The sequence below is a fragment of the Hyla sarda genome, chromosome 1 (genome assembly GCF_029499605.1).
Source record: "Hyla sarda isolate aHylSar1 chromosome 1, aHylSar1.hap1, whole genome shotgun sequence".
In the NCBI taxonomy this organism is placed as follows: Eukaryota; Metazoa; Chordata; class Amphibia; order Anura; family Hylidae; genus Hyla; species Hyla sarda.
Window position 1 is genome coordinate 547,812,291 of NC_079189.1, and position 115,796 is coordinate 547,928,086.

At 44.9% G+C, this 115,796-nt stretch overlaps 1 protein-coding gene across 1 annotated transcript; it reads left to right on the forward strand.

Annotated features, from left to right (window-relative positions):
* The first annotated feature begins 43,340 nt into the window (after positions 1–43,340).
* On the forward strand, positions 43,341–87,133 carry LOC130311259 (uncharacterized). The gene is made up of 5 exons (XM_056552469.1): positions 43,341–43,374; positions 70,846–70,997; positions 78,586–78,754; positions 78,848–78,983; positions 86,058–87,133. Coding segments are annotated over exons 1-5 (741 nt in total). The 5' UTR covers positions 43,341–43,373; the 3' UTR covers positions 86,341–87,133.
* Positions 87,134–115,796: the final 28,663 nt, after the last annotated feature.

A 115,796-nucleotide genomic window follows, 5' to 3' on the forward strand; every position in this document is an offset into this window, starting at 1 on the left:
CCATTCCTGCCCCTGCTTCTAGATACCGTAAAGTAATGTCTTTCATAACCTACTGGACCAAACCATTTCATTTGATGAAACATTTTAGGTGACCACTTTATCCATATCTCTGTGGGTAAGTATATGAGGTTTATTTTATTATTTTGTCTTTTCAAAAACTTTTTCTTGGCCTTTCAAGCAAATAATCAGAAAGCATACAGAGCATCTCCAGAACAACACGGATACAATGTGTTACAGAATACACAAAACAGAAAAAATGCAACACTTAAACCTAACCCTAATATAGGGAAGAAGTGAGGAACATAAAGGACTAGTTAGTAAATAGGGGTACCAGTTAGACAGGGAACAAAATAATGTAAGAAGGATCAAGTAAATCAAAATTTTACCCAATTTACCAATAATGTCAGAGAGTTACGTTTACAAGTATTCCACGTCTTGAAAAAAAAAACTTGGCTTTGCTTTCTTTTTATCCATATACAGATAATGTTTCATCTGTGTATGAAATTGTATGTGCAGGAAAGTATGTAAATTCAAGATCATCAGAGAGATCCAGGGAGAATTCACTTTAAAGAGTACCTGCCATTAAACCATATTTTCTAAACTAACTCAGATTATATTCCCTAACAACTGCTTACACCCCTCCTGCCCTTAAAAAAAATTTCCGAGCTTTAAAAAGCTCTGTATCATACCTTTCCCCTTGCTCACATTGTGTGAGCTCCCAGCAGAAGAAAGTAGGCGTTCCCCAGCAGGTGTCACTGAAGCCTGTGAGAGCTGTGCCTCGCCATGCTCCGCACGCACTTCCTGAGTTTGGTCTCCTGCAAGGCCGGGATGAGACCAAACTAACTGTTTGACTTGCAGCAGGGAACAGAACAGAGCCACCTAATGGCCGTTTTTTTCAATCACATTAAAAACATATGAAGGTTGAGAATTTTAACAGCAAGTACAAAGTAAAGGGTCTTATAATTACATAAGGAACAATATATTAAAAGTTTAGTTTGGTGACAGGTACTCTTTAACCCTGTGCCAAAATCCTTACTCAATAAGATTTAGAGCTGGGCAGGAACATATCACATGCAAATGTGCGTGACTAGTCATACTTGCTGGGAAAGCACTAATTCAAGATGCTTTCTTTAGTATGCTCAGTAAAGTAAAATCATACATCACATGGTGTATCTCCCAACACTGGTCTCCAATTACTGCCTTTTGGATGTGACCCCTGCTTTTCCCCCCATTTTGTCATTCCTGATTTTCCAGAATTGCCGAATTGCAATCTCCCTATAATTCCACCAAACTTTAGTTAGATTCTACAACCTTATTCAAAAATGCTATCGCTTGCTGGTAGGATAAGTAATAGCCCAACATTGGAAAGTGTGAAATCTTGATTCATGAGTATATACTTGAGGCATATACTTGCTCTTTAGAAATGAAAAGCCATTACTTTCATTTACCTTCATTTATTTGCAAGAAACCTTATACTTGGTATGAAGTAATGCTCCTAGGGACCAAGAATGGAGATGGCCATTTCAAGGAATTCAAGGTGAAAATTAGAAAAGTATTTTGCTCCACACATCCAGTCTATGTCATATCCCAGGCATGCCAAATAATATTCAGACAAGGAAAGTTGAATACTCCCCTTTACCCTTAGTCAGCATTCATTGAAATTCATTGAAATTTAAAAGGCCATATAAAGGAGGTTAATGCTGAGCGTGGTTTATTAACATCCACAAGCTTTAACAAAAGGGTAATTGGAGGATGTTCATTCTGTTCATCGGGAAGTGTACAGTAGCTATAGAGCGTGCAAACCAGGCCGTATCTGCCATGAGGCAAGATGAGTATCTCGCCTCAGGTGATAGATTACACAGGACACCTATGCAAAGTGTGCAGCTTTTTATACTTCGTATGGCCGCAGACTACAGTGCATGAGCAGGGAGTCCAGCAATAGGCAGTGGTCTCTGCTCCTGTACAGACATTCCATGGTGCACTATGATATTAGCATAGCCTGCCATGAACTGTACATACAGGAACAGCGGCTCCTGTCTATAACTGGATTTCCTGCTCCCATACTGCACAGGGGCTCCTTCTCTTTCAACTGTGTCTGTAAGATGCAGACATCAGCTCCCAGTTTTTTTTTCTATTAGACTGCAGACTATATTAGGCCTTTGGCCTAAAGCAACTATTAATGTCTGCCCAGCACAGAATGGATGATGAGATCCGCATGCAGCCTGCACTAGGCAGCATCCAGCAGAAGACACAGCAGCAAGGGAGCCATGGGAGAGGAGTGTAGTTATTTGTTTTTCAACTTTGGTGCAAAAAAAGGTCATAATTGTGAGACATTAACAGAAAGGGGCATTATGCTAGAGCACAGGAGGAGGGCATTAGTATTATTATGTGGTGGCACATAAGAGGAATTATTATAGCATGGGGGGATAGCATAAGCAGTTTTTTATTAAGGGGGCACATAAGGGACATTGTTATAATGTGGAGTCGCAGAAGGGGGAATTAATGTAGCATGAGGTACAAATATGGCCATTATATGGCCACTATATGGGGGTGATATTGGTCTGTGTATAGTGTTTTTATTCAGTAATGGTATGATGGTATTATTCAACCATTAGGTAGTGGTAATATGTGCTAGCAGGATCAATTGTCCCTTGTATAGTGCTGGTTACAGTATGGTGATAATATTCAATCAATATGTGGTAGTAATGTGTGGTCATGGTGAGGAAGAATCAATTGGCCTTAATACATGCTACACCTAGCGCTCTGGCCAGACATTCACATTCTCTGTTGTCCACACCCCCCCCCCCCCCCCTCCCTCCACTTGCAGCACCGGCACGTGTGCCCCCGCCTCCTAGGGTGCACACACGCTGGAGCTCTAAGATTTAAAGGGCCAGTGTGTCTGTAATTATCATCTGCACCTATCCTATAAGTATCTGCACCTCCCACTAACCCCTGCCAGATCTTTGTTTGCCCTAGTGCCTGAGAGAAAGCTATTCTGTGTCTTGCCTTGCCGTGTTCCAGACCCCTCTATTCCGTGACCTGACTTTGCTCCTATGCTGCCTTGACCTCCACGCTGCCTGCCTTGACCTCCTGCCACGTTCCTGTCCACCAGCCCTGACCTTCTGCTATTCTGACCATGACTTGCTGTATCCCTCCTGTGCCTCGTACCTCCTCAGCCACCTGTGTGGTCGAGTCGTGCCAGGTGTAGCGACCTGGGTGCCGCCTGCCGCAGCAAGACCATCCCTCTTTGCGGTGGGCTCTGGTGAAAACCAGCAGCACATTAGATTCCGCTCCCTGGCACGGCCCACGTCATCTACCACACAGGTCCTGCGGATCCACTACTACCGTGTGTGTTACAGCCGCCTATTGTCGTGAATCTTACAATAAAATTTTGGTCTTGTTACAGTGGGTTTTGATAACTGTACAATGCTAATATGTATGGCGATAATATGGGTTTCTTGTATAGTGTTGTTATTTGGTACCTGTATGACTATTATATAAAGTTATTATTTAATTAAAATTTCCCCCTTAGGCAGCATAAAAGCTAGAATTGGCACCGCGTGCAGAGGTAACAGTTACTCCTGTGAGTTGGTGGCCTCCACCTTAAGAGAAGACACCAGTGTTACAATTTGTCATTTACAAATAACAAATGGTAGGTTGGGGGCCCTTGTTATATATTTTGCATTTGGGCCTAGATGCCTTTAGCTATACCTTTGTAACCCAGAATGATATATACATCTATAGTTCATAATCAGGAAGATTCTAGTAAATTAAGTATCAGGTTCATAGTGGGGAAATATACTGACCAGCAGAGGTTGGAGGAGTGAATTAATCCACAAGCTCTATGCTCGTCCAAGTGGCTGACAGACCCTATTGGCGTTTTTCTATTTCCTGATAGATATGGATGAACAAGCACTTGATGTAAGAACTGTGTACTAGAAAGAATTCTATTTGTATTCGACCCTTAGGCTACAGTAAGTTTCCACTTGTTTTTTTTCTGGCAGCCAGAAGTGGATCCATAAGGAAGGAGAAGTGTAAGTCCTTCCTTTATATGTCTGCAGTGGCAGTTTTCCAAAAGCCAGAAAAAAAAAACAAGTGAAAACTTAGCCTTAGGGTATGTTCACACGGGCAGATTACCTGCAGAATTTCCACAGCGTATTTGCTGCGGAAAATCTGCAGCAGATTTTGCTACTATTGACTTCAATGGGTCAGCAGAGAATCCGCAATAGAGGCCCTTTTGCAGATTTTCCTTCGAACCCATTGAAGTCAATGGTAGAAAAATCCCCTGCGGATTTTCCCCAGCAAATACGCTGCGGAAATTCTGCAGGTAATCTGCCTGTGTGAGCCTACCCTTAGGGTGTATTTGAGTAATTCCTCTCGAATTCTCCGCTCCAAATTAAGCAACATCTCCTCTTCCTATTGACTGCAATGTGTTTTACGCTTTCCTGTTCACACTGTGGAAATTCTGCTTGCGGAATTCCGACACAGAATTCCTTTCCGCTTCAAGAAAGAACATGTTCATTCTTCAAGCGGAATCCGTGAGCAGAATCCAATAGAAGTCAATGGTAAAAAAAGAAAAAATTCCGCCTGACATCGTTTTAGCACGAAAAATAAATAAAAGGGAAATTCGAATTGCTGATTGTAGGCAAGCAAAAAAAAATACCAGTTTCCTCCTATATTCTGCACGGAAAATTCTGTGCGAATTCCAGGGGAAAAAAAATTCTGCAGCAGAATTTTTAAGCAAGAATTCCGCTCAAATTCCTCAGTGTGAAGGTACCCTTATTGGCCACTTTTGCTGTCTTTGTCCTACAACCTCTATATCTTAACAAGCACATAGCAACTATCCCCTTCCCAGACCTTGGTTACCTGATTGGAGCTGTAAGCGTTTCCTTCTTCAGATGTATGAGCTAATAATAACATAAGAAGTGCCTCGATGATAGATAAACCCAGGGCTGGCTACTGTATCTTCAATCAAGGAGGAAAATAGAAAGAACTATCACAAGGTGCTCATCTGCTATAGATTGCTCACTTATACCTTCTACCAATCACACCTGTAGGGATAATCTACTATCTATTTGATATATTTTATTCCATTTAGAAAATAATATTATAATTTGTCAGTTTATGATTTTTCCAATCCATTAAAAGAAGATTAAAATTTAAAGGGGTACTCCGCCCCTAGACATCTTATCCTCTATCCAAAGGATAGGGGACAAGATGTCTGATCACTGGGTCCTGCCGCTGGGAACCCCTGCGATCTATCCAGCAGCACTCCCTGTCATCTGGTGCTCGGAGCGAGCTTCACTCCATGGCTGATGACTGGTGATGCAGGGGCCAGAGGATCGTGACGTCACGGCCCCACCCCCTAGTGATGTCACGCCTGCCCCCTCAATGCAAGTCTATGGGAGGGGGCGTGACGGCCACGGCCTGCATCGCCAGTCATCAGGCACGGAGCGAGCTCCGTGCACCAGATGACATGGGGTGCTACTGGAGAGATCACTGGGTTTACCAGCAGCGGGACCCCCATAATCATACATCTTATCCCCTATCCTTTGATAGGGGATAAGATGTCTAGGGGCGGAAAATACGAGTAAAGTCTGTATGACAATACGAATCCTGCACTCACCACTGGACTGACGACTCAAAGCTCCAAACGTGGAGACATCAGAGGCCGAGGCTGTCACATCTGCGTGGGGAGCTCTTCCTCCGGTGTCTCCATGTTTGGAGCTTTGAGTCGTCAGTCCAATGGTGAGTGCAGGATTCGTGTTGTCACACAGACTTTACTTGTATTTAGTTGCTTGTTTGAATTGTTCCTTAGCCCCTCCGGAGTACTGTACTATTGGATTTACCCCCTTTACCTGTTGAACCAGGCCGCTAAGACATATATATTGTGATCATGTGACGTTTCTGTGGTGCCGCCCAAGCTTCTCATAGTTAAAATTTAAGTAACTTTGCAATAAAACTATTAATAAATACCTATTTTGTTTTTTGTGCTTACAGTGTCTGTGCAGAACTATATGTCTCCATGAGAACAGACAACATGTTGGGGCAGATTGATTATTACTGTCTTAGATTTAGACAGCTTAAAACTAAAACAGACATGGAGAAGACCCAATACATTTGTCACAGTGGCTAATGCTGTGTGATAGATTTGGTCCATCTACATGTTAGACACTTTTTTATATCCCTTCTTGGTTGGCTCACTTTATTATCATTATTATTATTATTCATTTATTTATTTATATAGTGCCAACAGATTCTGCAGCACTTGACAATTCTAAGGACACAAATAAAGACAAAGTATAAGACATTACAATATTATACACTAAGTAGAGGGAGATTTATCAATACCTGCCCAGAGGAAAAGTAGCTGAGTTGCCCATAGCAACCAATCAGATTACTTCTTTTCAAAAGTGAAATCTGATTGGTTGCTTCTTTTCAAAAGTGAAAGAAGCGATCTGATTGGTTGCTATGGGCAACTCAGCTATTTTTCCTCTGGGCAGGTTTTAATAAATGTCCCCCTAAGGGTTTGTTCACACTGCAGAATCTCTGCCCGAGATATTCCAGGTCAGAGATTCCATCTTAGCGGCTGCCGAAACATTCTTCAGTGCTAGGACAGCACGGACCTGCTCTGCCACCATTACCGACAATGAACATTATTCTGCTGAAGGAATGAACATGTTACTTCTTTCGACGTGCAAAGTGCCGCTGAAATTCTGCAGTGTGAGTGAGTCATTTAGATTAGTGCTGCAGAATCTTCAGACAGGATTCCTGCTCAAAATTTTGAGGTTCTGTAGTGTGATCATACCCTTAGGGTTTACCCTAAGGAGAAGAAGAAGCAAATGATCCAGCGTCCAGTAAAATTAACCCAATTTTATAACATCACACCGATGCCATGGAACAGATAGGTGAAGATCCCAGGCACTGGTGCGATGTTATGTTTTAACCTATACTGAAGAAAAGGCCCGCGGCCTTGAAACGCGTCTAGAATTGATTACAATACTTGCATCTATCTATATCCACTATCATATTTCAAGAATCCAGCTCAATATAGCACTTTATTTGCAACTGCTGGACACCCCAGGTTTGGGACCACCGTTATTTCACTACTACTCTATACGTGAGTAAGCGCCTAATCACACGAGGCACGCTGCACGTACACCCACCGCTGCCCTAATTACACCGCTTTGTCTGCGCTATCCTATTCCACCAACCAAGGATTCTCGGCATACCTGTGAGGCCGATGCCATCCGTGCCAGCCGCGGACCTTGAAAGGAGGTCATCATCAACGCTACCCACAGCGCTACATACAGCATTGCCAGATACGGGAGACAGAGACCGATACTGCCGGAGGCCTGATACCTCTGTGCCACATTACTGAACCAGATCCTCCAGCGATACCAGCATTCACAAGGGTGGTGAGTGGTGCTGTGCACCGGACTCTGTTATTCTCCTTATTCTCCTCATCTGTGATACAGTTTGCAACACTGTACCACCAACGGCTGATACACTGTATATTGAAACTGTATCACCAACACTGGATACATAGTATTGAAAGGCTACTACTACGTACTGTGACTGTTACAATGCAGGACAATCCGCTGTCAGCATAGTGTATCTAGCTATTGGAATCTCTTTGTTCTTTTAAGAGACATTTGACCAACTGAGCAGTGAAAGCACATTGACATTTATTGGTTTTAATATTTTATTATGCAATACTGAAGTATAGATGCAAGTTTTCCCTATTTTATCCAATTATTTTTATTCAATTGTTTTTTTTATCATCCACGCTGTGTTTTGTGTCCCATGAAAGGGCCCTGCAGGGACATTGGACACCAGCGACCATTATATACTTTCTAATAAATATACTGATTTAATTAATATCTGGATCATTTTCTATTCTTTACTCTATCCTTACACTAGCTGAATACCTGGCGTTGCCCAGTTTTTCCTTACTCATCCTTGTTGGGGAGGAAAATCAACAAAGGAGGAAGCTTTTGACTTCAAATCCCATGCCCATATATTGTTGTCATATCCCAACCCCATATCCCGTCCTCATATCCCGTCCTCCTATCCCGACCTCCTATCCCGACCTCCTATCCCGTCCTCCTATCCCGAACTCCTATCCCGACCTCCTATCCCGTCCTCCTATCCCTTCTTCCTATCCCGACCTCTTATCCCGTCGTCATATCCCGCCCTCCTATCTCAACCTCCTATCCCGTCCTCCTATCCCATCCTCCTATATTGACCTCCTATCCTGACCTCCTATATTAACCTCCTATTGTGACCTCCTATCTTGACCTCTTATCCCGACCTCCTATCTCAACCTCCTATCCCATCCTCCTATCCCGTCCTCCTATCCCATCTTCGTATCCCGACCTCTTATCCTGACCTCCTATCCCGACCTCCTATCTCGAACTCCTATCCCGTCCTCCTATCTCCACCTCCTATCCCGTCCTCATATCCCGATCTCATATCCCAACCTCATATCCCGACCTCCTAACTCAACCTCCTATCCCGACCATCCAGTCTTTCTATCTTGACCTCCTATCTCGACCTCCTATCTCAACCTCCCATCCCGTCCGAATATCCCGTCCGAATATGTGTACCAGGTATTGAAATATCTCCAGCCGTACAGAAGTTATGTGGGAACATACAGTTCCCATTGATTTGCATGGGACTTTAAACAAAAACCCAGACCCTCACAAATGGGGGTAGTTAAGGGTTAAATTAACTATCCTATATTTTAAGTGGACATATAAGTAACATGTGACCAAGTATTATCGAAATATCTCCAGCCGTTTGGAAGTTATGCAGTAACATATATTTTCCATAGACTTGTATGGGACTTTAAACATAAACCCCGCCCCTGGCAAATGGGGGTTAGTAAGGGTTAACCTATCCTATGTTTGTTGTTGACATATAAGTAACATGTGTGCCAAGTTTCATGTTAATATCTTTAGCCGTTTGAAAGTTTTTGTGGAACATACATACACACACACAAATATAGATATACCTTGAGGACTGGTCTCTAGTTGTTTTATCAACTATATATCTTTTTTGTATTCTATAGACCTTTGGGTGAAGGTAACACCAGTTAACCTCAGGTATACTTTCCCACCTCTTAAGGACGCAGTGCGTACCTGGATGCGGTGCGCCCGGTCCCGGTCTATAATATGGGGTCACTCCGTGAATCCACATCATAGCAGGTCGGTCCTGGCGGCTAACAATAGTCGGGACCCTGGGCTAATAGTGCGCGTTACCGAGTCACTGCGCGCTATTAATCATGTAGACACAGCATTCAAAGTTGATCATCGTGTCTAAAATAACAAAAGTACACTCCCGGGAGCTCAATCGGGCTGATCGGAACCATTGCTGTGAAATCACAATGTCCTGATCAGCTAGAACGCGAGCGGAGGGTCTGTTACCTTGCTCCGGCGCGTCCGATTGGCGATTGATTACTCCAAGCCTAAAATCCAGGCAGTGATCTGTGTAAAAAATCAGTGTGTGCAGTTTTATAGCCCCTAGAGGGGGCTATAAAATTGCAAAAAAAAAGTGTGAAAAGTTAATAATGATGATTTAACCCCTTCCCTAATAAAAGTAAGAATCACCCCCCTTTTCCCATAAAAAAAAGTGTAAATAAAAATAAACATATGTGGTATCACCACGTGCAAAAATGTCTGAACTATAAAAATATATCATTAATTAAACCGCAATGGCGTACGCGCAAAAATATTCCAAAGTAGCATATTTTTGGTCACTTTTTATATCATGAAAAATTGAATAAAAAAAGATCAAAAAGTCTGATCAATACAAAAATGGTACAATACAAAAATTAGCCCTCATACCACCCCATATGTGGAAAAAAAAAAAGTTATGGTGTCAAAAGTTGAAAATTTTAAACGTATACATTTTTGTGCATGTAGTTTTGATTCCAGAAGTAAGACAAAATCAGACCTATATAAGTATCATTTTAATCGTATGGACCTACAGAATAAAGAAAAGGTGTAATTTTTACTGAAAAATGCACTGCGTAGAAACAAAAGCCGTGGATTGGCAAAATGACTAATGTCACTGCAAAGTAGAATTGGTGGTGCAAAAAGATAAGTCTGGCTGCGGAATTAAGAATGGACTGGAGAGAGGAGATTTTAGAGAAGGAAAACCCTATTAGTAAAGAGTTCCAATAGTCAAGGCGAGAATGAATCAAAGCAATAATAAGAGTTTTAGCTGTTTCAATAATAAGACAAGCGATTTTGGAGAAGTTTTTGTAATGTTTTGCCCTGAAATCGTGGTGCCTGCTCTTATTACATTTGGTGCATTGTAGAATTTCTTATAGTCTTGACCCCTTTTTAAGGCATATTTTAAACACTGTATTAAAATAGTAAAGACATTTTTTGAAAGTGCTGTCCTTGGCTGTCTCTGGGGTTCCTATAGAGAATGCATGAAGGGCATGTTGACCCTGCTCCGAGCACAGGGAGACCCAGGGTGCTCTTCTGGAGATCACAGGGGGTACCAGCGGTTGGACCCCTGCAAACAGACACTTATACGTTTTAAATAGCTGAATAACCCCTTTAACTCCTGTTTACTTTTATCATTCTTTTATAGGGTTAGCATTACTTTGAATTCTGTAGACATAGCAGCTAAAACCCTAGAAAATTGAAGCAACTGCACAGTAAGACAGTCAATAAATCTATAATACGGTATCATGCCTGAATAGATATATTCAGCCCTGGTATATTTTCTTCAATGTGATAGTGCTAGCTTTTAGCCAATAAAGCAATCTTGGCGGTAGTCATAGGAGACCAATGTTATGCCCTCTTAATTCTGAAGCAGTGTGCCAGAAGAGGAGCAGCTGGGAAATGGAAGATAGGTGAACATTACATTTCTTATATTCTAACACTATCAATGTTCAGTACTATTATCCTCTTGAGGAACTGGAGAGCTGATGCAATAATAAATTGGAGGTAGGAAAGAAAGTAACCGATTTGTTCAATCCACATTCTTTTTTTTTTTCCAAATTCCAGAAAAGTTTTATTGAGCAAGTCAAAAGGTTACAGAAATCAAAATGAATGTGCATCGCAGTAGAACAATGGCCTGGTAGGCCACAATATAGAACAAAACAAGAAATATAAAGAACAATAAGGTACATAGCAGTAAAAACAGAATGTTACAGTAATGACAAGTTTGGGAGGATGGTATAATGAGGGTACCCTCGTCGCCAGGCATAAATGGAGGAAATAGTGGAGGGGAGAGATCAGAGTGGATGAGGAGCAAGGGTAGCCCAGGCAAAAAGGTATAGGGGAGGACATGCTACATAGGCCATGTATAAGAGACAGAAGACAATCTTCAAGACAAAGCAAATCAAGACAGAAGAAATCAAGACAGAACACCAGAGGAACACAGGGGAGACAAAACTAAAAAAAAAAAAAAAAAGGGGGGGGGAGAAGGTGAACACAGGAAAGGGGGACCAAATAGACAAACACTGAACAAAGGGACCCACCAGGGTGGAGACCGTTCAGAAGGTAACCCCAGGCAGGAGCTTCGGAGAAGGCGGAGCAGAGTCATTCCTGAAGGCACTAGCATACTGACCGGTAGCCAGGGGAGGAGCAGAAACTAGACCATGGGAGCCAAGTGGCAGCGAGTCTAGTAACATCCTCAGGGTAGACAACCAGAAGTTCTTCCATGTGTTTGATGTACGTGACCTCAGTAACCCAGTCTTCCAGGGTGGGAGGGTCCGGGTTAGGGATGACTGTCTTGGCTGCCTGAAGAAGATGTCACGCTAGGGACTTCTTATACTTCGCTTGTGCCATTGGAAACATGTAAAGCAAGACGGCCTCCGGACTAGGAGGAACCCGGACCCCGGTAACTTCCCAGATAACCCGGAGGATCACCCACCAGAAAGGCAGTAGTTTGGGGCAGCTCCACCAGATATGCGGCATTGTCCCTCTTCACCACCGCAATGCCAACAAGAGCTCGGGACAGAAGGATACCAACGGTGAAGCATCATCGGTACCCAGTACCATCTAGACAAAATCTTATAGCTTGTCTCCTGGGCTTAATCCACTTTGAATTATTGCTATTTGTTCCCGTTGTCCACGACTGCCGTCAGCTGGCCCGCATTTTAGGTATGCTGTCACTAGCGATTAATCCACTACGGTTCTTACTTTGCTGTGACGCGCCTGTCGGACCGGATCTGATGTCAGACGCTGGACTCCGAGGTTTTTGGTTCTCCGGTATGTTTTCAATATGGTATTTCATATATAAACGGGCACTGTCCGCTTATGCATTGCCATGATTAAGGGCTCATCTGCAGCCCGAAACGCGTCGGCGCGATGTTTTTATTCATCATTTAGATATTTTTGTCCTCATGGATTTTAACCGTCCACAGTAAAGGTTACGTTTTAATTTTCTGGTCAGCGAGCTGAACTTCTCACCTTCTTTCTATATGCCATTAACGGGAAGCGGCCCGTGTGTTCGTGCTCCAGACTGCTCTCTCCCTATGAAGCCCAGGACTACATTACGGTGTGGTGAGTGAGCTGAGTTGCCCCTTGGCACTTCCTACATTATTTTTTGTGGCAATGACAGCTTTGTAAATGAGAAAGAAGCACCGAGACCATTGATCAGGAGGAAAGGTTATGCCCAATTTGGATTCCCAAGCACGACAAAATGCCGGAAGGGAGTCCGATCTGAGGGACAGCAACAAGCCATAGATGGCGGAGATGGAATGACGAGGGTACGAGGAGGCTAGGCATAGGCGCTCAAAGGATGTAAGGCTACGATGTAGTGCAAAGTGTCCGGGGAGGCTAGAATAAAAATTTCGTAGCTGGAGATAGGCAAAAGGAGCCCGTTTAGATAATGGGCGATCACCCAGTAGAACCTCCAGAGGCTTAAGCATACCTCCAGCTAAGACATGATGGAAATGGAGGGGGTTGGACAAGGTAGCTTCAAAGAAGTCTGCAGTAAGTACAGTAGGGATGACCCCGGTGGGAACAGTGGGTGGTCGGTAATCAGAAGGAGGGGTTCCCCCCAGTCGATGAGGCAAGCCCCTGGCCCAGAGAGGTGTAAGGTAGACATAGTATGACGTGTGGTAAAGGACTTGGGGAAGCTATTGTGGGAGGCCTGGGACCAGGTCCAGGGCAAAGTGGAGAGTGCCTTGGGGCAGATGTCCTGAGCCAAACAAACCCAAAGTTTAGCCATGTTGTTATGGAACAGATCGAGAACTCGCGTGTGGGCGCAGGCAAGATAATATAGACGACAATCAGGAAGGCCCCCCCCCCCCCATTGACTTGGGACGAGTCAGAGTAAGTCGGTTAAGGGTTAAGCCTAGGGTGAGCAGAGGCCCATACAAAGGAACCAAAGCACGACTGCAGCTGCCACCAGTACAGAGAGGGGATGTAGATGGGGATTGTCTGCAGTAGGTACTGTAGGCGGGGCAGCAGGGTCATTTTAAGTAAACGAACTCGGCCGAACCAGGAGAAGTCTTTGCGGTTCCAGGACTCCAATTCGATCCAGAATTGGGCCAGAAGGGGGGAAAAGTTGTGAGAGAATAAGCGGGAGAGATCCGTACCCAGGTATTTAACACCGCCACTAGGCCAGCTAAAACGGATGGAGGATTTAAGAGAGGACACTGTACGACTAGGCAAGGAAACATTAAGAGCCTCTGACTTGGATAAATTTATTTAAAAATTAGACCAGGCTCCAAATTCCACCAGGCGGGACATCAAACATGGGAGAGACACCATTGGATCAGTGATATACACCAGAAGATCATCCGCAAAGACTGACCATTTGTGCGTACAGTCCCCGACCGCCACACCTTGGACATCGGGGTCCGCTCTGATGCTAGCCAGAAGATGTTCCATCACCAGGACGTATAGGAGAGGGGGCAACCCTGTCTCGTACCATTGTGGATGGAAAAAGGAGTGGAAAGGGAGCCATTTGTTTTTAGGCGGCCTTGGGGGTGCTGTACAGTGCAAAAATTTTCGCCGAAAGGTTAGGACCTAATCCAACATGCTGTAAGGTTTGTGCCAGGGAGGACCAGGAGATTAGATCAAAGGCCTGTTCGGCATCAAGAGAAAGGATCATCATGGGCAGCTGACGAGATTATGCATAATGTATGATATCTAGAGATTTGATCGTGTTATCCCTGGTTTCCCTCCCCGACACAAACCCCACCTGTTTGGGATGTATAAGGGTGGGAAGGATGCTATTTAACCGATTGGCCAGGAGTTTAGAATACATTTTTAGATCTACGGTTAGCAAGGATTTGGGCCTATAGCTACCACAGGAGCGGGGGTCTTTGCCAGGTTTCGGCAACACTACCACATGGGCCAGCAGAGAGGCAGGCGGCAGGGGGTTGTCAGGACAGATAGAGTTAAAGGCCCTCAAGAGGACAGGGGGAAGAGAATCCAGTAGAGATTTATAAATCTTCATGGTGAAGCCATCCGGGCCAGGGCTTTTCCCGTTAGGCAATTTCCGGACGACCGCAGATAATTCCTCCGAGGAGAAGGGGGCATCCAGCGCCTCCCTGTGGTCGGCGACAAGGTCAGGGAAGGGTGAGGGGGGGCAGGAAGGAGGGGAGGATGGCGGTAGAAGATAGTAAAGATCAGAGAAGAAAGAATGGAAAGTAATCATAATATCTTCCGTGGTGTGTACCATAGTCCCAGACGGGGAACGAATGGAAGGAATGTGTGTCTGGGCCAATCTGCTTTGCAGAGCCTTAGCAAGCATGTGTCTGCTCTTATTGCCATTTTCATACAATTTACTACGCCCCAAGAGGCCTCAAGAAAGCGTTTCACCTCCAGAAGAGCCAATTGCAAGTCACGCAGGACAGGCTGCGAGAGCGAACGCTTGTGTGCTAGTTCAAGCGAGGAGACCTTGGACAAAGCCTGACTGAGGGTGTGGGCCTTTTCAGGTTTCAATCTAGAGCCATGTCTAATGAGGGTCCCTCGGAGGACACATTTGAGCGCTTCCCACTGAACAAAAGGATCAGTGGGGTCTGATTAGTTATCAGACACAAAGTCGGAAACCGTTCTGGTGAGATCAGCCAAGCAAACCGAGTCCAGGAGTAAGGACTTGTTCAACCTCCACGACCATTCGGACTTAGTCAGGAATGGTAGCTGGAGGGAGCAGAAGACCGGGGCTTTATCTGACCAGAGAATGTTTCCTATTGCAGTGTTGGACAACAAGGAGAGAGGACTGTGTTGGACCAGGACATAGTCCAGGCAACTGTAGGACTCATGCGGAGAGGAAAAAAACTATAGTTCCTGTCAGATGGGTGCTGGAGGCACCAAGGGTCGCACAATTGAAGCTGAGCAAGGGAGCGTTTGACTCGTTTAATGGCCGAGTAGGATAATCTGGAGTGCCCCGTGGAGTTATCCAGGGCAGGGCCAATGTGTCAAATTGAAATCTCCGCATAGTACCACAGTCCCCTGTACCATTGGGATCAATCAATCAACAAGATTAACAAGAAAGTCACACTGTCCCTGATTCGGGGCATATGCATTAACAAGGGTGAAGGCCCTACCACCTATTAGCAGGGAGAGAATCATATACCTAGCCTGTGCATCAAGGACAACATTAGTAACCTGGTGGGTGAGCGATTTATGGATGGCAATTTCAACTCCCTTGAACCTAGACTCGGGGTTGTTGGCACAAATCCAGACAGGGTAGTACCTATTCATAAAGGTCGGAGTATGCCCCTCCTTGAAATGGGTCTCCTGGAAACAAGCTACATGTACATTTCATTTATGAAGGTGGTGAAGGATCTGCCTCCGCTTCGCTGGAACGAGCAAGCCCTTCACATTGAAAGAGGCTATGGTGAGATCCGCCATGAGAAGAAGAGAGGGTGGAACGGTATACTCAGTCGGGTCCTCCCCAGCTGGAACACAGAGAAACACTCAGAAAACTCGAGACAGAGAGAGGGACCACAAACAAAAAAAGGGAGAGGACACCACAAGAAGGTAAGAAAAAAGGACAAAGAATATAGCAGCGGAAAAGTAACTGCTGTGGCACTTACTAAATACAGAAGCACAAGCTTGAGGAGTACCAGAAGCCGGGGAATACCACTGGCAAGAGCTCCAACCTAAAGGGGCGAAACGGAAGCCACAAAACCAAGGGGGAGTCCAGAGCTACACCCAAGATATGAGAAAGTGCAGGAAGATCAAGGGGACACTAGACCTGTTTACAAAGGGACCTGAAGAAGGGAAGAAAAAGAGGGTGGAGCCAGGAAGGACAAAGCGAGCGAGACAGGAAAGGGGGGGAACAGGGGAATAGGGAGGAAAGAAGGGAGGGAATCCTAAGAGGAAAAGAGGGGAAGGGAACAGAAAGACTAGATGAGAGAAGAAGGTTTTTGGGGGGAGAAAACAAGGAGAGAAAAGGAAGGGGAGGAGGAACATCACAGAGTGTCGCGTCGGGAGCACAACCAGACGGCAGGGAGCAATCTCGACGGCAAACAAGACCACCTGCAATGAAAGAAAACAAAAGGCAAAACATCATAAAAACATTTTAAACTGGTAAGGGTGGCATAGGGCCCGCCAGGTCAATTCCGGGAGCCAGAGGGGACGGATTCCCAGTGGGTTATTAGTCGTTGTCTGTGGGGTCCCCTAGGGGGCAGAGTTGGGTGGGACTGCTTGGTGGAGGGCTGGGGGGACCACATAAGTGGCCTCTTAGGGGCTCCTGAAGACAACTGGGGCCAGTCAGGCAGAGGGACAGAGGGCAAGTCCAAGTCCCGCAAAAATCCGGGCAGGTTTTCCGGGGCCCGCACAATGAAGGTCTTCCCTGTGGTAGGGAAGGTCATGCTCCCGCAGAATATCAAGGGTGGGTTTGAGGGCAGCTCGCTGGGCTAAGGTGTAACTGGATAAGTCTGGGAATAGTTGAATCTGCACATCTTTGTAAAAGATCCGCCGGTGGGCACGTGCAGAGTGGAGGATATCTTCCTTAATAGCGTAGAAGTGTACCTGGCAGATCACATCGCAGGGTCGTTGATCATCCGAGCTATCAGGCCAGAGAACCCTGTGTGCCCTGTCCAGCTCAATGTGGGCATCCGGGCCTGCTCCAAAAGGTCACTGAAGATGGACAATAAGGCCGAGTACAGTTCATCTGGGTCCACAGCCTGCGGCAGGCCACGGTTATTGTTCCGTCTGTTACGGTTCTCAACGTCGTCCAGATGTTGCTGTAGAGTGAAGAGCTGAGCACTGTGTTGCTTCACCACCTACTGGAGAGTATGAACAGATGAGGAGGAAGATTCTTGCGCCACTTCCACTGCCGCCACCAGGGTAGACAAAGCGGAAACGTCTTGACGAAGTTGGACAAATTCCTTCTTGCATTCCACCACCATTTGTTTAGCCAGAGAGGAAAGATCATGCCTAGTGGGAAGTGAGGCGACTAAGGAGCGTAAGTCCACCAGGGTGACAGGACGGTCAGCCTGAGAAGGCAGGTAGCGGTCCGGAGATAGGGGGTCATCCAGCATGGCCTGGGTGTGGGACACAGGGTCACGGGCAGAGGATGGAGTCCCAAAAATGGAGGGAGTACCCCGCAGGCTGGAGGGGGGGTCTGGAGATGGAGCAGGAGGAGCACCCCTAGCTAGGGTGCCTGCATCTGACAGCGCGGCCTGCAGAGGTAGCATAGGATCCACGGCAGCGGGACATGGGGAGCAGCGGGAATGGGAGTCCCAGGAGGATCCAGAGGACCAGGGGGAGGAAGCGGCAGTCCCTTGACAAGTATGTGGCAGGTGGCTTGGTACTGTGTAGAAGGCCATCACAGGGGAAGGGCGGGCAAGGCATGGCCGCAGGGGACCACTCTTCAGGGGCCAAATCTGGTCTGAGCCCCTCTGGCCAGCGCTTTCTGCCCTGCTGGGGTAGGGGATGTAGTGTGGTAGCAGGGGAGGTAGGCACCTGCACAGGGAGCATCCTGGAGGCAGGGGAAAGGGCGCCCATGACAGGAGGCTGGGAGCATGATGGCAGTCCATTAGGGGTCAGCCCTGAGCCTACCTCAGTCCCGGAGCCGGTCACAAGCTGGAGTGGGGGAGGCAGAAGCAGTCCGGTCAGAGAGGTGGAGAAGGAGGCGACGCCGCCATCTTGCAGGGCGCTGACCTCCGGTGCGGCCACGTGACTCGGCAGCAGTGAGATCGGAGCAGGAGCCGGGAACTGCAGGGAGGCTGTGACAGATCCCGCAGGAGGCTAGGAGGCAGGCATCAGGGAGCGGTGAGCAGCAGAAGCCTGAGGAGATGCCAGCAGGGACGTGGGGCCCGCAAGCACAGCTGAGCCGGTGGACATGTTGCCCAGGGGCAGAGAGGTACTCCGTCGCGTCTGGGATCTCGTGAAATAGGCAGCGAGGTCTGGCTGTGGGGACAGGGGTTGGGAGAGGGTCCCTTTCTTGGATTTTTTTTAAGATCTCCCCATGGAGAGCACTGTAGTCCCCTGTAATAACGGGTGCAGGACCGGAGCTCCAGCAGCATGCGTCCTTACTCGGTCATGGCTAGCCACGCCCCCCCAATCCCCATTCTTTTATTTCTCTAAAAAATGCTTTCATCTGTGGAGCTAGATGTGCAGCAAAATCCATCAGAATGGTAGGGAGAAGCCGCCATTGATTACATGAGCTGTCATCTATATAAAAGTAACAACTAAAGGGGTTTTCCCAAAATATATTGGCCCTTATTTACTAAGAGTGTTGTGTAGGTTTCTTTGTGGGTTTTAATTCCCTACAATTTATTTTCCACGGTATTTACTAAGGTTTCCCTACATTTTCCACTTTGCTTTTTTTTACACATGCTCTGACCTGTAGGGTTTTCCTCAGCTGAAATCCACCACATTTTATGTGGAAACTTTAGTAAATATGTTGGGTTTTTGTGAAAATGTCGGGAACACGCCCCTTTTCTGTGACCACACACCCTTTCCCCGTCAGCCATGCCCCTTTTTCGAGTTTTCTTAGCAAAATGGAGAGTTAGTTTTGTTTTTTTCAATTCAGGCGCACTTTCCGGCACAAATTCAGGCGCAGACAGAATTTCAGGCGCATATTCTGGCGCAGAAAAGTTTCAGGCGCGATGCGCCCAAAACTGGCGCACGACCCGACAAATCATGTCGGGTTTGCAATAGTAAATGAGGGCCATTATGTCAATAATGCTTACAAAGTTTGAATTCATTTGGGCATGTAGAACAGTATTAAATTAAAACTTAAGGTGCATGCTGCCTTTTTCTGCACATTGCAACATTTCTGTTTTTTATTTTCATAGATAGTTTATAGTACTTAAATATTTATAAAATTAAGCTTTGTATCAGTGTTTCAGCTCCATTTGCTGCTAAAAGCTGTTGGATAGCTGTTAGGATATAAAAGAAAAATGTTCCTTCCCTGGTGGTGATGGTGGTTGCCAAACTTATAAAATCAATCACCTTTTTATTTTTCAGCCAAGTGTCAAGGAGGGGGGGCCAAGCTGCTCAAGTGCCACAGCCTGGCACTCCTCCACATTCATCTTCACAGCACCACCACTCTTTGACTGACATACAGGGCTCTGAACATCAATCATTGATGGCCTAGGAGGTGAGGGCGAGCGAGTAGCCAATCCCTGGGTTCCCTCCTCCTGTCCTGTGACCATGCTCCAGTCCTGTATCATACTCCATATTTCTGTCCTGGGACCACAATCCTGTTTAATGCTTCACGCTCTCATCCCTGTCTTCTGTTCTGACCTATATTCCACATAATGTCTAATGCTGTCCTATCATCTTATACTACAGCAAAGTTCATACCTCCATGTGTCAAACCAGTTGCAGCCTTGAAGCCTTGTACACCATATTTTTTTATTTAGCATTTTACTATGTATATTTTAAAATAATCCTAAAATCGTGCAGTTTCTATTCTAGCAACTAGGCCTAAAACTAAGCTGACACTTCCTGTTCCTGTTCTTTTCCCAACAGTGCGCTTCTTATCACAGACAGGTATACAGTGACACTAAATCCACCACCCTTCACAGCACAGACCAGCCTCCTCCTCCCTGTAAAATGGCCTTTAAGTCCCCTTGACTTGAACAAAAAAGGGTCAGGTGCAAATACTACCTCTACAATCTTAACAGCTATGTACCGGATTATAGCTTTTACCCCACAGTAGCTACAGACACCTGCGTTCCCCCACAGTAGCTACAGGCATCAGAGTTCCCCCACAGTAGTACAGTTTCCCCACATTAGCATAGTTTCTCCCACATTAGGTAGCAGTTCCCCCACATTAGCATAGTTTTCCCTACATTAGCAGTTCCCCCACAATAGGTGGCAGTTCCCTCATATTAGGTAGCAGTACCCCACATTAGCATAGGTTCCCCCGCATTAGGTAGCAGTTCCCTCACATTAGCAGTTCCCCTACATTAGGTAGCAGTCCCCCAACCCCCTAACATACACAGACATACACAGAGACACACACACAGACATCCAGACACACACACAGACACATTCACCTGTCCTGCACAGTGCTTCTTCTCTCCGGCGCTGCTGAAGATCGGGACTTGGCAGAGGAAGTAATGGGGGTGCTATCGGATGGGGGAAGGGGCTTCTACTGGACAGAATCGGGCGCAGCTGAAGATGGTGGGGTGGATGATGCTACACTGGACAGGATCGGGCGCAGCTGAAGACGGGGGTGGGCTCCCGGAGGCAGCTGGGGAGGGGGGGTTATTTATGGGGGGTTCTGTAAGTGGTTTGCCGGCTCCCCTTCTTTGTTTACACTGGAGGATTACTCCACACTGCCTGTGTGTGCGAGCTCCCTGCGCTCGTTCACAGGCAGTGCGTGCCCGCGCATAAGCTGTATGGCATACAGCAGAAATCTCCTAAACTGGATACCGGCACGCTTTACGGCCAGTATCTGGTATGCTGCAAAATCAAGACTAGTCTGTTTGGCTAAAGACAGACGACCCCTAGTGGTGGCTATTTTTAGATTTAATTTCTGTGGAAAATTGACATTTTTTTTTAATACATTTATATTGCAAAAAGCCATCATATGATTAGTTCTGTAACATATAACAAGTTTTCAAAAATCACAGTGCCTCTTTAACTACAGTCACAAGTCAATCCAAGTCTATTCTCAAGAGATGTCTCAACTCGTATTCTAAAGTGTCAAGTCTCATCCTGTAAGTGCAGTATAGAACAGGCTCTGCATGTACCACTAGGGATAGATAATCAGTTCTCCTCAAGAAAACTACAAGTTTAAAAATAACCAAATTTCTCAAGGACTGTGACAGTAAGATATTACCAGCCATCTTTCCCTATTGTATTCCAAGTATTGTGTCTTAAGTCTGTATGATCTTAAGTGTCTTCTGCTGTATCAAACCTGCATTACCAAGTTGTTATTTATAAATCCTGACTTTTTAGGTATTTATTTCCCAGGGCCTTGATGCAGAGAGCAACTTCCTTAAAGTAGTGGTTGGTGGGAACATTCATTTAATCATATGGTCACATCATATCTGCCACGTGACAACTACAACCCTCATCATCAACCATTCACTGTAGCATAACACTACTTTTGGCATCACAAATCCGACAGCTTTGTATCCATACTATCTCTCACCATCCCACCATACCACAATGCTAAATGACAAGTCCTTTATTTCCTGGAGCGTTCACTCCATTTACTGCTGTTTTTCTGCAACCTGAGCCAAGAACAGAAAGCATGACAGAAATAACAACAGAGATGATTCACTGAATGTATTAATGGTGGCAGAAAGGAAAGACTCGTATAAGCAATATTGATTCTGGCCGCATGGAATGCTGGGAAAGGTCAGAGACAACAGTAAAATAAAAATACTTGCACTACAGCACTTCCAGGTGTGGGTCCTGTGCATGAAAATGGGACAAAGTGGTGCACAGAGGTAATAGACACATATTACACCTTATTATACCCTGGCATCATAGACTCAAAGGCTCAAGAAGGAAAAATCCTTTAACCACAGCACTTGAATACAATACAAGAATGGCTACATGTGCTCTAAGTAACCAATATTTAGTAGGTATTACAATATAAGGCTGGGGCTACACTTTTAGTAGCAATACCAATTGATGTTACCTTTTGAGTAACAGCTGCAGGCCAAGCAACTCAACTATTTATCAATTTGTCTAAAACTGTCCGATTTGCCTATAGCAACCAATAACAGTTCAAGTATTGTATTGTTTCTCAGATCTGCTAAAGTGAGAGCTAAGCTGTGACTAGTTGCTATGGGCAAATCAAACAGCTTATGTCTCAGACAGACTGAGAACATTTTCAAGCATGAAAGAGGCTGAATGGGCAGCTGAAACGTTGAAAAAGGGATAAAGCTACCTGACCTTTACATCTACCTAAGTGCTGCAGCTTCATACTATTCTATGGATAGATAGATAGATAGATAGATACAAGCAGGCATAGGCGTGCGCACGGGGTGTGCCGGGTGTGCCTGGGCACACCCTAATCAAGCCCAGGCTCCCGTCACATTCGGGACATCCAGGGAGCGTAGGAACCGGGGGGACACATCCCACCCAGAAAATTATGCAGGGGGACAGATCATGGGGGAAATCCCCCCCAGTTCTGCCCACAGACTTTGCTGTATTATATGCTCCCTGGGTCTATTTACCCCAGGGAGGCATTCATAGCTGGTCACTCACGGCCGGAGCTTCTGGACTGCGTGCGCACACAGTTCAGAGAAGGCCGTGACCTCTTCCCAGACGCAGGTGCCGATGATGTCAGTCATCAGCGCCTGCACTATGGAGAAGAGAGAACGCAGCCCGGCTCTTCTGGAGATCGCTGCGTGGGACTAGGTGAGATTTTTTTGTTATTTTCTTCGGTACTCTCTGGGAGGGATGGGGAATCGTGTGGGGTGGTGACCGAGGGGGAGGGAGTGAGGGAGGGAGGGGGGGGGGGTTAGGGCAAATGTGGCTTTTAGTCACAATACACAGTGTTACTTCACACTTACTCTACTGGACCCTTTTCACATAGACACGCTATAATGCAGTTACTTCTCTGAATGTTTATTACTGCTCTTTATTTTGCAGTCCAATTATATGTTATTTAATGTCCTTTGTATGTTTAGTTTACAAATAGAGCAACTGATGGAGTGCACTTCATACAATCATAGATGCAGAGCCTCTAGTGCAGTGGTCTCCAACCTGCGGACCTTCAGATGTTGCAAAACTTCATCTCCCATCATGCCCGGACAGCCAACGGCTGTCAGGGCATGCTGGGAGTTGTAGTTTTGCAACATCTGGAGGTCCGTAGGTTGAAGACCACTGCTCTAGTGTATATAATTAGGTGTTACTGTTTTTTTTTGTGTAAACTGCGCATTCATAAACATAAGATGCATAACTTTGCCTTGATGTCAGGACCCTTGTATAATTGCACAAAGTCCTGTGTATTACATCGGGTCCCTATATTAGCACCAGGTAATGTATTCACTGTTCACGTCCCAACACTGCGCTATTGCATTAGTGCCTGTCACTCCATTTCCTAATCCACACATGTACACAGCTTCCTTTGTTATGCATTGGCTGCAGATTGTATAACACTATGGCATTGCACTTCGCTGTTTCCTAGGTAGTGGTAGCTGATTTCAAGTATTTGGGCTCCGTTCACATTGACATAGGTGATCCTATGTGTTTCATCCGCTTCAATTAATCAGGGATCACGTTGTAGCATTTATTTTTCTAATATAGCTTCACGGGCCACCAGTGACGGGCACTAATGCAATAGCGCAGTGTTGGGACATTTGCAATAAAGCGAACAGTGAATACATTACATGGTGCTAATATAGGGACCCGATGTAATACACAGGACTTTGTGCAATTATACATCAAGGCAAAGTTATGCATCTTATGTTTATGAATGCGCAGTTTACACAAAATGTGAAACAGTAACACCTAATTATATATGCACTTTGAATAACACTAGAGGCTCTGCATCTATGATTGCTATTTGTGAGCTAAACATACAAAGGACATTAACTCACATATAATTGGACAGCAAAATAAAAAGCAGTAATAAACATTTACAGAAGTAACTGCATAATAGCGTGTCTATGTGAAAAGGGTCCAGTAGAGTAAGTGTGAAGTGACACTGTGTATTGTGATCTGACTTTGCCTATCAACTACCAATCCACCTAGCTATCAACTGAGCTAGCTAGCTAAAAACCAACCTACATACCTTATAGGCACTGATTTGAATAGGGACCTTCCATATGATAAGATATACCTTTTATTAAGTTCCATTTAAATATTGACTTACACTACAAAATAAACAGGCTCTAACCTATGGTTTGGCACGCATTTATCATATTGCACTTGAGTATAAGTGTTACGCCGAGCGCTCCGGGTCCCTGCTCCTCCCCGGAGCGCTCGCGGCGTTCTCCTCTCTGCAGCGCCCCGGTCAGACCCGCTGACCGGGAGCGCTGCACTAACACTGCCGGCGGGGATGCGATTCGCATAGCGGGACGTGCCCGCTCGCGAATCGCATCCCAAGCTACTTACCTGTCCCGGTCCCCAGCTGTCACGTCCTGGCACGCACAGCTCCGCTCTCTAGGGCGTGCGCGCGCCAGCTCTCTAAGATTTAAAGGGCCAGTGCACCACTGATTGGTGCCTGGCCCAATCAGTGTAATTAACTCCCACCTGCTCCACGCCTTTATAACCTTACTTCCCCTTCCCTGCATTGCCGGATCTTGTTGCCTTGTGCCAGTGAAAGCATTTTGTGTATGTCCCAAGCCTGTGTTCCAGACCATCTGCTGTTGCCCCTGACTACGACCCTTGCTGCCTGCCCTGACCTTCTGCTACGTCCGATCTTGCTCTTGCCTTGTCCTTCTGTACCGCGCCTGTTGAGCCGTTACCGGTGTAAACGACCTGGTTGCTACCGCCGCAGCAATACCATCCCGCTTTGCAGCGGGCTCTGGTGAATACCAGTAGCAACTTAGAACCAGTCCACCGGTACGGTCCACGCCAATCCCTCTCTGACACAGAGGATCCACCTCCAGCCTGCCGAATCCTGAGAGTAGATCCGGCCATGGATCCCGCTGAGGTGTCGCTGTCAAGTCTCGCTGACCTATCCATGGTGGTCGCCCAGCGATCTGGAAAACGCACGCACCCTGTTCACATGGGAGTGGCGTCCCTTGGTGTGAATTCTGCTTCTCCACGTCTCACTGTGCCTGTGCGGATTTCTTCTTCTGCCAACTCCTCCTTCTCAGCTGTGGCATTCTTGGACTCTGGTTCTGCAGGAAATTTTATTTTGGCCTCTTTTGTTAATAGGTTCAGCATCCCAGTAACCCGTCTCGTCAAGCCGCTCTACATTTCTTCTGTCAACGGAGAAAAATTGGACTGCACTGTGCGTTACCGCACAGAACCCCTGCTTATGAGCATTGGACTGCATCACGAAAAAATTGAATTTTTTGTTCTGCCCAACTGCACCTCTGAAGTCCTCCTCGGTCTGCCATGGCTCCAACGTCATTCTCCCACCCTTGACTGGACCACCGGGGAGATCAAAAATTGGGGTCCCTCTTGTCACAAACGATGCCTCACGTCTGCTCCCACTTGTCTAACTCCTGAGGTTCCACCCATACTGGCCCCTCCCAAGGCTTACCAGGATATTTTTGGCAAAAAGCAAGCTGAGATTTTGCCTCCTCATAGCCCCCTTCCTGGTAACACTCTGCTCCGTGGCAAGCTTCATCCTCTGCCCCCCCCTCCCCATTCCCACTTCTTCTGGATTGCCTGCCATTGATGAAGTTACCCAGGACTTCTCTTTCTTCCGGAAGGAAACTCAAGAGTCGCTCCCAATGTTCTCGTCTCGTTTGAAGGGACAAGCAGACAAAAAGAGGGGGAGACCTAAGGGGGGGTACTGTTACGCCGAGAGCTCCGGGTCCCTGCTCCTCCCCGGGGCGCTCACGGCATTCTCCTCTCTGCAGCGCCCCGGTCAGACCCGCTGACCGGGAGCGCTGCACTGACACTGCCGGCGGGGATGCGATTCGCATAGCGGGACGCGCCCGCGAATCGCATCCCAAGCTACTTACCTGTCCCGGTCCCCGGCTGTCACGTCCTGGCGTGCGCGGCTCCGCTCTCTAGGACGCGCGCGCCAGCTCTCTAAGATTTAGAGGGCCAGTGCACCACTGATTGGTGCCTGGCCCAATCAGTGTAATTAATTCCCACCTGCTCCACGCCTTTATAACCTCACTTCCCCTTCCCTGCATTGCCGGATCTTGTTGCCTTGTGCCAGTGAAAGCGTTTTGTGTATGTCCCAAGCCTGTGTTCCAGACCATCTGCTGTTGCCCCTGACTACAAACCTTGCTGCCTGCCCTGACCTTCTGCTACGTCCGACCTTGCTCTTGCCTTGTCCTTCTGTACCGCGCCGGTCTCAGCAGTCAGAGAGGTTGAGCCATTACCGGTGGATACGACCTGGTTGCTACCACCGCAGCAAGACCATCCCGCTTTGCGGCGGGCTCTGGTGAATACCAGTAGCAACTTAGAACCGGTCCACCGGTACGGTCCATGCCAATCCCTCTCTGACACAGAGGATCCACCTCCAGCCTGCCGAATAAGTAGTCTCTCAGGATAAACTCCATATAAAGTGAAAAAACTGTGTATAAAAACACACAAGATATATACACAAAGAATTCCAGCGGGAGCTATGGTCCAGGTTTATCTTCTATTCTGTTCTCACTATCGGTCAGAGCTGAGTTTTTTTTTGTTACATGACATCAATTCCTTTTATGTATCAATGTTCTCATTTATGCCACTGTTCACATGTAACTCTGTTTATTTACTGTATCTGACTACATTTATTCTGGGGATAAAGGAATTTATGTCTTGTACAGAACAGAAGATAAACCTGGACCATACCTCCTGTTGGAATTTTTTCTGTGTATATTTTGTGTGTTTTTATACACTGTTTTTTCACTTTATATGGAGTTTATCCTGAGAGACTACTTATACTCAAGTGCAATAAGATAAATGTGTGCTAATCCATAGGTGGCAGCCTGTATATTTTGTAGTGTAAGTCGATATTTTATTGGAACGTAATAAAAGGTATATTTTATTGTATGGAAGGTCCCTATTCAAATCAGTGTCTATATTATTAATGTACAGGGAGACCCATCATTTTAACCTTAAAAGTGTTAATTCCTACCTGCCAATCTAGCTAACAACCTACCTACCTGGTTTGCTACTTCCCTGGCTATCTAACTACCTGGCTACCTACATAGCAAGCTGGCTACCTGCCTACCTACCTGGCTATCTAGCAACCTGAATATCTACCTACCTAACTATCCATCTACCTAACTACCTGGCTACCTACCTAGCTATTTATCTACCTAGCAACCTAACTACATGGCTACCTAGCTAGCTAACAACCTACCTAGCTAAATGCTTACCTGGCTACCTAGCTAGCTACCCACCTATGTTGCTAATAACCAACCTTTCTACCTATCTAGCTATCTACCTAGCAACCTAACTACCTACCTGTATGGCTATCTACTTAGCTAGCTAACAATCTACCTAGACACTTAACAAGCTATCTAGCTAACAACCAACCTAGCTATGAACATACCTAGCTACTGACATAGTTGCAACCTACCCATGTAGCTAGCTACCTACTTACCTGCCTACCTACCTATCTAGCTAGCTAACAGCCTACCTACTTTCAGACGTATTTATCTAATGAGGGGTCTATGGTGGGGGATAGGCCTACTTAATGATGGGGTACCTACTATTCCTTATTATGAGAGGGCATTGCACTGGAAAAATGCAGAGTCAAGCATGTTTTTCCTGAAGATGTTAAAGAGACGGTTTTTACCTGGAAGAAGTTGACATGTCAGTCTGATCCAGATGCACAAGAAAAGGAAAGAGGACTTCGCTGATCAGAAATGATGTTACCTGTGAGTGCCTAGATGTAACTATAATCCCTTATATGGTATACAGATCCTTTGTACAGCTGGTATCTACCTTTTATATGATCCTGGATACAATAACTTATATGGTATACAGGTCCTGCAACAAAGAGCTGTAGTTTATTGGTTCCCCCCAATTTTTTTTTGAGGAACCAATAAATAATAGCTCTTTTTTTCCAATTTTGGTGCTGTGGTCATGGACTTCTGTCACGATGCCGGCTGGCAGGAGGTGGATCCTCTGTGCCAGAGAGGGATTGGCGTGGACCGTGCTAATGGACCGGTTCTAAGTCACTACTGGTATTCACCAGAGCCCGCCGCAAAGCGGGATGGTCTTGCTGCGGCGGTAGTAACCAGGTCGTATCCACTAGCAACGGCTCAACCTCTCTGACTGCTGAAGATAGGCGCGGTACAAGGGAGTAGACAAAAGCAAGGTCGGACGTAGCAGAAGGTCGGGGCAGGCAGCAAGGATCGTAGTCAGGGGCAACGGCAGGAGGTCTGGAACACAGGCTAGGAACACACAAGGGAACGCTTTCACTAGGCACGATGGCAACAAGATCCGGCGAGGGAGTGCAGGGGAAGTGAGGTATACATAGGGAGTGCACAGGTGAACACACTAATTAGAACCACTGCGCCAATCAGCGGCGCAGTGGCCCTTTAAATCGCAGAGACCCGGCGCGCGCGCGCCCTAGGGAGCGGGGCCGCACGCGCCGGGACAGGACCGACGGAGAGCGAGTCAGGTACGGGAGCCGGGGTGCGCATCGCGAGCGGGCGCCACCCGCATCGCGAATCGCATCCCGGCTGGAGGCGGTATCGCAGCGCACCCGGTCAGTGGATCTGACCGGGGCGCTGCAGTAGCGAGGGTGTAGCGAGCGCTCCGGGGAGGAGCGGGGACCCGGAGCGCTCGGCGTAACAACTTCCTTGCATGTTTGGTATCCGGATTGGCTATCTGGATGACTACGGGGGAAATGGATTTATCTAGTGCTGTCTTATCTGTTTATGTATGTGTGCATGCAAGCAAGAGTGTATTTGTGTGTTTGTATATGTGTGTGTGTATGTATATGTATGTATATAAATATATATATATATATATATACATACATATATATACGCATGCGTGCGGCGTGAGTTTGTGCTTTAGGGTGCACACCCTAATGCAATAGGCTGCGCACGCCTATGCAAGCAGGAGAATACAGCAGCACACTGCTAGCACAAAGATACAGATAAAATATGAAATGCTTTATTGCTACAATGAAAAATTGAGGTGCTTCACTCACCATTTGGCCAAATAATATGGACCATCCCACCGCGATAAGCTGACCTCATTGGGACAGACCCTACACTATGAATGTGCCTCTGTGAGGTCAGTTACCAGACTTGTAAGGTCTGAGGCATCCAACAACATGTTGGTTCCTGCACCCCACCAATCCTATAAGGTTCTGGATGTCTCAGACCTTACAAGTCTGGTAACTGACTGCCAGAGGCACATTCATAGTGTAGGGTCCGTCCCAATGAGATCACCTTATCGTGGTGGGATGGTCCAAATTATTTGGCCAAATAGTGAGCGAAGCACCTCAATTTTTCATTGTAGCAATATAGCATTTCATGTTTTATCTGGATCTTTGTGCTAGCAGTGTGCTGCTGTATTCTCCTGCTTGTGTATATTTAGACTAGCAGCGTGCACCTGTATGCCGGGTCCATGCAATAGTTTGGTATCAGTAGGTGCTGAACCAAATTATCCTTTTTAGATAGATAGATATAAGATACATTGATAGATAAATAGATAGATATTAGATAGATAGATTGATAGATACAGACAGACAGATAGATAATTGATAGATACATAGATATGAGATAATAGATAGATATGAGATAGATAGATTGATAATTAATTAAATATATGAGATAGATAGAAAGATAAAATTCCAGAAGAGCAGCACAACTATGAAACAAAAAAAAAACATAAATGGTACACGCTGGTTGGGAGCCTTGGTGAGTGGCCCACAACAAAATATCAATGCCAGACACCAGCAGCACACAGAACTTGGTGCAAAAAATAAATAAATTGAACATTTATTGCATCATTCCAGTGTTACAGAAGCAACGTTCCGCGACCTCTTGTTGCCATTTTTGAGCTTGAAAATGTTAATTTTTTTTTTTTTTGCACCAAGTTCTGTGTGCTACTGGTGTCTAGCATAGATAGATAGATAGATAGATAGATAGATAGACAGATAGATATGAGATAGATAGATATGAGATAGATATATAGATAGATAGATAGATAGATAGATATGAGAAAAATAGATAGATAGATAGATATGAGAGAGATAGATAGATAGATATGAGATGTGATAGACAGACACATATGAGATAGATATTAGATAAATAGAGAGATATTAGACATATAGATAGATATGAGATAAATAGATAGATAGTCAGCTATATATATGAGATAGAGAGATAGATATGACATAAATAGATAGTGTGAGATAGAAAAATAGATAGATATTAGATAGATAGATAGAAAGATACGAGATAGATAGAAAGATATGAGAGAAAGATATATTAGATATATAGATATGAGATAGATAGATAGATAGATATGAGATAAATAGATAGATAGATAGATAGATGTGAGATAGATAGATATTAGACAGACAGATAGTTAGATAGATATTAGACAGACAGATGGATAAATATTAAAGAGATAGATAGATATATATGAGATAGATAGATAGATAGATATGAGATAAATAGATAGATAGATATGAGATAGATAGATAGATAGAAAGATATGAGATAGATAGATATGAGATAGTAGATAGATAGATAAATAGATATGAGATAAATAGCTAGATAGATAACAAAAAGTAATCTCACCGCAGCACACAAGGTTTAAAAGTGAAAAAAAAACTTGCGTTTTATTTCATAGCAAAAAAAGTGTTTTCACAGCAAGCGACGTTTGGACTAGGCTCCCCTAGTCATTATCAAGCAGTGCACATTGTGTCCATACAACCATTCTTTTTTTTATTTTTATTTTTTTAACTGTTTATTTAAAGAGTTTTTCATTTTAATACAGAAGAAAATACGACATACGTACAGTGAACATGAGTACTTTGCAATATATAAAGCATAATTCGCAAATATGTGGAGAGAGAACCTTATATATATAAATGAGAAACACTGTAGAGATGAAGTAGAAGGAGAGAAAGGGAAAGGAAGTAAAATTAAAAGAAAAATAATCATGAAATAAAAAATAAAAATAAAAAAAGAATAAAAAATAAATAAAGAATCTCGCATGGCCATGACACATCAGTGATTATTCAGAGAATTATCATAATCCTCCCAAAACCTCCAAATCTTCTGAAAGACACGGAGCTTGTTATCCAGTATATACAACCATTCTTAAATGAGAGTATCAATCAACTGATACCTAAAGTGCATCAATTAAGCAATTAATATCAATATATAAAATATAAAAATAGTGTACATATATAAACATTATACATTCATATCATCCTCTGTGTATAGTGATAATAAAGTCTACATAGTGACAAGGAGTGCATTAAAAACATTCACTGCCGATATAAAAATACATATAGAGTAACTATACACATATGGAAAAGTATTGCACATGATTAAGGGGCGGAGACTGCGCACCACTCACCCGGTGTTTCATTATTCATATTCGTATCGGCGTGTATGTGTATACACGGTCTTACTTTCCGTGACATCATCAGCCACTGTCTCCAGGTTACCCTACGCATGATGCGACGACGAGACTCCATATCGCATCATTGCGCTGCGCCTTCGCGCATGCGCATCGATGTCAATGGGCTCACCAGCGCCATCTTTACCAAGGGAACTGTAGCAACAATGCCCATACTCCACGTATCACATACAGGTCTGTTCATTCACCCTGACCAGCATATTACATAGGACCCCACTATTCTGTGTAGGTCCAGCAGCCCATTTCTGGCAGCATGCACAGGGAAATCTAGTGTAACTCAATCATCCATATATATTTGGATGTGAATCCATACCATGATCCACAGCAATGGATCACATCCCAATCTCCTTGGCAAAGGTTGTCAGAGTCTCCCACATTTAGTGGGAGACTCTAGCTTGCAGCCAAGGGTAAGTATTCAGACAAACTCACACCTTGCTGTTTTTCCTTGCCGCTTTTCTCAAGGGCCAAGAAGGGCCACATAATTCAAGGGCCACATGACTATAACCTAACTGTAACATCTGGTCCCAATTTCACATAGAAGGTACAATTCTACTGGTCCTGGCTGGGTGCCCTTAGATCATCCCATAGAGATTTTGGCTGGCTAATGAACACACCAAAAGTAAAAAATAAATCATTTGTGGTCATGGCTCGAAGAGCCTAGAGTGGGACCTGTACAAACTGTATAATACTGACCGTACTTACCGACCTGGAAACAGGAGACCATCTAGAGGACCTAAGAGGGAAAACTAGCGGATGAGATGTGCCCAATTACCGCGACCGTGGGTATGCCTGATAGAGTGCATACCCTAGTGAGAATTATGAGAATGAGGGAGGGCTGGGTGGGTGACGCCAACGTAACGCACGCCCCTAGATGTGGGAGAGGGGTGATTATATACCCCACGCCACTCCCACAAATAAAGCCAATTAGGCTTAACACTTGTGGTCATGGCTCGAAGAGCCTAGAGTGGGACCTGTACAAACTGTATAATACTGACCGTACTTACCGACCTGGAAACAGGAGACCATCTAGAGGACCTAAGAGGGAAAACTAGCGTATGAGGTGTGCCCAATTACCACGACCGTGGGTATGCCTGATAGAGGGCAAAGAGTCGGAGGTAGGGTACAACTGAGTTTTATTTGAATTTACAGAGCCAACACTTTAAACACCCCCGTCATCTCGGTGGACGGGTCAGGGACGTAGCGCTCGAAGCAGCCAGAATTCCAGCGCCCCAACTTCTTGATGACGTGTGCAGGGGCATTGTGTTTAGACGCTGCAGAGGCTGCTCCGATCCTAAATGAGTGACCTGAAATACAACTAGGCTCGTGTCCCAGGATTCTGACAAGGGACCGCACGTGTTTGGTGAACTGTGAAGAGGAGAGTGCTGACCCATTGACCGGCAGAAGAGGGCTGTCCGCTGGCCGTCCAGGGAACGTGGAAAGGAGTTGTGTGAGGGCCAGGACCGGACACCATTGGTGAAAAGTAGGAAAATAGCGTATGGTGGCTCCCCATCTACAGGTTTTGGTGGAAGACAGAGTGAGTGCAAACCCTGCCCCGTGCGGTGATAGTTGGCTCAGGAGAGGACCCCGTGACCTTCGACCGCAGCGTGTGAACTCCCCCGGCCTCAAGAATCCGTAGAAGGCCAAGTAGATCGCTGCTTTGATGACAGTGCTGAGTCTGGGACCAAACGGGTGAGTGTCCAGGAGTGAGGACATGGATCGGAAAAGGTCGCCAGTGACTGGTGCACGGGAGGGTGGTTTGGGACGTGACAGGACAAGGATACCTTTGAGTGCTGCCTTAATGGGGTTAGTGGACAGTAGAGAAAGTGTGTCGGGATGTGAGAGGGATCTATGGTGTTGTAACCCTGCTAAGTGAAGCTTGATGGTGTTGTAGGAGAGGTGAAGAGAAGAATGGCAGAAACCAACATAAGCAAGAGAGGAACGCACCGAAATTGTGGCAGGGAGACCTTGTTTGTGCATGAACGCGGAAAAAGAGGCTAGGGCTGCGTCATGCGCCCGTGTGGTGCTGGGTGCAAGGGACTGTCTGATTAAAGAATTTGCCACCGTGATAAAGTCTGTTAGTCCATCTGGAGATACTGTGTTGAGGGAACTGGGACCCCGACGATGTCTGCTTCTGGGTGTACCTGAAAAAACAGCTTCATGTTACCTCGTGACAGAGCGTCAGCTGCTGTGTTTTTGGTACCCTCAATGTGCTCAACACAAAAGTGAAAATTATGCTGAAGAGCGATCAAGACAAACTTCCTGACAAAATGCATGATATGCGGGGACTTAGAACGCCCTTTCCTTAAGATGTCTACTGTGGCCATGTTATCGCATCTGAAGCGGACAGTGGAGTTGACCCGCGAACCACCCCATACGGCAGCGGCTGCTACTATTGGATAGATCTCGAATAAGGCCGAAGTTTCGTGAAAATTCGGGATAAGCAGTATGTCCTGTGGCCAAGGACTGGCCAGCCAATGTGCGCCATGGAGAGCGGCGAAACTGACGGCTGAGGCGTCAGAAACCACGGAGGGGGATCTTTCCGTGGCTGAGGGGACAAAGAACGAGATTCCGTTCCAGTTACTCAGTAAGTGACCCCACATGGCCAGGTCTGACATTGCCTCGCTGTCAATTCGAATGACATGCCTCTGCCCGGAAACTGAAGGAAGTAAGTCCAGGAGTCTGGATATGAATGACCTACCTTGCGGAATGATCCTCATCGCAAAGGCCATCCTGCCTAGGAGGCTTTGGAGCTCCACCCTGGATACTGTGTGGCACTTTGTAATTTTCTGGATAACCTCACGGATCCTAGCCAGTTTCTCCTGGGGAAGCCTGGCTTGCATTTCCTCTGTGTCTAAGATGATGCCTAGAAAGGTGAGCTGAGTGGACGGGCCTTCGGTCTTATGGGGTGCGATTGGGACCCCAACTTCCTTGAACAGCCTCAACAGTGACCTGAGATTGGAGGGACTGTGACCAGGGTGTTCCAGCAACAGGAAGTCGTCCAGATAGTGGATAGTGTAGTGACAGTTGGAGACATGTTGTAAGGCCCAGTGTAAGGCCGTGGCTAGTTGATCAAAAAGCCAGGGGCTACTTTTGGCTCCAAAGGTGAGTTTAGTGGCAAAGTAATACTTGCCTGCCCATTTTACCCCATGCCACTGCCACAGGTCTTGCTTGATGGGGAGAAGTTTGAAGGCGTCGGTAATGTCAGCTTTGGAGAGCCACGTGCCCCTGCCCAGCTGTAGTATGGCCTGTATGGCTTGATCGATAGTGGAATATTTCATACTGAACTGATCGGAAGGGATCAGTGCATTGATGCTAGGGATGTTAGAAGAGTAAGGCGCGGAGAGGTCATAGATTAACCTTCTTTTATTAGAAAACTTCCCAGTGGCTAGCCCCAACGGACTAACCCTCCAGAAAGAAAAACGGGGTACATCAAAGGGGCCGATCATGAAGCCTTTCAGAAGTTCGGTTTGTATTAGTTCTGACACCACCGTGGGTTCAGCGAGTGCTGACTGTAGGTTAAGGCATTCATGCGTGCTTTGAGGCAACGCGACCAACCCTGTGTGAAAGCCTTCGCGAAACCCCCCAACTAACCATCTGACCCAGCAGGGATCAGAGTGGCTGGCTAGAATGCGGGCCAGGGCGTCAACCCGCACCACGCCTAGTCACGCCTGGTTGCCTTTTTGAGAACAGATGGAGCTGGAGTGGGCCCAGAAACAGAGAAAACACACATGGAGAAGCTTGCAGTTGCTGTAGGTGCATGCAGAGAGGTTGAAATTGTTACATATCTGAGTCTTGCCCACAAACCTGACCGGCCTACCTAGCCTGTCTAGCACAGGAGAGTTCCTCTGACTGGGGCCTATGGAGATATTTTGGCTCCTGTTGGTGCTTGTTTCTGCCTGATCTTTGCTCAGGGGGTACCAATTAGTGGTGTGTGCGGTGACTCCGCACCAGCTGCAGGAGGGGGCTTTTAGACCTGCGAAATGCTCGCAGTAAAGTTCAGTGTCAACAGCTCCCCAGTTGGTCGTGTAATTGAATTGCTTGAAAGAAGCAGCTGCCTTAGCCGCAAAAGATTTATGGTACTCGTAGAAAGTGGACCCTCCGTGTTTGTATGCCATTTGTGCGATCTTGTGGAGGTACAAATCGAGTTCCTCCCTGCGACTGGGACTAACTGAGCAAATGACGTCTCTATATAGCCCAAGGGCTATGACAAACTCGTTAATTGTTAGTTTCCTGTTAAGCCTGGCATCTTTGCTTTTGAAGGTGACAGCGAGATCGCCACAGGCAACGGTTTTGGTGTCATTGATGTCCGTGGTGACACCAAGTTGACATTCTTACCCTCCAGAATGTCTTTTTTAATTGCTGCCGGGATAAAGTGTGCGGGTGTAACATTCGGGGGAGGCTGAAGCATACCTGAAGGCGGAGCCTGAGAGGTAGAAGCAACAGGAACAGCGGGGCCTGGGGCTGTGTCCGTGACCCTGGCGCGTTCCATGTCCTCTAGTCTATCCTGGAGCCCGGACACTGACGTGAGCACCTGGCTCATCATGGTGTGGAGCTGTGAAAGTGAAGCACTGGACGCTTGGTCTGATGCTGCTGCCTGCCTCGCCGGGGGGGCCCGGTCTGTGCCCAGCAGGTTGAACAGCTCCCCTTTCTTGGCTGAGGCCGGAAAGGGGGTGCCCCTCCTCCTGAGTTCCTGCATCAGTTTGGGGATTGTCCAGGTATGGTAGGAGGACATGCTGCCCCGGTCCGAAGCTCTTGCTGGGGTCTCAGGGATGGAGAGGGTGTCCTCAATGTCAGAGGGTTGCGACATGCTGCGTCGGAACCTGTCCGGGCCAGTAACGGGTGGCGGTAGACAAAGTTGGATGCTAGTGAGAACCGGGATGGTACGTGAACAACCCTAGCTGCTATCTTATAACACTGACCTGCTGTATCCTGAGTTGTGGGAATAGAGGGAGCCTGAATAGGCACGACCCGGCTCACGGCTGAGGGGATACACAGAGACAGACAACAAATAAGTGAAAAATGGGTGGCAGCTGAGTGCCTGACGTGATGAGTGCGTGACGTGGTGGGCTAAAAAATGAGTTTCCCCCTTTTTTTAAAAAATTTTTTGGGGTGTGTCAGTTAACGGATGACCCAGTGTTCGTGTGTGTCGAGTTGCGTTGCGCTGAAGCAAGTCAGGAACAACGGGCTACACCAAGGCCCCCACTGACGCGAACGGCCCAGGCTGAACAGGGGGGTCGGCCGCCCGAGGCCCTGGGCCGCGTCAGCGGCGGGTCCGGCGCGTGAAATGTGTTGGCCAAAATGATTGAATGTCGTACGGAAGTGAGAACTGATGGCTATGTGAGAAGAAGTGAAATCAGTATATGCGATTTTTTTTTTTTTTATATACCTGGAGCTGAAAGCTGAAAGGCGAAGCCACTTGTGGGGCTTAGGAACGACAATGGAACCTGAAGGGTAAGACAAATACTAGAGTCATTAATGTTGAGAGACAGCATGTGCCTGGCCGTAGGGCATGGGATAGATGACCAACCCTCCCCCTGGTTCCCCCCTTCTTCTTCTTGGAGCCCCCTCCTTTTTTTTTTTTTTTTTTTTTTTTTTTTGAGAAGGGAGAGGGGGGGGGGGGGGTGAAAAAAAAGGGGGGGGGGGCAGGTGTGACATGGTGGCCGAACCTGGGTGATGCCGATGCTCACGCCCCGACAGCCCGGACCCCGGACACCTCCCCCCCCCGCAGCACCCGACCATGCATAAGCACGCCGGGAGCCAGCAAAAAAGGGGGGAGAGCGCCCGGACCCGGCTGTGGGATGGCACCCTGCGAACATCCCAGCCGGCCCCCATGACAGGGATGGTGTGACTCCGGGGAGTGGCGCCGCCCTCCGCAACGGCGGGGCCCGCCCCCGCAGCCCCGTGTCACCGCAGAGCTGGGCGCAGGAACGGAGCCCCCCCCCCCGGCCCGGAGAGCAGGCGCCCCCCCCTCTCCTGTGGCGACGCGGCGCCGGGTGATGATGCGGGACGCCGGGACGCGAAGCCCTGCCCCCCCGGCCGCCTCGCGGCGCCGGCTGGAGCGGGGAGCGGGCCCCGGGCCCGGCGAGCACGCGTACTCTCGCCCTCTGGATTGTGGGAAGGAGTAACCCCGGAGCGACGCCGACCGCCGGGGCGAATGGAGACCCCACCCCCCGCAGCCCCGCACCGCGATCTGGAGCATGGGACGGGATCCCCGAGCCCGGCAGCAGGCGCAACTCCACTCCCTCGGGACCGGGAACCGGGCGGGCCAGGTGAGCGGCGGGGGAACACAGGAAGGGGAAACAGGCAAGAAAAACAGGGTACCAAAAACCTAGGGGAGCGCGAGGAGGCAAGCGACCCAGCTGGGGGTGAGCCTGCTCCGGCACTACGAACCCGGGCTGAACGACATAGAGCCACACTGGCACTTACCTAACCAACCTCTGCGAGGACGGGGGATAGAAACCGCTACACCTAATCAACGACGGGGGGGGGACGTAAGCACTAACACTGTAGACTACTAGAGAACTACCGCCAACGTAACACACGCCCCCAGATGTGGGAGAGGGGTGATTATATACCCCACGCCACTCCCACAAATAAAGCCAATTAGGCTTAACACTTATTAACATAAAATATCACATAATAGAATGTTCATACATTATACACCGGATGTAGATGTTGCTAGGTCATATGTCCAGATGTATCTGCTGGACCTACACGGAATAGTGGGGTCCTATGTAATATGCTGGTCAGGGTGAATGAACAGACCTGTATGTGATACGTGGAGTATGGGCATTGTTGCTACAGTTCCCTAGGTAAAGATGGCGCTGGTGAGCCCATTGACATCGATGGAGGGTAGGGTAACCTGGAGACGCTGGCTGATGATGTCACGGAAAGTAAGGCCGTGTATACACATACACGCCGATGCGAATATGAATAATGAAACTGTCTGGCAACAGTGCTCTCTGCTGACATCTCTGCTTGTCTCGGGAACTGCTCAGAGTAGAAGAGGTTTGCTATGGGGATTTGCTTCTAAACTGGACGGTTCCCGAGACACGTGTCATCAGAGAGCACTTAGGCAGAAAAGAACAACTCAACTTCATCAGCTCATAGGTACTGAAAGGATTAAGATTTTTTTAATAGAAGTAATTTACAAATCTGTTTAACTTTCTGGAGCCAGTTGATATATAAAAAAAAAAGTTTTTTCCTGGATAACCCCTTTAACTCTAATGTATTTCCTCTTGCTCTATTCTGCACATCTGCAGCCTCTCCCCCATCTCTGGATTTATCTATACAGTTCTCCTTTGCATTATGTTTATTCCTCCCTGAATTGGATTATTCATCGTGTGAATGTTGCCTGATATAGCAATGCTCACTCATTATCATCCCATTCTGCTGACCTCTTATGTGTTTACAGGGCTTCCCCCCACCCCTGAGCCTTGATTCATGCAGGAATCAATACAGGGCATGAACTGTAGAGTGAGGCTTTAAAAAAAAAAAAGACACACAATGTTCCTCACTCAAAGGGCGAAGCGTCATTGTAGTAAAGAGTTAAAAGAGTCAGAGAAGTTCACTAGATCCTCCTTGGGAATGAGACCATGTGCCCCACCTCCCATCGCAACCAATGGAGGCCGCACAGGAAATCAGACAGACACAAAGCATGCATATAGGTTGGACTTCTCTCTTCTGATAATGTTTATCATAGAGCAAATAGGAACACCGTGTATATGAGATACTAACAGGTCCTAGCCATGCCAATGAGGGGATGGACACTGTGCAGAAGCACCAACTGGAGAGTGATAGTTTTCTATGTCTGGTTAGGGCAGGGTGTTTCCAGCTGTTGCAAAACCACAACTCCCAGCATGCCCGGACAGCCGCTGGCATGTCCTGTTATCTATGACTTTAAAGGCCTGGGTGCTTCCAGCTGTTGCAAAACCACAACTCCCAGCATGCCCGGACAGCCGCTGGCATGTCCTGTTATCTATGACTGTACAGGGCCGGGTGCTTCCAGCTGTTGCAAAACCACAACTCCCAGCATGCCCGGACAGCCGCTGGCATGTCCTGTTATCTATGACTGTACAGGGTCGGGTGCTTCCAGCTGTTGCAAAACCACAACTCCCAGCATGCCCGGAGAGCCGCTGGCATGTCCTGTTATCTATGACTGTAAAGGCCTGGGTGCTTCCAGCTGTTGCAAAACCACAACTCCCAGCATGCCCGGACAGCCGCTGGCATGTCCTGTTATCTATGACTGTAAAGGCCTGGGTGTTTCCAGCTGTTGCAAAACCACAACTCCCAGCATGCCCGGACAGCCGTTGGCATGTCCTGTTATCTATGACTGTAAAGGCCTGGGTGCTTCCAGCTGTTGCAAAACTACAACTCCCAGCATGCAGGGACAGCCGCTGGCATGTCCTGTTATCTATGACTGTAAAGGCCTGGGTGTTTCCAGCTGTTGCAAAACTACAACTCCCAGCATGCCCGGACAGCCGTTGGCTGTCCGGGCATGCTGGGAGTTGCAGTTTTGCAACAGCTGGAGGAACACCGGTTGGGAAACATTGGGTTAGAGCATGGGGTGCTAATTCATGCCCCTCTCAAAGGTTAAGCTGGAGGAAGGATTTAGGCTAGGTTTCCACTTGGTTTTTTTTCTGGCGGTTTTTGGAGATCTGCCACTGCAGTTTTTGAGCCAAAGTCAGAAGTGGATCCATAAGGGAGGAGAAGTGTAAGTCCTTCCTTTATATGTCCAGTTCCTTTTGAATACACTTCTGGCTTTGGCTCAAAAACTGCAGTGGCAGTATTCCAAAAACTGCCAGAAAAAAACAAGTGGAAACTTAGCTTAAGGATAACTTTTGCCTGAGGATTGCAGGATTCGTATTGAATTCTATAAATGCAGCCGACACCATTAAAGATATAAAAATAAAAAAAAATTGTAACAAATTATATAGAATTTTTGTCAATTTTTGACAAACATATACCGTATTTTTTCGCCATATAAGACACTCCGGCACCAGTGGCGTAGCATGGGTTGTCAGCACCCGGGGCAAGGCAAGTAATTTGTGCCCCCTAACCTGTGGATTTTAGCCCTCGAGTCTCTTCCACTAGATTAGTTAAAGAAACCCTTATCCCCTAAGAACATGTATTGTTTGTTATGAAAATACTGATGTAATTAACGTAAAATGTATCTAAATACAAGTTTATTTTCAAACACTTTATTGAGTGCGAACATTACACATTCTCCACATGTTCAGCAGGTCTATGAATACAAATCTACAAATGTAGTAACCTAGCATGGGCCGTGCTATTATATGTCGTCTCACAACCATCGTAAACAACAAAAAATATCAAGAACAAAAACTAAACATCAAAATGGAACCATACCCTGGAGTTGATCCAAGGCACAGGACTTTGGGTATTATAAGTAAGCGGCAAATGTCAGGGGGGCATTATATGTGCATTATATGGGCACATGACAGGGGGCCCCTGTCATGTGCCCCCACATATATGGCCCCCTGACATGTGCCCCTCACATATAATGCCCCCGTCATGTGCCCCCACATATAATGCCCCCCTGACATGTGACCCTGACTTATAATGTCCCCTGTCCTGTGCCCCCACATATATTGCCCCCTGACATGTGCCCCTCACATATAATGCCCCCCTGTCATGTGCCCCCACATGTAATGCCCCCCTGACATGTGTCCCTGACTTATAATGTCCCCTGTTCTGTGCCCCTCACATATAATGCCCCATGTCCTGTGCCCCTCACATATAATGCCCCCCTGACATGTGCCCCTCACATATAATGCCCCCTGAGTGGGCAGGACAGGGGGCATTATATGTGAAAGGCACATGTCAGGGGGGCATTATATGTGAGGGGCAAAGGACATGGGGTATTATATATGAGGTGCACATGACGGGGGGGGGTCCTGTCATGTGCCCCCACATATAATGCCCCCCTAACATGTGCCCCTTACTCATCATTTGCCCCTCTCACTTATAATTTGCTCCCCCCTCCCCTTTCTCACGCCCGTCACTTTTCTCCCACGCTGCGGCTGCTTTATTCCTGCAGTCAGTGTGAGCCGCGGGGACGTGATCTCCGGGCGCCGGCTCTATGATGTGAAGTCATCGCGCCGGCCTGCCGTGATTGGCTCTCACTGACTGCAGGAATGGAGCAGCCGTGGCATGTGATAGCAAGGTGACGGGCGTGAGAAAGGGGTGGTGGAGCGAGACAGCCGACAGCTCCCTCTCCACCATGTGATAGTTCAGGAAGAGGGGCAACAATCTTGGGGGGGGGGGCAATTGCCCCGTTGCCCCCCCCCCCTGGACCCGCCACTGCCTCCACAGTGGGTGGCGACCCGGCGGCTCGGATCGGATTCGCACAGCCAGCTCTGCAGAGAGAGTGAGTGAGCCAGGCAGGCGCAGAGAGCTGCGAGTACGCCCCCCCAGATGTTGCGCCCGGTGCGTCCGGCCCCCCCTGCACCCCCCACGCTACGCCTCTGTCAGGCACAAAACACGCACCCAATTTTAAAGGGTGAAAATCTAGAAAAAAAAGATTCTGAACCAAATACAATGTAAAGTATAGGACAGTGATCTTCAACCTGCGGACCTCCAGGTGTTGCAAAACTACAACTCCCAGCATGCCAGGAGGCATGCCAGGAATTGTAGTTTTGCTACATTTGGAGGTCCGACGGTTGAAGACCACTGGAATAGGAGGTAATACTCACGTGTTCCGGCCGCTCCGGAGCCGTCACCACTCGTCCCCGCTGCCCTGGATGTCGCCCTCCATTGCTGTCGCCATGTCCCCGTCACTCCGGAACATCTCTGCTGCCCGGTATCCTCGCTCTCCGTCGCCACTACGTACGCCGCTCCTATTGGATGATGGGACGGCGTGCGCGACAACGTGATGACGACGAAGGAGAGTGCCGGCCATGTAGGGGATCCCTGCACGGAGCAGACACCGAGGAGGCAGGTAAGGTCCCCCCCTGTGTCCTGTAAGCTGTTCGGGATGCCACAATTTAACCGCGGCCGTCCCGAACAGCCTGGCTGAGCAGCCGGGTTAGTGTCACTTTTGCTTCAGACGCGGCGGCCAGCTTTGATCGCCGCTTCTGAAGGGTTAATACAGGGCATCACCACAATCGGTGATGTCCTGTATTAGCCGCGGGTCCCAGCCATTGATAGCCGCAGGGACCGCCGGGGTATTTGCCTTATAAGACGCACCAACTTTCCCCCCCCCCAGTTTTGGGGAAGAAAAAGTGCGTCTTATACGTTGAAAAATACGGTAATTACAGATTTATCAAAACCTGTGTGCAACCTGTGTGCCAAAGGAGCTCTGTAGTGAAAGGATAAGGGACAAGTTATAGATCACAGGGGGTCCGACCACTAGGACACCCCCCCCCCCCCCCCCGGGATATCCTGAACCGGGCCCCGGCAGTCTGCTGGGGCCCCACTCAGAGATACATGTAAGAGGGTGTTGGCCGTGGCTTCCTGTGGGGATTGGAACAGCCACTTCCGGCAAACTGCTGGTGCCCCATTCAGGAGATCATTGGGGGTCCCAGTGGTCGGACCCATGACCAATTCCCCCTCGCGATCTTGATTTATAACTTATTCTCTGGATAGGGGATACGTTATATTTCACTGCACTACTCCTTTAAACAGTTGCCCATAGCAACCAATCAGATCGCTTCTTTCATTTTGAAAAAGGCAGCTGAAAAATGAAAGAAGCGATCTGATTGGTTGCTATGGGCAACTGGTCAACTTTTCCTCTGCACAGGTTTCAATAAATCTCCCCAGATAAGTACGAAAAAATGTAGAAAGTGTGCAGATATAATAAGGAGACGTGGGGGATAGTGCGCATGATGTTAGAAGCGTTTGTTGAAAATGGGGTGAGCTTAAAAATTAAAGGAAGGAATATTCAATTCAGAACTGGCTTTTTTTGTGGCAGATTTGGGGAAAAATTATCGCACGACAGATTTTTTATTTTTTTTGCCCTATGTAAGACATTCTAAAGGTGCGTGGCATTGAGAAAAGGGGCATGACTTTATTGTGTGACCAAAAGTTTGTGACTAAAAAGAGCTGTCTTTCACTAAAACACCTCAGAAGTGGTGCACAATGAGAACACGGTGGAAACTGTGTCAGATTTTCAAGCAGCCTGAGAAACTTTTTTAAAAATCTCGCACAATTTTAGACTGTCTAGTCTTAGTAAAGCTAAGCAGTTTTTGGAATATGTCCCCCAAAATGTGTTTTCATAGTAAAATCTTCTAGGTTAGGACTAGAGAGATTGTAAAAAAAAAAAGATTGTGATGCAATGGCTGTTCTTATGGCGCCATCAAGTGTTGATAAGTGGTATATCATATACCGTAGTTAGCAGCAGATTGTAGAGCAGGGGGTTAGGGCTCCATGATGCATCTTTGTCATGAGACAAAAAATTTGTGGATTCAGCTTTGCCATAACCCCAACCTTATTGCTCATGAAGGCAAAAAGTGCGGGAAAACATGAAAAACTCTGACGTGATCAGAACTCTTGTGACGTTCGCAAGTCAATCATGATTGCATAATGTGGAGACCAGGCCTTAGGGTTGATTCACACATGCCGTACTTTAACACCACAGAGAAACTACTTCAAAAACTGCAAATTGTGAGGCGGATTTGACCATGGCTTAAAAGTGAATGTCACGTGTGCATCCAACTGTTCTCACAATGGTTGCAAATGGGATTTTTAACCATGTGGTTTTTTTCCAACTTAATTTTTACAAAGGTTCTGTGCTATGTCTGACCTGTATGTTAAACTTGCTGAGGATGGAAAAAGCATCAACTCTCCTGTAGGTGTAAGCAGAAATTACTATTTTCTTGAAACATCAAACAAGAACAGACATTTCTTAAAATCGGGAGAAGACAGGTGCTATATTTCCTCATGCAGTGAACACAGGTAACGCCGGTTCACACAACACTGTATGTTTGGCACATATGTCACCAAAAAGTGGACTTGTAGAGTAAAACATATGAAAAAAATGAATGATAAATACAGTAACAACAAAATAAACTTTATGTATCACAAAGATCACAATATGTAGTAAATTTGAGTAGCCGCATTAGTCCAGTGATGCAGATGCAAATCGCATAATGCAACATTTTTCGCATACTGAAATATTTTTGGATTTTTTAGTCCAATAAAAAAGGTATTACAAGATACTGCAACAAATATCACAACATAAATTCAAGATAAAAATTCTAAAAAGTGGCCCCAGCACACATTGTGGACAGTACACATGTGATAGACCCTTAAGCGATGGACCCTGGGGCTAGTCAATACATCATGCAGTAAATGCAGTGCGCTGCAGCAACATCTAAAGTAAACAATAGTAATTGCAGAAAAATGTACTGCGTATATGGTATGCCAAACCACATAGGCACTAGACAATTGCACATAAAAGAAAGTAAAGCCAAAAGCAGGGAAACAGACTAAAAACACATGCCATATATAAGATCAAACCCATGTATACCTTCCCCAACGCATGTTTCAATGTTGGGCGCTTCATCAGGAGGGCGTGAATATATGTATATACCAGAGAAAAGCAAAAAGTTGAATATTTACAGTTCAACAAATGTATTCATAGGCTTTAGCTCACTTACAGTACTCTGTATAGAAAAGCAATAAGAAATCCCAGCAGACTGCACTTCCCTTTACAGAGGGCCAGTGGAAAAAAGTACTGTGCAGGATACATTTCTATATAAGCTCAGACAACGAGCAGACAGACAGACCTTAGGCTTTACTACCTGCATAAGGGCTCATGATCATGGCAATACCATATGGCTATATATGTGTGGCGGCACAGCTTTTAGCTTCTATACCTAACTTAGCTTGGGTGGCTTTAGTGTTACAAGGTTTGCTAGACAGTCAAATGTGTGTATAACATGCTGAAGGCCTATATAAGGCTGGGTTCACATATGTCCGGCATCTCGACGCAACTGATGCCATAACTGATGACAACTTGTCATCAGTTGTATGGCATCCGGCGTCCATTGTTTCTGGGCAACAGACAGGGGAACGCAGCTTACTGCGTTGCCCTGTCCGTTGCCCAGAAACAATGGACGCCCTCAGGCTTGTCCAACCATCCGGCGTCAAAATTGAGATGCTAGATGATTATGAATTGTCCCATTTAAATAAATGAGATCAGTTCTAGCATCAGTTTTCCTTCGGTGCAAGTTGGAGGGAAACTGTACCGGACGCCGCACATATGTGAATCCAGCCTAAAATTAGGCATATTCCTGTGTTTTTCTGGTAAAACAGAGTTTCATATGGAGTGTAAAGGGTAAAAGTTTGCCAACCTATGCATGCATTGCCTTTACAAAATATATTTTCTGTACAGTGGAAAAGCAAAATTGGTTACATGTCCAGATATTCTTTAACCCCATAAGGACTCAGCGTTTTTCCATTTTTGCACTTTCGTTTTTCCACCTTACCTTTTAAAAATCATAACCCTTTCAATTTTGCACCTACTGACCCATATGATGGCTTATTTTTTGCACCACCAATTGTACTTTGTAACATAGGCGTGCGCAGCCTATTGCATTAGGGTGTGCACCCTAAAGCACAAACTCACTCCGCGTACGCGTATGTGTGTGTTTATGTATGTGTGTGTGTGTATATATATATATATATATATATATATATATATATATATATATATATATATACACACACACACTCCTGCTTGCATAGTGTAGGAGGATTGGATCCAGGGCCAGTTTTAGGCTTAGCATGGCCCTGGGCAAAATCAGAAGAAATGGGGTCCCAAAAGTTGTAATAGTGCACTAATCAGATTAGCACATTTGTGGTCACTTCAAATACCATAACAAATATCTAAAAAGCAAAAAAAAAAATGGTACCGATAAAAAGTACAAATCACAGCGCTAAAAATGACCCTCATACATCCCCATATACAGAAAAATAAAAGTGCTATAGGGATCAGAATAGTACAATTTTATATTTTTGTATTCACATTAGGTTGGCAGCATAGTTCCCCCACATTAGGTTGGCAGTATAAATCTCCCACATTAGGTGCAGTATAGTTCCCCCACATTAGGTTGGCAGTATAGTTCCCCCACATTAGGTGCAGTATAGTTCTCCCACATTAGGTTAGTAGTACAGTTCCCCCACATTAGGTTAGTAGTACAGTTCCCCCACATTAGGTGCAGTACAGTTCCCCCACATTAGGTTGGCAGTATAGTTCCCCCACATTAGGTTGGCAGTATAGTTCCCCCACATTAGGTTAGTAGTACAGTTCCCCCACATTAGGTTGGCAGTATAGTTCCCCCACATTAGGTGCAGTATAGTTCCCCCACATTAGGTTAGTAGTATAGTTCCCCCACATTAGGTTGGCAGTATAGTTCCCCCACATTAGGTTAGTAGTACAGTACCTCCACATTAGGTGCAGTATAGTCACCCACATTAGGTGCAGTATAGTTCCCCCACATTAGGTGCAGTATAGTTCCCCCACATTAGGTTAGTAGTATAGTTCCCCCACATTAGGTTGGCAGTATAGTTCCCCCACATTAGGTTAGTAGTACAGTTCCTCCACATTAGGTGCAGTATAGTTCCCCACATTAGGTGGAGTATAGTTCCCTCACATTAGGTGGAGTATAGTTCCCCCACATTAGGTGCAGTATAGTTATAATTGTAGGGAGGAGGACAAGTCTAGAATTTACCCCTGATCTTATATTTGCCAAGGTTTTGCCATGTATGATTGTGACTGTCTATTATATGTAGGCTCACAGCTCAGGACTACATTCCCATCATGTATGATTGTGACTGTCTATTATATGTAGCCTATATATAATAGACAATCACACATGATGGGGATGTAGTCCTTAGCTGTGAGCCTACATATAATAGACAGTCACAATCATACATGATCAGGGCTGGTGCAAGGACTTTTGGCACCCTAGGCGAAAGCTAATTTTGCCGCCCCCTTGACCCCACACATTGGCTCTGCCCTTTGACATGCCCAACCTTACTACTGGGGTGACACACTGTAACAAACCCCCTCGTCATGAAATCATCTTACTACTGGGGTGACACACTGTAACAAACCTCCTCCTCGTGTAATCACCTTAATACTGGGGTGACACACTGTAACAAACCTCCTCCTCATGTAATCTCCTTACTACTGGGGTGACACACTGTAACAAACCTCCTACTCATGTAATCTCCTTACTACTGGGGTGACACACTGTAACAAACCTCCTCTTCATGTACTCTCCTTACTACTGGGGTGATACACTGTAACAAACCTCCTCCTCATGTAATCACCTTACTACTGGGGTGACACACTGTAACAAACCTCCTCTTCATGTACTCTCCTTACTACTGGGGTGACACACTGTAACAAACCTCCTCCTCATTTAATCACCTTAATACTGGGGTGACACACTGTAACAAACCTCCTCCTCATGTAATCTCCTTACTACTGGGGTGACACACTGTAACAAACCTCCTACTCATGTAATCTCCTTACTACTGGGGTGACACACTGTAACAAACCTCCTACTCATGTAATCTCCTTACTACTGGGGTGACACACTGTAACAAACCTCCTACTCATGTAATCTCCTTACTACTGGGGTGACAAACTAACAAACCTCCTACTCATGTAATCTCCTTACTACTGGGGTGACACACTGTAACAAACCTCCTCCTCATGTAATCTCCTTACTACTGGGGTGACACACTGTAACAAACCTCCTCATGTAATTTCCTTACTACTGGGGTGACACACTGTAACAAACCTCCTACTCATGTAATCTCCTTACTACTGGGGTGACACACTGTAACAAACCTCCTCATGTAATCTCCTTACTACTGGGGTGACACACTGTAACAAACCTCCTCATGTAATCTCCTTACTACTGGGGTGACACACTGTTTAGCAGACAGTGTAACAGTATTAGATAGAGAAAGTATCACACATTATAGGATTAGATACAGGGGCTCAGTAACCAGTATCAGACATAGGGGGATTAGATACACAGCTCAGCAGACAATATCAAACATAAAGGGATTAAATACACAGCTCAAATCACACATGGGGATTAGATACAGGGGCTCAGCAAACAGTATCACACATGGGGGGATTAGATACAGGATCTCAGCAAACAGTATCACACATGGGAGGATTAAATACACTGCTCATCAGACAGATCACACCTGGGAGGATTAGATACACAGCTCATCAGACAGATCACACATGGGGGAATTAGATATAGGGGCTCAACAAACAGTATCACACATGGGAGGATTAGATACACAGCTCATCAGACAGATTCCACAAGGGGGATTAGATACACAGCTCAAACAGTATCACTTATGGGGGGTTTAGATACACAGTTTAGCAGACAGATCACACATGGGGGATTAGATACACAGCTCATTAGACAGATCACACACTGGGGGATTAGATACACATTTTAGCAGACAGATCACACATGGAGGGATTGGATACACAGCTCATTAGACAGATCACACATGGGGGATTTGATACACTGCTCAGCAAACAGTATCACACATGGGGAGTTTAGATACACAGCTCATTAGACAGATCACACACTGGGGGATTAGATACACATTTTAGCAGACAGATCACACACTGGGGGATTAGATACACATTTCAGCAGACAGATCACACACTGGGGGATTAGATACACATTTTAGCAGACAGATCACACACTGGGGGATTAGATACACATTTTAGCAGACAGATCACACATGAAAGGAGCCTCACCAGGTCAGTGTCTCTTCCTTGTCTCTGAGGACAGGAATGGCCGATATTTGTGACCTTTTCACCCTGATTTGGAGACACTGTCAGCTGAGGCAGAGAGAGGCACTTCGGGGGAGGAAGCAGCGCTCCTCGTCAGGATGAAGTAAGCAAAAAAGCAGCCGCAATGTGGTTGTGATTAGGGGTTGGGGGGGGTACTGGATCTCACAGTGCTTCTCCAGCAACATGAGGGGTGGGGCGGGGGGTGTTGTGGTCTTGCAGCTCCTCCAGCAAGACGAGGCTGAGGGGAGGGCGTGTATGCTGTCAAGCTAGGTTTGCTGTGACAGGGGGGGATGGGGATTTCGGGCTGGTGATGTCGGGGATGTCCGGTGGGGCTGGGGTTTAGTAGTGAGAAAAAAAAAAAAAGTCCTGCAGCAGCGGGCCGCGGTGATTAGGGTGTGCCTGTGCACACCCGGCACACCCCGTGCGCACGCATATGCTTTGTAATGACATCAGTCATTTTATCCAAAATGGAAAAAAAAAATATATTTGTTTCTGCGCAGTGCATTTTTTTTTTGTAAAAATTACACCTTATCTTTATTCTGTAGGTCCATACCATTAAAATGATACCCTACTTATATAGGTTTGATTTTGTTTTACTTTTGGAAAAAATCATACCTACATGCACCAAAATTTATACGTTTAAAAATGTTCTCTTCTGACCCCTATAAACTTTTTTTATTTTTTTGCATAGAGGGATATATGAGGCTCATTTTTTGACATTTTGTTAACTTTTTATGGTATAAAAAGTTACCAAAAATACGCTATTTTTTAGTTTGGATTTTTTTTTACATGTACGCCATTGACCGTACAGTTTAATTAAGGATATATTTTTATAGTTCAGATATTTACGCACGTGGCGATACCACATATGTTTATATTTATTTTTATTTATATAGTTTTTTATAAATGGGAAAAGGGGGGTGATTCAAACTTTTATTAGGGAAGGGGTTAAATCACATTTATCTATTTTACACCTTTTTTTTTGCAATGTTATAGCCCCCATAGGGGACTATAACATGCAGTACATTGATTGCAGACACTGATCAATGCTATGCCATAGCATAGCAATGATCAGTGTTATTGGAGCTCCACTGCTCCTGCTGGATCTCAGGTACGGAGCAGTAAATTGACGATCGGACAACGAGGAGGCAGATAGGGACCCTCCCCGTGTCCTAACAGCTGAGCGTTATACTGCGGTTTCACCATTGATCACCGTGTCTGAAGGGTTAATACCGGGCATCACCGCGATCAGTGATGTCCGGTATTAGCCGCGGGTCCCAACTATTGTTAGCCAATGGGACCAACCCGATATGACGCGGGGTCACCGCGTGACCCCGCTTTATATCGCAGGAGCTGGCGCAGAAAGTAAATATATGTACTGCGTTGTTAAGGGGTTAATAATTGTCCAGCTCCAACCCCTTGGAATAGAAGGTGGAACCAATTCTTTAGAACTCTCCAGATCAGAGTGTACGCATGCTCTGCGGCTCCTGTCTCCATGAGAAAACTGCAACAGTAAACCTAAGGTATTGTTAAAGTCTCACACCTCGTACAAGTAGGCCACAATTCCTAGTCTTGTCTACATTCAAGATCAAAGTACATCTGTCTAGCATATCCTTCTGGAAGGATAACTGTATTTCTACAGAAAAAAGTAAAGAAACGGGTAGCATTTGAATAAATTCATCCTCCTGGATGCGCCAAAGGAGGTGTGGCTCAGCTTTGTCCATAAAAGTAGGTGACAGTGAAAAAATGCCTTTCCTGAACCAAAGTTATATTCTAAAGAACTTGTAAGCAGTGAAGCCCCCGTAGTTGTTGGTGAGGTACAGCTGGGAAGAAATTTGACAATAAGCTGCACGGTTCTTTCCCTGACTGCAATATCCATGTGCTATGACGTCACTAGCTTTATCATCCCTGTGCTATGATGTCACTAGGTGCATCATCACTGTGCTATGATGTCACTGGGGGTATTATGCCTATAATAATGCCATACAAAAAAGAAGCGCTCGGCACAATCTTCCACCTTCTTGCTGATAACCTTTTCACACTCTGCGTCTCAATGCTTTGCTCAATTTGGAGCAAACAAATCCACAATCCAAGACAATAGAATAGAAATATGAATGGCACTCACCACTTGCAGAAGCAGAAAACAGTTTCTAAATTCCAGGCACAATGTGAGCAAACATTAAAAACAGGAGAGTACAAGACTCTATGGGGGAGATTTATCATTGCTTTTAGAGCATTTTATTTGTCTATGTTTTGGTGCAGTTCAGGCGCAAGCAGCATATTTAGCGACTTTTACGCTTCTTTTGATATAGACAGTTTCCCTCTTTTTTCCTACCCATAGAACTTTTTCTTTTTGACCATGCAGTGGTCATGTATTTATTTATTTATCATTTGCAACTTTTGTCAAAAGTCGCTATTTTGTGCGCAAAGGTACTTTTTTAGGCACAAAGCTACACCACCTACCAGTAGGCGTGAAAATCACTTCTACCTTCCGCAATTCAACCTTTAACCTCTTGTGGATGACAGCGTCCCACTCCCCTTCTATGACACATGCTCAGAAGCTGGGCCTCTCTCTATTATAAGATTTAAATGTACTGAATTTGCCGCTGAGGGTAGTCATAGTAGAGAATAACCATAGGTCACTCTATTCAGCAACATAGTTGTCCTGGGTTTCTATCCTTCATAGTACACTACTGTCATCTCCAGTATAAAACCTGCATGTTATGTCAATCAGCACAAACATTTTTAAAGTGTACCTGTCATAGAGCAAAAAAAAAAAAAAAAAAGAAATAGTGATATGTTTCTCAGTACATAATCCTGATCATGTACATATAATTTTCATGTGTTTAGGACCTATATATCCCTAACAAATAGCATTTATATGTAGCTCACTTGCTTTGTGTTCTTGCCTTATGGAGGGGGCGTGTCCATCTCCTTCACTGTGGATGACTCATCTGCTCTGAGTCTGGAAGCAGCCTGGCAGTCTGCAAATCACTGCACAGTAGCTTTTATGCATACATTTTCTATCTGTTCCTAGTAAAGCTGGATGCTAATCAACATAGCCTTCACTAATGTGTGTCATTCAGCTTTAACAGACTCCTGAATGTCTGATCAGCTTCTTTGTCATTCAGGAGTCAGAGAAAGTTTTGACTGTTTAAGCATGCTGGGAGTTGTAGTTTTGCAACACCTGGAGCTGCAGTGTTTATAAAGCACTGTGTTAGATCAATGTTGCCTTTAATTGTTGCAAAACTACAACTCCCAGCATGCCCACACATCCTTTTTCTGTAGTTTGGCAAGAGCTGGAGGCACAGAGCTGGAGGCACAGCTCTAAAACAGAGTTATACAAAGATTGTACCCCCAGATGTTGCAAAACTACACCTCCCATCATGGGGGTTGTAGTTTAGGAACAGCTGGAGGCTGTAGTGGTGCAATGGTGATCTCCTATACTGGGTGCCAACATACTTTACGGCCGGTATCTAGTATGCTTCAAAATACAGAGTAGTCTGTCTGCGGCTATTTTCATTTATTTATTTTTTTTGTCAAATTTTCATTTTTTTTATAAATGTATATTTAAATAAGTAATCTTATCAGTAGTACTACAAAATGTAAAAAGTTTTTCATAATGACAATACCTCTTTAACCCCTTAAGGACCAAGGACGTACCGGTACGTCCTTGGTCCTGCTCTCCTGATATAACGCGGGGTTACATAGTAACCCCGCGTCATATCACGGCGGGCCTGGCGTCATAGTGAAGCCGGGACCCACCTCTAATAGCGCGCAGCAACGATCGCGGTGCCGCGCGCTATTAACCCTTTAGCCGCGCGCTCAGAGCTGAGCCGCGCGGCTAAAAGTGAAAGTGAAAGTTGCCGGCTAGCTCAGTCGGGCTGTTCGGGATAGCCGCGGCTAATCGCGGCATCCCAAACAGCTGACAGGACAGCGCTGCCTCCTCCAGTCCAATCGCCGAATGACTGCTCAGTGCCTGAGATCCAGGCATGAGCAGTCATGCGGCAGAATCGTTGATCACTGGTTTCTTATGAGAAACCAGTGATCAATGATGAAGATTAGTGTGTGCAGTGTTATAGGTCCCTATGGGAGCTATAACACTGCAAAAAAAAAGTGGAAAAAAAAGTGAATAAAGATCATTTAACTCCTCCCCTATTAAAAGTTTGAATCACCCCCCTTTTCCAATAAAAAAACACATTGTAAATAAAAATAAACATATATGGTATCACTCCGAATTATAAATGTCCGAATTATAAAAATATATCATTAATTAAACCGCTCGGTCAATGGCGTGCGCGCACAAAAAATTCCAAAGTCCAAAATAGTGAATTTTTGGTCACTTTTTATATAATTTAAAAATGAATAAAAAGCTATCAATAAGTCCTATCAATGGTACCGTTAAAAACTTCAAAAAATGAGCCCTTATACCGCCCCATACACGGAAAAATAAAAAAGTTATAGGGGTCAGAAGATGACAATTTTAAACGTATTAATTTTCCTGCATGTAGTTATGATTTTTTCCAGAAGTCCGACAAAATCAAACCTATATAAGTAGGGTATCATTTTAATCGAATGGACCTACAGAATAAAGATAAGATGTCATTTTTACCGAAAAATGTACTACGTAGAAACGGAAGCCCCCAAAAGTTACAAAACTGCGGGTTTTTTTTCAATTTTGTCGCACAATTATTTTTTTTCCGTTTCACCGTAGATTTTTGGGCAAAATGACTGATGTCATTACAAAGTAGAATTGGTGGCACAAAAAATAAGCCATCATATGGATTTGTAGGTGCAAAATTGAAAGAGTTACGATGTTTTAAAGGCAAGGAGCAAAAAACGAAAATGCAAAAACGGAAAAAACCCCGGTTCTTAAGGGGTTAAATGCCACAATAACACCATTAACACTGCCATCTGCTGTCACCAATAACAGACAACCTGCCTCATAACGGGGCCAACAACGATTCTTTCATAATAGAGCTGCCATAGATCCTCATAACAGTACTGCCACAAAGACTCAGCCCTTCTTGTTACCCTTCTGCCCTCCCCTCCGCTATCTGTATATCACTTCTTCGAGGGAGTATTTATATTTTCCTTGGACATTTTCTCATATTTACACCATCCTTTCTCCAACTATCTCCATACTCCTACTCTCAGGGTATCCATGTTCAGGTATAGTGTACGGTACAACTAAGCATTTGGACTCTTGGAGCTTTGGTTTCGGTTTCACATAAGAACTTTTGCAGGACGGTAAATGTCCTAAAGAAGAATGCAATGCTACAGTGTGTTGTGTCTGAGGAGTGGGCACACACTGTACACAGTCCTGACTGAACACTGGACAATTGGCTGCTATGCTGAATGGGGCTACTGTTGGTCAGATAAAGCCTTATGTTACTTTGCTCACAATGCCTTTGTGCTCACATGGTCTTTATCATAATGAACACTGTAATCTGGAAAGACAGCAGAACAGCCTATAGATTGCTTACATTTGTACAGAATGTTATGAATGCAGAAGGTTTACAAGCTGACATTGTTATAAACTTTGTTGACATTTTAATGGTTTATATCTCTGAAATATATATTACTGTATCACACATGCACAGGAACATAACACCACCCATGATTATATAGTATCAAATGTGAATTACTGAGTTACAGATTAAAGAAGTTTTCCCACAATAGCCAAATATTACCTATATCCATAATAATTGATATTATTCAGAAAGTAGGAAAAGATAGCACTGACCCATTCATGTAGATCAGATATTCTTTATTATGCAAGTGCAGGTATACAACAGTGCGGCAGGGGAGACGGATGAATGAACGTTTCCTGCGCCATTACGCACTTCTTCAACCCCTTTACACATATCATTGTTACATTATGTGGGGACAGTTGCCACATATCTCAGTGTTTATTTTGACATATTCCATAAGAATAGCAGATCTTTAAATAGAGAAAAGCTATTCTGCAAAAGTGGGATCTCCATCTAGAGACATTTGCTCACCTTACAATTGTCCGCTGCTGAAATTCCGCAGTGTAAGCGGGTCCGCGGAAGACTCATTCACACTAATGTCAGGGTTTCACACTGCTGAATTACGGCGCGCAATTGTGCACCAATTCCTCAGTGTGAAAAAAAACCTTATTTCCTCAGACAAACATGTTAGGGTTTCATATAAAGCAGAGGTCCCCAACCCACTCCTCAAGGCCCACCAAGAGTCCAGAATTTGGTATTTCCCTGTTCTATTCCAATGGAGTAACTGAAAAATCCCAAAATGTAGGTGGGCCTTGAGGAATGAGTTGAGGAGCACTGATGTAAAGCTAATTTACTCATCTGAATGTCAGGAGGAAACCAATACAAAACATGAGATGATCATATAAACTCCATGCATGTTGTCCTTGATCAGATTCAAACCCAAAACTCCAGCACTGCAAAGTAGCAATTGTGGTGAGGGTATGATGAGGGCAGAAGTTATTACCCCAGGGGTGGAGATATCACCTGTTCAGCCGGTTCGGCTGCACAGGGGCCCAACGTGTTAGGGGGCCCACCTAGTGGCCCAGGTCACAGCCTGGGCCTCAAAATCTGGGCCCCTGCTGGGCCCCCTGCCAGTACTTCATACTATATGATGCAGCAACAGGTCCCGGACCTGCCGCTGACAGCAGTAATTCACCTTTTAACCGGCCGGGCGAGACGGACAGGCCAGGGGCTGATGGGAACAGACGTGCCCCGCGCGTAGTGTTGATAAGGAGGACCAGAAGGGGGGTCAGGGGTGTAGTGATTAGGGGGTTTAATGTTGATGAGAAGGACCGGGAGGGGGGGGGGTCAGCTGTGTAATAATGATGAGGTGCTTAAGGTATATGGGGTGATGAGGAGACTGAGGATGGAGTGCGTGGGGTGTATGGGGTGATGAGGAGACTGAGGATGGAGTGCATGGGGTGATGAGGAGACTGAGGATGGGGTGCATGGGGTGATGAGGAGACTGAGGATGGAGTGTATGGGGTGTATGGGGTGATGAGGAGACTGAGGATGGGGTGCATGGGGTGTATGGGGTGATGAGGAGACTGAAGATGGGGTGTATGGCGTGATGAGGAGACTGAGGATGGAATGCATGGGGTGATGAGGAGACTGAGGATGGGGTGCGTGGGGTGTATGGGGTGATGAGGAGACTGAAGATGGGGTGTATGGGGTGATGAGGAGACTGAGGATGGAGTGCATGGGGTGATGAGGAGACTGAGAATGGGTTGTGTGGGGTGTATGGGGTGATGAGGAGACTGAGAATGGGTTGTGTGGGGTGTATGGGGTGATGAGACTGAAGATGGGGTGCGTGGGGTGTATGGGGTGATGAGGAGACTGAGGAAGGAGTGCATGGGGTGATGAGGAGACCGAGGATGGAGTGTTTGGGGTGTATGGGGTGATGCGACTGAGGATGGGGTGCGTGGGGTGTATGGGGGTGAATGAGGAGACTGAGGATGGGTGGTGAGGGGTGTATGTGTTGATGAGACTAAGGATGGGGTGTGTGGGGTGTATGGGGTGATGAGGAGACTGAGGATGGAGTGCGTGGGGTGTATGGGGTGATTCAGTGGTTGGTACAGTATTTGGCAGTATTATATTCATGGAGTACAGTGGTTGGCAGTATTATATTCAGGGGTACAGTATTTGGCAGTATTATATTCAGGGGTAGATTGGTTGGCAGTATTATATTCATGGAGTACAGTGGTTGGCAGTATTATATTCATGGAGTACAGTGGTTGGCAGTATTATATTCAGAGGTACAGTGGTTGGCAGTATTATATTCATGGAGTACAGTGGTTGGCAGTATTATATTCAGGGGTACAGTATTTGGAAGTATTATATTCAGGGGTACATTGGTTGGCAGTATAATATTCATTGGTACAGTATTTGGCAGTATTATATTTAGAGATGAGCGAACTTACAGTAAATTCGGTTCGTCACGAATTTCTCGGCTAGGCAGTTGATGACTTATCCTGCGTAAATTAGTTCAGCCTTCAGGTGCACCGGTGGGCTGGAAAAGGTGGATACATTCCTAGGAAAGAGACTCCTAGGACTGTATCCACCTTTTCCAGCCCATCGGAGCACCTGAAAGCTGAACTAATTTATGCAGGAAAAGTCATCAACTGCCGAGCCGAGAAGTTCGTGAGGAATCGAATTTACTGTAAGTTCGCTCATCTCTAATTATATTCATGGAGTACAGTGGTTGGCAGTATTATATTCAGGGTACAGTGGTTGGCAGTATTATATTCATGGAGTACAGTGGTTGGCAGTATTATATTCAGGGGTACTGTATTTGGCAGTATTATATTCAGGGGTACAGTGGTTGGCAGTATTATATTCAGAGGTACAGTGGTTGGCAGTATTATATTCAGGGGGTACAGTATTTGGCAAGGTTATAATGATTATTGTCATCATACAGAGGATGAGGATCTACTGACAAATTAAGGAACCAATGATGTCCAGGTGTCAGACTCTGCAGAGAAGATGGAAGAAATCCTGGTGTCTGGACCAGATGAAGAAGAAAAGTAAAGACAACAGAGAAGACGTCACTCAGGTCAGTGATATCATTGTGTATTTTCCTAACTGTCCCATCAGAGCTGTAGTCACTGATATCATTGTGTAGTCTCCTGACTGTCCCATCAGCTGTAGTCACTTCAGACATGTTGGGAGTTGCAGCTTTCCAACATCTGGGAAGCTACTTGAACCAAGGTGATTGGTAGGGGTCCCATGAGTCAGACCCCCACCATAAAAATGGGCTGTTTATTTTAAAATGCCTGGGCCTATTTTTGGTCCTAGTCTGGCCCTGCCTGTAAGTCACTTCTATCACTAAGGAGCCAAGGAACCAGGGGGTGCCAAGGAGGGGTCGTGCTAAGTCCAGGGGTGCGAGTGTAAAGGGGAGCACTGCCCTGTGCCTCCCAGATAGATACGGGTCAGGCTGACCCGGGGGAGTACTCACCGGGCCTGGGCCGCACACTGAGAGGGACAGGGGCCACCCGGAGCCCACCTCAGGAGCCGTTCCATCCACCTGTGGTGGACAAGGCAAGTGGCGACACTACACGCGCGGGGTAAGTGGAGGCACTCCGGTGGGGTCTAGGTACATGAGGGGGCACAGTGCTGGGGGGGGGGGCCCAGGCACATTCTTTACACAGGGGCCCTCTGCTGTCTGTGTCCGCCCCTGTATTACCCTAGAGGCTGATGGCATTAACCCCTTGTGTTCGTGATGCCAGGGTGTGGTTTTACCTCTACACCACCCAAAGGTATGGCCGCTTGATCCTGGGCTAGGCACGGGGCAAATAATGACTCGGATGCCAAGTTACGGAACAACGGCAGCTTTACTGAGGCAGACGGATGGAATAGTCTTTACAGTGTTAGGCCCAAGGAGGTGACCAGTGACTTTATAGACTTCCGGGCTCGCTGGGACTTGTAGTGGACTTGGATTAATTGCTGCAGACCCACGCTGACTTTATACAGACTGATCTTGACTGACTTGACTAGGACTGACTAGACTTCACCCTTGTATAGCTTACCAGGTTTTGACATTCACCTGTGGGGCACTTGGTTAGTGGAATCGTGGCTGCATGGTTAGGCCTTAGGTCTCCTCAGGACACCAGAAACTCTCAGGTTTTGACTGTTCCTCAGCATGCTCTGAACTCCCTAGCTAGCTCCTCTAAGGGTTTATATGTGGGAGATTCTAGAGGGGTCCAATAGGTCACCCTATAAGTCACCTGATCACTGGTAACTTCCTTGGTTTCTAGACTTGGTAACAACATTTAAAGGTACATAACATCATATATACATTACATTAGATAATATAGGTACTTATTAACCTTTTATAACACACAGCTTAAGGGGGGACTCAGGGGACACTGCAATAGAGTCTGACACACAGGACAGCAAGGGTACAGGGGTGTAACACAATGTTAACCACCAAGTCACACTGCTGTCAATCTGAATGTATATGAACCTAACTTGGCATCACTATGTAGTTTTGAGCAAAAAAAAACAAAAAACATGTGGTACCCGTGTGGTGTAGTGCAGGTACTAGTAGGGGCAGGTAGTAATAGCCCAGGGACAGATGGTAATATAATCCCTTGTAGTGTTTGTGATGCCAGGATGTGGTTGCTTGGTGTAGGGCACCGCAGACAACCAACCCAGAAACGGCATATATTAAATGAGAGTCCAAAGCAGGTTTTGATGCAACTGGGACTTTACTGAAGAAGGCAGTATAACAATTCTTACAGTTACCAACTTCCACAGAGGTGACCGGGACACAGGGAACTTCCCAGGCTTGCTTGGACTAGTAGTGATTATAATGATGATGCAGGCCACTTGTACTACTGTTATGACTTTAGTAGGGACAGTAGAGACTTGACTTGTAGACATAGATGAGACGTACAGATTAGATGTGGCTGCAGACTTGTAGGCGTTGGCTTAGCTGTACTGGACTGAACTTGTACAGGACTGGTGCTTGCTTTACTGTCCAGGAACTAAGAGAGGGAAGAAGAGACTACAGCCCTTCATATATCAGGGGCTGGACTAAAGCCCATTGGTAGCTGGTTGTCTGTGGTTACCTGTGCCTCTGGGTATCAGATGATCACATATCACATGAATATATCACATGACCATAGGAAGGTCCTATACAGTATAAACATCCTAATAACTTTTGCATATAGCTTATATTCACTATGCAATACCTAGAATAAACATACATAATTAATGTACAATAGAAATCATAATAATGACCTAGGGGGATCCTGCAGGAGAGCCCTGTGGACTTGGAGGCCTCTGCCTGAGGGGACTTTAGGAAACCGTACAGAACCATGTTCTGTACCGGGACACGACAAACCCCCTTACTTAACCCCTTAAGGACCGGGGTTTTTTCCGTTTTTGCATTTTCGTTTTTTGCTCCTTGCCTTTAAAAAATCATAACTCTTTCAATTTTGCACCTAAAAATCCACATGATGGCTTATTTTTTGCGCCACCAATTCTAATTTGTAATGACGTCAGTCATTTTGCCCAAAAATCTACGGTGAAACGGAAAAAAAATCATTGTGCGACAAAATTGAAAAAAAACGCAGTTTTGTAACTTTTGGGAGCTTCCGTTTCTACGTAGTAAATTTTTCGGTAAAAATGACACCTTATCTTTATTTTGTAGGTCCATACGATTAAAATGATACCCTACTTATATAGATTTGATTTTTTCGGACTTCTGGAAAAAATCATAACTACATGCAGGAAAATTAATATGTTTAAAATTGTCATCTTCTGACCCCTATAACTTTTTTATTTTTCCGTGTATGGGGCGGTATGAGGGCTCATTTTTTGCGCCGTGATCTGAAGTTTTTAACGGTACAATTTTTGCATTGATAGGACTTATTGATCGCTTTTTATTCATTTTTAAATGATATAAAAAGTGACCAAAAATGCACTATTATGGACTTTGGAATTTTTTTGCGCGCATGCCATTGACCGAGCGGTTTAATTAATGATATATTTTTATAATTCGGACATTTCCGCACGCGGTGATACCATGTATGTTCATTTTTATTTTTATTTACACTGTGTTTTTTTTTTTATTGGAAAAGGGGGGTGATTCAAACTTTTAATAGGGGAGGAGTTAAATGATCTTTATTCACTTTTTTTTTTCACTTTTTTTTTGCAGTGTTATAGGTCCCATAGGGACCTATAACACTGCACACACTGATCTTCATCATTGATCACTGGTTTCTCATAAGAAACCAGTGATCAACGATTCTGCCGCATGACTGCTCATGCCTGGATCTCAGGCACTGAGCAGTCATTCGGCAATCGGACAGCGAGGAGGCAGGTAGGGGCCCTCCCGCTGTCCTGTCAGCTGTTCGGGATGCCGCGATTAGCCGCGGCTATCCCGAACAGCCCGACTGAGCTAGCCGGCCACTTTAGGTTTCACTTTTAGCCGCGCGGCTCAGCTCTGAGCGCGCGGCTAAAGGGTTAATAGCACGCGGTGCCGCGATCGGCACTGCGCGCTATTAGAGGCGGGTCCCGGCTTCACTATGACGCCGGGCCCGCCGTGATATGACGCGGGGTTACTGTGTAACCCCGCGTTATATCAGGAGAGCAGGTCCAAGGGCGTACCTGTACGCCCTTGGTCCTTAAGGGGTTAATATAAGTCGCCCTCGACATCTGTTCCCTTAGGGAGAGGAGTGAAAAAGCCTCTGGGCCGTTTGCAGTCCTGAAGCATTACATACAATGTCCAATTCCAGGCTGATGAACCGAATATGAAAACTGATGAACTGGTGATAAGGGTCTCTGTACATAATGTCCATATATGCTCTGCAAATCTGATGAACCTAATTACTCTAGGACTTGCTTATGATAAGCATTCATTGTCTTATGAATATACCTATGACTGTAACAACATGACTCATACTTATAATATAACTTTTTTTTTAGTAGGTATGACTATGGACTATGCACAATTAGTGACTATGTATACTATGAATATACCTATGACTGTAACAACATGACTAATACTTATGATATAACTTTTTTTTTTGTAGGTATGCCCTATGCACAATTAGTGACTATACATTTCTGACTCACAAGGACATTTTATGACACTGGACTATATCTGACATTCTATTATGACTATGATTTTAAACCTTATGAGTACTGCGACATTTGATTAGTACTATGATATATCTGACTATGACTGACATTTGACTGACTATTAGACTTGGTGTGCATGGTCATGACAATGCTTATACATACACTTTGACATTATACCACTGTTTATTTTTGGCTGTTAGACACTGGTTGCGGATTGGGTTACCGGAGGCTTTCTGCCCAATGCCATGGCTACTAGGGCCTATCGGCATTACATACTTACCCCTAGAACTTTACTCTAGATAACATTTGACATTCTGTTACATTACTTTTGTACGTGCATTTTGTTAGCTACAGGAATACCTTCTGGCCAGTAAAGTACCCTGGGCACTTGAAGACAAGAAGAAAGAACATTAGTTATTTGACATTTTAGTGACTAACAGTGGTCTCTCTGGACAGCTCTCCTGTTTACAAAAATGATGCCCCCATGCTGGCAGTCCATAAGTGGGCCAAACCCTTTGACTCCAAGGGTGGCTCACCTTTCTTGGGTTGTTCCCCCTTTTGGATATATAATAGTGCCTCCATTTTTTTTGTGTCCTGTTGCTGCTCCTGGCACACCTCGTATGGCTTCCGCAGACTGGGATAACTCCCCTTCCGGGGGGGGGCTGGCCAATCGTCCTCCTTCAGAAGCGGGGGCCGGTCGCAGGCCTCCTCGGCCTCAAGGGACAAGGTTCAGCCAAGTCCTGAAATAATTGCTTTCCTATGCGATAGCACCATCCTGGTGCACTCTCCATGTGCTCCGGTGCGTTCCTCCATCTCTGTACTCCTTTCTGCAATCTCCGGACTGAAGAGCGCTGGCCGCATGGTCTCTTTTATAAGAGGCTCCGACAAACTGGCGGCTGGAAGGATGTCATCGTTGCAGCGCTGATTTCCGGTCCCCCGGCAACAGGCAAATACAAGCAGTTCCACTTCGGCATGGAGACGACTACATGATGTCCATGCCCAGGGGCGGGATGCTGACCAGTGCGGGACATCTTTGCGCGCTCCTCATTAACCCTTGCAGGTACAATTCGCAATGGAGTGCGTAGCATAGCTTTGGCCCGAATCTTACACATGGTGGCCTTAGGGGGCACATGTCACGAACTGGCAGGACGGGTAGTGGATCCTCTGGACCAGAGAGGCGATGACGCGGGTCGTACTGGGGGATCGGTTCTAAGCAGTTACTGGTCTTCACCAGAGCCCGCCACCAGGTGGGATGGACTTGCTGCGGTGGTAACTACCAGGTCGTGTCCCCCACTAGCGACTTGACCTCTCTGGCAGCTGATATGGCATGGGACACAGGGAGCAGGCAAAGGCGTAGTCGGACGTAGCAGAGGTCAGGGCAGGCGGCAAGGGTTTGGCAAATGGGCAAGGTAGTACAAGGCTATAGGGAACAATTTCTCAGAGGCACAAGGCACAAAGATCCGGCAAGGGCAGGAAGGGGCAGGTAACATTTATAGGGAAGGAGCAGAGGTCATTAGCCAGCGCACCAATTAATGGCTCGCTGGCCCTTTAAATTTACTGAAGGCGGCACGCGCGCCCTAGAGAGAGGGACTGCGCGCGCCGGAAAGCAGAGGCTGTCGGCGCAGAGAACGAGGCGCCAGGTAAGGCAGACCGGGACACGGCACGTGAGCGGGGACACAAGGAATCCCGTGCTCCTGGTCAGCACGTCTGAGCGGGAGGCACCGTGATCCCGAGGAGAGGGGACGAGGAAGTGGGCGCTCCGGTCCGGAGGCGGGGACCGGAGCGCTCGCTGTGACAGCACAGACATAAGCAACATATACAGTATTCTTCACCTCCTCCCTTACTTTTTCAGCGCCCTGGCATAGCACAATCTCACAGACAATGTGCCATACACTTTTTGGGTGCAATCTCCGTTGCAGCTTGCGACAATTCCTTGAGCACAGTTCTGACTAGGGGGAGGACTAGTGGCTTTGTGGCAATGGCACACACCCGTATCCTGTTCATGGATGCCAAAATTTGTGGTACCCATGTGGTGTAGTGCAGGCAGTAGTAGGGCAGGTGGTAATAGCCCAGGGACAGATGGTAATATAATCCCTTGTAGTGTTTGTACGCCAGGATGTAGTTGTATGGTGTAGGGGGACACAGGGAACTTCCCAGGCTTGCTTGGACTAGTAGTGATGATGATGATGATGCAGGCCACTGTACTACTGTTATGACTTTGGTAGGGACAGTAGAGACTTGACTTGTAGACATAGATGAGACTTACAGATTAGATATGGCTACATACTTGTAGGCTTTGGCCTAGCTGTACTGGACTGAACTTGTACAGGACTGGTGCTTGCTTTACTGTCCAGGAAGTGAAGTGAGAAGAGCAGGAACTCAGCTACTGTGGAGACTACAGTCCTTCATATATCAGGGGCTGCACTAAAGCCCGTTTGTAGCTGGTTGTCTGTGGTTACCTGTGCCTCTGGAACTCTGGGTATCAGGTCATCACATATCACATCACCATAGGAAGGTCCTAAACAGTTTATACATCCTAATAACCTTTGCACATAGTTTATATTCACTATACAATACCTATAATAAACATACAGAATTAGTGTACAATAAAAATCATAATAATGACCTAGGGGGATCCTGCAGGAGAGACCTGTGGACTTGAAGGACTCTGCCTGAAGGGACTTTAGGAAACTGTACAGGACCAGGTTCTGTACAGGAACACGACAAAGACATAAAATATTTTGTTCATGCATTTACTACAATTTCCCACTAGGTGGTGACAGAATATTGAAAATGCATGTGTGGAGCTCACCTCCATCATAGATTTTATTTTTTATTTATTTTTTTAAACCGTTTGCTAAGGCATATTTTATTCACACATACTTTCATCGATTTATTTTGTCCATAAAAAACTGCCATCTTTTTTTCTCTAAATCTGAAATTGCACAGAGAACTAACTCTAGTGCTAGGAGTAAATGGAGGGGCGAATTAGGTAATTTAGACGATCACACATGTTTTGGCAATGTAAGAGAAAATAAATGGATTCTGGGATAAAATTTATAATGTAATGTACTTGAGAAGAATGTCTTTGAATTTTGATTTCCATACATTCATTTTGGGAATTTTCCCCTGGATGGCTATGAAAATAGGAGATTAGTAGTAAAACTACTATTCCTGGGAAGATTATTAATTATGAGAGGTTTGATTGGGGCAGGACCGCCATCACTCCTGGTTAATATAGGTTGATAGGATAAAGGGACATGAAATAATAGGAAAGGTCCCGAAAAGATCTTTGCGGGCTGCTTAGTGGCTTGATTAGGTTGTGCCCAGGCACATCCGACACACCCCGTGCGCACGCCTATGGCTTCTCCCCATCTTCAGCTGGCCTGTTACACTGCGAGCTGTGTCGGCCGCCTGGCGCCCCTGTTGCTATGGCGCCCTTTGCAGCTGCAAAGCTCGCACACCCCTAAGGCCGGCCCTGGGTCCGGCACTCCCCAGTAATGATGCGTGGTGGGGCACAGAGGTAGCAATTAGTGTTGAGCATGAAGCATGAACTTTGCAATTTCGCGAATATTTAGAATATAGTGCTATATATTCATAATGACGAATATTTTTTTTGTTTTTTTTCACATGGTCATTTTTATGCAAATTTGAATGCAAATTTCCCATGCGAATAGAGGTCTATCACGTGGATCTGTTTTTTTTTTTATTTGTATTACATGCAAATTTTATGCAAATTTTTCATGCGAATTTTCGCATGGGAAAAGAAGTGAATGAACATAGCGAATATGCGAATTTTGCGAACATAGGATGAATAATCATCAATATATTTGCAAAATATTGCTAATTCGAATATGGCCCCTGCCGCTCATCACTAATACTGTTAGGCTAAGTTTCCACTTTGTTTTTTTTTTCTGGCAGTTTTTGGGATATCTGCCACTGCAGTTTTTGAGCCAAAGTCAGAAGTGGATCCATAAGGGAGAAGTGTAAGTCCTTCCTTTAAATGTCCTATTCCTTTTGAATACACTTCTGGCTTCGGCTCAAAAATTGCAGTGGCAGTATTCCAAAAACTGGCAGAAAAAAAACAAAGTGGAAACTTAGCCTTAGGCTGATCAAGAGTGCTATTCATATGAAACACAGCATGTAGCAATAAACTGTACAGCACTCACCACGTCATTGCCGAGAAAATATTCTTTATTGAATTCACAGGAACATTACAGCAGCAAAAGGAAAGGGAAGGTGAACGCGAGCTCCGTCGAGCTCGTGGGTGACGGGTCCATCTTGCGGGAGTCCGCACGGGCGTGACCAAGCGGACTCCCGCGAAACGGACCAGTCACCCATGAGCTCGGATTCACCTTTACTTTCCTTTTGCTGCTGTAATGTTCCTATGAATTCAAATAAAGAACCTTTTTCTTGGCAACGATCTGGTGAGTGCTGTACAGCCTCTCTTCTACAGTTTATTGCTCCATCGTCCTAGGTTGTAGACATATAGCACTGAAAATGACATAGGATAGATGTGAACCTACCCTTATATCCACCCCTGTGGCCATCAGAAATCTCTAGTGTATGGTCAGCTGTACACACCCTTCAATGAAGACACACGTATGGAAGTAGAAATGTCAGCTCCTTGCAAATACTAAGAAGTAAGAGCAAACAAACACTACATGAAAGGGATTATATTGCTGCAGATAAAACTGCTAGGCAACTTTTCTAATGGGTTCTTTTAAAGTGGAGGAGTAACTCGCTCTCTCATGGCAACATGAAATACAAGAGCTCAAACAACAGCAATAAGGACATCCACAGTGCACACAATGGGGCGGCTGCTCTAGACACCTTCATGGCGGCACTATGCTATAGGTATGGGGAGCTGAGCAATTCACAGATATTCAAGTTATGAAAACTGCAGCTGATAGCGGTGCTACGCCGATATGAGAAAATGTACAGAATGAGAAGCAGCAGGAAGAAGGTTACATTCAATGAGGAGCCCATGTTCTGTAAGTATTATACCATACCTATATGTCTGCTACAAGGAGAAGAAATGTTACAATTCCTAATGTCTGAAAAAAAAATGTCATGGTGCTTTCACACCAAATGGAATTCCTGTGGATTTATTATAGCGGAAAGTCCAGTAATTCCGTACAGCAGCAAATCCATACCAAATGGCGTAGATTTGTTGCCGAACGGACAGAATTTAGTGCAAAAAATAAGAATGGTAAAAATGTTATAAAAAATGTTAAATCCACAATAGGGGATTTGCTGCAGATCTACAGGGGTATTTTTTTAGCAACACAATCCCCATCTTTTTAGTTTTATTTCAGTGTCTGTGTCTGGCTTTCTCATTGAATTCAGTCAGAAAATCTCAAAATAAAACTGCAGCAAATCCAAAACATGAACTGACAGGCTGGGGAATTACACTCCGCACAATGGATCCAGATGTGGAGCTGTTTTTGAAAGAAATTACCTCTGTTTTTCTATTACTGGATAACCCTTTTAAAGGGGTACTCCGGTGGAAAACTTTTTTTTTTTTTTTTTATGAACCGGTGCCAGAAAGTTAAACAGATTTGTAAATTACTTGTATTAAAAAAAATCTTTACCCTTCCTGTACTTTTTAGCAGCTGTATGCTACAGAGGAAATTCTGTTCTTTTTTAATTTCTTTTTTGTCTTGTATCACAGTGCTCTCTGCTGACACCTGGTGTCCGTATCAGGAACTGTCAAGAGCAGGAGAAAACACCCATAGTAAACATCTGCTGCTCTGGACAGTTCCTGATACGGACATCAGGTGTTAGCAGAGAGCACTGTGGACAAGACAAAAAAGAAATTAAAAAAGAACAGAATTTTCTTGGTAGCATACAGCTGCTAAAAAGTACAGGAAGGGTAAAGATTTTTTAATAGAAGTAATTTACAAATCTGTTTAACTTTCTGACACCAGTTGACTTATAAAGACCTTAAAAAAAAGTTTTCCACCGGAGTACCCCTTTAATGACCAAGGGCGTAAATGTACCTCCTGGTTTGGCGGGACTTACCGCACCAGGACGTACATTTACATCCTGTGTATGACCGCGAGCATCGGAACGGTAGGTTCCGGCTGCTAGTAGCAGCCGGGGACCCTCCAGTAATGGCCGACATCCGTGATCGTGCGGATGTCCGCCATTAACCCCTCAGATGCCGTGATCAATACAGATCACGGCATCTACGGCAGTGCAATACTTTAAATGGATGATCGGATCGCCTGCAGCTCTACCGTGACAATTCGATCATCCAGCATGTCGGCCGGAGGTCCCCTCACCTGACTCTGGCTGTCTCCCGGGGTCTTCTGCTCTGGTCTGTGATTGAGCTATGTCCTATACATAGCACTGAACAGTATTAGTAATCAAAGGATTGCTATAGATAGTCCCCTATGGAGACATAAAAAGTGTTAAAAAAAAGTTGAAAAATGTAAAAAAAAAAAAAAAGAAAAAAAAAGGGAAAAATCCCCTCCCCCAATAAAAATGAAAATTGTCCGTTTTTCCCATTTTACCCCCAAAAAGCGTAAAAATTTATATCGAAATATAATGTTAATTATCCTGTCCGGTGAATGGCGTAAACGTAAAAAATTTAAAAAGTCCAACATTTTCACTTTTTTTGTCACATTTAATAAAAAAAATGTAGAAGAAATTATCTAAAAGTTTTATATATGCAAATGTGGTATCGATAAAAAGTACAGATGACGGAGCAAAAATGAGTCCTCATACCGCCCTATATATGGAAAAATGAAAAAGTCATAGGTGATCAAAGTAGGGCGATTTTAGATTACTGATTTTGTACAAAAATATAAAAGTATCTAGCCATGGGTATCATTTTAGTCGTATTGACCCACAGAATAAAGAACACGTCATTTTTACCGTAAAGTGTAAAGTGTGAAAACAAAACCCTCCAAAATGTGTAAAATTGTGATTTTCATTTACATTTCCTAACTAAAAATTTTTTTTTTTGGGTTCGCCGTACATTTTATGGTAAAATGAGAGGGTTCATTACAAAGTACAATTGGTCATGCAAAAAACAATCCCTTATATGGGTCTGTAGATGGAAATATAAAGGATTATGGATTTTAGAAGTCGAGGAGGAAAGAACGAAAACGCAAAAATAAAATTGTCCGGGTCCTTAAGGTGAAAATGGGCTTGGTCCTTAAGGGGTTAGAAACACTGGCCTAGGTGTTGAAAACGCTGCGGGGTAGACAGCTCGGTAAGGTTAGGTTCAGACTACGGAATCTCTGGGCAGAAAATTTCCGCCCGGAGATTCCGAGTGAGGCCAGTGCTGACTGACTCAGTCGGCGCTAGGACCGCGCGGACACTGCAGTCTCCTATAGACTGCAATGTGTTCCTCGCGGATTTCTGCCAGAAGAAAGAGCAACGCATTCTTCAGGCGGAAATTTCCAAGCGGATTTTTCGTTCACAAATTCCGCTTCACAAATCCGGAAGTGTGAATTTGTGAACGGAAACCCATTCACTACACTATACATTTTAGCAAGCGGAATTTCCGCCTGCAATTTCAAAGAGGAATTGCAGGCGGAAATTCCGTAGTCTGAACCTAGCCTAACAGGTAAGCTGCGTTTTGTCTGAAGATTGGTGCATGTGTCTTAACAGACAGACGCAACAGCTCACTGTTATTCCAACTTGGGGCACACCAGGTTGTTATGTTATTGAACAATTGGCGATTAAGCAGGGCCAACTCTGTCTGAGGGTAAATAGGCAGAAAAGGATCTGCAACATACAAAAAGTTAAATAAAATTAGACAGGCAGAAACACTTCTTAACATTAAAGGGTACCTCTCATCAAAAAAACTTTTGATATATTATAGATTAATGTATGCAAAATAACTTTACAATTGCATGTCATAAAAAAAAAATATGCTTCTTTCTATTTAATTTTCCACTTTGAAAAAATGACCACTAGGGGTCTTCCTACCAGTCCTGGCAGCAAGCATTTCAGACTCATGCTGGAGTCCTAAACACTACGAGCTGCCAGTCTGCTTTGTTCACAAAGGAGAACACTCAGAGCTGCCAGCCTGCTTTGTTCACAGCCTGTTTGGCTGTGAACAAAGCAGGCTGGCAGCTCTGAGTGTTTAGGACTCCAGCATGAGTCAGAAATGCTTGCTGACAGGACTGATCGGGAAAAATAATAAATAATTCATAAATCTCTCCCTTTGTGTCTCATTGTGACAAATGAAGACTAAGGGTATGTTCACACTGTGGAATCTCCACTAGCTAAATTCAGCGAGCGGAGATTCCGTCTGGCGGCCGTCACCATTGACAGCCATGCTGTGCTCGCGTACTTCTGCACAAAGAATTAACATGGAATTGTCCCCCACTGAAATTCGGCAGTGTGAACGGGTCTCGCGGAAGACCCATTCACACTGATGGTAACATTCATCGCGCGTAATTCCGCTCACAGAATTTAGCGGGAATTCCGCAGTGTGAACACAACCTTAGGGTGGTACAAGGACTGACTGTCATTTAAGTAGATTGATGCTTGTTTAAGCAGTATATTATAGGGCTCTATTATTGTGCAGGCAGCGCTGCTAGATTGCTCATGCACCCCTTGGCTTCCATCATTGTTGGCCTATTACACTGAGAGATCTGCAGCCAACAAATAAGGCTGCTTGAAAAATGCGATGAGCTGACAAATGAGCATTTTCATATTCATTGGCTGATCACCTGACCTATTACACATGGCAATATAGGCTCATTTGTCCGATAATCCCCCCATGTTAATAGAGGACACCAACCATCAACAGTATGTGCCTGTGTGTCCTCATTTTGCTATTTGTTGATATTGCTCATATTTCTGAGTTTATTATTTATATCTGATATTTTAGTGAGCTCAGCAGGAAGAAAGGATATCGGCCATTCAGGCGTCTTGGAGCATTACCGACATCTTATTGTGAAACATCTTACTCTTACATCTCCTGTGTACAGAAGGCTCAAAGAAAATGGAATCCTGACAACTGAGCAGATTGGATTGCTGGAGGTAAGGATGAAAACTAGTTTGGTAGCTAATTGTTATCCAGTAGAATCCAAAGCAACACAGCAATACAGTGACCCCCCCGACCTACGATGGCCCCGACATAAGATAATTTCAACATGCGATGGCCTCTCAGAGGCCATCGCATGTTGAAGACAGCATCAACATACGATGCTTTTTTATGTCGGGGTCATCGCATAAATGGCTATCCGGCAGCGCAGACGGCTTCAGCTGCCACCGGATAGCCGTTTATGGTGCCCCGTGTGGTCCGCTGACGATCACTTACCTATACTCGGGGATCCTCTCCATCGTCGGCGCTCCCCATCGTTGTCATCACGTCGCTGCGCATGCGTCCCGTCATCCAATAGGAGCGGCGTGCGTAGCGACGTGATGGCGGCAACGGAGAGCGGCGATGGAGAGTGAGGATGCCGGGGAAGCAGAGGCCTTGCCGGAGCATCGGGGACACCCCGGGGACACAGCGACAGCGATGGAAGGCGACATCCAGGGCAGTGGTGACGAGCGGTGATGGTCCAGAGCGGCGGGGACAGGTGAGTACAACTTCTTATACCAGTGGTATAGCAGGGCATGCTGAGTGTTGTAGTTTTGCAACATCTGGAGGTCCGCAGGTTGTAGACCATTGTCCTATACTTTACATTGCACGGATCCCTCAACATACGATGGTTTCAACAAACGATGGTCCGTTTTGAACGGATTACCATCGTATGTTGAGGGACCACTGTAATTCTATATGCACCCATCAGTCATATCATTACCAGAACAACCATGTACCGTCAAGTCCTGGACTCCACAAGACCCATGAAAGTGTCCTCTAATATCTTGCACCAAGATATTAGCAGAAGTTTTAAGAGGCCTTGTGGCTGTGTGAGAAATTAAGTTTTTCAATCTGGCCACAGTTTCTACCTTTTCATAGGTAATAGTCAACGCATACCAGTCTCCCCACCAAACCTGCAAAACCGGTTTTGGAGATGGCCCAAGGGTATGTTCACAATGAGGAATTGGAGAGGATTTTACTATAGTAATTCTGCTCGCTTATTCCTCTCCAATTCAGTCAGCAGTGAAAAACCCAGAAGAGTTTAAAGGGGTATTCCAGGAAAAAACATTTTTTATATATCAACTGGCTCCAGAAAGTTAAACAGATTTGTAAATTACTTCTATTTAATTTAAATATAAAAAAAAGTTTTTTCCTGGATAACCCCTTTAACTTAATTTCCGCTCCTCAGTTCGCACTGAGGAATTTCTGCAAGGGGAATAACAACGCTTAATTCCGTTCCGCATGAAGAATGAACATGTTCTTTCTTCATGCGGAATCCGAGTCTTTGTCCCATAGAAATCAATTTCTGCAAAAAAATAAAAATAAAAGTTTCCTCCTGTACTCCATGCGGAATTCCACACAAATTCCATGCGAAAAAAAAACAGAAGTTCCGCAGCAGAATTTTTAAGCGACAATTCCTCGCCAATTCCAGCCCAGCCATCACAAGTCGACCTGTGTCAAAGCTGCTCAAATCTTTAGGCCAAGTTTCCTCCTTTTTTTTTTCTGACACCCCAGTTTTTGAGCCAATGTCAGAAGTAGATCCATAAGGGATCCACAGAAATGAATGGTTCAGGCGGGGGCTTGCTGTGGTATACACCAGCATCCCATTGTCCTAGGTTCTGTATAGAGACAACAGGGTCCGGCACTCCCCAGTAATGATGCCTGGTGGGACATAGAGGTAACCATTAGTGTTGAGCACGAATATTCGTAATGCAAATTTTTATTGCGAATATCGGCACTTCGCGATTTCGAGAATATTTAGAATATAGTGCTATATATTCGTAATGACGAATATTCGTTTTTTTTTTTCACATTTGGGAATTTTTATGAAAATTTTTATGTGAATTTTCCATGCGAATAAGGGTCTATCACATGGGTCTAACACGTGGATCTTTTTTTTTTCACATGCAAATTTTTATGCAAATTTTATGAGTGAATGAACATAGCGAATATGCGAATTTCATGAACATAGGATGAATAATCGTCAATATATTTGCGAAATATGGCAAATTCGAATATGGCCCCTGCTGCTCATCACTAATACTGTTAGGCTAAGTTTCCACTTGTTTTTTTTTTTTTTCTGGCAGTTTTTGGAAAATTGCCACTGCAATTTTTGAGCCAAAGTCAGAAGTGGATCCATAAAGGAGGAGAAGTGTAAGGCTAGGTTCAGACTACGGAATCTCCGGGCAGAACATTTCTGCCCAGAGATTCCGAGTGCGGCCAGTGCTGACTGAATCAGTAGGCGCTAGGACCGCGTGGACACGGCAGTCTCCAATAGACTGCAATGTGTTCTGCACGGATTTCCGCCTGAAGAAAGAACAACGCCATTCTTCAGGCAGAAATTTCCAAGCGGATTTTCCGTTCACAAATTCCGATGTGTGAATTTGTGAACGGAAACCCATTCACTACACTATACATTTTAGTAAGCGGAATTTCCGCCTGCAATTTCAGGCGGATATTCCGTAGTCTGAACCTAGCCTAAGTCCTTCCTTTATATGTCCTATTCCTTTTGAATACACTTCTGGCTTTGGCTCAAAAACTGCAGTGGCAGTATTCCAAAAACTGCTAGAAAAAAAAACAAGTGGAGACTTCCTGTGAAGCATACAGCAGCTGCTAAGTACTGGAAGGATTAAGATTTCTAAATAGAAGTAATTTACAAATCTGTATAACTTTCTGGCACCAGTTGATTAAAAAAAAAAAAAAAAAAGTTACCGCTAGATGCATTCTCGCCAACTGCAATATATACATTCACTGATATATCTGAGTGATTACAATATAAGTTAAAGGATTTGTTTGTTGGGGGAAACTGTACAACTAAAAGGAGGCTTTAGTGCCCTGTTGGGTGACTCTATCCTGGATACAAGATGAGATACGGTTGGGCATGGAGTTATACAGGCCCCATATGGCATCCTGCAGCATATTTGCCCACAGGTGTTACAGCTGGGCCTATAGATCCTAAACACTCACAGGTGGCCTCCCAGATCATTAAAGGGGAACTCTGGTGGAAACAAGTAGAAAACAAATGTTTTCAAATCAACTGTTGTCTGAAAGTTAAACAGATTTGTAAATGACTTCTATTAAAAAAATCTTAATCCTTCCAGTACTTATCAGCTGCTGTATAAAACAGAGAAATTTGTGAATGTATTTTCTGTCTGACAACAGTGCTCTCTGCTGACACCCCTGTCTGTGTCAGGAACTGTCCAGATTAGAATCATATACCCATAAAAAACCTCTCCTGCTCTGGACAGTTCCTGACACGGACAGAGGTGTCAGTAGAGAACACTGTTGTCAGACAGAAAAGAACTTCACAACTTTCTCTGTAGTATACAGCAGCTGATAAGTACAAGAAGGGTTACATTTTTAAATACAAGTGATTTACAAATCTTTGCTTGTAGTGAGAAACAGCGTTCGGCACAGCCAACCATGCAGCCTGATATTCGCTCTTGATGGAACAGGTGTGTATGTGTGTCGCTGCTTGTGGGGTGCTCAGCCAGGACAGAATCATGGATCAAACATTTGAGAGAGCATGGAAAATAAGCGGCACTCACCACAACCAGCTAGCGACAACTTCTTTATTTCTTAGGCGTGCAGTAAAACATACAGGTGCAGGGAGACAAGGACGCCGGGGAATCCGGCTGACTGGTCACAGCCGTATCGTGCTTCCGCACTTCGTCAGACCATCTCATCCACTGGGAGCTCACCAGGTAAATACCTGCCGGGCTCCACCCATGGGCGGTCATTTCTGTTACATACAAGTGCAAGTGCAAAAATACAAAAACGTAGAAAACGTATAAAAACATTTAAAAACAGAAACTTAACCGGAATTCATGTCACCGCATTAAGGACAGGATTAAAGAAATATACTTAGATCTAGTTTATCGTTCAAGCCGAGGTCTCCTTGTGCGTTCGTGCGCATTATCCATCGGGCCTCGGCTTGAACTAGCAATTTGCGCCTGTCTGAACCGTCTGTACTATCAATTCTTTCAATACCAAAGAATTTTAATGATTTTGGGTCCCCTGCATGCATATTAATTACATGATCGATCACCCTTGGTGATCCTTTCCTCGATTTAATCGAGTAAAGATGTTCCCGAAATCTGTGGTGCATTGGTCTGGTAGTGCTGCCGACGTAAAATCGGCCGCAATCGCACACCAGGCCATACACCACAAATTTCGTCTTGCAGCAAAAGAGATCCCTGCACTTAATATCCACACCTCCAATTATAATAACTTTTTCACAAATCAAAGAAGGACACCATTTGCATGCTCCACACTTATAATTTCCTTTTGGGCTGCTAGATTGTAACCAATTTGGGTTAGATCTACTAGAGGAAAATTTGCTTTTTGTAAGAACATCCCCCAAATTTTTGGCCCGTTTAAATGTAACTAGGGGCATTTCTTCACTAACGTTGGAGAGGACAGAGTCTTTTTGAATTAAATACCAGTGTTTTGATACAGCCTTTTTGATAGCTGCGCTCATTGGACTGAATCCAAATGAGAAGGAGAAGCGTTCCGGTCTCTCTCTTCTCGATCCAGGTCCATGCAACAGCATATTCCTATTTTGGCTTGATGCCCTTTTAAAAGCTGTATCCAAGACTGGTTTGGGGTACCCCCTGTCTTCCAACCTAGTGAGTAAATCTTTTGCTTGGACTTTAAAATTTTCTTCAGAACTATTAATTCTTCTTAATCTCAATAGCTGCCCATAAGCCATACGTTTTCTACGTTTTTGTATTTTTGCACTTGCACTTGTATGTAACAGAAATGACCGCCCATGGGTGGAGCCCGGCAGGTATTTACCTGGTGAGCTCCCAGTGGATGAGATGGTCTGACGAAGTGCGGAAGCACGATACGGCTGTGACCAGTCAGCCGGATTCCCCGGCGTCCTTGTCTCCCTGCACCTGTATGTTTTACTGCACGCCTAAGAAATAAAGAAGTTGTCGCTAGCTGGTTGTGGTGAGTGCCGCTTATTTTCCATGCTCTCTCAAATGTTTGATTTACAAATCTGTTTAACTTTCTTGCACCTGTTGATTTGAAGAAAGAAAAAATTCCACCGGAGTTCCCCTTTAATGCTCTATTGGCTATAAATTTGGAGACCAGGCAGGTTAAGTAAGTGTTGCAATCTGGCGGAGACATTCCTGGGAAACTGGGCAGGCATTATCCTGCTGAAAAATGCCAGCTGGAAGCCATGAGAGACAACATATATGGCCACAGGATGTCCCATCTTTATCGCTGAGCTGTTGGTGTCCCTCGTCATACTAGGGGTATTATGCGATGGCTCCCCAGATCATTACTCCAGCAGTTTGGGCAGCATGTTGCTCCACAGCAAAAGCAGGATCAACCGTGCAAAATATTTTTGAGAGCAGTAATTCAACAATATCTCACCACATTGACAAGAAAGGGGACTTGAGCCCCTGCCTTTTGACATTGGGCAGTGGGGCATCATTATGTGGGCATTAAAATAATTATGAGAAGTGCCCTTTTTCACTTCAGGCCCTGCCCCCCCCAAAAAATGTCTGTGCACATCCCTGCCCAAAAGTAGCCTCTGAGAGCCTATTGATAGGGCAGCCGGGGAAGCACTTTTACGCCCTCTTGAGCAAAGGCCTAGTGTGTAATCCATTGTTTTCCACACAGTAGCCCTCATTTACTCAGGTAATCCCGTCATTTTTTGTCGGGTTGTGCGACTAAAATTGTGTCGCACAGCTCGTGCAACACATTTTACCGACATGAACCAGCATCTCTCCGAGTGGTTTTAAAACCCGACAAAAGGGGCGTGGTCCTGAAAAAAACAAAAAAAATCACAGAGTGTGTGAGAAAATACACATAAAAACATGTGAGTTTGTTGAAACCAAAACCCTACACCTTTGAACAGTCGGTAAAGTAATTAAAATGGAGTGTTTATGTTGAAAACCTTTTTATAGACCTTTGTATATTATTTAAACCCATTTTTTGGAAATGTATATAATTATATCTGTTAATGACCTATTTTTATTACTTATTAACCTTTTAGTTTATAATTAAAATTTGTACATAATACATCACAATCAGGATTATATTTATTGCAATCTAATACACTCCATTCTTAGTAAATGAGGGCTGGTATGTCTCTAGCTGTTGCAAAACTTCCACTCCCAGCATGCCCGGACAACCTTTGGGGGTTGTAGTTTTGCAAAAACTGGAGACTCTACTGTTTGGAAAACATTGGTCTAATCAAACAATAAGGGGGGTATTTATGAAGCACTTTACCCCTGTTTTCTGGGGTTAATTTGGCGCAAAAGTTTGGCACACATTACAAAAATTTTTTGAAATTATCAACTAATTAATATAAGGAGACCACCTTGTTATTGAGATAGATGTATGTGTATATAAAATATAACTAAAAAATACTTTATACTACCAAATTCACTATACAGAACATTTTAGTAACCGGAATTTCTGCCTGCAATTTCACAGCGGAATTGCAGGCGGAAATTCCGTAGTGTGAACCTAGCCTAAGCGTTTACATATCCTCCAATAAGCGTTTACATATGCCTCCTCCATATTCTCCACTCTGGCCTGCCTGAGACTTTGGGGGGATTTATCAAGACATTTAGGGTGCGTTCCCACAGGGCGTATACGCAGTGTATTTGACGCTGCGCAAAATTTATGGCAGCAGCGGGAAATACGCTGCGTATCCCTTGCTCACTATACACACAGGGCTTTCCGGCGGCAGCCCTATGTGTGTAGTGAGTTTTGGAGGCGGAGCCGCGCGTCACAGACACGCCGGCATATGGCTCCGCCTCCAAAACTCACTACACACATAGGGCTGCCGCCGGAAAGCCCTGTGTGTATAGTGAGCAAGGGATACGCAGCGTATTTCCCGCTGCTGCCATAAATTTTGCGCAGCTTCAAATACGCTGCGTATACGCCCTGTGGGAATGCACCCTTAGAAATCTTTTTTAATGGCTTTCCATGATTTTAACCCATTTAGAGCACTTTGCGCAGTGGTCACTGATTTACTAAGTACAAATGTCGCAAAATTATCGCAGAAATCTCATAAATAGACGGTTTCTCAGGTCAATTCAGCCCTGCCCTACATTTTCTGTGTGACCTTTGAGTCATATTGAGTATATGTATATGCGACTTTTCACAGAAAAGTTGCATGTCCGCACAAAATCTGCAACTTTTTAAGAAGTTGCATCAGCAAAATTTATCAAAGTACGCGTGCCATTTGATAAATTTGGCACACATCAGCAACTTTTGTGCTCTAAAATAGTTAAGAATCCCCCCATAATCTTTGTAAATGTCCCCCATAATCTCTAAATTCAAAAAGAAAATAACTTCCTGTGGAGCATATAGCAGCTGATAAGTACTGGAGGGATTGAGATTTTTAAATAGAAGTAATTTACAAATCTGTTTAACTTTCTGGCACCAGTTAATTAAAAATAATAAAAAAAAAAAAATAAACGTTTTCCAGCGGAGTACCCCTTTAATTATACTGCATATTTTTACAGTGTAAAACTTTATTTCACCTTGTCTCTTTATATTTGTGTTTTATATCTTAAGCTGAAAGAATCTTCAGAGCAAAAAGTGTCCAAACTTATCGAAGTGCTGAAAAGCAAAGACCATCATGTGTTCACATCCTTCTGTGCTGTACTTCATGAGACTGGTCACCATCACCTTGCCCAAGTTTTACAGAAGGCATCGAGTAACAGAACGTCCTTGTTACCAGAAGGTAAGGTTATTTGGCACGAAGAATCTCCATTTAACCAAAATCCAAATTTCCTCTGAAGTTGACCGGTTAATAAACTTTTCTTCCATCCCTAAGTACCAACCATCACACAACATAAACAAGTCCTAAATGAAGCCATTCTGCTGCACAAGGAATATGACGGGAAACTCAAAGAAGAAAATCTGCAGCTGAGGAGGAAAATTCAGAGAATGAAAAGCAAATATGTGACAAAGTACGTGACCATGTTATCCATAATTAAAGGGGGATTCAAAAAGCTCCAAAGCCACCACACTGCCTGGATATGTTCCTTGTAAATGATCCTGTCTGGCTCCTGTGGCTCCTGTGGCCCCTGTGGTCTTCTCTGGCTGCTTGATATTCTATGCCATCCTTGCCTCATAGATACATTTCCCAGAATCATTGCAGCTCTTCTCTGCCGTGGAGCTCACTCTCTGAAAAAAGGCCCATCCGCCTGCTCTGAGCAACAGAGAGAGGTTCAGTGTCTGATTGGCTGAGGCTGCACACACCTCCCAGAAGAATCACTCATCAGTGCAGAGCATAAACCATGTGGTCTGGGTCCCTCAGAAAGGTGGGGACTGTTTTCAGTGAGGGTTTTAGACAGAGACAGAGGATGACATTATGAAGCATTATGAAGTACACTCCCTGCATGTACGTGACAACTGAAAGAGGGTAAACTGCTCTATATAGCTAATGAATTATATTTTGACAATTAAATAGGTTGATGAGAGGAAAAAGGATGGGCTATGGGTCTAGTTCGCCGGAGTATCTCTTTAATGTAAATGGAGGGCTCATTTTCGCACCAAATGCAAATACGTTGTAACTACATCTTGTATAGTGTAGGCTGCTTATATGCTGCTTTTGCAGTATATGTTTACTGTATGACCCAGGACCTTTCCTATGGTCAAACCTATATATACTGTAGGCCACCCAATCACCCATCAGGTGTCAAGAGTGTCCTTTTTGGCCTCTGTTGGGCTGGTATACATCACTATGCATTTTTTGCTAAAAGGAATAGTGCAGCAGGCTTTATTATTCCAGTAAAAAATGTATACCACACAGTCAAATAGAAATCCATGAGCAAGAGATGCTAATGTATGCCTATACAAGGAAATCAGGAAATCCTCCCAAAGTATACCACCAAAATGTACGGTGTTATTTATCATACATCTGTCATAACTAGCAGGGGGAAGAATACAACAGCAATTCTGTTTTTGCCAAGGGATGTTTAGAGCTTTAAAGGAAAACTGTCAGCTTTCTTCCCTCGCACTAACCAGCGGTACTGGCAGGTAGTGCGGGGGACGCTGATCAGTTTTATGTTTGCTGTGCCCGGATCCGCCACGCCGTTTGGCCTTAATCTTCTATTTTCTGTATAGTCTAATGAGGTGCTAACTGGCACCGGCCGGGCTAACTGGCACTCCGACGTCAGTGCTGGGCCGCATCGCTGCCCAGCTCATCAATATTCCTCCCCTCTCTCTTCATTACAGAGTGGGGAGAAGAGGAAGAGGCGGAGGGAGGGGAGGAATATTGATGAGCTGGGCGGCATTGCGGTCCAGCACTGACGTCAGAGTGGCAGTTAGCACCTCATTTGAATATACAGAAAATAGAAGATTAAGGCCTGAACGGCGTGGCGGATCCGGGCACGGTAAGGATCCAACTGATCAGCATCCCCCGCACTACCAGCCAGTACTGCTGGTTAGTGCGGGGGGAAGAAAGCTGACAGTTTTCCTTTAAACAGCGGGATCCCAATATGACTACCCCTAAATACATAGAAATCAACACAAAAATTGCCCATAGATAAGGGAAGGTGCTACAAAATATTACAACTGTCCACTAAAACATAACTTTTATTTGCTGAAATTACATAACGTGGATACAAAAAAGTTTAAAATCACAGCACCAATGTTTATATAGAACCAATGAATATCACCTAGTGGAGGGAGCACTAATGGCACCCCGAGAATATAGTCATAAGGCACCTAATGGATTTGAATATATACGCACCTTAAGAGATTGCCACACAAATATGCACTAGTGTCTAATCACTAAGTCCTCACCTCTAAATAGGTTGTTGAACATCCATGTGTACTTATCAATGTACACTAGTGTCAATCAATGTGTGTCAATCACTAAAGGTGTGCATATATTCTAATCCATTAGGTGCCTTATGACTATATTCTCAGGGTGCCATTAGTGCTTCCACCACTAGGTGATACTCATTGGCTCTATATAAACATTGGTGCTGTGATTTTGACCTTTTTTGTATCCACATTATGTAATTTTAGCGAACAATAAAAGTTATGTTCTAATCCTCAATATTTTATATATCAGATCTTTATGGGGAACTGTATCAAAGTTTTTGCTGAAGTCCAGATAGGCAATATCTACTGCACCACCATGTCAATCAGTAAGATGAGTTTGACGTGATCTGTCCTCAGTAAAGCCTGGCTGCTTTGGGTCCATCAAGTTGATGATCAGAGGTTGCCTCTAAATCTGTCCATTTTCATTTGACACAAATCTCTAACCTTCTATGTCAATGTCATCAGAATACAACAGAATACTTTTAAATAGATATTCTGGCATGTACTTTGGCACACCCAATAGCCCAAATATAGTCTATTATGCTTGAGTCCTGCAAACAATCGCATACATTGGTGAAACCGACCAATAATAGTCACTAGTTGGCTATATTTGGTCTATCAAAGTCTATGGGCTTGATCTGGTATATGTTGGAATTAGTTTTCAAAATGTAGTGTGACTAGGGCCTTAAAATACCTATATCAGACTAAGTCATAGATATCATTCAATTTACAGTAAGTATGAGAGTCAGGACCCCAAGGATAAAGTTCTCACAATTCTGATAGTGGTTCTTTCTGTAGAGCAGACACTGCTGGAACATATAAGCAACTCGGGGTCATATGGACAGGTGTGCATCTATTTTTAGGTTCCCATATCTACCCTTTAGAAGGTACAAGCAAGTCGAACCAGCTCTACCCCAGGCTTCAGCGCACGGACAGGACCAGGACTGGATCCAGAGAAATGCAAAAGAAGAAGAATGTCCAGCGCACACACGTATAAAACTGAGCTGCTTTATTGCATAGTTGCCATGGGAAACATCAGACACTCAGGTAACGTGACGCGTTTCGGCCAGCAAGGCCTTAGTCATACACTTTAGTGTATGACTAAGGCCTTGCTGGCCGAAACGCGTCACGTTACCTGAGTGTCTGATGTTTCCCATGGCAACTATACAATAAAGCAGCTCAGTTTTATACGTGTGTGCGCTGGACATTCTTCTTCTTTTGCATATCTACCCTTTATTTTAATATAGAGGGTGGACCATTTATATGGATACACCTTAATAAAATGGGACTGGTCGGTGATATTAACTTCCTGTTTGTGGCACATTAGTATATGTGAGGGGGGAAACTTTTCAAGATGGGTGGTGACCATGGCGGCCATTTTGAAGTCGGCCATTTTGAATCCAACTTTTGTTTTTTCAATAGGAAGAGTGTCATGTGACACATCAAACTTATTGGGAATTTCACAAGAAAAAAATGATGTGCTTGGTTTTAACGTAACATTACTCTTTCATGAGTTATTTACAAGTTTCTGACCACTTATAAAATGTGTTTAATGGCGTAAGTCTGGAGAGGAAAAAATGGCAGAGCTTCTCATGGGACAAGTATCGTTTGATACACAGTGTGTTATCAAGCAAGTGGTGTGCAGTGGGTGTTAGTGAACCACTCACCTTGCTTAGTTGTGTATAAAGACACAACTACAAATGCGCTTGGGTAATCATGCAGGTGGTGCAGCCTCCTGGTCCCGGATCTAGGAGTGCTCCTGGCCGGTAGGTACAGTGGTAAATATGAGAGTAAAATTTTTTTCCAGGTTTTCGGCGCAATCCACCAAGGATGGGTCAAAGTTTCTTCAAAGGAATTTTATTTGCCAAAGAAACAACGCGTTTCAGAGCTTTGGAGCTCCTTCGTCAGGTAAAGATGGCAGTATCATGATACTGCCATGTTTACCTGCCGAAGGAGCTCCAAAGCTCTGAAACGCGTTGTTTCTTTGGCAAATAAAATTCATTTTAAGAAAATCTGACCCATCCTTGGTGGATTGCGCCGAAAACCTGGAAAATTTTTTTACTCTCATATTTACCAAAATGTGTTTAATGTGATGCCAATTGTGTTGGATTGTCAATGCAACCCTCTTCTCCCACTCTTCACACACTGATAGCAACACCGCAGGAGAAATGCTAGCACAGGCTTCCAGTATGCGTAGGTGTCAGGTCCGAGCATTCCTAGATGAACAGTTTTCTGGAAAGTGGATTGGTCGTCGTGGGCCAGTTGAATGGCCCCCAAGGTCTCCCGATCTGACCCCCTTAGACTTTTATATTTGGGGTCATCTGAAGGCAATTGTCTATGCTGTGAAGATACGAGATGTGCAGCACCTGAATCTACGGATACTGGAAGCCTGTGCTAGCATTTCTCCTGCGGTGTTGCTATCAGTGTATGAAGAGTGGGAGAAGAGGGTTGCATTGACAATCCAACACAATGGGCAGCACATTGAACACATTTTATAAGTGGTCAGAAACTTGTAAATAACTCATGAAAGAATAAAGTTACGTTAAAACCAAGCACATAATTGTTTTTCTTGTGAAATTCCCAATAAGTTTGATGTGTCACATGACCCTCTTCAAATTGAAAAAACAAAAGTTGGATTCAAAATGGCGGACTTCAAAATGGCCACTATGGTCACCCCCCATCTTGAAAAGTTTCCCCCCTCATATATACTAATGTGCCACAAACAGGAAGTTAATATCACCAACCATTCCCATTTTATTAAGGTGTATCCATATAAATGGCCCTCCCTGTATAAATGGTAACATGATAATTCCTTGCAGATATTAAAGGGGTATTCCAGTAAAAAAAACATTTTTTCATATCAACTGGCTCCAGAAAGATAAACAGATTTGTAAGTGACTTCTATTAAAATATATTAATCCTTCCAGTACTTAACAGCTGCTGAAGTTGAGTTGTTCTTTCCTGTCTAACAACAGTGCTCTCTGCTAGTGCTGGGCGGTATACCGGTTCATGCCGAATGCCATTTTTTTTTTTGTATCCACGATCCGCAATTTCATATACCGCAATACTGGTCAGGAGGCTGCTGCGGGCGGGCGGTCAGGCACTATTGCCTGCGGGTCCCGCAAGTCCTACAGCAGCAGACTCAGTGGCAGCCTCACCCTCCGAGTACATTTACCAATCACTCACCAGGGTGGGGCTGCTGCTCCTCCTAACTATCTCCTCCCGCCGTCGCCGTAGTGCTGGGCAAATTTTCATCTCACACCGCCATTCATTTCCCTGCTCAGCCTGCCCTGGACTGCCATCGTCAGCCACCAGCACCGCCGCCCGCTCTTCACAAGGTAAAAATGAAAATCTTCTAGAGCACACACTCGCTGTGCGCTATGATGCGGCCCTGGCGGTTGGCGATCCTCCCATCTGTGTCTGCAGTCTGCTCTGCACTGCTATACACAGACAGAGCATTGCACCCTAGTGTCTTCTACAGACCTTAGGGTGCAATGCTCTGCAGTCTGCACATACCCTCCCATGTGTATAGCAGTGTGTGTGTAAATTGGGGGTATGTGCAGAGCATTGCAGTCTACTCTGTACTTCTGACAAGGGTGCAATGCTCTGCACATACCCCCACCTGTATAGGAATGTACCCCCCCCCCCCCCCCACACACACACACACACTGCTATACACATGGGGGTATGTGCAGGCTGCAGAGCATTGCACCTAGGGTGCAATGCTCTTCAGCCTGCACATACCCTATAGGAGCTATAGCAAAAAGTAAAAATGTGTAATATAAAAGTATAAAAATTTTTTTTACTCCTTCCCATTTACCCCTTCCCTAATAAAAGCTTGAATCCCCCGCTTCCCATTTTTTAACTAAAATAATGTTAAAAAATATATATAAGATTAAAAAGTATGTGGTATCGTCGCATGTGTTAATGTATGAACTATTAAAAAATAATGTTAATTAAATTGCTCAATGATTGTGTACACGTAAAAAAAAAAAATACTAAAGTCCAAAATTGCATTTTTTGGTCACTTCATATGCCATAAAAAAATTATAAAAAGCGATCTAAAAGTCCCATTAAAACAAAAATGGTACCAATAAAAAGTACAGACCACAGGGCAAAAAAATGAGCCCTCATACATCCCCGTAGGGCAGGTATGTGCAGAGCATTACATCGGTCAGTGACTTAGGGCCTCTGAGTCTGCACAGTCATTGCTATTCACATCTGTACATACACTAGAGTCCCCCCCCCCCCCCCCCATGTATAGGCGGGATTGGACAAACATTTTAGCGGGGGCGGGCAGGATTGGTCAAAAAAAAATCACCAGGAGCTGGATTGAAAAACCAGTCCCGTGCAGGGCTCTACATAGTAGCCCCCTGAGGAAGGAGTGATAGCACACTTGGGGTTCGGGACAATACCTACATATATAGCATGGGTGAGCTATGGGACCTTTATGTATGAGCTGGTACATACTGTACACGGCACTTTATATTATTGGGAATGAGTGTGGGGGGGGGGGGGGAAATACCGGTAAATACAGTGAAACCGCCATAATTTGGAAAAATACTGTGATATCCATTTTTGGTCATATCGCCCAGCACTACTCTCTGCTGACATCTCTGTCCATGTCAGGCACTGTCCAGAGCACGAGAGGTTTTCTATGGGGATTTTCTCCTACTCTGGACAGTTCCTGACACAGACAGAGGTATCAGCAGAGGGCACTGTGGTCAGACAGAAAAGAACAACTCAACTTCAACAGCTGATAAGTACTGGAAGGATTAAGATTTTTTTTCAATAGAAGTCATTTACAAATATGTTTAACTTTCTGGAGCCAGTTGATATGAAAAAATAGTTTTTCACTGGAAAACCCCTTTAAGGAGGATATGGATATAACCGTCTTACTGACATTTCCGTCACGCACCCTCCCATAAACTTGCATTGAGGGGGTGGGGCGTGACATCACACGGGGGCGGAGTTGATACTCCGGCCCCGTGGTTGTCACGCTTCACACTCGGAGCCCCCAGCACTGCGGAGAGTTCACAAAGGTGGGTGCGGAATGACAGATTGCGGGGGTCCCCAGCGGCAGATAGGAGATAAGATGTATTAGGGCTGTAGTACCCCTTTAACTCTTTAGAGAGAAACCTCTTGCTTACACTTTTAGTGATTGTATTTTTGCATTGATATTAGTATATTACCCCTTTCTGTGCTCACAGATTGCAGGGACTTGAGGAAAAGATAACTTTAGCTAAATGGGAACGTGACCTCGCCATCAAAGAGAAGAACATCCTGCACAATGAGAATGAAGCTCTGCAGAAGCTTAATACTGAACTTCGAGCACTAGTCACGAAATTGGAGGAGGCCACCTTCCATTCTGACCTACTGGACCTAAGGACTTACCATTCCAACATACAAGATCTTGGGTTCAGTGTGGATTACCTGAAAGAAAAGTCTAGAAGGCTTTATCCAGAAACACACCTAGGTCTTGTGTACAGGTGAAAAAGTCATATAGCGCAGCATTCCCAGGATCTCAGCGATTCTTTATGAGTAAGACTGTGTTTTGTGGGAAAATATCAAAGTGAATTATCTTCAATAACCTTTATATTATTTAACCCCTTAAGGACCAAGCATTTTTCTGTTTTTTGCACTCATTTTTTCCTCCTTACCTTTTAAAAATCCTAACCCTTTCAATTTTGCAACTATAAATCCATATGATGGCTTATTTTACGCACCACCAATTCTGCTTTGTAATGACGTCAGTCATTTTACCCAAAAATCTACGGTGAAACGGAAAAAAATAATAATTGTGCGACAAAATGTAAGAAAAAATGCAATTTTTCTTTTAGGTTTTGGGGGCTTCCATTTCTACGCAGTGCATTTTTCAGGAAAAAATGACGCCTTGTTCTGTAGGTCCATACGGTTAAAATGATACCCTATTTATATAGGTTTGATTTTGTCGTACTTCTTGAAAAGTCATAACTACATGCACGAAAATTATTACGTTTAAAATTGTCATCTTCTGACCCCTATAACTTTTTATTTTCCCGGGTACGGGGCTGTATGTGGGCTCATATTTTGCGCTGTGATCTGAAGTTTTTATCTGTACCATTTTTGTTTTTATCGGACTTTTTATTCATTTTTTTTTTACGTTATAATGCCCAAAAATATGCTATTTTGGACTTTAAATTTTTTTTGCGAGTCCGCCATTGACAGTGCGGTTTAATTAACAATATATTTTTGTAGTTCAGACATTTACGCATGTGGCGATACCACATGTTTATTTTAATTTTTTTTACACAGTTTTTTTTATGGGAAAAGGGGGATGATTCTAACTTTTATTAGGATTAGGGAAAGGGTTACATGATCTTTATTAACTTTTTTTTCCCACTTTTTTTTTTTTTGCTATTTTATAGCTCCCATAGGGGGCTATGACATGCATTACACTGATTGCATGCACTGATCAATGTTATGCCATAGCATTGCATTGATCAGTGTTATCTGCACTTGATTTCTCAAGCCTGGATCTCAGGCTTTGAGCAATCAAATGGTGATTGGACAGCGTGGAGCCGGGTAGGGAGCCTCCCGCTGTCCTTTCAGCTGTTCGTGATGCCACGATTTTACTGCGGCAGTCCGGAACAGCTCCGCTGAGTTAGATGGCATGGATTTCTCCCGTTGTAGAAATCTAAAGGGTTAATACCGGACATCTGACGATCTGCGATGCTCAATATTAGCCCGGGTCCCGGTTGCTGATAGCTACCGGGATCCCGCAGATACAAAGCGTGTTCAGCATCTGAGCGCGCTTCACAGATCGGGAGCCGTCCAATTATGTAAATATACGTCCGTGGCGTTAAAGGGGTACTCTGCCCCTAGACATCTTATCCCCTATCCAAAGGATAGGGGATAAGATGTCAGATCGCTGCGGTGCCGCTGCTGAGAGCCCCGGGATCCCCTCTGCAGCACTGCGCTATCATTACAGCACAGAGCGAGTTCGCTCTGTGCGTAATGACGGGCGATACAGGGGACGGAGCCACGTGACGTCATGGCTCCGCCCCTCATTACATCACGGCCCGTCCCCTTAATGAAAGTCTATGGCAGGGGGCGTGACGACCGCCGCGCCCCCTCCCATAGACTTGTATTGAAATGGGCGGGCCGTGACGTCATGAGGGGCGGAGCCGTGATGTAACGATGCTCCGGCCCCTGTATTGCGCGTCATTACATGCAGAGCGAACTCGCTCTGTGCTGTAATGATAGCGCGGTGCCGCAGCAGCGATCCCGGGGCTCCCCTTTGGATAGGGGATAAGATGTCTAGAGGCGGAGTACCCCTTTAAGGGGTTAATGGGGTACTCCGCTGGAAAACATTTTTTTTTTAATCAACTGGTGCCAGAAAGTTAAACAGATTTGTAAATTACTTCTATTAAAAAAAAAATCTTAATCCTTCCTTCTCGTACTTATCAGCTGATGTATGATCCACAGGAAGTTTTTTTCTTTTTGAATTTCTTTTCTGTCTGACCACAGTGCTCTCTGCTGACACCTCTGTCCATGTCAGGAACTGTCCAGAGCAGGATAGGTTTGCTATGGGAATTTTCTCCTGCTCTGGACAGTTCTTAAAATGGACATAGGTGTAGAGAGCACTGTGGTCAGACAGAAAGGAAATTCAAAAATAAAAGAACTTCCTCTGGAACATACAGCAGCTGATAAGTACTGGAAGGATTAGGATTTTTTATTAGAAGTAATTTACAAATCTGTTTAACTTTCTGGCACCAGTTGATTTAAAAAAATAAATAAAAATGTTTTCCAGTGGAGTACCCCTTTTTAACCTCTTAAGGACCCATGACATACCGGAACGTCATGAGTCCGCTCCCATTCTATAACGTGGGGCCACAGCGGGGCGGGCCCGTGGCTAATAGCGCGGAGCACTGATCGCGGGGCCGCGTGCTATTAACCCTTTAGACGCGGCGTTCAAAGTTGAACGCCGCGTCTAAAGTGAAAGTAAAACCATGCCGGTTAGCTCAGGGAGCTGTTCGGGATAGCCGCGGCGAAATCGTGGCATTCCGGACAGCTTACATGACAGCCAGAGGGTCCCTACCTGCCTCCATGCTGTCCGATCGCCGAATGACTGCTCAGTGCCTGAGATCCAGGCATGAGCAGTCAAGCGGCAGAATCATTGATCAATGGTTTCCTATGAGAAACCAGTGATCAATGTAAAAGATCAGTGTGTGTGCAGTGTTATAGGTCCCTATGGGAGCTATAACATTGTGAAAAAAAAGTGAATAAAGATCATTTAACACCTCCCCTAATAAAAGTTTGAATCATCCCCTTTTCCCATTGAAAAAAAAAAAAAAGAAAATGCAAAAACGGAAAAACCCCGGGTCCTTAAGGGGTTAAGGAGAGGAATTACAATTGCCATTAAATTAATTATTGTTTGATAAATATTATATCCTGAAATATAATAATGAAAATGCAAACACTCTTTTGTACGATTCTATGGAACTGATTCTAGATATGCACTAGTAAATGTATTTTTTTTTTTCAGAATTTATTACAATTTTTTTCTTGTATTTATAATTATGTACGTTTTGTATTACGATGCAAATACAAATATTACATATTCAAAAGAGGATCTGTAGCACAGTTAGCTTTAAAGTGAAACTGACAATCTGTATACCCACACTATACCTAATATACTGGGTTAAAGTGCGGGTGAATTAGAGGGGGCTCCAGTGGAAAACATAAATTTATATATTTTTTCATAACAACTGGCTTCATAAAGTTAAATAGATTTGTAAATTACGTCTATTAAAAAATATTAATCCTTCCATTACTTATCAGCTGCTGTATATTATAGAGGAAATTGAGTTTTTCTCTTCAGTCTGACCACAGTGCTCTCTGCTGACACTTCTGCCCATGTCAGGAACTGTCCAGAGTACAAGCAAATCCCCATAGCAAACCTCTCCTGCTCTGGACAGTTCCTGACATGGACAGAGGTGTCAGCAGAGAGCACTGTGATCAGACTGAAAAGAACAACTCAACTTCCTCTGTAGTATACAGCAGCTGATAAGGACTGGAAGGATTAAGATTTTTTAATAGAAGTAATTTACAAATCTGTTTAGCTTTCTGCCACCAGTTAATATGAAAAACAATTGTTATCCACTGGAGTACCCCTTTAACCCCTTAAGGACCAAGGGCGTACAGGTACGCCTTTGCTCCCTGGTACTTAAGGATCAAGGGTGTACCTGTACACCCGTGGGAATTTCGGTCCCCGCCGGGCGGGGATCGGGCCGGGGTGACTGCTGACATCTATCAGCAGGCACCCCGCGCAAATGCCCGGGGGGGTCATCAGAACCCCCCATATCGGCGATAGCCGCAAATCGCAAGTGAATTCACACATGCGATTTGCGGCTATTCCGGGTCATACGGGTCTATAGTGACCCGGTGACCCAGAAAATAAAGGGGATCGCGGATGTCCTAGACACCCACGATCCCCCTGTAGTGATAGGAGTGAGGTGGCAGAGGTGCCACCCCTCCTATCTCTGCTATTGGTGGTCTAGACGCGACCACCAATAGCAGATCGGGGGCGGAGGGGTTTACTTTCGGTTTCCCCGTTCTGCCCACCCACAATAGGCGGGGCAGAACGGGGAAACCGACAGGGACCGGCGCGGAAGATCCACTTACCCATCGGCGACGATCAGCGGCGGCAGCGGGCGACGATTGGCGGAAGAAGAGGGCGGCGACGCAGCTCCCTGGATCCGACGGAAGCCAGTGAGTTACTTAGCAACATCTGGAGGGCTACAGTCTGAGACCACTATAGGGGTCTCTAAACTGTAACCCTCCAGTTGTTGCAAAACTACAACTCCCAGCATGCCCAGAGAGCTGTTTAGGCTTGCTGGGAGTTGCAGTTTTGCAACAGCTGGAGGTCTACAGTTTGAGAAAACTGCACAGTGATCTCTATACTGTGCACCTCCAGATCTTGCAAAACTACAACTCCCAGCATGCCCACACAGCAGTTTGCTGTCTGGGCATGATGGGAGTTGTAGTTTTGCAACATCTGGAGGTCCACAGTTTGGAGACCACTGTGCAGTGGTCTCTAAACTATAGCTCTCCAGATGTTGCAAAACTGCAACTCCCAGCATGCCTAAACAACAAACAGCTGTCTCTGCATGCTGGGAGTTGTAGTTGTGTACCTCCAGCTGTTGCATAACTACATCTCCCATGCCTACATCGCCTTTCGGCGATCAGTACATGCTGGGAGTTGAAGTTTTGCAACAGCTGGAGGCACACTGGTTGGAAAATACTGGGTTAGGTAACAGAACCTAACTGAAGGTTTTCCAACCAGTGTGCCTCCAGCTGTTGCAAAAGTACAACTCCCAGCATGCACGGTCTGTCAGTACATGCTGGGAGTTGTAGTTTTGAAACAGCTGGAGGTTTGCCCCCCCATGTGAACGTACAGGGTACATTCACACTGGCGGGTTTACAGTAAGTTTTCTGCTTCAAGTATGAGCTGCGGCAAATTTTTCGCCGCAGCGCAAACTCCTAGCGGTAAATTCACTGTAAACCTCCGCCAGTGTGAACGTACCCTAAAAACACTACACTACACTACCACATAAAGGGTAAAACACTTCATATACACCCCCGTACACTGTCCCCCCCAATAAAAATAAAAAAAACGTATTTTACGGCAGTGTTTCCAAATAAGAGCCTCCCGCTGTTACAAAAAAACAGCTCACAGCATTTCCGGACAGCCACTGACTGTCCAGGCATGCTGGGAGTTTAGCAACAGCTGGAGGCACGTAGAATGCCCTTATGTCCACCCCTGTGCAATCCCTAATTTAGTCCTCAAATGCGCATGGCGCTCTCTCACTTCAGAGCCCTGTCGTATTTCAAGGAAACAGTTTAGGGCCACATATGGGGTATCTCCGTACTCGGGAGAAATTGCACTACTAATTTTGGGGGCTTTTTTTCTTTTTACCCCTTATGAAAAAGAAAAGTTGGGGTCTACACCAGCCTGTTAGTGTAAAAAAAAATATTTTTTTACACTAACATGCTGGTGTTGTCCTTTACTTTTTATTTTTACGGGAGGTAAAAGGAAAAAAAAAGAGCCCCAAAATTTGTAACGCAATTTCTCCTGAGTACGGAAATACCCCATATGTGGGCGTAAAATGCTCTGCGGACGCACAACAAGGCTCAGGAGTGAGAGCGCACCATGTACATTTGAGGCCTAAATTGGTGATTTGCACAGGGCTGGCTGATTTTACAGTGGTTCTGACATAAACACAAAACAATAAATACCCACATGTGACCCCATTTTGGAAACGACACCCCTCACGGAACGTAACAAGGGGTATAGTGAGCCTGAACACCCCACAGGTGTTTGACAAATTTTCATTAAAGTTGGATGGGAAAATGAAAAAAATAAATGTTTTCACTAAAATGCTGGTGTCACCCTAAATTTTTCATTTTCAAGGGAAAATAAAAAAAGCCCCCCAAAATTTGTAACCCCATTTCTTGTGAGTAAGAACATACCCCATATGTGGATGTAAAGTGCTCTATGGGTGCACTACGATGCTCAGAAGAGAAGGAGCGCCATTGGGATTTTGAAGAGAAAATTTGTCCAGAATTGAAGGCCACTTGTGTTTACAAAGCCCCCATGGTACCAGAACAATGCCCCTCCCCCATATGTGACCCCATTTTGGAAACTACACCCCTCATGTAATGTAATAAGGGGTACAGTGAGCATTTACGCCCCACAGGTGTCTGAAAGAATTTTGGAACAGTGATCCGTGTAAATGAAAAATTTAATTTTCCATTTGCACAGCCCACTGTTCCAAAGATCTGTCAAACGCCAGTGGGGTGTAAATGCTCACTGCACCACTTATTAAATTCTGTTAGGGGTGTAGTTTCCAAAATAGGGTCACATGTGGGGGGTCCACTGTTCTGGCACCACGGGGGGCTTTGTAAATGCACATGGCCCCTGACTACCATTCCAAACGAATTCTCTTTCCAAAAGCTCAATGGTGCTCCTCCTCTTCTGAGCATTGTAGTTCGCCCGTAGTGTACTTCAGGTCATCTTATGGGGTACCTCCATACTCAGAAGAGATGGAGTTACAAATTTTGGGGGGTATTTTCTGCTATTAACCCTTGCAAAAATGTGAAATTTGGGGGGGAAACACACATTTTAGTGAAAAATAAATATTTTTTTTTACATATGCAAAAGTCGTGAAACACCTGTGGGGTATTAAGGCTCACATTATTCCTTGTTATGCTCCCCAAGGGCTCTAGTTTCCAAAATGGTATGCCATGTGTTTTTTTTTTTGGCTGTTCTGGCACCATAGGGGCTTCCTAAATGCAACATGCCCCCCAAAAACCATTTCTGAAAAACGTACTCTCCAAAATCCCCTTGTCGCTCCTTCGCTTCTGAGCCCTCTACTGCGCCCGCCGAACACTTTACATAGACATATGAGGTTTGTGCCTACTCGAGAGAAATTGGGCTACAAATATAAGTATACATTTTCTCCTTTTACCCCTTGTAAAAATTCAAAAACTGGGTTTACAAGAACATGCGAGTGTAAAAAATGAAGATTGTAAATTTTCTCCTTCACTTTGCTGCTATTCCTGTGAAACACCTAAAGGGTTAACACACTTACTGATTGTCATTTTGAATACTTTGGGGGGTGCAGTTTTTATAATGGGGTCTTTTATGGGGTATTTCTAATATGAAGACCCTTCAAATCCACTTCAAACCTGAACTGGTCCCTGAAAAAAAGCGAGTTTCAAAATTTTGTGAAAAATTGGAAAATTGCTGCTGAACTTTGAAGCCCTCTGGTGTCTTCCAAAAGTAAAAAATCGTCAATTTTATGATGCAAACATAAAAGTAGACATATTGTTTATGTGAATAAAATAAAATAAATATTTTGAATATCCATTTTCCTTACAAGCAGAGAGCTTCAAAGTTAGAAAAATGCTAAATTTTCAAATTTTTCATCAAATTTGGGGATTTTTCACCAAGAAGGGATGCAAGTTACCACAAAATTTTACCACTATGTTAAAGTAGAATATGTCACGAAAAAACAATCTCGGAATCAGAATGATAGGTAAAAGCATTCCAGAGTTATTAAAGGAGTAGTCCAGTGGTGACTCAGTGGTTTACAACTTATCCCCTATCTTAAGGATAGGGGATAAGTTGCAGATCGCGGGGGGTCCGATCCCTGGGGCCCCCTGCGATCTCCTGTACGGAGCCCCGACAGCCCGAGGGAAGGGGGCGTGTCGACCTCCGCACGTAGCGGCGGCCGACATGCCCCCTCAATACAACTCTATGGCAGAGCCGAAGCGCTGCCTTCGGCAATCTCCGGCTCTGCCATTGAGATGTATTGAGGGGGCGTGTCGGCCGCCGCTTCGTGCAGGGGTCGACACCCGCTATCTCGGCGGAGAGCCAGGGCCCCGTACAGAGAGATCGCGGGGGGCCCCAGCGGTCGGACCCCCCGCGATCTCAAACTTATCCCCTATCCTTAGGATAGGGGATACGTTTTTCACCACTGGACTACCCCTTTAATGCTTAAAGTGACAGTGGTCAGATGTGCAAAAAATGGCCGGCTCCTAAGGTGTAAAATGGCCTGGTCCTTAAGGGGTTAATAAAGCATTTCACCAGCCTTATAGGTCTTTAGTTGTAGTTAGTTTAGTCTTGTAGTTGAATTGTGCAGTTCTGCGCAACAGAGGCGGGGATCAGTGAGAAGTCTACAGCCCATCACTGCTATGGTGTCAGGAGACTGGGAAAGCTGGGTGGCATACAGTATGCGTGCCAACCAGCTTTCCCAATTTCCTCTCCCACAAGGTTTAGGAAAGAAGACCGGGCTCTGCTGGGTACTTGACTAGTTATAGGAATAAACTGTAAATGCTGAACCTCAAACAACACTGAAGAGTGCTTGTCTTTTTTTTTTTATAAGTTCTAATAAAGTTGTTAAAAAACTAAAAAAAAACTATCTCGTGTATGTTTCTGGTCACGTGCAATAAACACGCCCCCTTCCTTTCTATACCCTGAGTAATTTCAACCAATTGACGCTCACCTGACGATCACATGATTTACAACTCGTACATTCACCAATCAAATTTAAGCGTGCACTGTTAAGCTCCTCCCTTTGTTGCAAAATCGTGATCATGTGATTATGAGTACAGTGAGGCCACGCCCCGCGGTGGGCGCGAATTGTTTTCAATGTATTGGCGGCCCGGGCTTCCTATCTTTTCATGTAACTGAGAAGCAGCGGGCTACGGCGGCATGGAACGGGCACACACGGAGCGGGCACAGGCTGCTGGGGGTCACCGGACACCTACAGAGCGGGTACAGGCTGCTGGGGGTCACCGGACACCTACAGAGCGGGCACAGGCTGCTGGGGGTCACCGGACACACATTCCACCGGACCCGCTGTTGTCGTTGCAGCAGCAGAGCCTGAAGCTAGGAAGGGTAGCACTGGTAGGAAGCAGAGAAGACAAAGCGCCGCCTACAGTCAGAACTGTGTTACTGCTCAAGTAAGTATAAACCGCTGTACTAGAGAGAACTACAGACCAGTTGTGGGACTACAAGTACCAGCCTACATTTACACCACTGTTCCCCAACTTGTGGCTTTTTAGCGTTTTCAGAACTATAACGCCCAGCATGCCAACTGTCATTGCATGATGGGAGTTGTAACCTTACATCAAAAGGCCGGCTAGGTACATGTTATTGCAGTATTTTCCAACCAGTGAGCCTCCAGCTGTTGCAGAACTTTGACTGTCTGGGCATGCTGGGAGTTGTAGTTTTGCAACAGTTTGAGGAAAAAATGCCCTAAAGCAGTGGTTTTCAACCTGTGGACCTCCAGATGTTGCAAAACTACAACTCCCAGCATGCCCGGACAGCCAACGGCTGGGAGTTGTAGTTTTGCAACATCTGGAGGTCCGCAGGTTGAAGACCACTGCCTTATAGCATCCCTTTACAACAGTGTTCCCAAAGCTATAGCTTTCCAGCCATTGCAAAACTACAACCTCCAGTGTGGACATGTAGTCATCTGGCAGTGTCTTTGACTGCTGGGAGTTGTAGTTTTACATTAGCCGGCCAGCTGACTGCAAGTTCCAGCACCCATTTACTGCAGTGTTGCCCAACCTGTGCCTTTCCAACTGTTGCGAAACTACAATACCCAGCATGTCAGTTCTCATTGCATGATAGGAGTTGTAATTTGACATCAAAAGTTTGCCTAGCTACACTTTGTAGCAGTGTTTCCCAACCAGTGTGCCTCCAGCTGTTGCAAAACTACAACTCTCCTAACTTTCCTTTGCACCAGTATTCCCCACACACAAAAAAAAACTACAACCCCAGGTGTGGACGTGTAGTCAGCTGGCTTCATAATCATCAGGCAAAACTACAACTCCCAGCATGTCAGGAGTTGTTTTACATGGTGTTCATAATGATGGAGGATCACATGTCCCAGCTTCCCTTTACACCAGTGTTCCCACCATCCCGGAGCTTTCCAGCTGTTGCAAAACTACAACTCCCGGCATGGCCTGACAGCCTTGGACTGCTGGGAGTTGTAGTTTTACATCATAATCCTAAGGCCTGCTTGTTTTATAGTCCTGCAGGTTCAGTGATGTCCGTAGGTGGCTCCTTCAGTCCGGTTTTTCCCCCTTGTACCAGTGACTCCTCATAGATTTGGGGTTTTCCAACCAGTGTGCCTCCAGCTGTTGCAAAACTACAACTCCCGTTGGCTGTCCGGGCATGCTGGAAATTGTAGTTTTGCAACAGCTGGAGGCACCCTGTTTGGGGCAATCACTGCCATAGAGGTATGAAAGAACATGGCTTACATAGCAATTCCCCAATATCCTGCACTTCCTCTTGTGTGTTCTCCATTACTATCTTGTCATCTTCGGCTCACACGGTTTCTTTCTCAGACAGCTGGAACGGATGAAACAACAGAAATTTGTGCTGGAGAACAGGATCAGAACAGGTATTGTGGATACATGTCCTGCCGTCTATGACCTGACTATAGGGCTGGGCGCTATACCGGTTCATACCGAATACCCACATTTTTGTCCTGCACTATATGAATTTTTCCCCATACCGCAATACTGGTTGGGCCCCTCCCCCTCGGGAAGGAATGAGTTATCAGCGCTGCGCTGTCCCCACATTGGGGAACTAATCATATGTGACCCGTGAGCGCTGTTCTTCTCTCCCCCCCCCCCCCCCAAAAAATTAATCCTCAGCCCAGCGCTGCGCCGTCCCCATCAGGGTACTACTCACATATGTCACCCGCAAGCGCTGCCCTCCTCGTGCTCCTGTTTGTTGCGGGACGCCTGCGCTGGCTGGAACAGTGCAATGTACGCTGTATCCTTATGCAGCCGTCAGCCTATCACTGGCTGTAGCGATGTTCCGCCTCGGCCGGTGATAGGTTGAGCGCACTGTCATGTAAAGAGCTCTGGCCGGCTTCTTACATGACAGTGCGCTCAACCTATCACCGGCCGAGACGGAACATCGCTGCAGCCAGTGATAGGCTGACTGCCGCATAGGGATACAGCGTACAGTGCACTGTTCCAGCCAGCGCAGGCGGCCCGCAACAAACAGGAGCACGAGGAGGGCAGCGCTTGCGGGTGACATATGTGAGTAGTACCCAGATGGGGACAGCGCTGGGCTGAGAATTAATTTGGGGGGGAAGCAGAACAGCGCTCGCGGGTCACATGATTTGGGGGGGGGGGGGGGGAATACTGTTATATACTTTGGAACCGCCATAACTTACAAAAATACCGTGATACACATATTTGGCCATACCGCCCAGCCCTACCTGACTATGCTATATACTATGTTCAGACTACAAAAGAATGACAATCTGTTAAGGTGTACCCGTCTGTATAATAATAGATAAGACTGCTCAGGATTCCGGGCATACCTTTTTAATTTTAATACACAACATAAAGGAAAACCAGCAGCAGCACGTACAATCAGAAGCAGTGGGGAATCTAAACAATGGCAATTTGAAGCTTCGCAGAGTGAAGGGGTACTTTAAAAGGGGTACTCCGGTGGAAAACTATATATATTTTTTTTTCATATCTACTGGCTGCAGAAAGTTATACAGATTTGTAAATTACTTCTGTTTAAAAATATCTAAATCCTTCCAGAACTTATCAGATGCTGTGTACTACAGAAAAAGTGGAGTTGTTCTTTTCTATCTGACCACAGTGCTCTCTGATGACTCCTCTGTCCGTGTCAGAAACTGTCCAGAGCAGGAACGAATCCCCATAACAAACCTCCCTGCTCTGGACAGTTCCTGACATGGACAGAAGTGTCAGCGGAGAGCACTGTGGTCAGACTGGAAAGAACAACTCAACTTCCTCTGTAGTGTACAGCAGCGAAGTATTGGATTTTTTAATAAAAGTAGTTTACAAATATGTGCAACTTTCCAGGGCCAGTTGATTTGAAAAAAAAGTGTTCTCCACCCCTTTAGTAGCAAACTTTAAAACAGCGTGACAGGCCTGATGCTTTTCAGTACACAGACCTTAAAGGGGTTATCCAGGAAAAAACTTTTCTTTTTATATATCAACTGGCTCCAGAAAGTTAAACAGATTTTTAAATTACTTGTATTAAAAAATGTTCATCCTTTCAGTATTATGAGCTGCTGAAGTTGAGTTGTTCTTTTCTGTCTAAGTGCTCTCTGACACCTTTCTCGGGAACTGTCCAGAGTAGAAGCAAATCCCCATAGCAAACCTCTTCTACTCTGTGCAGTTCCCGAGTCAAGCAGAGATGTCAGCAGAGAACACTGTTGCCAGACAGAAAAGAACAACTCAACTTCAGCAGCTGATAATTATTGGAAGGATTAACCCCTTAAGGACCAAGGACGTACCGGTATGTCCCGAGTCCTTTCCCTTTCTATAACGCGGGGCAAGACGTGTCTAATAGCGTGCGGCAGTGATCGCGGTGCCGCGCTATTAACCCTTTAGACGTGGCGTTCAAAGTTGAACGCTGCGTCTAACGTGAAAGTGAAACCATGCCGGTTAGCTCAGGGGGCTGTTCGGGATGTCCACGGCGAAATCGCAGCGTCCTGAACAGCTGTAGGACACGAGGAGGGTCTCCTACCTTGCCTCCTGGTGTCGGATCGCCGAATGACTGCTCAGTGTCTGAGATCCAGGCATGAGCAGTCAAGCTGCAGAATCATCAATCACTGGTTTCTTATGAGAAACCACTGATCAATGTAAAAGATCAGTGTGTGCAGTGTTATAGGTCCCTATGGGAGCTATAACACTGCAAAAAAAGTGGAAAAAAAAAGTGAATAAAGATCGTTGAACACCTCCCCTATTAAAAGTTTGAATCACCCCCCTTTTCCCCATTTAAAAAAAAAAAAGTGTAAATAGAAATAAACATATATGGTATCGCCGCGTGCGGGAATGTCCGAATTATAAAAATATATTGTCAATTAAACCTCACGGTCAATGGCGTACATGCAAAAAAATTCAAATTTTTGGACATTTTTTATATCATGAAAAATTGAATAAAAAGTGCGGTCCCTGTCTATAACGCGGGGTCCCGCCGGGATGGTCGAGGCGCCTATTCACAGCAGGGACCCGCGGCTAATAGCGCGCGTCCGCTCGGCCACCCGCTGCTAACCCTTCCGATGCGGCACTCAAAGCTGAGCGCCGCATCGAAAGTGAAGCTAAATGCTTCCCGGCTGCTCAGTCATCGCGATAAAATCGTGAGGCCCCGATCAGCTACACGGAGAGAAGAAGGTCTCTTACCTTACCTTCTCGGGCGGCGTCCGGGCTCCGATTGATTACTCCCAGCCTGAGTTACAGGCTGGAGCAATCAATCACCAATTTCACTGATTGTTGCCATGCAACGGCAAGGCAGCAGTCTGTGAATAAAATCAGCCATTGCAAGCTCATAGGTCTCTATGGCACCTATCAGCTTGTAAAAAAAAAAAAAAAAAAAAAAAGAAAAAAAAAAGTTAACCCTTTCAGGTATTCCCTTCTGAATTAATAGTTTAAATCACCCGGCATTTCCTAGTAACAAAATAAAACAGTGTAAATAAAAATAAACATATGTGGTATCACCGCGTGCGGAAATGTCCGAATTATAAAAATATACCGCTTCTTAAACCGCACGTTCAATGGCGTACGCGCAAAAAAAAATCAAAAGTCCTAAAGAGCGCATTTTTTATCACTTTTTATACCACAAAAAAGTGAATAAAAAGTTATCAAAAAGTCTGATCAGAACAAAAATGGTACCGCTAAAAACTTCAGATCACGGCGCAAAAAATGAGCCCTCATAGCGCCCTGAACACAGAAAAATAAAAAAGTTATAGGGGTCAGAAAATGACAATTTTAAACGTATAAATTTTCCTGCATGTATTTATGATTTTTTTCTGAAGTAATACAAAATCAAACCTATATAAGTAGGGGATCATTTTAACCGTATGGACCTACAGAATAAATATAAGGTGTCACTTTTACCGAAAAATGTACTGTGTAGAAACGGAAGCCCCCAAAATTTACAAAATTGCATTTTTTTCTTCAAGTTTGTTGCACAATGAATTTTTTTTTCCGTTTTACCGTGGATTTTTCGGTAAAATAACTGTCACTGTAAAGTAGAATTGGTGGCGCAAATAGGTGTAAAATTGAAAGTGTTATGATTTTTTAAACGCAAGAAGAAAAAAACGAAAATGCAAAAACGTGAAATCGCTCAGTCCTTAAGAGGTTAAGGGGTTAAATGGGCACTGTCACCAAACTTTTTTTTTTATATGTTGTAGTACTTATGTACTACAACATATCTCTAAAATAGTTTCATTATTTTTTCTTTTTTTTTTTCTTTATTAAAACAGTTTATTTTACATTTGAAAACCGGCCACTAGGGGTCTCCCTCCTAGTGGCCGTTTGCAGCCTGCCGTGACGTCTCTACTGAATTAGGACCGATTAGGAATCTGTCCTTATTCAGTCAGCCTGCGCTCGCTCCCTGCCTGTCAATCAGACAGACGGGAGTGAGCGTTGAGAACAGACGATGAGCCCATTGGCTTGCACACTGGCCCCGCGCTGCCGCTAGGTCCTGCACTCCACTCCTGCTCGCTGCTAAGTCCTGCACTTCCACTGAACTTGGGTATGTCTTTTTTTGGGGGGAGAGCAGGTTGCGGGGTTCGGGGGTGCTTGTTGCATGGCCGTAATAAAGATATTGTTTTCAACACAGGGTGCCTCCAGTTGTTTCACCACTACAACTCCCAGCATGCCCTGACAGCCAATAGATGTCAGGGCAAGCTGGGAGTTGTAGTGGTGAAACAGCCGAAGGCACCCTGTATAGATGAGCTAAGGGCAGAAGTCCCTCCCCCCCCCCCAGCAGGCATCAGTGATGTTGCGTTCCATTATGGGTGTAGTAGTATCTGTACTAATTGACAGATTCCCCCCCGGGTCCGTTGCGATCCTTCTGTATAATTTATAGATGCGGCCGGACGCTCTTCTATGGTCCCCTGCACTGACGTATATATACACCTATTCATATTTCCCACAGAGAGCTGTGATTGGCCAGATGGTTCCAGCCAATCACAACTCTCTGTGGGAAATATGAATATGTGTATATATACATCAGTGCAGGGGACCATAGAAGAGCGGCCGCATCTATACATTATACAGGAGGATCACAGCGGGTGTCAGGAGTGATATCCGCTGTGATCTTTCCTTAACTGCAGGTGCTACTACTCTGCTCAATGCTGGGGGCTGTAGTACCTGCATTAATAGACAGATCGCAACAGGTGTCAGAAGTTACACTCGCTGCGATCTGTCTATTAATGCAGGTACTACAGCTCCCAGCATGGAGCAGAGTGCGCTCTATGTTGGGAGTAATAGTACCTGCAATTAAGGACAGATCACTGCGGGTATCACTCATGAGACTTGATGCGATCGGCTTATCTATTGCAGAGATGTGATATATTTATAAAAAAAATATAAATTTCGTTAAATAAATCTTTTTTTTCCATCACCACTGCATCCCTTTTTATTTATTGATTTATTATTTTTTTTTTTTTTTGGTACCCAACAAATTTTGGGTACCAAAAAATGCCAAAGGGGCCAAAAAATGCAATTTCCGCTCAAATGCAAAAAAAAATAAAACGCCAAACACAGGAAAATGCTGTGGCGTGTTTTTCTGGCGTTTTTTTGGGCCACAAAAAAAAATACAAGTAGAAACTAAGCCTCAGGCTACTTTCATGCTACAACATTTCCGAATGGAGAAAGTTTGCTCGGAAATTGTGTTGTAGCAGCCTTTCCTTGTCTACAGTGGGTGCACAGTGAAATTCAAAATACGATCTATTCTTTTAGTGGAAATCTGCGCAGACTGCATTGCCGTCAATGATCAGTGTAGTCTAAGCCAATCTTTCTCAACCAGGATACCTCCAGCTGTTGCAAAACTACAACTCCCAGCTGGGAGTTGTAGTTTTGCAACAGCTGGAGGCACCGTGGTTGGGAAACACTGGCCTAAGCACTGATGGATTTCGGATAGGTTCACACATGGATTTCTGATGCAGATTTGCAGGGGGAGATTTATCAAAACCTGTGCTGAGGGAAAGTTGACCAGTTGCCCATAGCAACCAATCAGATCACTACTTTCATTTCTAAAGAGGCATGTGAAAAATGAAAGAAGCGATCTGATTGGTTGCCATGGGCAACTCGGCAAGTTTTCCTCAGCGCAGGCTTTGATAAATCTCCCCCGCAGTGTGTTTGCCTTGTCTGTGGTTTTGCCTCATTCATGTCCAAGTTCTCTGATGCAGAATCTCCATGGATGTAACTAATTATTATTTTATTCTGCACCATAGTTCACAGCGTGAAGACAATGGGAAGCAGATGCTGTTTATATGCAGGTTCTTACAAGGAATCTGGACATTGCAATCCACGTGGAAATAAAATAAAAATAATAAAAAGCTTTGTGTGGGCAAGGTCTCTGGCTGTATTTAAATCTGATTTTAAAGGGGTATTTATTTAGATCTGAAGAAAATATAGGATACTGATCTGACCACTGGGACCCCACTGATCCCAATTAGAGATGAGCGAACTTACAGTAAATTCAATTCGTCACGAACTTCTCGGCTCGGCAGTTGATGACTTTTCCTGCATAAATTAGTTCAGCTTTCAGGTGCTCCGGTGGGCTGGAAAAGGTGGATACAGTCCTAGGAGACTCTTTCCTAGGAATGTATCCACCTTTTCCAGCCCACCGGAGCACCTGAAGGCTGAACTAATTTACGCAGGATAAGTCAACTGCCGAGCCGAGAAGTTTGTGACGAATTGAATTTACTGTAAGTTCGCTCATCTCTAGTCCCAGCAGTTGTACCACCGCTGATCAGCATATTTTCACTTATTCTCTGTATCCAGTGATAACTGTCCATGTAGAATATGGATATGGACAGTGGTATCTATCATCCATGGGATATTATGGGATTTGTCTAACACAGTGTTTCCCAACCAGGGTGCCTCCAGCTGTTGCAAAACTACAACTCCCAGCATGCCCGGACAGCCAAAGGCTTTCCGGAGATGCTGGGAGTTGTAGTTTTGCAACAGCAGGAGGTACCCTGGTTGGGAAACACTGTGTTAGACAAATACATTTTTAACCGATTCTCCAGAGTGGAATTGCACACTGGCCCTCATTTACTATTCTAAACCCGACTTCTTTTGTCGGGTTTTTCTGGCGCATCTTTGTCTGCGACATGTCGCAGACATCGTGCGCCAGTCTGCAGCACGATGCAACACTTTTTTCCGACGGACCCGATGTGGATTCTCCCAAACCCGGAAAAAGGGGCGTAACCCGACATTTCTGAGCTTTCCCACGTATTTATAAAGGTTTCCAACCCGAATTTGTTGAATTGTTGTGGATTTTTTCCCGACAACTCAGAGGAGTTGGAAACCAAAACCAACAAAACCCACGTGCGACAAATGCGACATAATAATAAATACCAGGGGAAAAAAGCAGTCGGGTAAGAAATCAAGATAGACTTACAACCCGATTTATTAAGTAAATGAGGGCCAATGTGTTTTCCCAGAGTAAATGTTAGGAAAACTAGATGTGAACAGGCCCTTAGGGGAATGCCTAGACTGGATACAATTCGATCTTTCCCTGAAGTGTGAGGATTATTAGGTTTGTACAGATTTTACATGCTCTGGCGGCAGAACAGTTCTCATTTTCCCATTAAATGTTATTGTGTTGATCTCCAGCAGCTTGTATCCCAGAGGTTAGTCCTTTTCAGGGTCCTCAGCAGAGACTGTTAAATCATTGTGGGATACTGAATCTGATCATTTTTATCTTTATTTTTTAATTCTTTTACTTTGCAGGTGAATTTTCAGCAGAAGACTTTCCCCAAGAGAACCTCACAAAGGAATTTATGACTCAGACGTAAGAGTTTTCACTTCAGCTTTTCATCTATTTATGGGGGGTGATGGGTCCTTTGTGTGTACAGATACATTGAAGAAGTATACAGGACTAACACCAATTTGTGTGAGTCCCAGTGGGTGGGACCTGTACCCTGGAAAGGTTATAATATGTTACAATGTGAAAATCCCCTTTAAAAGTTTTTGGGGCTTCTGCTCCCGTGAAACTATTACGATCTGGAGATTATTTTGCTTATGGGACTTCCAGCAATTCCATCTCCATATCACAATAGTTTTGCAGCAGGTCATGGGATGAGAAGCGGGTGCAAAATTTAAGATCAGATCCTGCCAAGGGGAAAGCTATTAGAGGTGCCCTTTAAGGCACAAACACGCTTCTGCATCGTATATGGTTTGTCCATTAGCGACCATGGACGTAAAGATTTGGGAGCAATCTGATTACCTCTAACATTCCCTTTAAAACATTTGTTGCCCTAAGAGAACAATTTGGCCCAATGTTAATCGCTGCTGTTGTGTTATACATTTTCAGATTGATAGAATCCATTTCGTCCTCACGTTGTAATCCTAGAAGTAGTGACTTGGATTTATACTGATGGTATGTGGATGTAAATTATTATTTTTTTGTATTTTTTTAGAATTGCATCTTTAGAAAAAGATATAGAAAACCTGAAAGTTGGATACCAAAACAAGTCATTGTACCTACGAAGGCAAGTATTATCCCCTCGCTCTCGTTTCTTTGTAGAAGACTAGGTGACTTTAGCAACACCAATCAAAAACTGAAAATTGGTTTGTTGCCATGTTTTGTTACCAAGGAATTAGGGATCGACCGATTATCGGTTTGGCCGATAATCACGATTTTGGGCATTATCGGTATCAGCAATTACTTTGCCGATAATGCCCCGCACTGCACCCCCCACCACACCGCCACTGCCCCATTGCCTCCCCCATCCCTGGTTTTATAATTACCTGTTCCCGGGGTCCGCGCTACTTCTGGCTCCTGCGGTGTCCTGCGTTACGCTGTGCTCTGCGCAATGACAAGTGACGTCCTCAACGCGACGTCATCGTCAGTGCGCACAGTGACAGCTCAGGACGCCGCCGGAGCCAGAAGTAGCGCAGACCCCGGGAACAGGTAATTATAAAACCGGGGATGGGGCCGTGGGAGTGGTTAAACTCAGGATCAGCAGGGGGGGAGAAGCGGGCGGCGGCGGTCTCTGGGCAGGGGGGGCAGTGGCGGTGGTAGCGTGGACCCCGGAAACAGGTAATTATAAAACCGGGGATGGGGCAGCGGCAGTGGTTAAACTCAGGACAGGCAGGGGGAGAGAAGCGGGTGGCGGCGGCGGTCTATGGCCCCAAAAAAGCGACTGCAGTTCATTGATTTAAGCGCCCGCTTTAAATCATTGATCTGCAGCGGCTTCTGGGGGGGGGGGTTGAAATAGGCGATAATTTATACCGGAATATCGGCCGGAAAGTCCACATATTATCGGCCCTAAAAAATCAATGTCGGTCGATCCCTACAAGGAATCCTTGCATTATTAAAGATAGCCATTAGGGTCAGAGCCATATGACTGCCAATTGAAGTCTGCCTAGGAACCTTATTACTGACCCTTCTGGGTTAAAGGAGATGTTCCTCTGTGATCTCCAGAATGGGACCCTGGTTCTCTGAGAGGTACATGTGCTCCATTAAAGGAGTAGTCCAGTTTAGTAAAATGTATCCCCTATCCAAAGGGTAGGGGGTACGTAGCAGACTGCAAGGAGTTTGACCGCAGGGACCCCCATGATCTCCTGCCCATGTCCCGGCTCTCTCTCTCCTTGCTCAGAGCTGTGTCGACCACCGCACGTGCGGTTGTCATGAGTACATTGCATCAGCTTTCTAATAGAGACGCGTCCCTATTCAAATCCCTAATTTAGGCCTCAAATGCGCATGGCACTCTCTCACTTCAGAGCCCTGTTGTATTTCAAGGCAACAGTTTAGGGTCACATATGGGGTATCTCCGGAGTCAGGAGAGATTGCCTAACAAATATTGGGGGTCTTTTTCTACTTTTTACCCCTTATGAAAAGGGGTAAAACTTTTCATTTTCACAAGAGGTAAAAGGAAAAAAAAAGACCCCCAAAATTTGTAACGCAATTTCTCCTGAGTACGGAAATACCCCATATGTGGGCGTAAAATGCTCTGCGGGCGCACAACAGGGCTCAGGATTGAGAGCGCCATGTACATTTGAGGTGATTTGCACAGGGGTGGCTGATCGTTACAGCTGTTCTGACATAAACGCAAAAAAACACCCACATGTGACCTCATTTTGGAAACTACACCCCTCATGGAACGTAACAAGGGGTATAGTGAGCCTGAACATTCCACAGGTGTTTGAAGAATTTTCGTTAAAGTTGGCCGTGAAAATTAAAAAAAAATTTTTTTTCACTAAAATGCTGATGTTAACCCGAATTTTTTATTTTCACAAGGGGTAATAGGAAAAAAGCCCCCATAATTTGTAACCCCATTTCTTCTGAGTATATAAATACCCCATATGTGGATGTAAAGTGCTGAGAATGTGTCTGGAATTGAAGGCCACGTGTGTTTACAAAGCCCCCATAGTGCCAGAACAATGGACTCTCCACATGTGACCCCATTATGGAAACTACACCCCTCATATAATGTAATAAGGGGTACAGTGAGCATTTACACCCCACAGGTGTTTGACAGATTTTTTGAACAGTGGTCTGTGAAAATGAAAAATTTTATTTTTTATTTGCACAGCCCACTGTTCCAAAGATCTGTCAAACACCAGTGGGGTGTAAATGCTCTCTGCACCTTATTATATTCTGTGAGGGGTGTTGTTTCTAAAATGGGGTCACATGTGGGGGGTCCACTGTTCTGGCTCCACGGGGAGCTTTGTAAATGCACATGGCCCCCGACTTCCATTCCAACCAAATTCTCTCTCCAAAAGCCCAATGGCGCTCCTTCTCTTCTGAACATTGTAGTTCGCCAGCAGAGCACTTTACATCCACACATGGGGTATTTTCATACTCAGAAGAAATGGGGTTAAAAATTTGGGAGGCTTTTTCTCCTATTACTTCTTGTAAAAATGAAAAATTTGGGGTAATACCAGCATTTTAGTGAAAAAAAAAATCGCATTTTTCATTCTCATGTTCAACTTTAGTGGAAATTTGTCAAATACCTGTGGGGTGTAAAAGCTCACTGTACCCCTTGTTACGTTACTTGAGGGGTGTTGTTTCCCAAATAGTGTGCCATGTGGGGCTTTTTTTATCTATTTATTTTTTTGCTGTTCTGGCACCATAGGGGTTTCCTAAAATCTACATGCCCCCCAAAAACAATTTCAGCAAAATTTGCTTTCAAAAAGCCAAATGTGACTCCTTTTCTTCTGAGCATTGTAGTATGCCCGCAGAGCACTTGACGTCCACACATGGGGTATTTCCATAATCAGAAGAAATGGGGTTACAAATTTTTGGGGGGGCATTTTCTCCTAATAACTCTTGTAAAAATGGTAAATTTTTTTTTGGGGGGGAACTGATGCCATGATTTCTTGTTGCAGTTCTAGCAACATAGGGGGCTTCCTAAATGTGACATGCCCCCCAAAAACATTTCAGCAAAATTCCATAGTTGCTCCTTCCTTTCTGAGCCCTCTAGTGCACCCACAGAGCACTTTACATCCACATATGAGGTATTTCCTTACTTGAGAGAAATTGGGTTACAATTTTTTTTCTCTCCTTTTACCCCTTGTAAAAATTCAAAAACTGGGTCTACAAGAACATGAGATTTAGAATTTTCTCCTTCACTTTGCTGCTATTCCTGTGAAACACCTAAAGGGTTAACAAACTTTCTGAATGTCATTTTGAATACTTTGAGGGGTGCAGTTTTTTATAATGGGATAATTTATGGGGTATTTCTAATGTGAAGACCCCTCAAATCCACTTCAAAACTGAACTGGTCCCTGAAAAATTCCGATTTAGAAATTTGGGGAAAAATGTGAAAATTGCTGCTGAACTTTGAAGCCCTCTGATGTCTTCCAAAAGTAAAAACTCATCAATTTTATGATGCAAACATAAAGTAGACATATTGTATATGTGAATAAATATATAATTTATTTGGGATGCCCATTTTCCTGACAAGCAGGGAGCTTCAAAGAAAGAAAAATGCAAAATTTTCTTAATAAACTCTGTGAGTGCTATAAATACCGAGTGCTGTCCTCGGGTCTCTTTAGGACACCTATAGAAACAAATGGAGTGTGTGCAGTCTGCAGCATGTGCTCCTCTTAGAGAGCCGGGTCCCGTTTTGGAGATCGCAGGGGACCCAGCAGTCAGACACTAATCTCCTGTCCTATAAGTTGTCTTTCACTACACAACCTCTTTAACCCCTTAAGGACTCAGGGTTTTTCCGTTTTTGCACTTTCGTTTTTTCCTCCTTACCTTTTAAAAATCATAACCCTTTAAATTTTCCACCTAAAAATCCATATTATGGCTTATTTTTTGCGTCGCCAATTCTACTTTGCAGTGACATTAGTCATTTTACCCAAAAATGCACGTCGAAACTGAAAAAAAAATCATTGTGCGTCAAAATCGAAGAAAAAACGCCATTTTGTAACTTTTGGGGACTTCCGTTTCTACGCAGTGCATATTTCGGTAAAAATTACACCTTATCATTATTCTGTAGGTCCATACGGTTAAAATGATACCCTACTTATATAGGTTTGATTTTGTCGCACTTCTGGAAAAAATCATAACTACATGCAGGAAAATTTATACGTTTAAAAATGTCATCTTCTGACTCCTATAACTTTATTTTTCCACGTATGGGGCGGTATGAGGAATCATTTTTTGCGCCGTGATCTGAAGTTTTTATCGGTATGATTTTTGTTTTGATCGGACTTTTTGATCACTTTTTATTCATTTTTTAATGGTATAAAAAGTGACCAAAATACGCTTTTTTGGACTTTGGATTTTTTTTGCGCGTACGCCATTGACCGTACGGCTTAATTAATGATATATTTTTATAGTTCGGACATTTACGCACGCGGCGATACCACATATTTTTTTTTTATTTTTTTTTTTACACTGTTTCCTTTTTTTTATGGGAAAAGGGGGGTGATTCAAACTTTTATTAGGGAAGGGGTTAAATGACCTTTGTTAACCTTTTTTTTTTTTTTTTTTTTTTTGCAGTATTATAGGTCCCATAGGGACCTATAACACTGCACACACTGATCTCCTACACAGATCACAGGCGTGTATTAACACGCCTGTGATCAGTGTTATCGGCGCTTGACTGCTCCTGCCTGGATCTCAGGCACGGAGCAGTCATTCGCCGATCGGACACCGGGGAGGCAGGTAAGGGCCCTCCCGGTGTCCGGTCAGCTGTTCGGGACGCCGCGATTTCACCGCGGCGGTCCCGAACAGCCCGACTGAGCAGAGAAACAAAAAGCAGAGAAACAAAGCAAAGATGTTTTCACACTACGTATGCTTCGTCTCATCAACTAAACAAACTTTGATACCGTATCCATTGGGAAAGCTGTCTGACCCCAATGGGGGCCAAAAGACTTGATTTGGCTTTTGTTTGTGCTGTATACTTGAGGTTTTACATTTCTTCGCCGTATGGAACAGTGCAAAAACATTATGTACAGTATATGCACATATACTGTACATTATACAATATACGTTGTATATTCATGAAATAGCTCAGTCTGTTGCTCAGTTCACTGATCTATTTGTATATTCGAGAGGGACACCATATATCCAGTCCTGCCAATAATAAATTACTCTATTTATAAAACGTTAAACCATTTTCTTTACCAACAAGTTAAATGCACAGTGGTCCCTCAACATATGATGGTAATCCGTTCCAAATGAACCATCATTTGTTGAAACCATCGTATGTTGAGGGATCTGTGCAATGTAAAGTATTGGACAGTGGTCTACAACCTGCGGACCTCCAGATGTTGCAAAACTACAACACCCAGCATGCCCGGACATCTGGAGGTCCGCCGGTTGAAGACCACTGGTATTAGAGGTTATACTCGCGTGTCCCCACCGCCCCGCTGCCCTGGATGTCGCCTTCCATCGCTGTCGCTGCGTCCCCGGGTGTCCCCGACACTCCGGCAATGCCTCTGCTTACCTGGCATACTCTCTCTCCGTGGCCGCCATCACGTTGCTACACACGCCGCTCCTATTGGATGACTGGACGTCGTGCGCAGCGACGTGATGACGACTATGGAGAGCGGCGACAATGCAGGGGATCCCGAAGAGGACGCGCCGGAGCCCCGAGGACAGGTAAGTGATCGTCAGCGGACCACACGGGGCACCGTAAACGGCTATCCGCTGGCAGCAGTCTACGCTGCCGTATAGCCGTTTATGCGATGGCCCTGACATACAAAAGCATCTTATGTTGATGCTGCCTTCAACATGAGATGACCTCTGAGAGGCCATCGTATGTTGAAATGATCGTATGTCGGGGCCATCGTAGGTGTATATTTTCTTTTGATTTTAAAGGTTTGTGTGACCTGTTCATTACGATTTTCTCTTTACCACAGGATGCAGTTATATGATGCAATCCATAGAAAGTTGTTAGAGAAGGACACCCAGGAGTCAAGGTAAGTGTAACCTGCGGGTATTTGCACTCACAGAAGAGTTCTATAATATAATGCAGAACTTGTATGTGACCGGCATGACAAAACTGTGTTTTATGAAAAAAATCAATAATTCATGTATAGGCACTGAATGTATAGTCATAGATACAAGATGCAATAGAAGAATGAATTGATAAAACTGTTTACTTCCTGGGTATCACCAGAAGGGTAATTTGTAACATTTATTTTCTAGGCACATATATGAGACCATAGAGCATAGTAAGGGTCTTTGCAAACATATACTAAAGTCACAGAAGGTAAGCCATAACTATGAAACCTTGATCCTTTAGCTGGGATTTCTTGTCTGGCTTGTTTATTAAATTGAATACCTGTACATCAGAGGGGTGGTCTCCCAACAACAAACTCCTCCTCTAGAAAGGCACACAGATTTAGAGGAGGGTCTCCTAATCGGGACCCTGGTCTGTGCTCTAGAATGGAGAGCTGCTGTGTTACATGGCCATAACGGCGTTTTACCAAAGGTAAGAGAAGTCAGACCAACCATGATCAGATCACATGATGCATCAGTTTCTTCTTAAAATGGGGGTTGCCTTTGTGAGGATACACTTAAAGGGTTACTCCGCTGAAAACATCTTACCCCCTTATCCAAAGCAGCGGGACCCCCGTGATCTCTGGGCTGACAGCGGCAGGGTCTAGACCACGGAAGTTAGGTGCTTCCGCGTTCGTGGCGTCATGCCACTGCCCTTGCATTCATGTCTATGGGAGGGGGCATGACATCTAGTACATTGCCTTACGCATTCTCCCTTAAACATGAATGGAGAGGGCGTGGCGGCCGTGTTCGCCAGTCATCAGGCGTGGAATGAAAGGGATGCCACAGTGGAGATTGCTGGGGTCCCCCAGTGGAGTACCCCTTTAACCCCTTAAAGAGTACTTGTCATTAAGTGTTGACCCCCCCCCCCTTATCCCTATTCATTTCGTCCACCCTGCTAATCATCCCCTGCCACCTTAATTTTTATTTTATTTTTTGTTTTTAACCTTTATTTTCTCCCTGGTCTTCAGCTCACTGTTAGTGAGCTCCGGTGGTTGGGAGGGAGCGTTCGCCCTCACTAGGAGCGCAGCATAGAAGAGACAACCAATCATCACAGGCTGTTCTCTCTCCCCTCCTTTCTGCATGTGTGTTGCAGAGAGAAGGGGGGGATTAGAGCAGACCTGCAGTGATTGGCTGCACACAGCGTTGGCTCTGCCCTGCATGATTGACAGGGCAGAGAGCGAATAATGTGTACAGCTGAGGTTCCGCCCGCACTTCCTGACTTTGGTCTCATACCCAGTCTGGAGACACTGAATGCGGTCAACACTAGGAGGGAGATCCCTAGTGGCCGGATTAAAAAAATTGAAAAAAATTTAAAATTTCAATTTTATTAACAAGTATATGAGAAACAGTATTATTTTTAATAAAGGAATGCAATACAAAACATTTATTTTAATGACAGTGGCCATTTAAGGTTCTATTCACAAGTACAGTATCCTGTGCATATTTGATGCACAGGATTTGAAGCTGCAGATTTGATGCGGTCTTCAGCCATTTAGTTTACAATGAAATCTTCAGTTTCAAATCCTGTACATCAAATATGCACAGGATTCTGTACGTGTGAACACACCCTAAGGATGAAGGACGTACATGCATGCTCTTCGCCTGCTGCCGCTGTATGAAACCTGCTCAGGAGATAAGTGCGCTTTATACCTGGTGGGTATCTGCACGTAACAGCAGCTGGGACCCTGCCGGACATTACTGATCATTAAGCCCACATACATTGCCGTATACTGAAAAAGAAGTGTTGTAGGGGTCAGAAGAGGACAAAATGTAAAAACTCCTTGACATGGGTATTGTTGCAATCATATTGACTTACCAAATAAAGATAACGTCATATTACCGAAAAGTGCACTGCATAGAAACAAAACTCTTCAGCGGTTGCAAAATTTCCATCTTGGTTGTTCTGACTAAGTTGTTAGGACATGTTGGGAGTAGTGGTTATATGAGGACACACATGTGAAGAGACTCCAGACAGACCACCAGGAGAGTATTCGATCCACTAAAACAAACATGAGCAGCTCCCACAGTTTCATGGTCCACCACTCAGACACATGTAGCTCCTTCATTACACTTCCCTGGATCTTTCCTAACCAGGGTGCCTCCACTCTGTTCGCTCTCTGCCTGTTTCCTATGCAGGCAGCGCGCAAAATTTAAATATCCCCACCCCCCTGCATCTCCCTCTCCTCATTCATGTAAATGCGCATTTCAGACCACGCTGTGCAACGCTGCCCGGCCAGCGTTGGTCCGAACGTAATCAACATCAGGGGGGGAAGTAATCCTGAGCCATATAGGGTGACACCTAGTGGCCAGGTTTACAAATGTAAAAAACACATGTAAAACATGATTTAAAAAATATATATATTACAAACATTTTTCTTTTTACATAATGAATTTAAAAAAATATATATATATTTTTTAATGAGAGTACCCATTTAAGTATCTGACAAGTTCAGTTCCCCAGACTACCCTTTTAATAATTAAAATGTATGTCTGGTCTGCTGATTTACCCCTATGACAACCTCATAAACTGCATGCTGCTCTGGAGTAAGACTGGTGCACTGTGATACTCCTTCCCCTGGGAAGGGGGACACTGGATTTTCTGTTTCCGCAGAAATTCTGCAGTGTGAACGGGTCTCGCGGAAGACCCATTCACACTGATGATGTTCACAGCGCGGAATTCTACTCGCGCAATTCTGCAAGAATTCCGCCGTGTGAACATACCCTCAGGTTGTAGAAGCTGGCTCGCCATAAATGCTCGATTGGTGATAAATCTAGTGACTGGGCAGTAATCTGGTGGCGATATTCCTGGGAAACACACTTTATATGGGCGAGCATTATCCTGCTGTACAATACTAGTTGGAAGCCATGAGAGGTAACAGGTGTGGCCACAAGATGTCCTGAGCATATCGCTGAGCTGTTAGTGTCCCACGTATCACTACTAGGGGTGACTGACTGTTCTATGCGATGGCTTCCCAGATCATCACACCAGCAGGGGCAGGATTGAAGCTTCCTTCTGCTAGGCTCCTGGAAATGGTCTGGGTAGAGCAGTGTTTCCCAACAAGGGTGTTTCCAGCTGTTGCAAAACTACAATTCCCAGAATGCCCGGACAGCCAATGGCTGTCTGGGCATGCTGGGAGTTGTAGTTTTGCAACAGCTGGAGGCACCCTGGTTAGGAAAGAGCCAGGGAAGTGTAATGAAGGAGCTACATGTGTCTGAGTGGTGGACCATGAAACTATGGGAGCTGCTCTTGTTTGTTTTAGTGTATCGAATACTCTCCTGGTGGTCTGTCTGGAGTCTCTTCACATGTGTGTCCTCATATAACCACTACTCCCAACATGTCCTAACAGCTTAGTCAGAACAACCAAGATGGAAATTTAGTGCCACAACCATTCTGCTACTCTCAGTCCAGTCATATGCCCTCTCTTAAAGTCTATCAACTGGGCAACACTTCTTTGAGCTCATCATAGAAGCATGTCTAGCAGTCCGATCTCTCTCTAAGGTACACTATCCAAAAGTAGCCTTTGGAAACCTCAGGTTGGCATCATGCATGTGCTCCATTCCTTCATTAGTATGTAATCCTTTACGTTGCTATTTTGCTTGTCTGTAAAAATACACATTGAGGACTCTTGCTGATATGCTTGATAATACCATGTGACGTGGGCTCTATGCTCTCTCATAGGTTTCCAACAACCCCCCCTCACCCCGCGTTCTCCTGTTGCGTGACTTTCTATTTCAATGACTATGCATACGTTTCTGTGAGTGGCTCCATTAGATTATTTAGGCTTTGTAGATAAGGGCTCATTCCCATTGCCATTGGGTTTCGCTATATGGAGCTTTACCGGTCAGTCCGTTGTAGCAGCGGGAGTTTGGCGGAGAAAAAATTGTGCATGCACTATTATTTAAAAAAAAAAAAGTACCTGTCACCAAATAAACTTTTTAAAACTAAATCAGGTATGTTTCCTAACTACTCCAAAACAACCCCTCCAGCCCTTAATTTTTTTTACAGCTTTAAAAAGCTGTGTATCTTACCGTTCTTCTTGGTCACATTTCTCAGCAGGAGAAAGTGGGTGTTTCCCAGCAGGCATGACATCACTGAAGCCTGCTGGGGGACCACTTCCACCCTCTGCCCTCACATGGTTGCAGTGTGGTGATGAATGGAAGACCTCAGGCTCTGTGCATGTTTCAGTCTGTTGCTATTATAGATGAGCAAACTTACAGTAAATTCGATTCGTCACGAACTTCTCGGCTTGGTAGTTGATGACTTATCCTGCGTAAATTAGTTCAGCCTTCAGGTGCTCCAGTGGGCTGGAAAAGGTGGATACATTCCTAGGAAAGCGTCTCCTAGGACTGTATCCACCTTTTCCAGCCCACGGGAGCACCTGAAAGCTGAACTAATTTATGCAGGAAAAGCCATCAACTGCCGAGCCGAGAAGTTCGTGACAAATCGAATTTACTGTAAGTTCGCTCATCTCTAGTTGCTATCAGTGAGGCTGTCCTGCAGCTTTCTGTGAGAATCTGTGGAGCTTTCACTTTCTGTGCAGCTGACAATCAAGCTCAGTGCAGAGAAACACTTCCTGCGTTTGGACTCCTGTCAGGTCCGGAGGAGACCGAACTCACTGTATTAATTGTATCAGGGAACAGAACAGAGCCACCTAGTGGCCGTTTTTCTATTACATTTTAAACATATTTATGTTGATCATTTTAAAAGCAAGTGAATGGGAAAGTGTCTGCTAATTACACAAGGAACATTATATCAAAAGTTTTATTTGGTGACAGGAACGCTTTAAACCTAGCCTAATAAGGAAATAAAAAGGGGAAAAAACTAAAATTGCTGCCACAAGGGTTAAATGTTTTTTTTTACATGTATATATTATATTTTTAATATAAGGGTATGTTTACATGACAGATACAT

Bases quoted from the DNA above. Each gene is read 5' to 3' on its own strand.
- LOC130311259 (XM_056552469.1), top strand. The intron at 70,998-78,585 runs GTAAGGATGAAA...TTATATCTTAAG, and splicing joins AGCAGATTGGATTGCTGGAG to CTGAAAGAATCTTCAGAGCA. The intron at 78,984-86,057 runs GTACGTGACCAT...CTGTGCTCACAG, and splicing joins AAAAGCAAATATGTGACAAA to ATTGCAGGGACTTGAGGAAA.